This window comes from Phoxinus phoxinus (genome assembly GCF_949152265.1).
Source record: "Phoxinus phoxinus genome assembly, chromosome: 3".
Taxonomy (NCBI): domain Eukaryota; kingdom Metazoa; phylum Chordata; class Actinopteri; order Cypriniformes; family Leuciscidae; genus Phoxinus; species Phoxinus phoxinus.
The window spans coordinates 5,208,072-5,352,250 of record NC_136878.1 but is presented as its reverse complement, the minus strand read 5'-3'; the positions used below and the strand labels follow the sequence as shown (position 1 = coordinate 5,352,250).

Below are 144,179 nucleotides of genomic sequence, written 5' to 3'. Positions count from 1 at the left end.
CAAGTTTTTCGACAGTGTTGTCAAATATCTATTCCGAAGCTGTAGGGGGAGCTCTATAGAGAAACCTGCGAGCAAAAAGCGAGAATACAGCGAAGAAATTCCCGAAACTGCATAGCCCTGCTTTAAGCAAGGGGGTAATCCATCCGCCGGAAACCGAAGCTTCCCCGGGGGCCGCCATTGGCTATCACGTTTGACATCACTTTGGCGTCACTTTGACAGCGAATAACTTTACATCTGAGGCGTCCAAAGACTCCATTTGTCCATTATTTATTTCTAAAGAAACACGACAATGTATAAAAGGCTCCATTATTGTATCTTACGTTATGGCCCCGTAGAAGCCGTTTTTGTAAAAATAGGCTAACGATTGCGTCATAACCGCGCGACTCTCTGTTGCACAGTCGAGAAATTACCGTATAGACCGGCGGAGAAGCTCGCAAGCAATCGGGGGGACGTTGACATGTAGTTGCAAAGTTACTTAGTTTGTAGAATGTCTAAAGTGGACTATCGAAATAAAGTGTTACCTTTTCCATTGCATAAAGGATTCTTTATAGTGGGAAAACTTCTTTGGGTTATTAAAATGTTCTTCACACTAAGAAAAAATCTTTACATAATATGTTATTGATGCTAAACTTTTGAACAGTCGTGCATTTAATCAGAACGCAAGGCTAATTTTAGATGGCTGTCATTCGAGAAAGATGCTGAGGAGTCCAACTACACAACATTAACCAATCACAACAGAGGTCATTCTTAAAGTTACAGTAGCATAACTCCATGGGTCAGAGGGAGGCTGAAAAATGCTCATTGACTTTTTAACCTTGACTTAGCCTACACACAGTATATTATAAGTGGACTTGCAGGGAAAACAAACGTGTGTACGTCCTCTTTAAAGCAGAAATGAGTACAATAACTGTGCCAGCAGTGGCATCAGATACGCTCAAGAATTGGCTGTTTGTGTCAGAGTTGCTGGATTTAATGAGACGTCGGTCTCTGAGAGAACTGCACGAACACACACATACGCCAACGCGCACACACATATTTGCCTGAAACATCAGCGAGTGATCAAAAGAAAACCTTGTTCCTTATGCTCATTTATTTTCTCATTTGCTTGTATTGCTCTATCTCTCCACCGTTCTTTCCATGTGCACGTGTAAGTGTTTCTGTGCTCACTCCACATGTTGTTCTATCAATAATGAGCTGTTTTCATATCGACAATAACCGGGGCTTTAAATGTCAAAAACGGCTGCTACATAATAGCTTAATGTTTTAGCAATATTGTGAACAAACACCATTACATGGATCAATTGCAGATTGATTGAAACTGAATTGGAATTTAAAGCAGAAGGCAAATAAAAAGAAAAGAAAAATGCAAGGATGCATTACATTAATCAAAAGTGACATTTATATTTATATATATATTATATATATCAAATAAATTATGTTCTTTTAAACTTTCTATTAATCAAAGAATCCTGAAATTAAATGTATCAGAGTTTCCACAAAAATATGAAACAGCAACTGTTTTCAACATTTATATAATAAGAAATGTCAAATCTTATTAATTTCTGAAGGATCATGTTATACTGAAGACTAGAGTAATGATGCCGAAAACTGCTGAAAATAAATTTCATTTAAAGAAATATTACTATATAAAAGTTAATTTAAAAAGTAATAACATTTTTTTATATTAATGCATTTTTTTTATTAAATAAATGCAGCCTTGTGATCATAAGAGACATTAAAAAAAATCTTACAGACCCAAAACTTTTGAAGGGAATAAATATTCACATAAATACCGAAAAATCGAATAAACAAAAAATAAAACTGACAAATCTAAGAATTAAAATAAGAGAATGTATATTTAAAAAAATTGTAAATAATGAAAATGAGAACATCAGTACTAAATTGCTTGAGAAAAATGCAATCTTTCAGTAATGTTTGGTACAACCAGCAAGTTGAAGTTACTGTAAGTTTTCTAGCATGAAGATAATAAATCAAATGAATAAGTAGTTTCAAGTTTGTTTACACCATTGTAGTCAACAATATCTTGGTCTTTACAAATTGTTACAGTACAAAGTTTCTTATTAACTTAAAAATTAATAAATGCACCTCGAGGTGTGCAATAAAGGAGGTTTGATGAATGTTCACGCAGTGAATATGTTCAAGAGTTTTTATTTACTGAACCATTACACTGAACCATTTAGCAGATGCTGTTGCTGCAAATGAGGAAAAACACAAACTATTTATCATTACTTAAAAAATAAAATAAAAAGGCCAACAAGGTAACACTTTATTTCAATGGTCCAACTACTAACCTTGCAACTACAAGTCAGCTAACTCTCATTGGAGTAATAGTAGACTGTTAGGTTAGGGTTCGGGTTATAAGTTCACATGTACAGTAGTTGCAAAGTAACTTCTAGACAGTAAATGTCTAAAGTGGACCTAAAGTGTTATGCCAACAATATTACTAAGTCTGCTAAGTATCAGACCTTAGCATGTGTGCTAGAATTGACTATATCTTGTTGGTTGATGTACAATTTATTGTTAACTGAAGCAGACTTGGCTAATTTTTGCTAGTTAATTTTCTTAAAGGGATACTTCACTGATTAGCATTAAGCTTTGTATCAGTAGAAACCCGGTAGCATTTTTGAATGACCGTGCTTCCCTCCCTTATGTCCCCCTGAGACGAGAGATTTATGCAGGGGCGGAGTGGGACCAAAAAATCTACCGGGAAATTTCGTAGACCACCGGCCCTACAGGGGGAGTTATAAATCTATAAAATATATTTAGATTAAGAAAGCCACCGCTACTGGTCACATCTATGGTTAGATTGATTTGTTTCTTGAATTGCTACCTTTTGAGTCTGCCCTTCTCAACGCCACCTTTCCCTTTTCTTTTTTGCCTTTCCATCATTTAGACCAGGGGTCTCCAAAACGTTGCTTGCGAGCTACCGGTACGCTACCAAGGGGCCATTCACATATTGCGTCTTTTGCGCGCTCGAGTTCGTTATTTCAAATGTAGGCGCGCGGCAAGTGCGCTCATAATTGAAGCGACGCACTCATATTTTCCAAGCGCAGCGAGATGAAAAAAGATAGAGGCTGCACAGTTTGACCAGCGGGCAGCGGGCAGCGGCCGCACACCAGGCCGCCGGATGGTGTTGCTAACTTGCAATGTATAATTATTATCAGACTGGCCCTCGCGGCCTCAAAACAATACCGGCCCACCGGGAAAAGTCCCGATTCTCCCGATTGCCACTCCGCCCCTGGATTTATGTATTGTGTGTCTGGAAAAAAAAACTCAGATGGCGCAAAAATCGTCATTTAGCGTCATCATCTGAGACTTTTTTGGCCAGAGGCTAAAGACTACAGCCAGTAGTAGGAGCTCCTCATGTTTTCAACCCGCCCATAGGGCTGTACATCCCAGTATTTCGATGGAAAAAACACTAGTATTTAAATTAATTTATCAACTAAATCGTCACGGAGACTCACGATAAAACAGCGTCTTTTCAGTTTCGAGTCAACTAGTAGCCTAGTTGTATAATTTCTTCCGATACTGGCCTCTGTAACCGGTTGGTGTGGCCTCTTAGGGCAGCGAAGCAAGTGCATTCTGGGAGTTGTTGTCTTTCATCCACATGAGCCAAAAATACATTTTATGGCTTTTCTCAGTCTAGAAGGCACCAACTTCTAAAATAATTTCACATTTCTACTACATACATGACCCAATTTAAATACACATTCATCTTTCCAGCGGTGAAATATCCCTTTAAGTTCTTTGACACTCCTAAAAGAGGTTTAAGTTGAAACGGTTTCTAATTTATTTTGTTTTAGTTGATTTAGGAAGCTGTAGGGAGGTGGACGCCATTTTTGTTTCTGTCCATGTTTTTCTCCTTTGTTTGGCTAGAGAGGGAGTAAGTGAAGAACTGTTGTTCATTTTTATTTTGATTTGAAAGGTTAGAAAGTGTTCCTCTCAAAGTCAGAACTTTATGTGTTTTTTTGTTGTTGTTTTTTTGGCCTTATCCCCACCTCCTGAAGCCTTTTGATGCTTCCCTTTTCGTACTTAGGACCTATAAAATGTGACTTTTGAGTGTTTCAGAAATCTGTGTGATTTTTGTGGAGTGCTGGGGCAGGAGAGGAGCGCTCTTGCTTGTCTGTTAACGTTGATTGCCACAAACTTCCTTGTTACTGCTTCCCTTTCGTATTATTTTGTATTATTATTATAGCATGTAACACCACAGTACTGAGAGCAAACCAAAGCTAGACTGTACCTGCAGAAGAAGAGGAGTTGAAAATGCTAATCGAAAGTGGGGTAATTTATGGTTATGGATTGGTTTTAAGTGGCGGAAGAGGAGGAGGTTGTCTTCAGCTGTTTTTGAAGGTTGTGATGGTCTCAGCAGAACGTGTGGAGGCTATATAGAAGTGAATTCCTGGGACATTATTCAATGAAACTCTTCCGCTCTGTGTCACTGCATTAGATAATAAAATATTTAGCCATCTGCATGTCTGAAATGCTGCAGGATCTTTTCTTTTTTCTCAAACATTTTTTTAGGCTCAATGTGTTTTAATCAGCAGGTGTTTTGGTGATTTTCAGAGTGTGTATGAAGTCAGTTTTCCTCAAGCTCACACAGGTGTAGTTCTCTTGTTTTAGTATTTCTGTGAAATGTTTCGCTTTGTTAACAATACATTGGTTTGATGTTTTGTATTCAGACATTAATACCTTTAAAAATGTTAAACCTTCACCGCGTTCCAATTATCTATAAAACTGTAAAACGTTCCCCAAGGCCAGATTATATAAAAAGAAAAAACTAAAACTATGCAGAATTAGTATGTCTGTTTTGTCCTGAATTATAAATATATTTGCCCCAGGGGTCACGGTCAGGGTCACAAGTCACGGAGAGAATGGACAACAAAAATCACCATGGAAACTAGATTCTCTGACCTTGCATTAAAACTTAAAAACCGATCCGAATGAAGGTGTTCTTTCTCCAAATAGGTTATTTACATCTGAAGCAGCCAAAGGTTACATTTTAAACACCCACTTGAAATTTTAAAGTTAAGGATCAAAAAACTTTATCCACTTTAAAATGATTCCACCAGTGATGAACCCAAACCACATGACAGATTATTACTTTACTTACATAAACTGTGCGCCGCTCCGAATGTGACGTTGCTGGCCTTTGAGGTTTGAAATCATTATGAGGATATATAAACGGCATAAAACATATTATATCTTCAGCTCCAACTCCAGGATTCAAACATATGGGCCCTGTTTACACCTGGTATTAGGATGCGTTTTGGTCGATCGGATCACAACGCTAAATACAGGAGTAAACGGGTCTAAAGTGCTTTGAGCTTGTCCACATACGCCCTCTTTCAGAGATAGTTGAAAACGCATTGACCGGATTGCTTTCGTAGTGTAAACACTCATGTGGTCGAGTGTGTTCAAACAGACACAAAAGGCCGTCTACTCTCCGTCTACTGATCTAATGAGTAACATTATGAGAAGAGCGCTAGCCAGACGGGATTTAAACTGTCGGCTGAAGACACAAGTTTGGTTTGAAGAGGAAAAACGCATCAAGCTCAATGTTCTCTCACCATTCCTGATTTCTAACACACTCATAGCGTTACGTTGCTGCTCTCTGTATGTTTTTTCTGTTTTCTTTAGGTGGTGTTCATATGTAAATTCCATGAGTTTGTCCATTAGAAATCAGGACAAAAGTGTTTAAAAGTGGACAAAAGAGACACTAAACAGGAATGTGTCTCCCTCCTCTACTCATAATACGAACGACTAAAACGCATCTTAACACCAGGTGTATACAGGGAGAGACAGAGATACAGAACATAAATATTCCATGAGATAACAGGAGAACTGGAATGATGGTTTAACATGTTCCCGGACCATCAGCCTCGGGGGGAGTCGACGCATGAACACACACACACACACAGTTTTGTTGATTGGAAGCACATCTGATTGTGACCTTTGTGACTTACCTTACATCAGGAGAGAGAAAACTCACAGTGACCCGCAGCCATATCTGTCACATTCGATTACTTCACACACACAGAAAAATCACACATGAGATCTCTCTTCAATATCTCAACTGTTTCTCCTGGATTGCAATGCGATTAAATGGTGACCTTTGCTGAAGTCTCCTTCATCTCAGATGTTTCTAGTGTGAAAAAGACCCCAGTAATCTGTCTTTTGTCTCCTCATAGCTTTTCAAAAGCAATCTCAACAATGTCTCAAACTGTGCTCAGATGTGTCTTCAAATCTCTCAAACATTTTTCATCAACTCTTTCCAAGACCAAATTATCGGAGTGGAGGCATTTATAACTGCGTGACAATATTGACTTTTGATAGATTTAGCCATGAACAAATCAATATAAATGAGTTTAGGAGGGAAAAATCAGAGTTGATGCATAAGTTAAACAAACGGCAAACTCAATTAAAGTCTCATGAGCTATGAAGGAGCCAGGGTTGTTATTGTTAACACACTAATCAAAATTGATTTTGTTAATTGAAATAAAGCTAAAGTGAAGTAAAAAAAAAAAAAAAAAATTATTATCAATTATTAATTATGATGATTAAAATACATTATTAGATGACAAACCTAAGATTAAAAAACTTAAAAGAAAATTAGAAATGTTGCCTTGGCAATTAACTAAAAATAAAACTAGTTCAATTGGAAGAACTAAAATTACGAAAACTAAAATACAAATTAAGGCAAAATAGAAATATTAAAAGACACTAATAAATTCCCAAAGAACATAATAAAATTACTTAAATTAAAATACAAAATAAAGGCTAAGTAGACATGTTAAACAAAAACTAATACAACAAAATAACATAATAAAATGAATAAAACTTAAACCAATTAAAAAGTAAAATATGCAATATTCAAGGCTCTATTTTTTTCCTATTGCTTAAGCATATTTAGGACATTCGATTTATTAATGTAGGATTGTCATGAAACTAATCGTGAACATTAGAGAGGTGTAGTGTTCATTGAGATCCATTGTGCTCTGTAATATTAGGTTGTACTTGCATATTATTTTTAGTTTCATCTTGTTTCCAAGTTGAATAGTTTCCATGTCTGGTCTCCATGGTGATGGAATATTAAAAAAAAAAAATCTTTCTTTTTTTTTCCAGAAAATCAGAACATGTGAAACTTTGAACTTTCCTTTCAGGCTTTATTTAGACATCACGCAGCCAAAGAAGAACTGGAACATGCGTATGAAAAGCACAGAGCAAACGTCACAACAGACATGATATTAGATTACAGTAAACATCACGTCTGTCCTGTGCGATCTTGACGTGAATACAAGCAACAAAACACAAAAAAGGCTGCAAAATTTCAGCTTTACAAGCGGAAAAAAGCTCTCAAAGCAAACACACACACACACACGCTCAGGGGAGATGCACTCATGGTAATAATTCAAAGTGCTGGACAAATTGGATTACAGCATCTCACATCTTTCCTGTCCTCTAATCTGTCTGTTGTGAAAGGTAAAAAGAAAAGTACTTGTGTAAATAAATAAATAAATGTATGAATGAATGAATGCATTAATCTTGTAGCTTTGACTGTGCAGAGTTCGGGATAACATCATCAGACCAGTGGCGATTGGCAAATGATTGACGGCTGGTTCAACCATACAATCAAACGAGACACAAAATTATTTATTTGAGATAAAGGGGGAAAAAAACACGCGTGCATGACAATAATAGTCACTCAAATACATTAATTTATAGCGGATGTCCACTTCAGGAACTTTGCAGCGTGTATGTGGCCGAAGCATTAAAAACAAAAGATTTATTCAAAATATGAACTATATATGGCCTATAAAGCACACAAAGTGCGGTCCCTTATAATCACTTAAAGAGATAGTTCACCCAAAAATGAAAATTCTGTCAGTAATTACTCACCCTCATGTTGTTCCAACCCCGCAAGACTTTAGATCTTCGGGAACAGAAATTAAGATATTTTTGATGAAATCTGAGAGCTGTCTCACTCCTCGATAGTCTTCTAAAGGATTGAAACTTGCCGTCCCAGAAAGTTATTAAAAACATTGTTAAAATAGTCCAAGTGACTACAATGGCTCAACCTTATGTTTATCAAGCAACGAGAATACTTTTTGTGCGCAAAAAACAAACAAAACTAACGACTTTATTCCAGTATTCGTTATATTCTCCGTGGGCCTGAGTGTGTTTGCGTAGTATATCTGCGCAGTGCTTCTGTGTTGCACGTCACCACGTAGGCTCGCTATTGGCCGACGCTGGTCATGTGTGAGACTAACTCTTGAACTTGATGCACAACGTGATGACGAACGCGGTTGCCCAGTCCTGTTTGTTTGAACCGCGAGAGGCTTCAAAGCTTACACCGTGTCCTAACTACACGCAACGCAACGCTGCGACGCGCGATAAAAGTTATCTTTTCCATGTTAATCAGAGTTTTTGTCCTAGCCGCGCCGCGCCACCGCAATGATTCTATTTCAGAAACGGTTTCTATTTTTCTGCGACGTCGCGCTGGAACAACAAACACCAAGTGTTGGAATGATAATCTCAGGTACTGTTTATGTGCTTTATTTAATGTTAAAAGCGTGTAATGTGACTTTAGCTATGTCCGAAACCACTCACTTGTTCACTCATTCACTAATCCCTATATAGTCTATGGCATTTGAGTGCACTATATAGTGGATAGGGAGCGGTTTCAGAAACAGCCTTTGAATATCATTTAGTGCTCTAGCTTTGTAGCTGTAAAAGCAACAATGGATAATTCACCTCATATCTTGAAATTAAACAAATGGAAACAAGAAAGTTCACACTGTGATCAAGCAAGTGTATTATTTGACAAAGATTGATTTAGTAACTCAGCAGCCTATGTATTTTTAATCATGTTTAAATGGTGTAATATTTGTGAATTTGATTATGTAGCTACTTATCCATTTTCTTGCGAGTGCTGGCAAGATTACTCTCTGGTGCCGTGCACTCGCCGCGAGACTCCGCCCACACGCTGTTCTGATTGGCTGTGGGTTTTGATTGATTTGTACGCATCTCGCAGTCGCGTCTAGTGTGGACAGACACATTATTTGTCGCTAGATTTTATCACATCGCGACACAGTGTTACGCTACTCCTACATCGCCAAGTGTTACTCTTTTGCCGTAAGTCGACTTGCGTATGGCCGTCTACCGGAAGCTAGTTATTTTAGTCGATAAAGTTTTAAACATGGATATTTTTCTTACACGAACGCATCGTTTAGCTTCAGAAGGCCTTTATTAAACCCCGGAGCCGTGTGGAGCACTTTAATCATGAATAGATGCACTTTTATGGACTTCTAAAGACATACACATATTCACTTCCATTATAAAGCTTGGAAGAGACAGGACATTTTTTTTATATAACTCCCGATTGTATTCGTCTGAAAGAAGAATGTCATATACACCTAGGATGGCTTCAGTGTGAGTAAATCATGAGCTAATTTTCATTTTTGGGTGAACTATCCCTTTAAGTTGAATATCCTTAACCGTCAGTGCTATGAGAGAGGGATGGAGAGGAAATGAGCTAAAACAAAACCCTGTACGCTAATCAATATCCCGTTTCACTTGGAAATACGCCACAACACTGAAATAAAGTCGGTGCAACTTCCAGTTCACGAGGACTTTAAACGCCTCTGATTGGCCATTGCGCACATTGCTTAACGTTGCACAAACAGGTTGAAAATGGAAACCTTTGCCGCTCTCCTGAGAGCAAACACGGATGCACACTGACTGGATCATTTGCTAAATCGCCAATATGCTAGTATTATGGAGAGAATGGATTCTGGAGCAGAAGTAATGAACAGCTTTTCTTTCTAAAAGCAATCAGAGGCAGCAGAAGAAGGCAGTTTTGAGAGAGACCCTGTTCACACCTGGTATTAAGAAGCGTTTTGGTCGATCGGATCACAAGTGGACGATGCTAAATACAGGAGTAAACGGGCTGGGTCTAAAACGCTTTGAGCTTGTCCACTTTTGACCACTTCTAGAGATAGTCGACAACCCTACTATCTGCCTACTGACCCAATGAGTAACCGGAGGAGCTCTAGTCAGACGGGATTTAAACTGTCAGCTGAAGACCCAAGTTTGGTTTGAAGATGAAAAACGTAACAAGCACAATGTTCTCTCACCAATCCTGATGTCTAACACACACTCACAGCGTTCGGCTGGTCTTGTGGCTGTCAGAGCAGAAATGAAAGCTGATGATCTCTGTATATGTTTTTTCGTCGTCTCTGGTCGCTTTCATATGTAAATTGCATGAGCTTATTTTCTCCATTAGATCAAAAGATCTGAAAAAGCCCTTACATTTACCCACCCATAGACCCTTCCCTCGAAGAAATCAGGACAGAAGTGCTTGAAAGTGGACAAAAGAGACGGGTTATAACACCAAGTGTGTCTCCTTCGACCGCTTGTGATCCGATCGACTAAATGCATTTTAATACCAGGTGTAAACAGGGCCTGAGAAACTTCAATGCTAATCTCAAGTCTGTGGCCAGGGGAAGCTACACACACATGCATCTATGATTATTCTCATTCTGTTCATTGGTTATTATATTTATAAATGGATTTTGTTGTTTTCATGAAATTGTTGGCTTACAATAAATCGCATTTAACTAATCTTAATGGTTACATTTATTCTATCCCATGTTTTGTAAAATGATGTGATTTGAAACCAAATCAAATTACTGTACAAAAACACACAAGTGCTTGATTATGAAATTCCCCAAACTCTCCTCCTCTAAAAATAACCCAACGGTTCATGCAGAGGTTTGTGGGAAACTGCTGTGTATCGTATGGGAATACTGTGCAGAAACTGCAACGCATGCTGCTAGTACAACACCATTCGAAAGTTTGGGGTCAATAAGATAATGTTTTGAAAGAAATTAATACTTTTATTCAGTAAGGATGCATTAAAATGATCAAAAGTGACAGTAGACATTTATAATGTTATAAAATATGTATACAGCATTTCAAATAAATGCTGTTGTTTTTAACTTTTTATTCAAGAAATAATCCTGAAAAAAGAGACTTCTTTCAAAAACATTAAAAAAAAAAATCTTACCATTACTTTTGAATGATAGTGTGTGTGAAACAGAATGCATTGTAAATGCATTTCATGTACGCTACAGTGAGGTCACATGACCTCATTACATTGCATGTTTATTTGAGTGAGTTTTGTGTACAAAGTCTGAACTCTTGGCATCACTTAACCGTCCTCACACACTGTCTTCAAAGCAAGTTTTAAATATAGTATGTGCAACAGAATGCATTATGCAATGATAAATATTTCAAACAGTAGTGTGCTACTTTGTTGTCACATGACCTCATTACAATACATGTTTAATTCTGAAAGTGGGAATAAGTTGACACTTTGGATGAAATTTTTTCAACCAATGGCAGTTAAATAAAATAATTAGTCAAGAACGAGTCAGTATTCGGCATTGTCTTAGGATGTATACTGTGCACAATATGCATAAAAAAATTGCTTACAATACCAGCTGAAGTATATACAGTATGATATAAGTATAGCATTATACTGTGTTAAAGGGGGGGTACAATGGTGTTTCATGTATTCAGAGTTGTTTACAGTGTTAAAGAGATGGATTCTCATGCTAATAATGGCCAAAGTTTGAAAAGTTATTTTGAACGAATAACAGAGAATTTTTGTGCTGAAAATCATACTTCCGGGTTGCAACACGTTTCGGCTGGTTTTTTTCTATCGTAGATCTAATGACGTAGACCAGAGTGGAACTCCTTATATGAGCATTGCTCTCGGAAAAGCGCGTTCACGCACACGTCGACCAGAGGAGAGAAAGACCCTCTTAAATACTGTCTATGGAAAGACCCAAGCGCATATCGACCTTTATATACTGTCTATGATATCGACGCGCTACTACCGGAAATCATCATCATCAGCGCTAAATAGGAATGGTTGATGTCAAGAATGTCTCCAAAAAAGTGTGTTTTGGGATGTGAGGGAAAGTTTACCTTGTTCAGCTTCCCAAAGAACCCAGTGTTACTGGAACAGTGGATGCAGTTTGTATTTCCGGGACAGCAAAGGAGTGTGGCAAGTGCGGTTTTGTGTTCTGGTCATTTCAGTGACGAATGTTTTATTAACAAGGTCGTCGCTGGATTTGCAAACCGGTTGCAATTAAAACCTGGCGCGGTCCCAGTGATAAAACACCCCCCCATTCATGTAAGTACAACGGTATCACGCGCTCCCGCTTGACTCTATAGCTCCGCCCACGCCCAGAATCAAGGACCTCGGCTTTTTCCGGATAGAATCGGAAAGCTGTATTTTTATTTTATAAATATGATGAAACTAAAGACTTTTTAGAGATATGAAGGACGCACTATTACTCTATAGGTACTCAAGATTAACATGAGATTGACTGAAACTAAGTATTTTACCCCCCCTTTAAGTACTGTATCTTACAATACAAAGCACTCAACTTGGCCTTTCATTTCTGTCTGGATGGATTGATGGATATATGTTGGATGGATGGATGGATGGATGGATGGATGGATGGATGGATATATGTTGGATGGATGGATGGATATATGTTGGATGGATGGATGGATGGATGGATGGATAGATGGATAGATATATGTTGGATGGATGGATGGATGGATGGATATATTTCAGATGGATGGATGGATATATGTCGGATGGATGGATGGATATATGTTGGATGGATGGATGGATGGATATATGTCAGATGGATGGATGGATGGATGGATGAATATATGTCAGATGGATGGATGGATGGATGGATGGATGGATGGATATATGTCGGATGGATGGAAATATGTTGGATGGATGGATGGATGGATATATGTCAGATGGATGGATGGATATATGTTGGATGGATGGATGGATGGATATATGTTGGATGGATGGATGGATGGATATATGTTGGATGGATGGATGGATGGATGGATGAATGGATGGATAGATATATGTTGGATGGATGGATGGATGGATGGATGGATGGATGGATATATGTCAGATGGATGGATGGATATATGTCGGATGGATGGATGGATATATTTTGGATGGATGGATGGATGGATATATTTCAGATGGATGGATGGATGGATGGATATATGTCAGATGGATGGATATATTTTGGATGGATGGATGGATATATGTCAGATGGATGGATGGATGGATGGATGGATGGATGGATGGATATATGGATATATGTCAGATGGATGGATGGATGGATATATGTCAGATGGATGGATATATGTTGGATGGATGGATGGATGGATATATGTCAGATGGATGGATAAATGTCAGATGGATGGATATATGTCAGATGGATGGATATATGTTGGATGGATGGATGGATGGATATATGTCAGATGGATGGATATATGTCAGATGGATGGATGGAAGGAAATAATGGCTCTCATTTTTAATCAGTCTCTATTTTATTATTTGATTTGACTCCTAACACAGAGTTGAATAAAAATTTAAAAATCACTGTTTTTATTTTCAAGATAATAAAAGGATGCAACCACAAGTAACACTATCATTAAAAATAGTAAGCAGTATACATTATTCAAGCTAGAGTATAGCCAAGATGTTAAAGATTCATGGACGATATACAGTACTTCCAATTCATTCATCAAACTCACATGTAAAGTTCAGGTCAAGTGCATTGCATTGCATTGTGGGATACCGTATGTCACACAAAGTGATGTTGCACACTGAAGATTTTCACATATTGTATGCAGCAGGTCGTCCGTGTATTCTATGCAAACATTACATTCACATACTGCACACAGTACACATACTGCACACAGTACACATACTGCAGAAATGATACGAGTATAGCATCTTCACATCTTTCCTTCTTTCTCCACTTCAGTCCACTGCACAGATCTGCACACACACACACGCTTTCGTAAAACCACTTTACCACTCACACACACACACACACACACACACACCAACCTTCACCTTATCTCCTCTCCTTCTGCTACTTTATTGCGGTGTTTGATGGATAGAGTGACCTGGTTTCCAAAAAAGAAAGATGCTCAGGTGAACACTCACTGCGACCTCACAGCGCTCTCAAGTTTTCCATTTTCACTTGTAATCTAGTTCAGACTGAAGGTTTAGTTCGTTTGTTTTCTGTGGATCTCAGACCCCTGGCATGTCGGTCAGTGTTTGATTGCTCTCGGTGGGGATAAGACGTTATTCTTCAACTAAGCGGACACTTTTTTACTAGCGTCTTTTCCATCTTTGAAGCTAATAAACATGTCCAGAAATTTGTGTTCTACTATATATTCCTGTAAATGAGAATTTAAAATGTTCTTCCCCCACCAGAATTATAATTGTACTTTATTTTACAGTCCTGTTCCCAATATTTACTTATGGGTAATAATTAGGTATTAACCTTGAACATACCCCTAAACCTAACCTTAACCCATGTAGTTACCTTATATTAACTGTACTATTCAAGGTAAGTGCACTTAAAATAAAGTAGTGCAACCATTATAATGTTATTCAAGGTCTCTAGCACCAGTGCAGTTTAGTTTTTCATGAACATTTTATTGCTACTGAAGACGTCTTCCTGTAAATGAACTCTGTTCTCGGTTCAGTTGCTGAACACTGATGTAATGCACGACCCTTGGATCTAATAATAAAGTCCAGAAGCCCAAATTACAAGTGACATATTTGCCAAAACAGCTTTTGTAAATAATGCCAGACAAAGCACAACAGGAAGTACACAAGGTAAGAACGAACTCAATCAACAAAGACAAGAAAGCATAAATATAAAAGAGTTAACGTGGATTAGTGACAACTACCATTAAAAAGTTGTGGGTCTGTTAGATTGTGTTCAGCAAGACTGCATTTATTTGATTAAATATTGATCAAAAAGTGAAATATTATAATTTCAATTAACGGTTTTCTATTTGAATTTTTTTAAATGTCATTTATTCCTGTGATTTTTTTTATCATTACTGCAGTCTTCAGTGTCACATGATCCTTCAGAAATCATTATAATATGCTGATTTGCTACTTGTCAATATATTGTAATATTTTTGTGGAAACCCGTGATTCATTTTGTTCAGGATTCTTTAATGAATAGGCTAGTCAAAAGTAAAAAAATATTTTACATTAAAAGATAACATTATACAGCTACTGAAATAAAGTAGGCCTATGATCCCAAACCTTTGTGTAGTGTTGTGTTGTGTACATTTAAACAGTTTAGATTTGACACTATCAAGCTATTACTTGCAATTAAATGCAATGAATGGATACAATAATCAAAACTAGAATATTTCTCTATCTTTTAAATAGCTTTGGGAAATAAAATCAGCTGGTTTGTTTTAGCAAATCAATTTCCTCAAAAAGGTCAGTTTAATAGTTCAGCACCATAATCCACAGTGCACATCACTGTGCTTGTGCATTTAGTGAACTAAATATTTGGTTAAATAAACAATGTTTTTTGTTTTATTTTGTGGCATATTTATGTTCGATGCTGTCACAATCGTTTTTGTGCCTCTTCTATTTCTCCTAAATGAAATAATCTGGTAAAAGATACTGTCTCCTGTCAGTTTCAATGTAGTTAGCAACTAATTTCTCAATAGTTCAACTACAGCAAGCGTGAGAAATCTTCCCTAACAAACACGTCTAAATCTCATCGCATGCCATTTAACTTCATGACATGAATTATAGAACAGCGCGTGGGGGTCTGGCAGTATGTAAATGTGCCATTCAATAATAAGGCTCAGCTGCTTTATGCGAGTTTACAAATGTTGAACACGAGCAGACTGAATCAGAAAAGCCCTCAGCAAATGACTCCGCACATTAGGAACACTTCTCAAACTGTTTGTGTTGATGAAGATACAAGCGTTTGGAAATCCTGCGGAAGACACTAATGAAGACGCGAAGAGGAGGCAAATGACAAGTCTCGGGTTCCTTCTCCATCTGGAGAAGTTTTTAATGGAGGAACAAACACCATAAGCCACCCTTCCACATCAGTCTCGCGCTCTCGAACGGTTAATGACATGTTTCTTCCCTCGCAGGTAAACTAACTGAAACTCCCAGCGAGAAACAGAGGCACTTGTGAACGCGCCGAGGGCTGGAGCTCCCGTCGATCTTTAAACAGATGGAGAAACATCGGGAGTTCAGGCGTGGTTCCCTGTAGACGGCCATATTTATGCTGAAGAACATGAAACGGGGACTTCGTGAGACATTCATCAGATCTCATGCATTATAGAAGGAGCGGGAAAGGAGTTAAATGTGAGATGGTAGCTCACTTTAACGGATCACACGTTAACACGACAGTCTCTCAGCAGCGAAGATTATACATCTGTTTAAATATACATCCTGCTATATGTTGTGGATATATAAGCAAGACGGACATCTAAGTTCTTGTCAATTATATACATGGATGTTGTAAAAGTAAAAGAGGTCATATTATGCCCTTTTGCAAAGTCTTGATTTTGTTTTTGGGCTCCATTAAAACAGGTTTTCATACTTGAATTTTCAAAAAACACATTATTTTTTTCTCACATATTTTTCATTGTTGCACCTCCTCTCTTCCCAGTCTGTCAGTAACACTCAGGTATATTAAGTTGTAATAATATTTCACAATTTTTACTGTATTTTTGCTCAGATAAATGCAACCTTGAAGATCAGACCAAACAGCAGTGTATGTTGACCAACAATAAAACAAAATACATTTACATTTTTTATTTTACGTCATTGTGACTCTATAAGCGTAGCTATGTTTTAAACAAGGCTGCATCCGAAATCGTATACTTCCCTAGTACTATATATTAGGCGAAAAACAGTGTGTGACAAAAGTCAAAGTAGGCCTACTCATAAAAGGGTCTAAGCAAAAAGTACGCGGATGACCTACTACTTACGGCGGGATTCTGAAATGTAAATGCATTGTTATTTCAAGTTAATTGAACTATTGCTAAAAAAAAATATCTTATTGTAAACTGTTGAAAATAGTGCTAAAATAAATAATACATGATAGCCTATCTGTGTAGCTTATAATTGCTGAAATAGTAAAAAGGTTTAAAAAAAAGTATTACAAATCGTAAAAATTGTCTCACTTTCAGATCAAGTCATTGAAAGTTCATTTATTTTTGTACTGTCAATTATGGAGTCTCAGACTTCCATCTGCAGTCTCGAATTAAACCTGAGAAACTTCTGACCAAAACCAAGAGTGTTTGATGACACTGAACTCTTATAATGAGCGATCGCCCGAGGTCTGCTCCACGCCAACACCAATCACAGTAGAAACCACAGTCGGGAAATTTGATTAACTCCCATTATGCCCGGCAAAAGACCATCTCATAACTCACAACTTCTTTATTACACTGCAGACTTGGCATGCTGCAATTTTTGTACGAATTTTGAGTGTAGGAGAAGCCAATTTGACACGAGTAATTCTCTGCTAGTTCATTTAAATGTGTCTCATATTCCAAATGCACTTGCAAAACACTTCTTAAATTGAGTTGCTTATAATTTATATTTTTATATTTTACATACTGGACTCTTATGAAAAAAAGGTTTAATGGGGTTCTTAAATATCTTAAATGACTGCAAAATACTTTCATGTTTCATAGATTATTACATTTGTTTCTATGAAACATGTATGATTAACAAGTTGTTTAATTCATAAAATAAAATGAAAATAAAATATTTATTAAAATACATATTAATTAAAACTAAATTCATAAAAAGATCCCATGATGGGAATGGTTATATATGAAGCACCTGACAACCCTTCTGTATAGAAACATTTCTTTGGCCCTGTTCACACCTGGTATTAAGAAGCGTTTTGGTCGATCGGTTCACAAGTGGACGACACTAAACTGTAAAACATTTAACTAAAAACGAAAACATTTTGAGCTTGTCCACTTTTGTCCACTTCCAGAGGTAGTTGAAAACGCGTTTGACCGGATTGCTTTCGTAGTGTAGTCGAAAACACATTTGTCAGTGTAAACGCTCATGTGGTAGTGTGTTTAAACAGACACAAAAGACCGTCTACTCTCCGTCTACTGATCTAATGAGTAACATTATGAGAAGAGCTCTAGCCAGACGGGATTTAAACTGTCGGCTAAAGACTCAAGTTTGGTTTGAAGATGAAAAACGCACCAAGCACAATGTTCTCTCACCATTCCTGATTTCTAACACACACTCACAGCGTTCGGCTGGTCTTGCGTCTGTCAGAGCAGAAACTAAACCTGATCATCTCTGTATGTTTTTCTGTCGTCTCCGGGTGCATGTATTTCATCCATTAGATCGAAAGATCTGAATAAGCCCATACATGTACCCGCCAACAGACCCTCCCCTCGAAGAAATCAGGACAGAAGTGTTTGAAAGTGGACAAAAGAGACGGATTAAAACACCAGGTGTAAACAGGACTGTTTCTCCCTCATCTACTCATAATCCAATTGACCAGAACGCATCTTAATACCAGGTGTAAAGAGTGTATGATTCAGTCCTCATTTACAGTACTCACCTTCATGATGTTCCAACGCTGTCCTCAACAATGTTCATGCTGCTCTTTGCTCTACAATGACAAGACAGTAGCATCATAAAAGTAGCTCATACTCCATACAGATTGAAACCGAAGACAATATTCTCTAAAAATCATGCCATCTGTCGTACCTCTTCGATGTTCAAACTTCCAGTGCTGCGAGAGCCAATGCCGTGTGTTGTCAGCAACATGAATCATGTGTGTCTTGATTTCCTTTCCTTCAATTATCTACTGCACAGAAGATTTTCAGTGAGTATTAATTAAAATCTGTGTCTAGGAGGGCGTTTTAAAGCGAAGTCTGCAGCGGGGGAACGAGTGCGGAGACGAGCGATAAATGTTGACTAACCTGTCTCTAATTCTAGTGATTGACAGAGAGACGGATATAAGTGCCCTACACACCTGGGATAGAGATATTGTTCCCATTGTCGTATTATTTTGTGTTTTGGGCCTGAAGTGCGAGGAGAACGCCTCAGATGATTATTTCTGTTTGATTTTGAGTACAAATAACTTTCTTGCCACCTTGACTACCAATTTAATTACATTTAATTACATTTTACTGATGTCCCTCCCAAGTAGCCTACACTTAAAATAATATAAGTTGTAAATAAAACAGATTATTGGAGTATGTTTTACAAGAAAATACTATTTCAGTCTTTCTACAAAGATCTGAGATCTGAAACTAGGCCCCAAAAAGTATTTCTACACTGTCAGGGTAATTCACCGCTGGCAAAATGGCAAAAATTGTCTGCCTATACAGTAGCAAGTCGGATTTAAAAAAAAATCAGTACCTGACTGGAGAAAACAGAGAAAAAAAGCTGTTGTCTTTCCTCTCGCCAAATAGATATGAAAACTTCAACACCCATAATGCACTGGGCATGCTGCCGTCCAAGGCCACTCCCACCATTCTGCTATGGATACGCTTAACCAGATTCAAATTGGTTCAAATAGTCAATTTGTCACCGTGTGTCCTTGCTTTAGTAGGACATTCCTTTTAGCAAACTTTTAGTCATAATGCTGTTGACTTGTATTTTCCCTGAGTGCACGAATTCAAAGAGAACAACTTTTATCGGGAGTGAGTTACTTTTGGTTTCCAGTGAAGGATCCATTGCATTCTAGGCAGTGACAAAAAGCAGTAAAGAATCGTAAATACGGAGAGAATGCCACAACGGGAAGTTTAAAAGTATTTGTAGTCAACATTTCAAACTGGAAGACAACGAACACTGTTTTAGGCCAAACGGAAGGAGAAAACTGAAAGAAAAGACTAGACAGGGAACTATACAATTTTCAGTGATACCCTTACAATAACTGCTCTATTAAAAACCCTCTGTCGGTCCGACTGTTCGTGGGTGTGACCGGTCTTCATTTAGCTCTGCGTTGTGTTGTGTTTGTAGATGAATGAGACCGGGCAACAGGAATTACTCAGGCCGGATTTTATTCTGCATGAATAAAAAGAAAGATGAGAACAAGCTCGAGTCTGTGGCCTTCTCTCACAATTAGGCCTCTCTTCAGTCGCATTTACCGCGAACTGAACACATTTTACACTTTTAACATCTTTATAATCATGTATTTAAGTTTCTCATATATTCAAATCGTGTTTGTTCAACAGATTTCATTAAAACAATAAAGCACTTTACATAAGCTCAAAACAATATTAACAAAAGCTTGAAAGAAAACATACCTGCATGAATAAAAAGAAAGATGAGAACAAGCTCGAGTCTGTGGCCTTCTCTCACAATTAGGCCTGTCAGTGAAAGGCACTATTTTAGCCAACAAAGCTTGGACACTCATGCTAAATGAATTCTTTCCGAAAATACATGTTATAAGTCGATCACATCATTCACACAAACTGCATACATGTTTGAATAAGATTAAAGTGCATTTTAGAACAAAATTACATGTTGTATTACAATAAACAAAACTCATATAAAACTTTTCAGACGGAGCTTCAACACACTCACCTCTCTTCAGTCGCATTTACCGCGAACTGAAGGAGGGCAACCGGAACCGGAACATTTGTTGACTTAAAGGAACCACGCACCATATTTAACAAAACTGAAAAATGACCATGTAATTATAAAAACATGACATCTCAAATAAAATAAATCAATATTAAAATAATAAATGTCCAGAATACAAAATAATTATGTAAATATAAAATAATTGATAATATCAAAGGGAGAGATTTTGTGTGAAATTAATAAATTAATATAACACCTGTTACATGGGCGGGGGTATAATCATATGCAGAAATATAATCTGTTGTTTTCACAAAAGCCCTGGAGCTTTCAAAAGACTTTTGCTGACAAATAAACGTGAATTTCTCAGTCCAGGTAACACAGAGAACGAGTAGACATTGCTTATTTACATAGACTACATTTTAACAATAAAGTGTGTTGAAAATCGACAAAGGTACACTTTAAGGTAATTAAAAATGTGTGCATGTCTTTGCATTGCATTATGTGCATCAAAACAAGAGCCTGGTTTGTCCTGTGATTTCCTTTACCCAATCATGTGATCCTGTCATGTGATTGCCCTGCTCGTGTGTCTTGTTTTCATTGGTTCTTTGATCCTTGTGTCACTTTCTGATTGGTTCATTGTTTCTTTAGGTTCAGGTTTTTCTTGTTGCTCATTAGTCTGTGTGTATAAATAGCCCTCGTGTTTCATTGCTTCATTGCCTAGCTTTGTTTCTTGTAACTGCTGTTGGTCAGTTTGTTTAGTCAAGTCTTTGTTTATTTGAATAAACTGCACTTGGGTTCTTCAACTCACCTTCAGTGAACTTTATTAGAGATATATTGTTCAAAATGAATGTTTTGGACACTTTGTGGAATGTTAGTTAATATGTTGGACTACAGCTATGAAAAAATTACCTTGAGACCAATTGGTTTAAAAATAATTGAAAAAGTTGTTTAAAAAAAACAAAACCCATCTTTTGTTTGCAGATTCCTTTCTGTATTATATTTTTTACAAATCTTTTTAGGGCCACTGTATAGGAAATCAGTTTGAGCAATGGTCAATTATCACTCTCAGAAAAAAAAGGTATACAAAAGCTGTCACTGTAGTGGTACCTTTTCAAAAGGTACACCTTTGTACCTAAAGAGTGCATTTTAGTCCCTCAAAGGTACATATTGGTAGCCTGGTTCTACCAGACTCTCGTACATTTCATTTGCAGTACAGAGAGTCTGGCCTCTCTCCATTGACAAGCATTAACTTCCTTGTAGGCCGGTACTCTGTTGAAGTTTAAAACTATTGGATCTGCCCAGAGCCACTCAGGATCTGCCATAACCAATCGCTAACGTTTGGTCGTGACGTATGTCATGCGCCTGAACCGGCCGTAAACACGTATCCGAATGATCAGAGGATTGTGTTTAGAATAAGATGTAACAAGAGCTGCAGGTTTTGTTCTTCGAATTTAAGAATTCACGGAACAATTACAAATTCTAAATGTATATTTGACACTGAGGACAGTGATAATGTATTCAGTCATCTGTCGAAGCTGGGTCTAATCATTAACAATACGCCGCTGCGCTCGGTTCGGATCTGCCGCAAATGCTGTGTAGTGATCAGTGATCGCTCGCATCTTTCTCCGCTGCCATTACTGAACTACAACTCAAACTAACGCACGACATCAACGTCATTGTTCTCAGCCACTCCCTCTGTTCGCTGATTGGACCGGTGAAATTTTTATTTCAGAAAACCAAAGAATACACCACAATCCCAGACCTAGTACTGAAGGAAAATGAAAATTGAGCGGAAGTACGTAGGAGGGCGAAGCCAGGCTAACATATTGGTACCAAAAGTGAACATATATAGTACATATTAGAACCCTCTTGAAGTGTACCGTCCCAGTGACAGCTTTTGTTCCTTTTTTTTCTTATATATTTGATCACAGAATGTATTGAGAACCAACCGAGTGATAAATATACATTTTCATTTCAATTTAATTACAGAATAAACCGCACACAGAGCCTGCAAGCCTCCTTTAACTAGATATTGGCTGGTGCTTTGGACAAATGTGGATCTGAAAATGTCATTACAGTTCACAAACACACCCACACACATTTCCTTTGACATGTGTGTGTCCCGTGTGTGTCCTCGGGGTTTCACGCGTCTGATCGCGGTGTGTTGATCCCCAAGACGTTTGCTTTTGCTGTGAAGGTGTGAACACAATCACCGTGATGAGCATTATCACCCTCAGCCAGCCTCGGCACTGGATGGATGTGATAGTAGTAAACACAAGACAGAATTAATAAATTCTACAGACCGCTCTTTAATTACTATGTCAGTGTTTTAATGATACTTTAAAGACAATTGGAAATGCAATCTGGAGTGCATTCAACTTCCGTAATGTGACACACTTTTACAACAGACAATGGGACATAATGTAATGCAGGGCTTGATTTGATCCATTATGAATTGATTGCTTTGACATTTTACACAACAACATCGGTTAGCAGGTTAAGTAAAAAAAAATGGCATAATTTACTCACATGACCGTAATGGGGGGAATAAATCTTTCTCACGTGAAACAAAGCAAAAGTTGAGCAAAATATCCTGGGTGATTTTTTTTTTTCCATACTGAAAGGGAATATATACAGTTAAGCTCCAGAAAGGACTCCTTGATGGCTTATATATTCATATCTGATGCTACATTCAAGGTTTTTTGTAGAAATGCAGCTTTGTGTGAGAAACAGATGCACATTTTGGCTTGCTAAAGCAAAAAAGCTCTTAAGTTACATCTCATTTGCGCTCACATTCACATCAAACTTGCCGTCACAACATGTTTGAAATCAATGACATCAAAGTGGGATGAGATTTTATGAAATAGCCATTTTAATTTCAGTCTGGTTTGTATGTCTCCTGAAAACATATACACAGTTCGAAAGTTTGGGGTCAGCACGATTTAAATTTTTTATTCAGCATGCATTAAATTGCTCAAAAGTGGTAATAAAGACATTTATAATTTTACAAAAGATTTACTATTTCAAATAAATGCTGTCTGAACACTGCACAGTTGTTTTTTGTTTTGTTTTTTACATTGATAATGCAGCAAATCAGCATATTAGAAGGATTTCTGAAGGATCATGTGACACCGAAGAGTAATGATGCTGAAAATTCAGTTTTGATCACGGAAATTACACTTTACAATAGCCTATATTAAATTAGAAAAAAAAATGTATTTTGAATAGTAATAATATTTCTCAATATTACAGTTTATACTGTATTTTTGATCAAATAAATGCTGCCTTGGTGATGATAAGACTCCTTTTATTAAGAAATCGTACAGATGTAGTAGTGCATTTCATTTACTCACCTTCATGTTGTTATTAAAACCTATGGGACTTAAGAGAAGTTTAGAAGAATGTCCCAGGTGCTCGAAGAGTATTTAAGAGGTGGAGAAAGCTCTTTCATTTTAAAGACAGATTATGAAAACATTGTGTTGATGTTCCTCAATGAATCATGCACAATAACATCAGGAACATTTATTAAGAAAGCATAGGTCTCGTACGCTTGCCTGAGGTGGGTTTTTCCTCCATCTGCTTCTTTTACTCTGTGCTGAAGTTTCAGGTGAGTGTTCAGGGAAGCGTTTCGAGAGCTTGAGCTCATTTGTCATTCAGCAGGAAGCTTTCTGCGAGTTCGTAGCAGGGACAGGACGGTAATAGGGTTCTGATCTTCAGGGCATGGACAATAGAAACATTTAACAGCTCCACTGTTTCTCCCTCTCTCTCTCTCTGTTGGTGAGTAATTGGAAATGAGAATTACTGTCCAATCGGCTCTTGTGTGAAGAGAGCGAGCGCGTCTCCTGCTTTCTAATGAGAACGTGGTAGATCTCACCGAGAGACAGCGAAGCCTCTATTAGTTTGTTTAGTCCCTTTTACTCACTGCTACTTTCCTTTCTCAACAGATGAAGAAATAATTTACACGTGCACAAAGAAACACTAAATAATGGATGTACACTGTAAAAAAAGATCATAATTTCAATGGAAAGACTATAAAGTGCTACAGTAAATACCTGTTAATTGTTTAATGGTAAGTTCCTCAACGATATAGGCTAATAAATCTAAAGGCGCATGTCATTTTACAGTTAAATACTGTTAAATTTACAGTTTTTGGAGGTGAATTTTATATTTTCCAGTGAAAAATTTAAATTGGCATTCCCAAAATTGTGAAACTTTACATGGTTTTTCATTAAAATAACAGTTTTTTCCTTATCAATTACATAGGGTTTTATGTTATGTTGTTAAATGGATGTTTATTGCATTATTTTAGTGTCGTGTGCAGTGGTGTAAAGAGTACCTGAAAAACATAGGAAAGGTATAGACGTACAGCAAAAAATGACTCCATTACACGTTACAATTCACCAATTCCAATACAACTTGAGTAAATGTCCTACACTCTAAAAAATGCTGGGTTGTTTCAACCCAAATTTGGGTCAAATATGGACCAACCCAGCCATTGGGTTAAATTGTTTAATTAAAAATGTTAACCTGATGGTTGGGTTTGTCCATATTTGACCCAAATTTAGGCATTTTGTAGAGTGTAGTATTTGATTTTAACAGTACTTAAAGGTATTGTATTATTGTATTGTATTAGCTAAAATCAATGTCTTTATTAATAAATATGTCCTCATTGGTGTAAAATGACATCTGCCAATGATCTGACTTATCCTCGTAAGCGAAGAATTTATTATCTTTATTTACATGGGGCGGGTAAGTCCATGGAGGCTTCCATGTCGTTACGCCATTTTGAAAAACTATAATAGCAGAGAGGGACAAAAAGCACTTGCCTACCTCAACGCGTTTCCACAACGCACAAGATATAGCCTTCCTCAATGCCCTGTAGATGGCGATAGCACTTGTTTTTTAGCTGAAAGCAAATGCATTACTCATCACAAATGTATTGGGGTAAAGAGTATACAGTGCTTAGCATAAGTGAACACACCCATGCTAAAGTTGACTAAAATTAGGAATTAAAAAAATCATCTTTTTGGAAATTGATCTTAATGCCTTATTTAAAATAATGAGGAAAACCCCAACCTTTAAGGACACAAATTTTCTTTGTGAATGAATAATGTATCGTCAAAGTTACTTATAAGTACAGTAACTAATTACATTTACATGTTTATTTAAAAAAAAACACGTATGTTTCTAATAAGTCGCTAAATTTTAACGTTTGGGGTGTGTGAGTGTGTGCAGTTTGCGTTGTAGAACAAAACATATCGTTAAGTCATGTTTAACACGGATCTAATCTCCCTAATAAAAAAAATAAAAAAAATAAAAAAAAAAACCCTATAGGAAAATCTCGAGGAAACCAGAGGCGAAATCTCTGCAACACTTTTTTAAACCCTAAAATGTTTCCACCATTTTTTTTATGGTAAAGATCTTGCAACCACAGCTGATGTTTGTTTGTTTTTTACTGTAAAACCCACTGTTGTGATTGAACAGACACACTGTTCTTGTCTCAAAGATGAAGCCGTATACTTCCGTTATACATTTATTCTGTGGTCATATACTGATATATTCCCTCAGCCAATGCATTGGGAATGTTTTTAGCTCATAAGGAGGAAGGAAGAGCGATCACAGAAGTGTCATTGCACCCAACTTCTGGAGTTAAGTGCCTTGCCGAAGGGCACAATAGCGGAGGGGCACAGAAAGCGTGAGAACTCGGGAACAAACAGCTAAATCAAGCCCTTCCGGGATCCAAACTGGGATTTGAAGAAGCAATCCTCCAACTACCAGAGATCTCTGCTGCCCCGGCCACTGGCGACAAAACGCTTCACAGAGATTACACATTTTATGTCCTGTTTTTTATTCTCCACTTGCTTTGACCTCCAAAGTAAGCCGGCTGTTTTTATAGAAGTGGAGGAGGTGAAAGAGTTGCTGTTGTTTTTGTTTATTACTGTTGCTTCGTTCCGTGCAGTAAAAAGCTTTTGCTATAAAACTTTTTAACTCCAACAACCTTCCAGCTAACCTTCTGGCTCCCAAATCTGATTGGCTCACACAATATGGCCTCAACTCTAATTGGCCGATTGTCCTTTGGAATCTGAGCTCTGATTGGCCAAACCTCCAATTAGTCCATAATCATTTGGGAACTGACCTGAATTCACATTCTGAGGTCACGCGGTCCGTTGTCGATCATGATGTCTAATCCTTTCCAGAGAGTCAGCGAGGATCCTGGAAAAAATCCTGGAAAACAGAGATGGAAGCATTTCAGTCTATTTCAATTGTGTTTCATGTTTGTCCTAATCCAGGCTTTTGGATACTCTCTCTGAAATCCATTAATTAACCAAAGATTTTGTTCCCATTTTCAAATTCTTATCAGTTATTAATAATATTTTTGATTTAATAATGCATTTAAAAATATATTAATAATAAATAATTTTATAATTTACTTGTACATACAAATATGCTGTAGGCCTACACAATGAAAAATATGATGTATTTGCAATAATCCTTTTAGGTGTAAATAATATTTTAAAACATTTTAAAAAAATAATTGTTAAATTATATTATTAAATTATAAAATATAGTTTAAAATATAGTTTAATATAGTTTAACATATATATTTATTTCAAAACTAAGTATTAAATTATTTATTTTAAAGTAATAAACGATTATAAATGTATATCTTTACCAACCAGGCAACTCATTATTTTCAGTTTTTTATAGTATTCTTATCATTTATATTATATGTATATTAAGTGTAATACTTTAATATAAAATAAATTAATACAAAAATTATGTAATATAATATATTTATTTTAACTCTAAATGGTTGAGGGGCATATATATCTTTGCTATATCTTAGATTATATTTAGAATTGTGTATATATATATATATATACACACACACACACACTCACTCACTCACTCACTCCACTCTTCCACACAATCAGTACAATGACTATAACGAGAGAGAGTGAGTGTGTGTGTGTGTGTGTGTGTGTGTGTGTGTGTGTGTGTGTGTGTGTGTGTGTGTGTGTGTGTGTGTGTGTGTGTGTGTGTGTGTGTGTGTGTGTGTGTGTGTGTGTGTGTGTAGGAAGTTGCTTTAGTCATCATCACTTAATCAGAAACTACTTCAGACGTTGAGAGCAAGACGAGGAAACAAGAAAGGACAAATAAAATCAATTGTGCTGCCCTCCTCCCTCTGTGGCTCCGTCTCTCAACACTGCAGCATTTATTAGCACAAATCACTGCTCAGACATATATGTGTGTGTGTGTGTGTGTGTGTGCAATACTGTCAAGACGTTCAATACCCCAGGCAGATGTGGTAGGAATTATGGGTGTGAATATGCATTATTTAGTTTATTTGGTCATTTGTCTGTTGCATCGATGTGTGTGTTTTTGAAAGCTATACAATCAGACAGCGGGAGTGCAACATGTTTGCATTTTCCAGATGTTTCATTAACTCTCTTATTAGTGCTAAATCACCACAGCTGTTCAATTACTCTCAGATAAACAGTGAACGATAAGAGATATTATCTGCTGTTTCTCTACATATGCTTTTAGATTCAATTCTATATCCCAAAACTTTTCATGCAGGAAACTTCACACTGGAATCACCTTTTGCCAAACATTATACATCACACATGGCACTTAAATGGGAAAATTAATTATTTACTCTACAGATTGGAACACCTTGAGGAATAATCAAGCAAACAGCACTTTATATGAACATTATCATTAAAGCTGGCGGCATGTTGCATTAATGGAGAATGTTTCTTGATATTTCTTCATGGTTGTTGGTGCCAGACGGGCTGGTCTGAGTATTTCAGAAACTGCTGATCTACTGGGATTTTCACACACAACCATCTCTAGGGTTTGCAGAGAATGCCAATGTGAAACTGTTGGTGATGTGGTGAATAAGAGAGTTCTCTTAGCAGCCATATCACCCTGTAACCCAAGACTGGTTTCCCACTGAAGCTAAGCGGGGCTGAGCCTGGTTAGTACTTGGATGGGAGACCTCCTGAGAAAAACCAGGTTGCTGCTGGAAGAGGTGTTAGTGTGGCCAGCAGGGGGTGCTCACCCTGTGGTCTGTGTGGGTCCTAATGGCCCAGTATAGTGACGGGGACACTATACTGACAAAGAGCGCCGTCCTTCGGATGAGACGTTAAACCGAGGTCCTGACTCTCTGTGGTCACTAAATATCCCAGGATGTCCTTCGATAAAGAGTAGGGGTGTAACCCCGGCATCCTGGCCAAATTTGCCCAGTGGCCTCTGTCCATCATGGCCTCCTAATCATCCTCCTATATATACTAATTGGCTTCATCACTGTCTCCTCTCCACCAGTAAGCTGGTGTGTGGTGGGCGTTCTGGCGCAATATGGCTGCCGTCGCATCATCCAGGTGGATGCTGCACATTGGTGGTGGTCGAGGAGATTCCCCCCTTCTATGTAAAGCGCTTTGAGTGTCCAGAAAGGCGCTATATAAATGTAATGAATTATTATTATTATTATTATTATGTGATGATGTGGACATGTCCACCAATGAGACACGGGTGAGAAAAGGCTTACCTTATGCAAATGAGCGTGATGGAATGCAGCAACAGCCAATTGGAGTGAAGACACTGAAGATTATGTGATCAGTCTCCTGTGAGATGCTAGTGGAGTTAGGAGATGAGAATTCACCTTTGGATAAGCCCCGCCCCCCTTAGTTACTGTTGCTACGTCCGACAACTTCATCTGGGCTCTGGTTTGGTATCAACATGGCTTATGCTGTGACTCTTCCTGCTGAAATGTTATCAAACTTTTATAAAGCAGCAAATAAAGTGTCCGATAAAAGTAGGCAAAAGCGGCTGCAATATGCGTTCGAAGGCTATATTCAAGACATACCGGTGAAACGCAAGCAACAACAAGGCATCCAAATAGAGGCAAAAGCATAACGGTCACAGTCAAAAAATGAACCACCGCATCCTACTAATGGAGACGGAGGCTGTGACTCACAATATCAGGAGAAACACTGTTCATGCAAAGCTGGGTAGGTCTCTATTCACTTCTATAATCCTTATTACAAAGCAAACGGACTACGCGAGTATAAGTTGTGTTTATTAGCAGCGTGTGCTAGCGTATCAACAATTAGGGCAGAGAACCGAAATCATAACCTAAAACTGTCTAACTAGTATAACTTCACAGTAAGGTTAAAAGCTAAATGTATCTTGGAGCACAAAAGTGTGTTGTTGATCTTGAGGGGTTTCGCTGACTGAGGACGTCCACACAGTTTAATCCAAAGACGACACTTGTCAGGATTTGACTTCGGTTTTAGGAAGGGAAAAAAAACGGACACCTCCTCCAACCTCTCTGGGAAACGCGTATCTGTGTTACAAATGCCCCAGGCACAACGTTTAACCATATTTCTGATAAAACTACGACAGTAATAGCCTGCCGAAACCAAAAATATGAGACGCCTGTGTTAAAGTCAATGGAGCGCTGTGGAAAAGTGTCGGACCTCTGTGGGAGCTCGTTCTTGGCTGCGCTGTGATTGGTCAATCTACATTCTAGGGCGTGGCTTAGCCAAAGGCGAACTGAAGAGAAGATTTGACTATTTTAAGTGATAAAGAAACTAAATTCATTATACGTATTATCATTTTAGCAGATCTGGTGCATCTCAAGGTCATCTCTTCATTCAGCTCACCTTCACTTTCTTCCAGGAGATGTGCTGGTGTGTAAAGTGAACATCTTCCACCTGTGTGATGCAAGACGACTCCAGCTGAGAAACAACAGCAGCGTCTGATTAATGAATAGAACAGCAGATGCTTCTCAAGGATATAATTGGTCAATAAAAAGCAGAGAAAGTGACAGACAGACTTTGAACCCGTCACCTCTTTGTATTTTACTTTCAAATCTCTCTTGCTTTGTCTGTTATTGTGAAAGTACTTGACTCTCGATCACATCTTGTGGTTGTTCTCTAATCCACCGTGAGCGTGTCCATCTGTGTCTTGTTTTTTAATTAGTTAGTGTGAATGTTATACCGCTCCTACTGTTATCTTGTCTGGTGTTCATTTTTCAGCATGTAAACAGAACTGTTAAGTGGAATCAGAACTGATATATTTATTAGATGTTTCAACAGTCAGACAAAATCATGGTAGAAATGAAGATAACAGTAGAACAGTGCATACATGCAAACTAAGTAATTAACAAGTCACGGTGGGGTGAGATCACAAAGAGATGTGATTTCAGAATCAAACATTCAGAACTGAAAACTGAAGAAATGGCTGCCTTTCGATTCATGTGTGTGAATTTGAACTAAATTGAAGTACAATGGACTTTATGCACAACTGCACTACTTCCTGAACTTCAGGCAGCCCCTTTGTTTCCTGTCTGCCATTATTGGACAAACTGATTAATCCAGGTGTGCCAGGAAACAAAGGAGCTGGCTAAAGTTCAGGAAGTAGTGCAGCTGTGCATAAAGTCCATTGAATTGAAATGAAATGAGAGGGAGAAAATTGCAGTTAAAAAAAATAACAACACAGGTAATGCATTTGGGAAATAAGGGGAAATTTAAAATTAAATTAATTGAATTTATTTACATAAATTATATATAAACATTTAATATTTTATATACATAATAATACAAAAATGAAATAATACAAAATGAAAAATGTGTATATGAATGAATATTAATAAATATGATATTAATTAGTAGGCTATATATATTATACATAAACATGTAATCATTTATATAAAATTATATTATATATCAACTTAATTATATATATAGCGTTCTAGCTATCTGTAAACCCTAACGCTCAAAATAATTAATTGGTTTGAGTAGGACAAACTTAAATTAAACTAATTAGTTCAGTCAAATTAACTTTTATGAGTATTTAGCACTTGAAGATTTCAAGTTAAGAAAATTTAAATGTATAAGTACAAAATAAAAATCTGCCAGGTCTACTTACTTAAACTTTGAATTTCTTAAAGCTGCAGTCCGTCGTTTTTCCTCTTTGTCGCCATCTCTGTTAGAAATCTGCAATTGCAGTTATTCGCGGAATTATTAACTGTGCGTGGGTAGTAAATCGGCATGAAACAGCGCGGATGAACACAATGTATTGAGGAGAACCTGTCGCGTCGCTGTGGATACTGTAACGTTACTGTCATCAGCAATCTCGGAGTATACTTTTTGAAAGTGTCAACATTAGAATTTTCATCGGAAAATGTCATCTGAACAAGTAAGTAACATACACGTTTGTTCTGACCAAATTCGGGGGGTGGGGGGAAGCATTGCAGTAGCTATATCATGCTGATTAAATCTAACGATTGCTTATATCACGTCAAAACGTGAAAAATATATTTTTTCTGTAGCCACTCTGAAGTCCGAAGTCTTTGGGTTTTACAACTGGTGAATCTCCAGTTGTTCCTGGTGATTGTCGCTTTAAACTTTCGGGATCCGCCATACCAAGTGCTAAGCTAAATCTCCACCATCATCCACACACGCTAGCCGGGGACTCATTCTCTATGTGTAAAGAAGTGACGTAATGACGCAAAGACATGCTCGAAATTCCCGCGGAAATCCACCAGTACCACTGGAATTAAAATCATTATTACAAGCTTACCGTTTTGAATCGAGGTAAGGCAAGCAGATCGTTTTGAACACTGGCTGGTTACGTTTTTTTTCAAAAATGTCTTTTTTGATATTTTTAAACCCAAAAAAGTGCCGGACTGCAGCTTTAACTTAAAAAATTTTAAGCAACTGATTGCCAACTTATTCGGGTTTACAACCAATGATGGATGGATGGATGGATGGATGGATGGATGGATGGATGGATGGATGGATGGATGGATGGATGGATGGATGGATGGATTAATGGATGGATGGATGGATGGATGGATGGATGGATGGATGGATGGATGGATGGATGGATGGATGGATGATGGATGGATGGATGGATGGATGGATTAAAGGATGGATGGATGGATGGATGATGGATGGATGGATGGATTAAAGTATGGATGGGTGGATGGATGGATGGATGGATGGATGGATGGATGGATGGATGGATGGATGGATGGATGGATGGATGGATGGATGGATTAAAGTATGAATGGATGGATGGATGGATGGATGGATGGATGGATGGATGGATGGATGGATTAAAGGATGGATGGATGGATGGATGGATGGATGGATGGATTAAAGTATGAATGGATGGATGGATGGATGGATTAAAGGATGGATGGATGGATTAAAGTATGGATGGATGGATGGATGGATGGATTAATGGATTAATGGATGGATGGATGGATGGATTAAAGTATGGATGGATGGATGGATGGATGGATGGATGGATGGATGGATGGATGGATGGATGGATTAATGGATTAATGGATGGATGGATGGATGGATGGATTAAAGTATGGATGGATGGATGGATGGATGGATGGATGGATGGATTAATGGATGGATGGATGGATGGATGGATGGATTAATGGATTAATGGATGGATGGATGGATGGATGGATTAAAGGATGGATGGATGGATGGATGGATGGATGGATGGATGATGGATGGATGGATGGATTAAAGGATGGATGGATGGATGGATGGATGGATGGATGGATGGATGGATGGATGGATGATGGATGGATGGATGGATGGATTAAAGTATGGATGGATGGATGGATGGATGGATGGATGGATGGATGGATGGATGGATTAAAGTATGAATGGATGGATGGATGGATGGATGGATTAAAGGATGGATGGATGGATTAAAGGATGGATGGATTAAAGGATGGATGGATGGATGGATGGATGGATGGATGATGGATGGATGGATGGATTAAAGGATGGATGGATGGATGGATGGATTAAAGGATGGATGGATGGATGGATGGATGGATTAAAGGATGGATGGATGGATGGATGGATGGATGGGAATTTAAAAGGCATTTTAAAACAAATGGCGAAAAACAGTTTGTCATCAGTTGCTGTCACAACAATCACAGAACCCTAAACAATACGGACATTAAAATCCTCCAGACACACGTGAGCTCTTCTCTTTCTCCACTGTGGTGCAGACTTTCAAAGATGAACTAAATAAAGAGAGACAAAACCGCAGCATTAGGAAAGCCAAGGCTCATAAGTGCCATTAAACAAAGACGAGAGCATAATCTATTATTCATCCATAACGCTGAGGGTGAATTACATATTCTGAAGCTAGAGGTCTTAATGTACAGTAGATTAATCTAAAGTACGTTAGTCATGTTTTCTATTAGTCGGTATCGAAGCCTCATTAATAAAGGAGAGATCATCTCTCTCTTCCTCTTCTGCTCCTTCAATAATTAAAAGAATATCCTTCACTCTTCATTCACATCTGTGTGGTGACAGATATTAATTAAGCAAAACTGGGCATTAGTGCATAATTCATCTCTCTCTCTCTCTCACACACACACACACACACACACACACACACACACACACGCTCGTAACTCTTTAAAATAAAGCTTCTCTAATGGTTCTCTGCAGCACTTTAGGTTCAGTAAAGAAACCTCATCTGATCCAGAAGCATTTAGCATGTACAAAGTTCAGAGTGTGTGTGTGTGTTTTCTCATTGAGTTCTTCTCTGAACTCAGCTTTGATCGCAGTATATGTATTCAAATCCACTCACATACAGTATGTCCAGAGGGTAACTAGTGTCTCATAAATACTTACTCATAGTTATGAAATATTATAGTTGGGTGAATCTTGATTAGAAACACAGATGCAGGGCTTTACAGTGCAAGAGCTTTTTTGTAAATACAGTCATGATGTACAGCAATGCACATTCGAATTCACATTAGAAAAAACAAGCATACTTCAGACGACTTGCAAGTGCAAGATCATATACTACTGACTACTACTACTACTATGGTGCTTTATTGCAATTTTTTTTTTTTTTGCAAATTGCAATTTGCTTGTATGGAAAAGAGCAGCTTCTCTCTTATACTCTACCATTCAAAAGTTTGAGGTATGATTGTTCTTTTCTTTAAAGAATTGTTTTAACTTTTCTGTTACAAGAGATTTCTATTCCAAATAAATACTGTTCTTTTGAACTTTGAAAACATTAAGCAGCACAACCGTTTTCAACATTGATAATAATCAGAAATGTTTCTTTTGCAGCACATTTCTGAAGGTTCATGTGACACTGAAGATTGGAGTAATGATGCTGAAAATTCAGTTTTACCATCACAGGATTAAATAACATCTGAAAATATTCAAACAGTGATTGTTTTACTGTATTTTTTGATCAAATAAATGCAGCCTTGTTGAGCATAAGAGACTTCTTTCGAAAATCTTGCTGACCCCAAACGTCTGAACAGAAGTGTGTCACATAAAACATATTTTAGAAAATCATCTTCACATATTCCACATAGATTTATTAATCACTAGTGATTTATTGATTAATTGTGCGTTTCATGTCTCTCATCATGACTTGGAGATGCAGTTTCACACTGCTGGATCTCAGACACACAAGTGTGTCACTGCAGACTACAGCCGGCGTCTATTTCTAATACACTATTACACAACATGCGTGAGTATGTTCAGGCCTGGCTCAGTTAGGAAGATCAGGCCCTTCCTAACTGAGCATGGAACACAACTTCTCGCCCAGGCCTTGGTTATCTCTAGGCTGGATTACTGCAATGCTCTTCTGGCCGGTCTTCCATCATGTGCAACTAAACCTCTACAAATGATCCAGAATGCTGCAGCCCGTCTTGTCTTCAACGAGCCCAAAAGGGCCCACGTCACTCCTCTGTTCATCTCTCTGCACTGGCTACCACTCGCATCAAGTTTCATCAAGGCATTGACGCTTGCTTACAGATCGACCACAGGCTCAGCTCCCTCCTACTTTCACTCGCTCCTACGAGTCTACATCCCTACCAGAAGCCTGCGATCGGTCAATGAGCGACGGCTCGTGGTACCATCACAGAGAGCTACAAAATCACTCTCCAGAACATTCTCATTCACGGTTCCCTGCTGGTGGAATGATCTCCCTACCCTCGTCCGGAATGCACAATCCCTGACCACATTCAAAAGACAACTAAAAACTCATCTCTTCCGTGAGCACTTGACATAAAAAAAAAAAAAAATCCTCCTAATCCTCCCTTGTTTGGCTTATGCTACTCTGAGCAATGCCTGAACTTTGTATTTTGAGCACTTCTTGCGTTATTTTTGCCTTTTCACGATGACTCGCTTGCTGTAGTCCTCAGTTGTAAACTCGCTTTGGATAAAAGCGTCTGCTAAATGACTAAATGTAAATGTAAATGTAAAAGCTAATGCAAACTCTCTCTCTGGTTAAATTCAAGGCAGTTTATAAATTATATGAGTCATGGGGTAGATAAAGGTGAAGACATGAAGTCATCATTTCTGTGCATCTATTGGAACACCAAATGGAACTGCAATCAGTGACTGTTAATTTCTCTCGGATTAATGTTTTGAAATAATCACGGATCCACAGTGTTAGACTCTTCAGGAAATCAATCTAGGAATGACTGACTTATACTGACTTTAAACATTCAATTAAAATAGGAGAAATTATACTTCATCCAAAGAAAATGCAAATTCTGTCATTATTTACTCACCCATATGTTTTTCAAAACCTGTATGACTTTGCTTTAATGGTCATTTTTGGAGCTCGACGGCCCGAGGTTGTTACTGTTGCCAGGAAAGCTGCTCCTGTTAAGAGGAAAGAAAACCATACAGGATTAAAACAACATGAAGAACTGTGTAGATATCATACAAAAGAGATGTTTCTTGCTTTTTTTTAAATAAGTGATTTTGACTTATTACGGTATGTAGACATACTCTCATCTTACCCTGGTCACATGGGATTGGGGTTGACATGCTTCTGATTCCTTAAATCCGTAAAATCAATTTATGCCACTGTGTGTGTCCATATTCACAGCCTAGTGAGGTAGGCATTCCCTCAGCATTAAGAGGCTATTGGTTCCCCATAGCATCAATACCAAGACGCAGCATCAAAGTTTAATTTTGAAATGAAACATATCAGGTTACGGCTGTAACCCGGGTTCTCTGAGAAGAGGAAGGAGACGCTGCGTCTCGTTTCCATACCTCAGACTTGCCTGCGCATCTCCTTTAGACAAAAGAGCCTTTTATACCCACGGGCTCTCCTCGTGTGACGTCATGGAGTGTCGTCTGCCAATGATTATAATTACATGCGTCTCAGACACCGGATGGCGTTCCCCATAGCGTCAATCCCAAGACGCAGCGTCGAAGTTCCACTTTGAAAGGGAACTGAACATATAAAAATAAAAGCTAATTCAAAATATGAATAAATACTATAGAAATACTAAAATCACACTGGTTAAAACACCCTGTCAAGAAAAACTAAATTGCAGACCAATTGATAAACCTTTATAAGTGGACCATTTGAAAGGAGAAAAAACCTTAAATGCTACAAAAGTGTAGAATACTGTGTTTTTAATTAATCCAGAGCAACTGGAACGGCATACGGGTTTGTAGTTATGCTTAATGTGGCAAGACGGATCATAGATCATTTGACATCTGGTTTATTAGATTAACAACTGTTCCAGCTGTCACACATTACAGCCGTTTCAGCGCGCAATCACAATCATTACAGACACAACAGGACGGTGCGTGCAATGCAGAGCAGAACACTAACCATATAACACAACACAACAGAGAATCTCCAAAAAGCCAGCAGCAAAGCACCTCAGCACCCCACCGAGCCCATGAGGAGACCCGAGGCTCTTCAGCATTACAGCACCTGCAGACTTTCAAGATCAACCGAGAATAAAGGAGCGGAGTTACTCAAGTCAGAGTTTTCATGCACTTTATTTCTGGCCTCACTGTTCCATTAAATAGAGTTGAACTTCTCTTGTTCGTACAAGATTTTTTAAAATGTTTTTGTTAGAAGTCTCTTAGCTCAACCAACATGATCTCACGAAAGTGTGTCTATACCACGAATGTTATTTCTCATACTATTTTTTTTTTTTTTTCGTGCATTATATGCTACGCACTGAAACCCCTTGGGTAGGATTAGAGGTGGGGAGTGCGTGCGTATTACACGCCATAAAGTGTGTATCATATGCACGCAAAAACTATTTTTGGCGTATAAATGGCACGAGAAATAACATTCGTCATATAGATACGCACTGGCTCAACAAGGCTGCATTAATTTGATCAAAAACAGTAATATTGTGAAATTTTGACAATTTAAAATTGTTTTCAATTGTGATATATTTTAAAATGTAATTTATTCCTGCTGCAAAGCTACATTTTCAGCAGTTAATACACAGTCACGTGATCCTTCAGAAATCTGTCTAATATGCTGCTTTGATGCTCACGAAACATTTCTTATGATTAAAACACTTGTGCTGTTTACTATTTTTTAGGAAACCATGATAATTTGATACATAGAAAGTTTAAAAGAACACTTTATTTTAACTAGAATTTTTTCTAACAATTACTGTCACTTTTGGTCAATTTAATGCATAATTGCTAATTAAAGGTAGGGTAGGTCAGAATTGTCTAAAAAAACTTTTATTCACATTTGTTTAAACTGTCTTTATATACCAATACATAATTAAAATGCAAGTACTCTGAAATAGAGAGTATAAAAAACTGAGTGACTCTAGTGTATTTAATCTTCAATAAACACAGCTCATTAATTCCATGCACTCCCACCTAAAAACGGGTGCGCGACTGCGCGCACGTGGGCAGAGCCAGTAATAGAGCTGGTAAGTCCCGCCCCCTCCGTAAAACCCCGCTGGACCTCAAAGTTGAAAAACCGTCAATGCAAGTAAATGGGAGAAAATAATTATTTTCTGGTCCCGTTTGAATTGTGCCATGAATGTGAACATATGTTGTCTGTGAATTTTTTATATAATGTTTCATGTTACAAGTTTGACAGTATATGGTAGGGGAGAGCGGGGCACAACCTAACGCATTTTGGTTTTGGCTCAATTATTTAAAAAATAATTAGGTTAGATTAATTATTTTTTTTACACAAGAAACATACACATCTCTGCTACAAATGAACACTTAAAGTTTTTTTCTAGGACCTTCCATTTTCGTACAGTTGCACTGAAAGTGACAGAAGTGCAAATGTTACAACTTACCCCATATGCGGGGTTAGTTGTAACAGACAGAGGGGTTAGTTGTAACACTTGTGTGTAACACACATAATTCAGTACTATTTTATCTGTATAGTTTGATGTTGTTTGTACATCTGTATAGATAGATATCCATACATACATCCCTCATCCAATCATCCTTCTATTATGGATCAATATCATGGATAGAGATATAGGAAAGGGCTGAACAGTTTTGCATGCAAAATTATTATTATTATTATTAGTAACAGTAATAATAATAAAAACAAGCTTAAAATCACATTTTAAAGTGTTTATTACATGAAAACAGGCAATATTTTTAATAAATAAACAAGTGATCAATATAGTAAACAAATCCCATAGCCTACAATATTGTGAACACTTGGTGGCTTAGTTGTAACACTGTGTTACAACTAACCCCGCTGTGTAAAAAATATTTTAAACCTAGCTAACAGTTGCTAGGAGTTGCTGACATGTTTCAAAATGGTGCCATGTTTTAGCCAACAAGACAGTGATTACGGCAATATAAAGTTAGATTTGGTGACGTACACACACAACTCAGAAACAGAAAAATACGTATGATGAAAAAAAATACTAACATGGTGTCAAAACACTCTTTGTCCCGTATCTTCACAAAATATTACCAAAAATTTTCACAAATCCACGGGAGACCGTCTTCTGGCAGCGAGAGAAAAATATCGTAAACACAACCCGCGTGACCCTGAGTAACTACGTAAAAGGTCCGCGTTACATTTAGCCCCGCGTTAGGTTGTGCCCCGCGCTCCCCTATGATTCGTCGAATAGCAGTTGTGGAAAAGACATAACGAGAAAGACTACATGTCGCCTATATGTGACGTCACCACATAAAGTTGACTTACCCGTGGTTTTCGCCAACCTCAACGATTTTGTCCTCTCCCTGAAAGAAGGCGGTGAAGTGCACCAAAGACACAGCCATGTCTAGCGGGATCCGTGAGCTAGAGCCGTGAGCTAGTGGTGTTGACGTTTCAAACGCGCCGAAAGCAGCGAAGAGTTGTAGTCCACAAAGTGCTCTCACACAAAGTCTACCCGTATCAAACTTCTACCCGCTAAATTGTAGCATTTTTCACACGAAAGATTATATAAAAAATTCACAGTCAACATATGTTCAAATTCATGGCACAATTCAGACGGGACCAGAAAATAATTATTTTCTCCCATTCACTTGCATTGACGGTTTTTCAACTTTGAGGTCCAGCGGGGTTAGCGGAGGGGGCGGGACTTACCAGCTCTATAGCGGCGGTAGTCATGGCGACGGAGAGTGACAGACGCGCAAGCCAATCACTTGTTTCGTCCCGGTAGGAATTAATGAGCTGTGTTTTTTGAAGATTAAATACACTATAGTCACTCAATTTTTCTCTTTTTCAAAGTACTTACATTTTAATTATGTATTGGTATATAAACCTTTAAAAGTATTATTTTCTTTCTAAGAAAAAAAGCTTGTTTGAATGTCAGTATATAGCCATACTATACTGTATATACACCGTACATATACAGTAGGCATATACCGTATACTAGCCACCATTCCCCAACTGCTATGGGTTTGATCCAAATTTGCACACTTCTAAGTAATGGCATGAAATAAAATGTCTTGCATTCGTTAATATATTGAAATTATATGCGTTAACTTAAACTGCATTATTATTATTTAACTTTTAGCCTCACACTTCTCAATTGCAATGGGATGATTCATTAAGTAATTCATTAATTACTTCAAAACTAAAAATACTACACTAAGCTGGCGTATTGTGATCTGGGACGCACTAATCCTAATCTCAAATAAACATTATGGAATGGAGAGTGTATCAATTGGGGCATGTTGTTTAATTAGTTTATGTTTTTAATTTAATAAATAGCTTAGCAATAGCTGCAAACTTGTGCCTGCAATAACATCTGCAGTTATAAAAAGTAACAGCATCAAATACATAAAAAAGAGATAAAAAGTTAATAATATGCACCATCTCCTGTTTATAAAACCTTCTCCCTTCATTAGGTTTTAGTGTTAGAGTTTGTGTCATCCGTCAGCAATTAACATGACAACCTCTAGAAAATATAGTGTTCACTCCTCACCCAGTTACTCTACAACGAGAACTGTATAAAATAAAGAGGCATTTTAACATAAAACCAATAAAACAACCATTAAAGGGATTGCACAGCCAAAAAGGAACATTACATCATAATTTAAGGCCCATTCACACTAAGGATGATGACGATAAAGACATAGTTAAAAGAATAGCAGGGTTCACACCACAACTATAAAGCTAATGGCACAGAGGAACAATATCATTGGAATTACTTTCAGAACTAATTTTTCTGGCTGATGATGAATGATAAAACATCGAGAGCCAATCAGAATCCATCCTGCTTATATTGGCACAGCCATTATTTAAAACAGTAATATACTAAACCTAAACTAATCTTGACAAACTATATGTCATTTGAAAGCTTACAATCTCTAGTCTACATATTTGGTGACTGTTTTTCTAAATAAATTACAGAGGAGCCGTAATTTATCAATTTGCAACAATAATATTTTCATACTCCTAAGGCGTGTTCAGACCTTCATTTTGAAATAGTGATGAACATGAAAAATCATGAAAGAATGGTAGAAACCTCAGTTTGTTTTCATGCCAAGAGTTCAAAAGATAGCATCCATTCAATTATTTTAGAAAAAAAGGTTTGAAAATTTTTTAAATATAAAGAAAAAAATAATAGATTCACCATTTGTGATGTGGCAGCGAGCTATAATGCACATACGTGTTCTCCTTGTGTTTCTAGAGGTTGAATTCATTTCAAAATCTGCCAAACTTCCAATACTACTTCTGAATGGGATTTCTACTTCATAAATTGTATGAAAATTGTAAAAATAATGGTTCAGATCACTCAAACAACATATGGAAATGGAGGCGCCCTTACATGGGCAGTAATATCAACTAGTGGAGAAGTGTGGTACTGCGCCCAAACTAAATCTCACTGAAAGCTTATTTTTTGAGATATCAAACTAAAATTTGAAACACAACTTTTAGCATTTTTAGAGTCCACCAGGTTTTGAAAATATATATTTTATATAAAATATGAATAATAAAAATGTTAACATATACATTTTCATAAACTCAAACTTGTATAACTTTTTTTCTATTTAACTTTAATTTATTTCACTTCTACAAAAATCTGCCAAATGTCTTCTTTAAAACAAGACCAATCTTGCATCTATATTCCAAAGCATTCTTAATTACAGCCATTTAAGTTCGGAATGTGCATTTTCATGGGTTAAAGAGCTTGAGCATTTAGTGGCAGATGAGAACTGCAGCCAGCGCACATAATAAACAGAACAACATCATGCATTGTGTGGACACTAATATATCTTTATAGTTATCGTTCTTGGTGTGAACGGACCTTTACTCTTCCTCATGTTGTTCCAAACCTGCATGACTTTCTTCCTTCTGTGGAACACAACAGAGAAGTTTACAAGAATGACTGACATGCTCTTATTGATATAATAAATATGGATGGATGGAGATTTTTACTGTCGAGCTCTAAAGAGTCAAAGTTGCAATTCACTGAAAATGTTCCTTGCTGTCATTGCATGTTTGACATCTATGACATTAGGTCACAACAAATGGGAATGGGTGACATTCGGTGTCATTCGTGCTCAGTTTATGTGACAGACTCAACATTTGCTCTGACACCTAGAGTTTGAGCCTGGTTTCTCATAAGGTTTTTGAGCCTAGGGTTTTTTCTCCATTTCTGTCACCAGTGGAGTTCCTCGCCACTGTCACCCTTTTGGTTTGCTTAGGAGACACTTAAAGAGGTGGTTGAGTATGATTTAATTTTTTTTAACTTTAGTCAGTGTGTAATGTTGCTGTTTGATCATAAAAAACATCTGCAAAGTTAGGAAGCTCAAAGTTCAAAGCAAAGGAAGATATTTGCTTTTAAAGAAATTACTTTTTAAGGACTAAAACAAACTGCTGGTAGGGACTACATAACGTTCCTCCCGGGTTAGTGACATCACCAACCCTAAAATTTACATAAACCCCGTCCCCAGAACACGATTTATAGATTATCAAGACAGAATATGCTAATCAATGACTAGAAGATAACTACACATAAGCTACATAAATTCATCAACTAACCATTCAGAAATATCCTGTTGCTTCTACATGTTGTCACTTCTTCTTGAGTCTCTTCATCATTGTCTGACTCCAGTTTGAAGATAAAAGGCTAAACGTTTTTGACATTTTCAGTGCATGTGTGTGTGAGGTAAAATGACACGAGCTGTTGAAACTCCGCCCCCTGTGCCGCGAGCAGCAGCTCATTTGCATTTAAAGGGACAGACACAAAAACGTGCGTTTTTTCACCCTCAATAAGTTCCAATTGTAACATGTTATATAAAAATATCTGTGGGGTATTTTGAGCTAAAACTTCACATACACACTCTGGGGACATCAGAGATGTATTTTACATCTTGTGAAAAGGGCATTATACCACACCTTTAATATTCAACAATATTATTGATTTGACTGCATTTTCTACTGAGCTGCTTTTTATTGCTTTGAAACAATATGTATTGTTTAAATTTAATAAAATGTCATTTAAAATATTAGCAAAAATAGTATATCAATGCTACAAAATAGCAGTTCCTGGTCCCCTGAACAATATCTAACACTCTGGCTCTGTTGACTTGTTGAAATAAACATGTTTGGATTCAGCTCCTGTAGTTCAAATAAGCAAAAGCCTGCAGTGAGGGATTCAGAGAAACATGAACACACACAGTCAGGAAGTACGTCAAAAACATTGCGTGCACAGATATCATAGGAATCAGAGAGCAAAGGCTGCTGGAGTGAACAAGTCAAGTGTTTCTGTTTGTCAACTAAATTGCATTACTTAGTGATCATTTTTTAAAGGGGACATGTTATGCAAAACTGGATTATCCCTGCTCTTTGAAAATGATAAACCATAAACACAAGTGCTTGCCCAATTCAACCAGACCATTTACTGAAACTAAACTGCAGAAAAGGTCAATAAGACATCAAATCACTGTTATGGTATCATAACCATGAGGACATGAACATTTTTTGACATCAATTGCATATGGTCAGAGAGAGAGAGTAGCAATGAAAAACTAAATTATGAAAATTTCAAGAAACACTAACGTTATAATTTGAAATTGCTACAATAGCAAAGAATAACCCTTTAAAAATTGCAATTTCATATTGCTTAAACCCCATAAACAAACATCAGTTGGTGCATTACAATATTATTCATATAAGATAAATGCTAAACATCTGATATCTTACATATGGATTTATGTATGGCAATAAGCCAGAACACAAATAAATAACTGGAGACATTAAGACAAGAAACTGCAGCATCATGCATAAACATTCAGACAAACACGAGCAATAAATCGCATGGCTATAATAACCTGCTCAATGAAGTGCAGTTATGTTGGATCACAGATTGTGAACTTATACATCACTCATATTGGCCTCGTAAATCCTCCGTAACATGTTGTCGTATACAGACATCAGAGGCTCCGTGTGTGTTTGCTCTGTTTGTCCATGCAATTTTCCACTGTCTAATTGTGAATAATCTCTGATTGTTCCGCAAGGTCTCCGTTTGAATTGAGAGAATCAAGTACCTGCATTTCACATCCACAATCCCAGAGTGTCATTTACAAGTAATTTAGCCGGTATTATTTATGCAGTGGTCATTTCAGAAAGCAATCATCTGAGCGCAGAAACGATTAGAGACAGAAACAGAGGGCGGTGGGGGAAGGAGGGCTTGTGTTTGCTGTTATTATCGCTTATATTAAAACTCACTTATGTTCATTATTCAGTTCAGCAGATTTAAATATTGCCAAATGAATCTAATGTGCAATTACATCACAAATGGGTTCAGAGAGGGCAACACACACACACACACACACACCCTTTGTCGGCTCTCAAAACCTTGTGAGTTGCATTGACTTGAAATTATGGAGATTTGACTCAAAATGGCTGTTACCATGCTGATAAACAGGGATATTATAGTAAACTAAAATTAATAAAACAACCCGATCACACTAAATGCGTCTCTATAGCACGCAGTGTGTTTATCGTGTCATTTATACCCGAAAATTTGTTTTTTACGTGCATTGGATGCATGGGTTGGTTAGGTTTAGTAGTGCGTGTGTATTACACGCAATGAAGTGCGTATCAAATGCACGCGAAAACTGCGTATCATATGCACGTAAAAACACATTTTCGCGTATAAATTGCATGATAAACACACTGCAATAGTGCTATAGAGACGAATTTACGTGAGAACAGGCTGACTAAAACCATAATAGTATATAAATAAAACTAAGACAACACAAAAGGGAAAGGAAAGCAGGTATCTTCGAATGCCGCTGCCTACCTTTAGGAACATCGGGAGCATGTGGGCAGCTCATAGGTTTTGGAAGAGAGCCTATAAGTGAGAAACAGGCATTAGGTTTAGGGCGCCTACACAAACAAAAGGAGAACACAAAACCTCCTGTTGTGATCCACGCATGAAAGGAAAACCATAGAGGTTTGGGATGATACGAGGGTGAGAACGGCATTGTTTAAGGCAGGGTAGATCTGAGGCGAGCGGAGTCACGGTTTATCCTCATGTCGGGTTTCCATTGAAAGCCCATTCAAACACCCACATCACATTATGGGATATTCGCACCGTATAATGGACTCCTGTAATTTAGCTGCGTGTCGTCAACAGTTCTTGCAGCCCATAAGCACAGAGAGAGAGAGAGAGAGAGATCCGAGTGTAATTAACTCAAGACATCCCACAATGCACCGGGCTGAACGGCAGCTCACTTTCACACTCTATTTTCTCTGGGTTCATCTAACATCTCCACCTACACACACAACGAACACTCGCACTCACTCAGATGCATCCCAAAATGAATTATTACAGTGTTTGCAGGGCAGCATCTCACACTACAATGAAAAACTTTTTATGATTTTAGATGACGTCGTTGTAATATTTGCATACGGATTTTACTGACTTACGACTGGTCTTCTGTCTTGCATATATTTGCATGCTTTATACGCATTATATCATGCATATATTTCATGGCTGATAAAAAACAAGGTGCATGCGTAATGATGAACAGGGTGCATTTTTAGCAATGTTTCATATAGCCTACACTGATGCGCCAAAAACAAATCTTACAGTGTAGTAAAACCTAAAAAAGTTACATTGTAAAATAATCAAGGCACATTTTCCACTGTTTTTAATTAAGCTAAATAAACAAAAGGATACCTAGCATTTTCATGCTCAAAAAATATTTAGGCCAATTTTTTTTAATTTAAGTAGCCTTTTTGAATGAAAAATGCTCATAATAAACACATTAACTTAATGTGATACATATTTGTCCATCGCAATTAAAAAATGCAATGTCTGTAATACTAATAAACTGAATGCGTTTTAAACTCACAATAAGGTTTATACATTTATTATCAATAAATTCTATTTGTTTCATTCTCATATAGACATGTACAGTAACTAATTGCATCTAGCTTGTTCTATCGATAACCATATTTAAACCACGTTTATACTTTTTAACTGATTCAATTTAACTGTTTTCACAATTAACAAATTGATTTATGATTCTATAGAATCATATATGCTTATAAGCTATTTGAATAAATGCATTTTGAACATATGATTTAAAAAAATCAAACAGATGCAAATACTTTTAATCATACATTTTTATTATTTTTTAAGTGAATGCACCACTACACATTTATTTTAGATCAAATATATTTTAAAACATGTTTGATTTAGTAATAATTGGCAATATTTATGTTTTTTTTTTTTTTTGCTAAAACATTTTAATTTATGAAGTTTATGAAAAATGCAGGGACTTCTGAGAACATCTGAATAACGACAAGACAAATCATTAATCAGACTTAGGAATCAGTTCATTGAAATGAATCAAACTTACAGTCCCAGCTCTAAATGCTGTTTTTGTTTGAAGTTTAGATCAGAGATACTATAAAACAACTTTGCCTTAATGGCCAAATAAAACATGCACAAAATCATCATGTTGTTGCTTCATTTGACCTCAACTGACCACTAAAACCCCAAATGTCCCTAAAACTCAAACCCGATTCATTTGCTGCCTTGCAAACTCGGCTGTTTCCTTCAGCAAATGCACATCTTCTATTTAGTTTTACACTTGTGATCTGAGGTAAGTCATACGGCAGGCAGGTGACGATTCCCGCTGCGCACCGCTGCGCCTGACAGATTGTGTCACTTCCTCTCTCAGCAGGAAGTGGAAGTGGGTGAGTGAACAGTAATAAGGAGGTACCAGGGAGCAGATCACGAGGTTTAATCAGGCACACAGGAACAGGTTTCAGACGGCTCGTCCATCTGGCCGCTCAACAAACTGTTCACCTTCACTGAGCTTGTGTTTACTGAGTGATGCAGGACGTGTTCCTGGATCAACACCATCTAAACACACTCGACTCACAACTGCACTAAACCATGGACTCAACAACATTACAAAATAAGCTCATTTGAGGAAGATCTAGTCACTAGATTATCAAGTTAGTGGCACCAAACCTTTGAATGAAATCTAGTTTAGTTTGAGCTAAGAAAGTTAACTAGATGGACAAAACTGTAAATACTGTAACATAATTGTCGCTTCTGATTACAATATCTTATCATACGCATATTTCCTCCAATTTCTTGTGTTTACAAAGCATGTCGATCCAGGAACAGTTTTGACAATCTGCATCTGAAACATGAAAACACACATATAATATCCACACAATTTAACACCAACATCACTTTCTAAGAGAGACAGATATATGAAAGTAGGAACAAGCTGACTTTCAAAACACTCACGTAATAGCAACCAAAAATATGTGAGTCATAACCAGGTTGAGAGTGTTTTGTGTGAACTGCCAGTTAGAGTGTGTGTTAGTCACTTCTCATGCGGTGTCGTCGCTGTTCTCCAGGGTTGTCGGACCACAGGCCAGAAGAGACGAGCCAGCTGGCAGACACATGCTTGGCCTTGAGCTGTGTTAGAGGAGTAAATCTGGCAATGTGTCCCGTGTCAGGGTCATTATCACTGCTTAAGTTAAAGGTGCAGTGTGGTATTTCTCAAAGTCGTTGCTTGTTGATGTTTAAAATCAATCCAAACAAACACGCCCCTCTCTTCATTGCTCCGCCTCCAAAGTCTTTTCCTTTCCCTGAAGTTGTGGAGCGCGTCACAAAAATTAATCTAAACCCAGCATAGGCTACTACTTCACAGTTTTGTTTTGTTAATGTGTAATTAAAGGGGTGATGAACTGAGAAATCAAACTTTCCTTGAGCCTTTGACATATTAGAGGTCATCATACTATAATAATATCCTGTAAGTTTCAAAATTGAAAACATCCTTGTTAGTCCAATAAAAGCTGTTATTGACACCAGGCCCAGCGAACGACCGACAGGTTTTTCAAAGTGGGGATCTATGACGTCAAAGGGCATCAAACCCCGCCTCCGCAGAAGAAGATCGACGCCTACTTCAACACCGCCTGTTTAGCCCCGCCCACCGATTCACTCATTACATGAAACTCATTATAATATGCAAAACTGTTATCCAATCACAGCAGTGGGCGTTTACTGCCAAGTCTTCAATGCGACACGCCCATAAAAAGTTTCAGGAGCTAGCCTCAAAACCAGGGTAGAAAATTATTCATTTTTATGTTTTTGAATGTAAAAACCAAGCGTTGACCTGATAAGTTGACCTCAGACAACAATATATATTTTTTTTAAAAGCCAGTTCATGACCCCTTTAAGTAAAATATATTTCACATATATTTATTCCTTATATACTGTATATATATTTTTTTTTTAATTCACAGGTGAGTGATGTGACGATGTGTAAATTCTCATGTTCTGTTGGTTGTTATTAATTTCGCATATAAATTATAAGTGTCAGAGACACTTATCCATTCTCACAACCAGGGTTAGGTGTTTCTACATCAGTGTTATTCACCATCATTTTCCTCTGATTTTAAGGATAGCCTAATTTATGGGTTTAGGGTTAGGACTACATTTTCAGACAGGAATGTTGTTCCAGGATCAACAAAATATGTTGACCCAGGAACATGTCTTACTTGGCAAAATGACGGTGACCATGAGCAGAGACAGTAGCGTACACTGTGTAATATGAATAAATCATGCTCATAAACGGCTGTTGAGATGGTATTCTCAAGTGAAATGAGTTGAGGCTAGGAAAAAGTATGGCTTTTTGTCGAGGGAACCAGGGTGATCCCAGGTTGTCCCATAAAAATGCAGCACTTTATTTTTACACTAAATTTGAGCATGCAAAATAGCCTAAATAAAATCCAAATGAACATGCAATGCAGAGCTGTTTTCTTGTCTCATTGCCATTTTTCAACACAGTAGGCAGTACGTAGTATGCTAGTGTTCCCTTCCACACAGCCATGCAGTGTCTTATTGCGTGTTTTTTTGTTCTTTCATTCAAAGACGCAAACATTAAGCGCATTATTTAGAAACTGCAAGACGAGAAAGCATAGGGGAAAAAAATGCAAAAAGAGCTTGAACAGAAATGAGTGTGACATTCGGAGTACTTTGAGCTTTCTTCTCCGTATGAACTCTCGTTCGGCAGCCTATTTCCATATAAAGCAGCCTCCTGCCTGAGAGAGAGAGAGAGAGAGAGAGAGAGAGAGAGAGAGAGAGAGAGAGAGAGAGAGAGAGAGAGGAAAACACACACCTCCCTCTGAGACAGAGAGAGAGAGAGAGAGAGAGAGAGAGAGAGAGAGAGAGAGAGAGAGAGAGAGAGAGAGAGAGAGAGAGAGAGAGAGAGAGAGACTCCGAGATAACAACATTCAACTCAATTAAACTTGAGATTGGGGCCGTTCTCTCCCAGAAACGATGAGCGCGCAGATAAAAGTGTAATCACAGGACCGCTGACCCTACAGGTCTTCTACCTGCTCTCTGTGATGATAGCAGAGGGTGTATTTAAGCATGCTTGCTGGAGTCTCGTGATTATCCGTGCATGAGGATCATTATACCCCCTGCTGGAGTAGGAGGGAGTGTGCGGGACTGATAACACAAGCCCCGGCCCCTTAAACACCCCCCGGCCCTCCCTTCTCTTCTGTTCCCACAGACGGAGGATTTAATGCTGTTTGCTAGGAATATTTCTTACAAAGTTAGTGACTTGCATGGAAGCTTGTTTCCTAAAATAAAAAAGTAATTGCGACTTTTTAATCTCACAATTAAGACTGAATTCTGAGATATGAACTCTAGCTGCTATTCACATTCATTTTATAGATCTAGGCTTCTGTTCAAAGCTTTGGGGTCAGTGTGGTTTATGAAAGAGTCTTTTATGCTCATGAGGCTGCATTTATTTGATCAAAATACATTATAAACAGTAATATTGTGAAATATTATTAGAATATAAAAGAACTGTTTTCTAAGTGAGTATATTATAAAAATGTAATTTATTCCTGTGATCAAAGCTGAATTTTCTCCATCATTACTCCAGTCTTCAGTGTCACATGATCCTTCAGAAATCATTATAATATGATAATTTGCTGTTCAAGAAACATTTATTATATTATTAATGTCGAAAACAGTTTTTGTTGATTATTTTTGTAGAAACCGATACACCACTCAAAAGTTTGGCAAATGTAAGATTTTTTTTAACTTTTAAATTGAAATGTAATTATTTAAATTAATACTTTTATTAACAAAAGAAAACAAATATTTAATGCATGTCTTAAGTGTCATTTTTAGCTAAGTTAAAATATGCTCAACAATTACATTTTCATGAAATGACTGGAAAAACTAAGCAACCTGTCCAAAAAAAAACCAACAACCTTAGTCAAACGATAATTAAATGAAAGCAGGGAAAATGAAAGTAAAAGCACAAGAAAGTAAAAGCAAAAAGACATATTGTTCTTTGTACATACGTAGGTCAAATGGAAATTATCCAAAGTGACTTAGATGGAAGTTTGGATATCCCCAGGTTTTTATCAGAGTTTGCATATTGTTTGCATTTCTCTTTTACGTGTGAGAACAGGTGAAGGTCTCTGCACGTTACTGTCTTTCCACATGGCAAAGTAATTCAATTCCATTTAAGTTTTTTATCTGACTCCATTTTATCACGACCTCGAATTTAGGTTAACATGGGCGTCGGAACCATTGTATATGGATGGGACAAGACCCACCCACTTTTTAAGACCAATGATATTGGACCCACTCACTTTTACATTCAGCGCATATGTCAAGGGGGTAATCCATTCGCCGGAAACTGAAGCTTCCCCGGGGGCCGCCATTGTAGCAGAACATCACCTGCTGTTAGCACTCCATTGACTCCTATTCATTTTGGCGTCACTTTGGCAGCGAATAACTTTACATTTGAGGTGTTTAAAGACTCCATTTGTCCATTATTTATTTCTAAAGAAACACGACAATGTATAAAAGGCTCCATTACTTTGTATCTTTCGTTATGACCTCGTAGAAGCCGTTTTAGTAAAAAATAAGCTAACGATTGCGTCATAACCGCGCGACTCTCTGTTTTACTGTAGAGAAATTACCGTATAGACGGGCGGAGAAGCTCGCAGGCAATCGGGGGGACGTGGAGGCATAAAGTCCGATAAAGTCAAGCGAGAAGCCCATAGAGAGTGATAAAGTTGCTCCTGCTGCTAGCTCATGGACAGCTAATGCTCACGCTCTCCGTCTCTGCGAGATTCGGAAGGGAATGATTCAGATTTCCCTCGGCACAGCTACTAGAAGACTCACGTCACATCTACTTCGTCAAGCTCAGTTTGAGCCTGCGCAGTTCGCCTGGCGATCAGGAAGTGAGTGCTTCACATAGACAGTATATAAGATGGACACAGCGACCCCATAGATTTCAACGGAGAAAAGTGAAGCCCATTTGAAGCACTCACTTCCTGATCGCCAGGCGAACTGCGCAGACTCAAACTGAGCTTGACGACGTAGATGTGACGTGAGTCTCCTAGTAGCTGTGCAGAGGGAAATCTGAATCATTCCCTTCCAAATCTCGCAGAGACGGAGAGCGTGAGCATTAGCTGTCCATGAGCTAGCAGCAGGAGCAACTTTATCACTCTCTATGGGCTTCTCCCTTGACTTTATGCCTCCACGTCCCCCCGATTGCATGTGAGCTTCTCTGCCGGTCTATACGGTAATTTCTCTACTGTACGACAGAGAGTCGCGCGGTTATGACGCAATCGTTAGCCTATTTTTTACAAAAACGGCTTCTACGAAGTCATAACGTAAGATACAAAGTAATGGAGCCTTTTATAGATTGTCGTGTTTCTTTAGAAATAAATAATGGACAAATGGAGTCTTTGGACACTTCAGATGTAAAGTTATTCGCTGTCAAAGTGACGCAAAAATGAATGGGAGTCAATGGAGTGCTAACAGCAGGTGAAGTTCTGCTACAATGGCGGCGCCCGGGGAAGCTTCAGTTTCCGGCGGATGGATTACCCCCTTGGTGCTTCATGGGCTTCACTTTTCTCAGTTGAAATCTATGGGGTCGCTGTGTCCATCTTATATACTGTCTATGGCATATGTCTGTTCGCTTTTCAGAGCGCCGTCAGTTAAATCCATTCCACTTGAGGATTGCCCTAATGAATTAAACTCCATTTTCGCTGAAATCACTACATTATATTTCTCAACGAGCCGCAACTGACGAAAATAACCGCCCATTATACCCTTCCAGTCAAATATTGCGTTGCAAACATCAATAACAGCTTTAAGTTGTCAATGCTGGCAAATGACCATGGTATCAACAGCGGGATAATCCATGGATAGCTGTGCATTTAATGCAAAGAACAGGCCGACGTGAAGCCGAGTTGAGTTTACTTGTTTAATTAAAAGGCACCAGAATACATGAAATAGTATTTACTCCAGTAACATTTTTCTGGGGGAGGACCCACCCACTTTTTGTTTGCTTCCGACTCCCATGGGTTAGAAGGCCAATTGGTTATTGGTCAATATAGTTTAGCAATACATTTAATTATTCTATTTAACTCTTTACTTTATATTTTACTCATTCATTAGGAATCTATATCGCTCAGAGAGTTCCGCGCCGGCTGTTCTTTTACGCGGATCTCACGGTCACAAACTCGCCAGTCTGATAGATAACCAGAGATTATGGCTAAAGCGATTCAACAAAGCCACACACGCTTGCTATTCTTAAAAAGTACCCATGTAGCCCCTACAGTCGCCCTGGCTCGCCCATATAACAACTTACTTAAAGCCTAAACAATAACCAGAGGTTATGACTAGTACGTTAAGATAACACCGCTTCAACGCTTGCTATTACCTTAATAGTATTTTTATCTAGCCCCCTATTTGTGACTGCATAACAAGCAGTTAGTCAGGCAGACTAAAAAAATCAAGCAGTTAGTCAGGAACCTAGAATCCCACCAGATGTGCATAAATCTTCACTTAATCTACTTGAGAAAATAATTTCAGAGTAATTCAGAATAAAATCAAATGTAACAATGTATTATGTCAGGTAAATTTATCATGCCAATTTTATAATCAGTTAAAAGATAATCAATACAATAACATTAAATGCTCAGAGTAAAAGATTAAGTAAAAGATAGGCTAAACCCGACATTTAGAAAATACACAATGCTGAAGTCATTGAGGTCCTTCAACATTATGGGCTGATCTGAGGTACAGAATCGCGCTGAGCCTCTTTTTGCATTTCTTTATATAGACAGAAACTTCTTTCACATGGCTAACAATGGTCATTTGCATTCGGAGTTTACACCTTTTGGGAGCAGAATGTAATTTGCCTGGAAGACACACCCTCCTCTGTGTGCAAGTTATCTTTAAACTCTTAAGAACTTTATTACCCTTTGGTTTACTTCTTTGGGAATGTGACATTTGTACCAGTCACTCTGAGACATATACCAAACATGTATAATACTGTATGACAATTATTCACATTAAATGAATATCTGGTGATCTGAGAGAGATGACATGGGGAAGGTGATTGACTCGGGGATACTAGTTTCTCAAGAGTGAGTCAAATGTTAATTTCGAGAAATTCCTTTGTCTTCCCTGGGAGTGGTCGTTCCTCAACCAGACTGCCCGGCATTTTCTAATTTCTCAATTCAGTAACTAATGTGTAGCCTTGTTTAACATTATGTAACTAATGTGTACAGAGACAGCAACATAGTGTCGGTCCAGATCCATCTCACATCTGGTACGCGTTGAATTCACATGCAACAGATGTGGGCCGGATCTGGGCCGACACTATGATGCTGTCTGTGTAGTCTTGTTTAACATTATGTAATCCTCCGAAACGAGTTTGCTGCAGAAGTCACGAACAGAGTGAAATATTATTTCATATTAAGTAGATGAGTAAACTGCATTTAATAAATGCAACTGAAAACATGTCATTGATATGACAATTGAATGCAATAGAGTCAAAACATTAATGCCATGATTTTAGTATTCATAAATAGGAATACGTACAAATTTGTACGTCGGTACACAACTCTATTCCTCCACCCCATTAGACATCCAGAGAGGAGGAGCTGGATGTTGTTTGACTCTGCAGTGAGCACCACTTGTTAAAATGTTGGGTTGAGATTTACCGAATTTGGGTTGTTTTGCAACCCATGACTGGGTCAAATATGGACAAACCCAACCATGGGTTATTTTGATATATGGGTTGATTTATGTAAGTTCATTTTTATAGGAAAACAAGCTTCTTCTTTTTCTTTATAGCCCACATGGGCTAATATTTCCATATTAACGTAAATCCTTAAAATTGTTTAAAATACACACAACCACTGTGTTTTGTTATAGGCAACATCTTTTATTTTGGATGAATACAGATACAAACTAGTTTGACAATTACTTTACAATAATATTCAATGCATTGGCGTATATATCATGAACTAACATTGAACAACTTTTTTTGTTGTTCAATGTCCAAAAATATGAAAAAGTATTATAAAAGTATAATAAAAAGTATGTAGCAGTATATGTAAAAAATTAACTATTATTATTATTATTTTGTTTGTACCTTTATTTAACCAGGTTAGTCTCATTGAGATATAGAATCTCTTTTTCAAGAGAGACCTGGCCAAGATAGCAGAACAAATTAGATCACACAATCACAAAACAAACACAAAAAAGGCAAAGACTACTCAAGAGTGCATTTTAATTAAATAAAAGTGGCATTACTTGCACATGTGGATGGACTCATGTTCTATAGATTTAACATAACGTTTAAAATCATTCAAGGAAACTAGACACTGTAGTTTTAAGTGTTTTCTGTCGGTCATTCCAAGTTGAAGGTGCAAAAAACATGAAAGCCTTTTTGAAAAACTCTGTCCGGGCTTGAGGTACATTCAATGAGATCATTTTCTGGGACTGTAAACCATAAGTACTCAAAAGAAATTCGGATATGAAGCATGGTAGCCTGCCTATGATGCCCTTATAAATAAAAATATAAAGGTGAGTAAGCCGGCGATTTGACAGAGAGGGCAAATTCACTGTGGAGTAAAGTGTACAGTGATGAGTGAGGGGTCTGCAATTTGAAATAAACCTTAAAGCTCCATGAAACACAGCATCCAACATCTGAAGACACTTTGATGGGGCATTCATATACAACAGATCACCATAATCAATCATTGAGAGAAATGTGGCCTCGACTATCCTTTTTCTGGCAGAATAAGTAAAACAAGTAAATAACATTAAAATAGACAGAGCAATGGTAATCATCAAGCAGGTATTAATTTGAATAAATATAAAAACTAAAAAAGTTATTAGTATCTACAGTATGAGGTAATTAAACCATTTTACTAAATTACTAAAATAAAACAATTATTTATTGCAGCAGGAAAGGGAATATGCTTTTTCTTTTTAGATGATAAAATGGCCAATAGAAATGTAATGAAGAAAAGTTCATTCACACCTCCAAAATCATAGATTTATAATCCATCTAAAATACACATACTTTAAACATAGTTAGCCTATTTGACAAATGGTTACATACATTGAAGTTTAAGGTTTGCAACAGTTTGCATGGTAATTCTGCAGATAAAATCAATATAACAACTATAGAATCATTATCTGATATCATGGTCTCTAAAAACCATTAGTATTTCCAACCCGATCTCACGGCAATTCGTACGAATTTTACGAGGTGGCTAATTCGTACCAATTCATACGAACTCACTCGTACAAATTTGTAAGATTTTTGCTAAATCGTTCATATTTTACGAGTTGCCAAAATCGTATGAATTTATACGAATGACCTACCCCTGAGCCCGCCCCTAAACCTCACCGTCACGTGGGTTTAGACAAATCGTACAAATTCGTTCGAATTAGCCACTCGTACAAATTCGGACGAATTGGTCGTGAGATAGCGTTGGTATTTCATATAGTCAGAGTGAGCGTTATAGGATAATGGTTAGAGAGTTCTGGAACTATGTCTTTATCCTGCCAAATATCACAATGTTGTACACAAGGCAGCTTTTTCTCCAACATGAACACATAGTCTAATCTGGACACAGGGTTTTTGCATGAGTATGTGTAGACTTTCTCATGTGGATGTTTCTCTCTCCAGACATCTTGTAGATGCAGTATTTTCATGATTTCCAGGATTCTCTTTCTCCGTGTTTTGTGGAGTGCGCTATCTTTTATGCTTTTTTTGTCTAATCTGTAACGAAGTGTTGTGTTAAAGTCTCCAGCGATTACAGGCATTTGAAAAAATTCGGATCCCTGTGTTAGGAAACTGCAGATAATCCTCAGCATGAGATTGGATTCTTTGGAATGATAATAAACACTCACAAATGTGTACTTCTTGCTGTCAATCTCAACACAAACCCAAGCATAGTCTCCTCCCTCACAAAATGTTTTTAGACATTTATGTTCTTTATTTACAAGAATGGCAACACCTCTGCTGTTTGAACAAAAGTTTGTGATATAAACCGTGGGCTTTTTGCTGTCCTGATGACCTTGGAAACTCGGATTTTGTAGTATTTCAATACAATAACCAAATTTTTTAAAAAAACCATCAACTTTCTCATCTCCTGAATTAATTGCATTCTCCTTTTCATCCTTATTCCCTGAATCTAGCTCTCTATTCTCTGGCAAATTCTCCCCTTTCAGCTTTGTACCCAACTTCTTTTCGTTTTTATTCTTTTTACCTACATGGGTCTCTTGGAGCAGAACAATGTCATAATAATTTTTAAAAATTTGCTGTAATTTTTCTGTCTTTTTGGCATCTTTGAGTTTTTCTTTCAGTCCATTAATATTCCAGGAGATAACTTTGAGCATTTTTTTGTCTCTGAAATGATCTGTAGACACATTATACACAAAGGTCCAAAATCATTTCAAGATGAAAATAAAATGAACCCAATTAAATGAATACTGTCTTGAACACTTGTAGGGATTTTGAAGTTACCTGTTGTGGAGAGACAGGATAAAACCACTGGCAGACCTGGCTGGGAGAGAGAGAGATGCACCTCATTCATGTCCTGACATTTTCTGGGCCACAGTGTATTTAATGTTTTAGTTTTAATTTTGAGGTTGTCAATAGAAGTATTGGAATTTACGCTCACTGCCTCTGACTTTTTCCTCAATCGTGAACCTTGTCACACTTACCCTTCTCTTCTAACCTTCAGATTTCTCCCTCACTTTGGGTACCTCCCTTAAAGTGAACAAAAATGAAATAGAAGTATTAATATAAAAGTCATCAAAATGACATTGGGCTCATACAAAAACATTTTTTATCATTGTTGATCAACTAGTAAGCACCACAAACTTTTAATATTCCAAAGTGAAAAATAATTTTGAATAGAAAAATAGTCATTGACAGGATGAGTCACAACAGTCTGAGATAAAACAAACCCTCAGATTTGCATATTTGTAATTTAAGAAATTTGCAGTAAAAAAAAAGAAAAGAAAAAAAGACACCCACAGGTCAGACTGCTGTATATAGCATAGTGTGGCCTTAATGACAAATTGATCTTTTGTAACATTAAAAAAAAAAGAGCACATACTAGTCAAATCAATGAGTTGAATTTTATAACTTACATCAAAGTATGTTGAAAGCATATTATCAAAAGATTAGAAATTCACAAAAAAATGTATCTGATTAGACTAAGGTTTTTCTGCCTAGATGTACATATCCTCTTTAGTGATTTCTCTATTTATAATTAATTTCTGACTAGTTTTCCATGCACTTTAATTGTTCACAATTAAGGTTTCCTTTGTATAATTATTTAATGTAATACACTTCATTATCTCTGTTCCTCACAACAGGATGCAAACAGATGTAAATCATCACACTTTTGTAAAAAAAAAAAAAAAAAAAAAAAAAGAATATCATACTGTTTTAAATGTCTGGCTACTGCAAAGACAAAGCATAGGCAGTGTAATGTGAACTGGGGTCAAAGGGCAGCCCTGATCCAGTAGTTGGTCTCTCTCAATTGAAACTTCTGTGATTCACCTGTAAGTATATTGTTTATACTTATTAGTATGTAAAATTTACAGGGACAAAAACATACTTTTTTTATGGTTACGGTTCAACAGGTGCTGAAACATACAATGTTTTGTACACTGTTTGTTATGCCACTTTATTGATTTATTGTAGTCCCTATCCCCATGCCTCGATATACAGTAACCACATCAATAGAGTTTAAAATAAATAACTAAAATGTAATGGCCAGAAAATATACATGCTTACAATGTTACAATATAACATTATATATATATAATATAGCTGCAAGCAGCAATCACCGGGGCCAAGCGCAAAGACGACGACAAGACATGCCAACATGGCTGGGAGTGTCAGACCAATTGCAGCAAGAAGCAATTAAAGACATTTAAAGATGAATTTAGGCGAAATGGCTGAAAAATCACATACATTAACAAAAAATATGATTTAATGGATTATCACTTTCGACCAATAGGTGGCGTAGTTAAAAAAATTGATGTGATGTGGTCAGAGTGAAGTGAAAATGACACACACAAAGTTTTGTGTCAATATGTCAAGGCATTGCAGATATAAAGCCTGAATAGTCATTTTGGCATCATGCCTCAACTTTGCCGCTGCGGTATACGAAAACGGTTTTGTCTATCAACACGAAATCCATAACTTTTATTTGGCACGGTCTGGAGATAACACGATCCGATTTTGGTGGAAATCGGCTGTCGTTCTAGGAGGAGTTCGAAAAAGTAGTTTTAAAAGAAAATGAAGATGGCGGACAGTAAGTTTGACTGACTATGGCAAAATTTGGTATCTATGTTTTCAGCATAACCCAAGAAATCTATTAAGATCAGTGTCATTACAATAGGCAAAAGTTATCAGCAATTTTGGAAATTTTATTATAACTTTTGACCCAAAGGTGGCGCTGTCTCGTAATCTGTTGAGTACCTTCAGGGCCTTGAACTGATGACCCATACCGAGTTTCGTAACGATACGTTCATGCGTTCATAAAATACAGCGTTTTAGCACATAATTCAAAATGGCCGACAGCCAAAATGGCTGATCTGGGAAAATTGGACATCAGTCAACTCAGCATGACGCCCTGCATCTAACGAGACCACTTTTATGATGTTTGATTTTTATCAATATTTACAGTTGAAATGTATAGACATTTTAAGATGGAAATCATTTACCTGTTGAGAGTGTGTTGACAGTCTGTGTAGTTGTTTTTTTAGTTATTTATTTAACCTTTATTTAACCAGGTAAGCACGTAGAGAACACGTTCTCATTTGAAACGGCGACCTGGCCAAGATTAAGCGAAGAGGCAAGATAACAAATAGTTACACATGAAATTACACATTAAACACACAAGAAAAACAAACATCCTGGACAAATAGAAGAAACAGTGGTAACCCAAGTTTTCGGTAACACTTTACAAAACGGGTGCATTAATATGCATTAATTCATGCTTAACTAATGCACAGATAATCATGTGTTAATGTATGACTCATGCAGAACTAAACCATTAATTAATGATTACTGCATCATCAGTAACTAATAAAGATTCTATATGGTTAATAGATTAAGTAATATATGAAGTATGATTAATTAAATATGCCATAATGTATTCATTTCTTAATAACATACAGTCATGGCCAAAATGGTTGGCACCCCTGGTAAATATGATCAAAACTGGCTGTAAAAAATAAATCTGCATTGTTTATCCTTTTGATCTTTCATTCAAAAAATTGCCAAAATTCTAACCTTTCATTGAAGCAAGAGAATTGAAAGTGGGGCTAAATCACATTATGAAATAAATGTTTTTCTCCAAAACACGTTGGCCACAATTATTGGCACCCTTTTATTAAATACTTTTTGCAACCTCCTTTTGCCAAGATATCAGCTCTGAGTTTTCTCCTATAATGCCGGATGAGATTGGAGAACACCTGACAAGAGATCAGAGACCATTCCTCCATACAGAATCTCTGTCCATAGAACCCATCCCGTTTGAAGTGCCAGTAGTGTCAGGTACTTTTCAAACGTTCTATGGACAGAGGAACCAAAAAAATAGCTTTTTTGGCAGCAAACACGTAAGATGGATTTGGTGCACACAGGGATAAAAAAGTACCCCATGTGTAAAATGAAATACTCTGCTGTATCTTTACTGCTGTGGGCCTAATTTTCTGCCAGAGGTCCTGGACATCTTGTTCAGATACATGACATCATGGATTGGATCAAATACCAACAGATAAAAAATCGAAACCTAACAGACTGTGCTAGAAATCTTATAACGGGCCATGTTTGGATCTTCCAACAGGACAGTGATCCAAAAACAAATATCAAAATCAAAACAAAAATGGGTCACTGAGCACAAAACCAAGATCTGCAATGGCCATCCCAGTCCCTGGCCTGAACCCTATAGAAAATGAGTGGGCTGAACTGAAGAGAAGAAGCACCAACATGGATCTGGGAATCTGAAGGATCTGGAGAGATTCTGTGTGGAGGAATGGTCTCTGATCTCTTGTCAGGTGTTCTCCAAACTCATCAGGCATTATAGGAGAAAACTCAGAGCTGTTATCTTGGCAAAAGGAGGTTGCAAAAAGTATTTAATAAAAGGGTGCCAATAATTGTGGCCAACGTGTTTTGGAGAAAAACATTTATTTCATAATGTGATTTAGCCCCACTTTCAATTCTCTTGCTTCAATGAAAGGTTAGAATTTTGGCAATTTTTTGAATGAAAGATCAAAAGGATAAACAATGCAGATTTATTTTTTACAGCCAGTTTTGATCATATTTACCAGGGGTGCCAACAATTTTGGCCATGACTGTATTTTATTAACTAATAGTGTAAATTAATGCGTTAATTACCACAATGGGTTGAAGCCATGTACTTCAACTGTAATGACACATTAAGGATGTTAAGAGGCAAAAAGCAGGTTTAAAACTTGCCCCATTGAAGTCAACAGAGTGCACATTTTAAAAAGAGGATAACAGTGTAGGCAACACCGATTTTTGTCGTTGTTCTCTGTATTGACAGCACTCCAAATTTACAAAAAAAATTAGCTCAATGTTAAAATTGACCGGAGTTCTCCTTTTAAGAGTTTTTCTGGACAATATACGGAAGTTATACGTTCAGTTCAGTTAATATACGTGTAAATAACTTTTAAAGACCCATATATTTGTGATATAAATGTAGGCTATACTATACGAGAATTACAGAATGGCATTCATTTTTAGGCTTTAAAGTGTGTTCTTGTTTAACATTATGTAATCCATAATTTTTTTATATTCATATGTTTTTATATAATAATAATAATAATACACTTCAATTGTGGTTTAATAATGGCTTTTTAATACTCTACATGAGTGCCATTTTTGCTTTGTCAAATGTTTGTTAAACACTAGTATGTATTTTTTGGATTGTTTTTAAAAAACTAGTCTTAAAAAGGACAAAATACATGGACATAAACTAAGTTTTAGAATTTTAATTAAGTTTTAGCATCATAATAATTGGAAGGAAAAGTTACCTTTTATCTCGGATAATGTGTGGGACAGCAGACAGGAGGCTGTCGTCGATTCAGCTGTCAAGTTGAGCAGAGTAAGATTTCTGACCTTGTATCTGATTCACCTGTGGCCTGTGGGTGTGAACTTCTCGGTGCATTAAGCAAATGGAAAATGTTCCTCATTATTGTTCCTCATTATTGCATGTAAAAATGTTCCTCATTATTGCATGTAAAGGATAAAAGACAACGTGTTTTTATCATTAGGTCTATATATATAGTGAATTGATTCATGTTTACATAATGTGACGGAACGACTGCGTCCACTACAGTGGAAAAACGCCGCTCAGGGGTGTGTCTGTCGCGACTAGCGAGTGTGTTTAATCTATGTTTTTTTCAACACACATTCTGTATTCTATAATCATCAGAGATGCACGCGATTACATTTGGAAATTTTGTTTTCCAAATGCCCCAAGCAAAGATATCCTGTCAATTTTATAAACCCTGCCAATATAATCACAATGAACACATCAAAAATTAAATATTTAACATATAACAACTGCAAAGCTTTTAATTTGTAAACAAAACGATTTGCACACTAAACCAACATAAACTCCGGCACAATCTGCATAGTTTGTGGACGACACGTTAAAGAGCCGGAACTCTATTGGCCAGTGTCACGGGACGGGGGAATCAAAGACGGCAGGCAGAGTTGAAGGATCCAAATGCAGGGAGATTTTAATGAAAATAAACAAACATAACTTACTTGAAGAACTAAATAACACTGAGAAAAACAAAGAAACCATGGGGGAACTGGAGACACCTGCATGACATGAAACAACGACCGACAGAGAAATGACAGCTTTAGCGTAGGTTCTGCCAGGAAGACTCAATCAGCGTGCCACGTATTACTTCTCTTCTAACCAATCATTTGCTAACACTCACAGTATAAAAGATCGGTACTTACATTCGTCTGAGTTCGCAGATGCTGACGCTGCCAAGTACCTCCATCCTCCCCAACCACCACCAAGATGGTACCTTCCCCTTCATCCTCCCCACCACCACCAGGATGGTCCCTTCCTTAACCTCCAGGGGGGGTCGGCTGCGTCCCTGCCTTCGTCTTCAGGCAGGATATGCAGATTCCGCTACCCTCGCATTGCTCTCTAAAGGACGGGGCCTACGCCAAAGAACTTTATAAATGCATGCTTGCCGGGCTGTTAATAAATATGCGCTGTTATATCAATTTATCTCCCGAGTCTTTCTGGTAGAACCAGAGAAAACAAGGGCTATTTAAACAAAAGGGGTAAACGAGCTTAACGAGGGAAAATGACACACCTGGAGCAGACTAATGAAAATGTAAAAGACTACAAAACTACAACCTGGCCACAGGAAACAGGACACAGGAAAGAATACAGAAACTAGACACAAAGAAACTACAACATAAAAGTCCCACAGAGCACAAGACACAGAAGCAGATCTGACATTACCCCCCCCTCAAAGGAGAGGCTTCCAGACGCTCCACAACCAGTCTTGGAGGGAGGTGAAGTGGAGGAGGAACCGGGGAAGGGATGGCGGGAAGGAACGCAGAGTGGAAGCAGGATGGAGACAGCCCTTCGGTCGGCCAGGGCGGAGACTTTCCCTCGGTCGGCCAGGGCGGAGACTTTCCCTCGGGCGGCCAGGGCGGAGACTTTCCCTCGGGCGGCCAGGGCGGAGACTTTCCCTCGGGCGGCCAGGGCGGAGACTTTCCCTCGGGCGGCCAGGGCGGAGACTTTCCCTCGGGCGGCCAGGGCGGAGACTTTCCCTCGGGCGGCCAGGGCGGAGACTTTCCCCCGGGCGGCCAGGGCGGAGACTTTCCCCCGGGCGGCCAGGGCGGAGACTCTCCCTCGGGCGGCCAGGGCGGTGAAGACCCCTTGGGCGGCCAGGGCGGTGAAGACCCCTCGGGCGGCCAGGGCGGTGAAGACCCCTCGGGCGGCCACTCGGGTGGCCACGGCGGAGATGACCACTCAAGCCTCCACGGCGGAGATCCTCCCTCAGGTGGCCAGGGCAGATCCGGCTGTGCAGGCGACCGGGACGGAGCAGGTCCTTCGGGCGCCCATGGCGGAGACGACCAGGGCGAAGACGACCACTCGGGCGACCACGGCTCAGGAACAGCAACAGACACCGGCTCAGGAACAGCAACAGACACCGGCTCAGGAACAGCAGCAGACACCGTCTCAGGAACAGCAGCAGACACCGTCTCAGGAACAGCAGCAACAGACACCGGCTCAGGAACAGCAACAGACACCGGCTCAGGAACAGCAACAGACACCGGCTCAGGAACAGCAACAGACACCGGCTCAGGAACAGCAACAGACACCGGCTCAGGAACAGCAACAGACACCGGCTCAGGCTCAGGAACAGACACCACCGGCTCAGGCTCAGGAACAGACACCACCGGCTCAGGCTCAGGAACAGACACCACCGGCTCAGGCTCTGGAACAGACACCACCGGCTCAGGCTCTGGAACAGACACCACCGGCTCAGGCTCTGGAACAGACACCACCGGCTCAGGCTCTGGAACAGACACCACCGGCTCAGGCTCTGGAACAGACACCACTGGTCCTCAGGCTCTGGAACAGACACCACCGGCTCAGGAACTGGAACAGACACCACCGGCTCAGGAACTGGAACAGACACCACCGGCTCAGGCTCTGGAACAGACACCACCGGCTCAGGCTCAGGAACAGACACCACCGGCTCAGGCTCAGGAACAGACACCACCGGCTCAGGCTCTGGAACAGACACCACCGGCTCAGGAACTGGAACAGACACCACCGGCTCAGGAACTGGAACAGACACCACCGGCTCAGGAACTGGAACAGACACCACCGGCTCAGGAACTGGAACAGACACCACCGGCTCAGGAACTGGAACAGACACCACCGGCTCAGGAACTGGAACAGACACCACCGGCTCAGGCTCAGGAACAGACACCACCGGCTCAGGCTCAGGAACAGACACCACCGGCTCAGGAACTGGAACAGACACCACCGGCTCAGGAACTGGAACAGACACCACCGGCTCAGGAACTGGAACAGACACCACCGGCTCAGGAACTGGAACAGACACCACCGGCTCAGGAACTGGAACAGACACCACCGGCTCAGGAACTGGAACAGACACCACCGGCTCAGGAACTGGAACAGACACCACCGGCTCAGGAACTGGAACAGACACCACCGGCTCAGGCTCTGGAACAGACACCACCGGCTCAGGCTCTGGAACAGACACCACCGGCTCAGGCTCTGGAACAGACACCACCGGCTCAGGCTCTGGAACAGACACCACCGGCTCAGGCTCTGGAACAGACACCACCGGCTCAGGAACTGGAACAGACACCACCGGCTCAGGCTCTGGAACAGACACCACCGGCTCAGGCTCTGGAACAGACACCACCGGCTCAGGCTCTGGAACAGACACCACCGGCTCAGGCTCTGGAACAGACACCACCGGCTCAGGCTCTGGAACAGACACCACCGGCTCAGGCTCTGGAACAGACACCACCGGCTCAGGCTCTGGAACAGACACCACCGGCTCAGGCTCTGGAACAGACACCACCGGCTCAGGCTCTGGAACAGACACCACCGGCTCAGGCTCTGGAACAGACACCACCGGCTCAGGCTCAGGAACAGACACCACCGGCTCAGGAACTGGAACAGACACCACCGGCTCAGGAACTGGAACAGACACCACCGGCTCAGGAACTGGAACAGACACCACCGGCTCAGGAACTGGAACAGACACCACCGGCTCAGGAACTGGAACAGACACCACCGGCTCAGGAACTGGAACAGACACCACCGGCTCAGGAACTGGAACAGACACCACCGGCTCAGGAACTGGAACAGACACCACCGGCTCAGGAATTGGAGCAGACACCACCGGCTCAGGAATTGGAGCAGACGTGACGTGAAGCTCAGGCTCGGCAGACGTGACGTGCACAGGCTCTGGATCGGCAGACGTGACGTGCACAGCCTCTGGATCTGGATCAGCTGGGCTCTGGATCGGCAGACGTGACGGCACAGGCTCTGGCTCGGAAGACGTGACGTGAACGGGCTCTGGATCGGCAGCCGTGACGTGAACGGGCTCTGGATCGGCAGCCGTGACGTGAACGGGCTCTGGATCGGCAGCCGTGACGACGTGAACGGTCTCAGACTCTGGAACGGCGGCGGGCACCCTGTCTGAAACCCCCAGACTTGACCCCACCGCAGAGATATCAGCTGCTCGCAACGAACAAAGCGGCGTGTCTTCCAGGCTCGACGCCAGTCTCAAATACCCATGGACCACCCTAATGTCCTTTTCATCCATAAGTATGGCTACTGGGAACTCTGACTTGGTGGCCATGACAGCTGGAAGCTCTGGCCTGGCTGCCATGACAGGACGAGATTCTGGGGTGAGGGCTACTGTGGGAATGTCGGGTTCCTCCTTCGTGACTCCCACAGTGAGTGCAGAGCCGCTCAAATGCAGTGCAAGATAGATGTAATACTCCAGACACCACCGGCTCAGGCTCTGGAACAGACACCACCGGCTCAGGCTCTGGAACAGACACCACCGGCTCAGGCTCAGGAACAGACACCACCGGCTCAGGAACTGGAACAGACACCACCGGCTCAGGCTCTGGAACAGACACCACCGGCTCAGGCTCTGGAACAGACACCACCGGCTCAGGCTCTGGAACAGACACCACCGGCTCAGGAACTGGAACAGACACCACCGGCTCAGGAACTGGAACAGACACCACCGGCTCAGGAACTGGAACAGACACCACCGGCTCAGGAACTGGAACAGACACCACCGGCTCAGGAATTGGAGCAGACACCACCGGCTCAGGAATTGGAGCAGACGTGACGTGAAGCTCAGGCTCGGCAGACGTGACGTGCACAGGCTCTGGATCGGCAGACATGACGGGCACAGGCTCTGGATCTGGATCAGCTGGGCTCTGGATCGGCAGACGTGACGGGACAGGCTCTGGCTCGGAAGACGTGAAGTGAACGGGCTCTGGATCGGCAGCCGTGACGTGAACGGGCTCTGGATCGGCAGCCGTGACGACGTGAACGGTCTCAGACTCTGGAACGGTGGCGGGCACCCTGTCTGAAACCCCCAGACTTGACCCCACCGCAGAGATATCAGCTGCTCGCAACGAACAAACCGCTGTGTCTTCCAGGCTCGACGCCAGTCTCAAATACCCATGGACCACCCTAATGTCCTTTTCATCCATAAGTATGGCTACTGGGAACTCTGACTTGGTGGCCATGACAGCTGGAAGCTCTGGCCTGGCTGCCATGACAGGACGAGATTCTGGGGTGAGGGCTACTGTGGGAATGTCGGGTTCCTCCTTCGTGACTCCCACAGTGAGTGCAGAGCCGCTCAAATGCAGTGCAAGATAGATGTAATACTCCAGTGTCCAGTTAAGATCCCAAAATGGCATGAGTGAGCTGAGCGGTTCAGACAGCCCTCCCCGAAAGAATATTATCAGGCATTCCTTGCTCATGTTGCTCAAATTAGCCAACTCAATAAAATCCAGAGCATAATCCTCAACACAGCGATCTCCTTGACGAAGACGCATAATTCTCCTTGCTGGATCCATTATGGGTCGGTCGTTCTGTCACGGGACGGGGGAATCAAAGACGGCAGGCAGAGTTGAAGGATCCAAATGCAGGGAGATTTTAATGAAAATAAACAAACATAACTTACTTGAAGAACTAAATAACACTGAGAAAAACAAAGAAACCACGGGGAACTGGAGACACCTGCATGACATGAAACAACGACCGACAGAGAACCAGAGAAAACAAGGGCTATTTAAACAAAAGGGGTAAACGAGCTTAACGAGGGAAAATGACACACCTGGAGCAGACTAATGAAAATGTAAAAGACTACAAAACTACAACCTGGCCACAGGAAACAGGACACAGGAAAGAATACAGAAACTAGACACAAAGAAACTACAACATAAAAGTCCCACAGAGCACAAGACACAGAAGCAGATCTGACAGCCAGATTGTGAAGTGGTCCAGTAGGTTGATTGGGGAGCCATTACTGAACCCATCCTCGCTGTATACCAGGCAGGTACAGCGCATGGGTATTTCATTCTCGAGTGACCAGCTCCATCCGCTGTATTGTGAGTTTCAGTATCTGCCGTCCAATCGACGGTTTAGAGTACTGCGGTGTACAATAAAACGATATAAAAACAGCTTTGTTCCAGTAGTGATTCATTTTATGAATAGTGTTAAGATGGAGTAAATTGTTTTAGTGTGATTTTAGTGTCTTGTTCGGTTTGTATGCATGGTGTTATCGTTCTATATGTCTGAGAAATAGCCTAAACTTGTTCTCTGGAACTTAATTTACCTATGAGTACAAATAAAAAGCAACCAAATATGAGTTATGTTTAGAACATGATGTTATCAGTGTGAATGTCACGAATTGCGTGGAAGCAAAGGCGGTAGTCGGATCTAAATGCAGCAGTAGACTTTAATTACTCAGAACAGGATAAACTCAGAACAAGGAACAGGAACACTCACACGGAACATACATTCAAACATTCAATAACTGACAAGGAACAAAAGAGCACACAGGGTTTAAATACACAGAGGGGATCAGGGAACAAGACACAGTTGGGGCAAATGAGAACAACGAGCGGAACCATACAAACTAACAGGACAACACACCTGAAACATGGGACCTAATAAGTAACATGACTAGGGATAACAGAATACAATTAACAAGGCAGAGAAACAACTGAATGAAAAAACCAAAGACAGTGAAACCACAAACCAGAAACATGACATAATAAACAACACTGTTACATTGAAAGCATATACATTTGGCAGTAAAATTACATTGTTTTGGTCTTGGTTGAGCTAAGTGTGTAAAAGAAGTTTCTGTTAACTGTATGCATTTTGTGTCAAAGCAACAAGAGATGGGTTAATTGTATAGCCTACAAAGACGGATGTTGTGCTAACCGTGGAAGTTTAGGAAACTTGTTAAATGTATTGGAAAAACTGTCATAGCGATTGTAAAAAACTGTAACTACTGAATATTAATGTTTGTTTAAAGACTATTTAAGATTATTGGCCTGTAGGACGTAATGATCACTAATACACTGTTTGATTTCCTCATATAGGCCTAATGACATTTCCTGCACATGACACACTTTTACTTTCAATTCTGCACTGTTTGTAGAAATAAAACGGAACGAATGGAAACTAGCCAAAGTGAAACCCATTATGTTATTCGTACCATGGATCGTAGAAAGAAAACCTGTTTGTCATATTAATATGCTTAAGCAAGGATGCATTAAATTGATCAAACGTGACCGTAAAGACATTTATAATGTTACAAAAGATTTCTGTTCCATATATATATATACACACACTTGTATTTATATACATACTTATACATAACAAATATATCTGAGTAAGAAGAGAACCATTATTAATAATTGAGCAGAATGAGCACCAATAATATTGATCATCATATTAGAATGATTTCTGAAGGATCATGTGACACTGAAGACTGGAGTAATGATGCTGAAAAATCATCTTTGATCACAGGAATAAATTACATTTTACAATATATTCAGATCGAAAACAGTTATTTTAAATGGTAATAATATTCACAGTACCTCTGTTTATACTGTATTTTTGATCAAATAAATGCAGCTTTGGTGAGGATAAGAAACTTAGCTTTTCAGCAGTGTGGTCCGTTACCTTAAACATTTTGAAATATTTACTATAAAACGGCATCACTTTACAGCACTTATGAAATGTGTGTGTCATGCTAAATGCTAAAAGAACAACATCTGAGCCATCCACCGTTCCTCGGGGGGTGTTTGGGAGAGACAGAAGTTCTTCAACATTAAGACTGTAATGGAGAAGCAGAAGTTGTGGGAGAGTCGTGGGCACGAGGCCAAGCAGACCTCAGCAGGAGGAACAGCTTGGCTTAATGACTAATTAAGACATCTTAACGACAATTAACTCCCCAATTAACACATCTCACAATATGGTGTTTACCTTTAAAAGTCTTCAAAGCAGTTTTCTATAAGTCCACCGAGAACAAACTATCACATATTCTCCCACTCATGATCATTAACATATGCTTTCAGAGAGCTGGAATTGAGTTCACTGCAGTAAACGTCCTGTCGCACATTAAACCAGACTATTTTTAGGTTGCCATGGTTAGGGGTTATTGTAAAACATATAGGCTGCATCCGAAATCACATACTTTCCTACTATACAGTAGGCGAAAAACAGTATGTGACAAAAGTAGTATGTCAGAGTTCACAGTACTCATAAAAGAATAGGTAAAAAGTACTCAGATGATCTTTTACTTCTGCTGAGATTCTGAAGTGTGCATATGATGGACACTTTACTATCCCATGAGGCCACGGGAGAGGATTTGTGAATGCCAGTGAAGTGCAACTGACGCTGTAGGTCACATGATAAGGACAACATGGTGAATGTAGTACGTCCGGATTACATTCATACTACACACACTCATACGTCGTGAATTACTCCTTCAAAATGAGTACCTACTCAAGAGAGAAAGTGATTACGGACACAGCCACGGTTAAGCTGTGTTTTTCGTATCAGAATGTGAGTTTGCAGTTAATTGTGGCAGATCTGCTATTATTAGATTACTGTCGAACTGCATTTAAATGACTGTCGTTAATAATTAGCAAAGGACTGCATCGCCTACAACAACACTAAAAAACAATGGCTAAATGGCTATTTAGCTATACAGTGCAACAGTGCCCGCCCACTTTTTTTTCTGTGGCGTTGGTCCTGAAAGTATTTTTTCCATTCATTTTTCCCATAAGGATTTTTTAAAAAGTCTTTGTTAAAGAGCCAGGTACGAGGTGAACCACAACATTACAAATTTTGATTTGAAGCAAAAAATATTTGAAAAATCCGATGAAGAAAAGTGTGAGAATAGGAAACAAATTTCAACTAGTGGAAACTTTTGGTACTGCGCCCAAACAAAGTTTGTTTGGTGAAAGCTTTTTTTTTTAGATCTCAATCTCAAATTTAGAACACAGCTTGTTTAGATTTAAGGCTTTCATTGTCACACATTTTTTTAATTAAAAGTGTTTTGGAAAATATATATTAGTATATTAAATAGCATTTTTGTAATTTTGTCATAACAATAAATGTAAAATAGTATTATGATCTTTTTTACTTTGTCACTTCAGCAATAATTTGCCAAGTATCATGTTTTTTTTTTTAAAAAGGACCAAACGTAAGTCTGTGCTTTAAAGCATTCAAGATTTATGACAGTTTAAGTTATGTGACTAAATGGATTATAACTACTGTATAAATATAATTTAGGACCATAAAATCCCCTAAAAATACTAAATGCTAATTTCATTGAAGATTCTGTAATTTTTGACTGCCACACGCGTAGAGCACCAGAAGGTTAAGGATGTTGATTATACAGAAACAATATATCTGAAGTGTATTGCAAAATATGCATATCAATACGAATAAGTGTTTGGAGAGCTTAGGTCCTTCATCGGAGCGGGCGGAGCTAAAGAGTTCTTCTAGTGCAATTTACTCATTTCAATTCTTTGATTGGTGGAGATTTCTTCGCAGAATCATGGGTAATGTAGTTTTTCACCAGTTAAACACAATTATTTAAAAAAATAAGTTGGAATAATGCTAAAGGATGGCTTCGACTAAAGCATATAGCATCAAATAATGACCTTGTAGCTCACAGTCAGTGTGTCTTTAAAGGATTATAAGTTTTAATTAAAATCAATTCCCCTATGGAGAAAATTAATGGGATTTTTACTTCCGTAACCCAACCGCTGGTTAACACTATCCAATAGCCCACAGCCTAGGTGATGTTAACATAAAAACAAAAAAAGACGATTACATAAAAATCTAAACAGCCTTTTGTTCTCTTGAGTAACCTGCACAGATGAATCATAAGACCAGGAATGTGCATTAGGAAAGTAAATGGGTTAAATTTTGATTTCACATTGACTTTAAAACGCACTAACATCCTTAAACTCCACGAGACAAACACACACACGCGTGGCGAGAGAGCCGCCACAGTGATTTATCTGATTCAATTAGCTTGCAAATGTAAAACAAGTCAGTTCAATAAAGAGCTAAAACCTCTCTTTCTTCCGTTCGCTCTCCTCTTCGACGTCTCTCGCCCTTCCTCCCTCGACCTCCCTCTCTCTGCTGAATAATGAGAGTGTGTAAATGCTTAATTAGATTAAAAGGGTGTGTATAACGATATCAAGATGTTGTGTGTGTGTGTGTGTGTGTGTGTGTGTGTGTGTGTGTGTGTACGATCTCTCTACAAATCTCTCTACATTAGCGTTGTGTTATTGTGGGCAGGGCTGAGAATTTATGATGCACAAAAACCCTGAAACATCAAACCCATTAAAGAATCCTGATTTATTCTCCGTGAGCAATGAGGGAAATATATCACCCATAAAGAGGTGTGTGTGTGTGTGTGTGTGTGTGTGTGTGTGTGTGTGTGTGTGTGTGTGTGTGTGTGTGTGTGTGTGAGACAGGAACTCCTGGGAAGCATGTGTTTAATAGGAGAGGCTTAGTCGAGGTCCTTTAGAAAGTGTATGTCCTGAAAAACAAATCAGAATACAGAAGGAAACCGTAAGACATGATACTGAAGAAAAAATATTAAAATTGCATGCAAGGAAGACTGATCCAAATTTTGTAACAATTTTTTAAAATCAATATTACCTTAATTTATTTTACTCTGTGCCGTAAAACTGCGTACAATGAGATTGCATAAACACTTTGCCAAATGTACAGTTTTGCTATGGCAAAAAAAGCATATTAAAGACAGACTATAGATTTAGAAAGATCATTTATATAATACAGTCTTCAATTAAATTGTTCTAATTAAGAGACTTCTAAATTGCAAATGCTACTTTCATTTTTGTTCAAATCTTAAATAGTTCACTGTAATCTGTTATTTTTATGGTAATTATATTTTATTTTATGCTAAAATGTAATAACTTCATTATGTAGGACTTAATTTGAAACAATTTTCACTCAGAAATTGCTAATAAAGTAATTGGCAAGTAACTCATGTGACATTTAGAAAGACTGAAATAGTATTCTCTTGTGAAACACACTCCAATAATCTTTGTTTTATGTATAAATTCGAAACATATTTGTTTTAGTGTAGACACCAATAGGACAGAAAAGACAAAACACAAATGAGATCTCTTTTATATCTCTATACATCAATAAATAATACATCATTTATGTAATTGCTAGACTTTCTTAAAGTCAAAGTCTGTGATCAACATTCATCAAATTCTCCCGAAAGCAAATGATTCGGGCTTCCATCCACATTCAGTTTGCGGTTTCACTCATACACTTTATGTCAATAATCTCCTCAGCTAAAAATGAACAATCTCTGCATGAACATATTTTCAGGTGAGCTACAAAAAAAGTCACATTTATGTAGAAATGTAATGCAAATGTGTCAAACCAATAAAGCATGCTAAATTAAAAGCCAGATCTCCTGTTATTCGTCATGTCATGCAGTGAGCCGACTCATGCCATTAATGAATGAATCATCTAATTAGTGTGTGTAAATCAGAAAATACATTGAATGTTTTATTCGAGCATCTTTGGTTTTAAGAGATCAATCAGCCATTCAGAGGGAATATAATATCAGAGCTCACGCTGCTCATATGGCGTGCGTGTGTGTGTGTGTGTGTGTGTGTAACAGAGCGGTTCGTTTTAATAAGACAGACAGGAGAGTCGTCTTTTCTTTTTAGCGAGTGGAGTAGACCTCTGAAAACCTCAAGAACGGCTTTATTACTGAAACTAAACCTCCATAAGAAGTGTCAAATGTAGTGTGAGGGGTCACTGACCTTTGACCTGAGCTAGGCACTGCTGTGGGCAGGGGGTTTTCTCAAAGACTTGCGTGAAGACAAAGATCTCGTGCTGGACACCAAAGGATCATGGAGCGTCACATTGAAGGTGCCTTTCAGAACGGTGTCCATGATGACTGGACTCAACTACAACACACACACACACACACACGCACACACACACACACACATACATATATATATATATACACACATATGAACACACATACAGTATACACACTTTTAATAATTATATGAGGTACATACCTCATATGCTGTGGGTCCAGGTGTCATGTCTTTCGGGCTTTTAAAGCGATCTTCTTTTGAGACCATCAGCGCAAGTTGAGGGTCAGACTTAACATCTGGACTATAATGAGCAGGACCTACAAAACCACAAATAACAAGTAGTTTAGCTGGAATACTTGAACATAACTCCCTAAAAACACTGTTTACATGGAGCAAATTCCACCGTTATGTTGATAAAGCAAGTTCCTAGGCCTACACTATTAGTCCCAAATTAAGGATGCTTAAAACAACTTTTAAATAAATGTTAAACTATAATGCAACAACAAAATACAAGCTTTGCATTTCTGCTTTTAAACAAATTTCTAAAAAAAATAAAATAAATGTTACAATCTGCCTCTAAAAAGTCATCAAATTTCACATCAGAATACGTTACACTTTTGACATAATTTATATATTCTTTGTTTTGCGTTAGTGATAGTATATATATATATAGTAATTAATACTATGTATTACTGATATTTCATTTTATTGTTGTCACTTTATTATAATCGTGTACAATAAAAATGTACAAATGTTTTGTACGTTTCCCAAATGTAGTTTTGTTTTGCCAAAAAAGCTCATTAAAACTGAAAGACAGAACTAGATCCACAGTCTATTAATGTAATACGTCATAATAATCAATAATTGAGAGACTTCTTAACTACTAATGTCGTTTCCTACTCTTGAATGTTTAGCCACATAGACTTCTAGTCTTGTTTATTTGTACAAACTGAAGGAGTAATGGACAGCAGGCCTCAAATGCCGTTCATAGAGATCACGTAAGCGAGAGTCACCTGGTATTTGCGGGTCGTATTGTAGGAAGGCAGGGTCTCTGGGGGCGGCAGATAGGAAACAGCTCTGTCGCTTGCGTGCTTTCTCACTCCGTGGCTTGCTGTAGCGATGGAGACCGTGTGTCTTCTCGAAAGATTCGCTCACGTTATACGAGCCTGGCGGAGGAGTATCCTGCCAAGAGCAATCTAATATCTAACCACAGCATCATAAACATCATCTGCACAATGGATTTACAGCAGGTACAAATGAGCCAGGGGGTCGTATATGTGTGTGTGTGTGCGAGCTGCAGGAGCATTATTGCTAAGTATTATTGTGGGTTTTTACAAAATGAATTATAAGTCAAAATCAATTTAGTTGTGTTAACCACTAACATGCTACAGATGCTGTACATAGAAATGCAGCTGTATTGAATCATTCTAGTTATTTAGACATATTTGTATATGTAACACTTGCATATTGTAATACTAACCAGCTATATGTGTAATTGCACATCTGTAAACTGGACAGATGCAGAGAGAGAGAAAGAGTGTGAGAGAGAAACATCTAAATGATAAATCTCACTAAACCTGTCAGGAACGAGACTATTTTTGGGAAGATGTTTTGTATTGTGACATTATTATCATGACAATTAAACAACATTTTAAATTTCCATTCATCTCTATAGTGAAAAAAAAAACCTAAACCAAAATGTATTTAAAATACATTTATTTCATACTAAGTATACTACAAATCCTTTCACATATTTACTGACATATCGATTGACTTACTGATATATTATAATTAAACTTTATTTGGAGTACTTTATTGCATAATGCACATTTCTTAATATTAAGCCTAACATTTGTTTTAATATCACTATGAGTAAGGATAGTATAATCAGACAATATCAGTCTTTAAATGCAAGATATTTAAAGTGTATCTAAAGTATACTTGCAATAGTTCCATTTTAGCACAATCACATATACCGTACATTAGTATATCTTTAACTGGACTTCAGCACTATTTCTGGATAACTAAAGTACATTAGGTACAAAATTAATTGAAGTATATCAATTTAGTATACCAAAAGTACAATTGCAGGGTATTTATATTAAGTACAAACATATATAAATGTATTTGTAGTGTACTTAGCATAAAATACATTTATTTCAAAGTCTGTTACCCTGTTGTAAATCTTTAAAGTTTCATTTTGCTTTTTAAAGTCATATCCTTCAACTATTATAAAACAAATTATTACAAATTAAAATGAAACAACAGTTAAAAATCATCAAGAATAATACAAATTTATAAAATAAAAACCCAGATGCATCATGGTAATTTAGTGAAAATGCCATGAAAATGATGCCATAATGCAAAACATCATAATGGTGCTTAAATTAAGCTTAATTTTCGTCACGTGACAGAGGGCCCTATTTAACGATCTAAGCTTGTGGTCCAAAGCGTAGGGCGCACGTGCACTTTAGAGCGTGTCCGGATCCACTTTTGCTAGTTTAATGACGGGTGAAATGGTCGGCGCGCCCGGCGCATGGTCTAAAGGGTTGTCCCTATTCTCTTAATGAGTGATGGGTGTGTTTTGGGCGTAACGTGCAATAAACCAACCAGAGTCTCATCTCCCATTCCCTTTAAAAGCCAGTTGCGTTCGCGCCATGGCGGATTCGCTATTTATATGACGGAATTTGCAAGCGGAAAGACTGAACGCTTCTCCAGAGCGCAAACGGATCTGCTCATGCGCGAGGTTAAAGTGCAGACCATCTACGGGACCAGCCGGATTCCACCATATCTAAATGAACACAATATGAATCTTTTACATTGTAATCCTTTTATTTTTAATATTTGGTTTGTTTGTGTGCTGCTGCACGTCCCTGTGTGTGTAATAAGCAGACTGTGCGTGCGTTGGGACCTGCCTATAGGCTCATATTACTGACGCACTCTTTAAATAACAAAGATAAATATTGCGCCATTGACTTTAGATCAGGCTTCAGTTGGTCAATGGCGCAGTCTATTTCAGTTCCTCAAAATAGCGTTCGTTTTCAGACCAGCAGCCCATGGGCAGACAAATGGGCGCAAATGCAGTTGCGATTTAAACAACGTGGCGCAGACGTGAAAATGATAACTGCGTCGGGCTGAAACTAGCAAAACACACTTGCGTCGCGCTTGGTGCTGCATTGCGCCGGGTGTATGATAGGGCCCAAAATGTTTTCGTTTTTCTTTTGATTTTGGGTTGAAGTGTGATTTGGTGAGACTCCTGCAGACGGCTGTGTGTATTGTGAGCAGACGTGTGTCTAATAAAGGAGCGGAGCAGACGTGAGGCGCTGAGCTCATAATAAAATATTTGCAGCATCTGCATCAGAGCGTCTGACTCAAACACTCTCCAAACATACGGACACTTCTGCGTTCTCATATCTTGCGAAGTATAATTACTGATTTTAGATATGGACAGAATTTAATCTAAACTCTCCATGGAGTGAAACAAATATCAGGGCTTTACCATTGAATTCAAGCTTATACAAATACACACACACACAAATCTAAACTTCCAGAACAGGCTGTGTTTGCCTCTGAATAATAAGCTGACACATCAATCCCTATCATTACACATCATGGAGCTGAAAACGCCCTGAGACTTTACTCAGACTTTGCTCTTTCACAGCTCAAAACAAGTTTCATTTTAACGTAGTGTAGGCAATTTCAGAGAGGCTAGTAATAGCAAGCTAGCTTTGAAAGCATGAGATCCCACCCTCCCTTCAGAGAGTCTGCAAAACACATGAAAACACAGCGGAGTCTGCAAAGCGTCACGAGAGATCGGGGTAAATAACCTCATGTCTCAAAGCTCATAACAGCACAATAATAATGAACGTAATTTAAAAAAAATATTTAGACCACTTTTATGATTGATTGCTCTCAGGATGTGAAGAGAGTTTCAACCAGTCTAACAAAAAGAGTTTATAAGAAAGATTGCCTACCCTACCTTTAAAATATCAAGATGTTTCTCCTAAAACAGACATATGAGTCAATAGTTGACCTATAGTATTTCGATGGTCCACTTTAGATATTCTACTTACTATAAGTAACATAGCAACAACACGTCAACTAACTATCACTAGCTGAAGTGGACTATCGAAATAAAGTGTAACTGAGTATAGAGCTAAACAAAATGTGGAGCAGCTTAGATCTTTTGTTCTGAGAGAGAATTTGATTAGAAATGTTATTGAGGTCTCTCATTTTTGATTGCAGATTTTATTATCTTGGTAAATCTGAGCACAGTGTGAGACAGTAGCCGTGTTTCCACTGTCGGGCCAAAAGCGAGCGTGCTAGTGCATGCTAGGGGCCAGTCGCGCTTCCACTGTCACTTCCGAGGCTTGATCAAGCCTCATCGGGGCTTCCCTGGGGTCAACGGCCAGGGGTTTTTGGCCCGCCGAACACCTTGGTCCAAAGCGGGCGAGTGGTCATGAACAAAGGCAGAGTTTACAACACCGCTGCTTATTTACCATGTTATTATATCAGGCTACCAGCTGACTTCAGCATTTATATAGTCCCCCTGTGGTGAAAATCAAGCTTTTAATGTTGTTTATATGTCTGTGTGGTGATTTTAATATGCTTTAAGGGGCTCATTTGCATATTCATAAAACCACGTATACTAAATGAGGCAAGGGTGTAGAGTTACATTCTATTTACAAGCTATTTAAAGGCATAAAGACATTTTTTTCAAGGAAAACCGTTTAAATATGTCATTTTGGTGATCAAAGATGAGTTTTAAGGGATACAATTATTGACTACAGGGGGACTTTAAGACATTTTAAAATGCTAACTATTGTTATAATAAATACACGTGTTTATGGAAAATACCACAGTCTGCTTGAAGAACGTAGACAAAACATAAATGATTATAATCGTGTATTTATGTGGTTTCATGTTTATCTGTCTCTGCCCTGTGCCTTTGTTGATACCGGACTAATGCAGCCGCAACTCTGGTAAACTCGTATCTCATGTTTTCTGTCTGTGAGCTCCCTCTGTTGCTCTGGTTGAAAGGATAACAGTATAGTATACGGAGTACAAGCGGGTATGATATTTTATCAATATTTCTCTAAATGTGTAAGCCTTTGGACTTAACCTTAATGGAGTTGTTTTGTGCATTCCTGTGATCGCAAATAAATGGAAGCAGGTGCAGCTGAATAGGTATGTGTTCTCTTTTTATGTGAAATGGTACATATCAGTTTGATTCATGATTGATGTGCACTTCTGACACAAATTAAAGGGGTGGTAAAGTATGATTTCTCTTTTCTAACTTTAGTTAGTGTGTAATGTTGCTGTTTGATCATAAACAACATCTGCAAAGTTACAACGCTCAAAGTTCAAAGCAAAGGAAGATATTTGCTTTTAAAGAAAATGACTACAACAAACGGCTGGTAGGAACTACACGACATTCCTCCGGGTTTAGTGACATCAACCCTAAAATGTACATAAGCCCCGCCCCCGGGGCTTATGTCCATGTGGAGAAGAGGAAGAGTTGTTGTAGTCGAGTACATTTGTGAGTCAGCTCAAACTTTAGCATCCATCTTTTCACATGCAATAGAAAGTCACTCTGTGTGCATCTCACAACAGTTCCTATACGAGCGATTTATAGATTATCATGACAGAATATGCTAATTGAAGATAGTTAACTCCACATCAGCAACATAAATTCATCAACTAACCATTCAGAGACGTCCTGTTGCTTCTACATGTTGTCACTTCTTCTTGAGTCTCTCCATCTTTGTCTGACTCTGTTTTAACATTAAAGGCAGAACAGTTTCTGTCATTTTAGTGTGTCTGCGTGAGGTAATCGCAGCTGTTAACACACACATGAGCTCTTGAAACCCCGCCCTCTGCAGCAGCTCATTTGCATTTAAAGGGCCAGGCACAAAACGGTGCGTTTTTGCAAACCCTCAAAAAGTGACAACTTTAACATGCTATATAAAATATCTGTGGGGTATTTGGTGCTAAAACTTCACACACACACTCTGGGGACATCAGAGATTTATTTTACATCTTGTGAAAATGGCATTTGACCACCCCTTTAATAAATGACTGTCACTGTAACCTTTTTTATTGTAAAGCATTGGTCAAATATCGATGCTGGACTCTTAAGTCTTTCATTAAAGACCAAACGTTTGTTTCTGTCATGCTCATTTTGCGATCTAGCTAGTTGTCAGTCAGCTGGTGAAACGGTGGGATTGTGTGATGTCGTTCTATGGAGGCGTGTTAAGAGCGGGTTTTAGGGTAGCGCTGCGGGGCTACTGGCCCGACAGAGGAAACACAACTTGATTTTGGTCTCGGTGCTTGAGATCCGAGGCTATTGTCCCTGCCCGGCACGCTGTCAGCCCTGGCTCACACTAGCCAGACAGTGGAAAAGCGGCTAATGAGATCTCTTCTGATATGTTAGAGGAGATTCATGTGAAATTACTGGGGTTTTATTCTTAGAAGAAACATCTGAGAAGCATGAGACTTGGTGAAAGTCCTATTAAAATAGTTGTAAAATCTTCTCTCCATTTCATGTGATTGCTATCCAGGAAAAACACTTGAGATATTAAAGAGATCTCACTTGTGATTTTCCTTCCCAGTGGCAGTCTAAAGATTAAAATTGAGTGTTGTGTGTGTCTTACTTTGGCGAACAGTGAACCCACAAGTCTGTCAGTGGCAGATTTAAAAGCAGCTGTACTCTGTTTCTTATATAACGCTTCATTTGTCTTCTCCACCTGCAGCAAACACAAAAGAAAGACAATTTCTTACAGTCAAATATTGATGTAATACTGTAATGACAGATTCATATTAATGAAATTCAAATAATTACTCAAATTTGAGCCTGTTTTCCTTAAAATTAGACTACAGTACACAAGTACACACTAGGTTTTCATATGTTTATAATACCTGCATGAAAGCTGCTGATCACAGTCTACTTATATTGTATGAAAAAAGCAGGTTCGAAATTCTCCAAAAAATCTCTTCGACGGAAGAAAATGAATTAAATTAGTTTAGAACAACATGAAGGTGAATAACTGATGACAGAGCTTTCACTTTTGGGTGAACTATTTCTTTTAATTATGTGCTGGTGTGTTTTAGCAGCTCTGAGGTGCCTGTGTGATCTCTGTTGACAGAAAAAACTCCTCTCTGGTTCAACTTATAATGAAAAATCATAATCTCCACTATCGTGACCCTAGAGACAAGATGCATCAGGTCCTCATCTCAGACTGCAGGTTATGTTCAGAATGAAATACTACCTTTTTACACAATACGTACTGTATAAGGCATTCTATTTTTATAAAATGTCACTCAATTGAAACAAATCTGAAGTGGTTATTTTACCTGTGTAGTCCAATGTTGTGTAAAAATGCCTTTTGACATCATATACAATGAATCAAGAGGGAGATTTGTGGTTGCTATTACATGTATCAATTGTAATCAAGTGCATTGCATTGTGGGATAAAATATACATATACATTTTGGCGTCTGTGTGTGCATACTGCACTTAATGTACATTACTGTTCAAAAGTTTGGGGTCAGTAAGATTGTTTTTAAAGAAATTAATACTTTTATTACGCATGGATGCATCAAATTGATCAAAAGTGACAGAAAATACATTTATAATCGTAAAAAAATATGTCTATTTCTAATGAATGCTGATCTTTTGAACCTTTTTATTCGTCAAAGAAAATGTGTCATGGTTTCCACAAAAATATGAAGCAGCACAACTGTCTGACATTAACCATTGATAATAATCAGAAATGTTTCTTGAGCAGCAAATCAGTATATTATAATGATTTCTAAAGGATCATGTGACACTGAAGACTGGAGTAATGATGCTGAAAATTCAGCTTTGATCACAGGAATAAATTACAATTAATTTGCAACTATATTCAAGTAGAAAACAGTTCTTTTAAATGATAATAATATTTCACAATATTACTGTTTTCACTGTATTTTTGATCAAATAAATGCATCCTTGGTGAGCAGAAGAGACTTCTTTCAAAACCATTGAAAAGTGAGCAGTGCGCACACTCTGTCTGATGGAAAGGTCCAGTAGGACACGTTCACTGCTCTTATCTATGCAGGCAGGGACCATGTAGAAGGAACAGAAAGAGAGGAGAGTCCATAAAAGACCTCCACTGGGGTCGGTTTGGTTCAGGAAGCAGGCCAACTGGACACTTGCATTGGAAACAATGGACGTTTCCAAGAAAAAAAAACCCAGTAGATGCCAATGTCCCAAGTTTCCTGTGAAATACTTCACAGGGAGGGAGGGATTTGCCGGCCACAATACATAGTGTTATAAATTTGAATCTGTTATTCTTACAAATATGTGTGTATGTGTAAAAGTGTGTATGCTTTTGTCCATTTTATCATCCACCAGGGAAAAGTCTCATCACTTAGAAAAGTAAAAGCACACAAGCCAACAAGCAAATGAAGGTTGCATTCACGGCTGTAGCTCATTCAAATCCCTCACCCTGAGAATAAGCAACAGTGAATAATAGTGATGTTTGCCATGGAATAAAGAAATTGCGGTATTTTGGCAGAAATGTCGGTTTTCATGGTAGAATCTGAAAGGATAGGCTCAATGGTTGTCGACTCCAGGCAAAACTGACATTTAGTGAATGCTGAGAAATATTTAGTTCAAGGGGATTTATGAAAGATTTATTCGATTCATTGGATGAAGCCCCCTGAAAGGCAGAATAAGCTCCCAAGGGCGCAGGCAGATTAGTGTACAATAGACAATGAGTGCACACTTTCTGGGTTGAAGAACTGCTCACCTTGTACTGAGCCGGCCCCGGGGTGCTCATTTCCTCTTTGCTGGGGAGAAAAGGGCGGCGTGGTGCAACAGAGCCAAAGGCGCCCTTCCTTCTGCTCTTCAGACAGGCTTTCTTCAAACTCTCCTGAGCCAGGCCATAATCAAACACGTTATAGGCACCGGGACCTGGAAAATACAGCACGTCCTGATCTTGCTGAGTGAGATGAGTTCCTGGGTCAACATATTTTGTTGATCCTGGAAAAACATTCCGGTCTGATAATGTAGTCCTAACTCTAAACCGGTGAATAACACTGGCGTAGAAGCACCTAATCCTGGTTGTAAGACTAAACTTGACATAAACTCTAAACTTGTCTCTCAAATCTGATTGGTTGAATGGAATGTTGTTGCAGGATCAACAAAGATGTCGACCCAGGAACACGTACTTGGTGAAATCAGCAAATGAGTAAGACATTTAGTTACTATTGGAGTTCTACTAACTACAGTAGGTTCGTTTAATATTGATGGTTGTGGCTTTGCCTAATTTACATACACTACCGTTCAAAAGTTTGTGGTTGGTGAGATTTTTTACTGTTTTCTGCTCACCACGGCTGCATCTACTTGATCAAAAATACAATAAAAACTGTTATATTGAGAAATATTATTACAATTTAAAATAACTGTTTTCTATTTGAATATATTGTAAATTGTCACATGATCCTCCAGAAATCATTCTAATATGATTATTTGCTGCTCAATAAAGATTTCTGATTAATATCAATGTTAAAATAAGTTGTGCAGCTTTTTTGTGAATATTTTTTAATAAGTTCAAAATAAAATTATTTGAAATCAAATTTGAATAACATACTTTTGATCAATTTGATGCATCCTTGCCGAAAAAATAAGTAATATATATATATATTTTTAATCTAACTGATTGAATGGTAGTGTACTTATTGTCATGATTATTCTTAGTTTCACCCTCGTGGACTCTTAGTTTGTTTATCTTCAGTAACCTGTCTCCTTTGTTCTCCATTTCCAGACACTTGTTTGTCTCCTAGGTTACTCAATGTATTCTAGTTTGTTTCTATGGTTACTCATAAATTCCCTCATTTGTGTCACCTGTGTTAATCCAATCATCTTTGTTTTAGATAGTGTGTGTGTGTGTGTGTGTGTGTGTGTGTGTGTGTGTGTGTGTGTGTGTGTGTGTGTGTGTGTGTGTGTGTGTGTGTGTGTGTGTGTGTGTGTGTGTTTTCATTGGTCGGTTCTTATTAATGCTTATGTTCAGTTTGGTGTAGTTCTCTTTCGGTTAATAAAGTCTGTTCACTTTTATCTTCGTCTTTGCGTCACACAGTCCATGTGGTTTGCTACAGTTTACAAACTTGTTTTATGATAACAGAAGCATAAATATACAAAAATATTTAAACCTGCTAAAATTTAAGTTAAATTGCTGCATTAAAAATAGTTAATTGTACTTCGACCCCTTTTGCATGTTGTTACTGATAAAGAAAACTGGTTTGGCACCATCACATCGAATTGATAATGTAAATTAACTGGTTTTATTCAAGTCAAATATTATTTAATATTGCTGAATCAACCTAAATATATTAATATATATATATATATATATATATATATATATATATATATATATATATATATATATATATATAAATAGATTAAATCAGGTAGAAATAGCTTTTTAAGGTACAATTCACCTTTGGCTAAGCCCCGCCCCCCTTAGTTACTGTTGCTACCTCCGACAACTTCATCTGGGCTCTGGTTTGGTATCAACATGGCTTATGCTGTGACAGCTCTTCCTGCTGAAATTTTATCAAACTTTTATAAAGCAGCAAATAAAGTGTCCGATAGAAGTAGGCAAAAGTGTCTGCAGAGTGCGTTTGAAGGCTTTATTAAAGACATACGGATTTGGTATCCAAATACAGGCAAAAGCATAACGGTCACAGTCAAAAAATGAACACAGCATATCCTAATCGAGACGGAGGCTGTGACTCACAATATCAGGAGAAACACTGTTCATGCAAAGCTGGGTAGGTCTCTATTCACTTCTATAATCGTTATTATTTACAAAGCAAACGGACTACGCGAGTATAAAGCTGTATTTATTAGCAGCGTGTGCTAGCGTATCAACAATTAGGGCAGAGAACCGAAATCATAAATCTAAACCAGCATAAAACTGTCTAACTATAACTTCACAGTAAGGTTAAAAGCTAAATGTATCTTAGAGCAAAAAAGTGAGCTTGTTGATCTTGAGGGGTTTCGCTGACGGAGGACGTCCACACAGTTTAATCCAAAGACGACACTTGTCAGTATTTAACTTCGGTTTTGGGAAGGGGAAAAAACGGACATCCCCCTCCAACCTCTCTGGGAAACGCGTATCTGTGTTACAAATGCCCCCGGCACAACGTTTAACCATATTTTTTATAAAACGACGACGTAATAGCCTGCCGAGACCAAAAATATGAGCCGCCTGCGTTGAAGTCAATGGAGCGCCGTGAAAAAGTGTCGGACCCTCTGCTCTGTGGGAGCTCGTTCTTGGCTGCGCTGTGATTGGTCAATATACATTCTAGGGCGTGGCTTAGCCAAAGGCGAATTGCAGTTTACCACTTTTTACAATGTAGTTCATTGCACTTCTGTCTCTTATTTGATAAGATTTTTTGATTATTAATCATAATTCTGCAACTTTCCTGTTTATTATTGTGAAGCTGCTTTAAAACTTATAAAAATCAATGTGACTTGACTTCGACCAATTTAAATATAATTACTGCTAAAGAAAATTTAATTGAAACTCCTCGCGTAAAATAGCATTTTATGACCACCTTGACACAAAATTGTACACTATCCAGGCACCTTTGGCATTACATTTACAACGTACTATGATTTGCATCTTGCACACTATTAAGGACAGGCAGTATGCAAGATTAGACAGAATGCATCTTGAGTGTCTTAAATTGGCATAGAATCTGATTGGTTGTTTTAAGAGTGGCTTGAAATCTGATTGGCTGCTGTTGTAAAGCATTTGTGTAGCAGTGTGAAATCTAGTGCTAACTTAGTTTTTCCCTCTAGCAAGCACAGTCCAAATCTGACCTCTGACTGAACCCCACAGATACAAGACATTTTGCATTCAGAATGTGGCCCAGATTCACATTCACACAGAACAGAACACACCGGCACACACCTGGCGTAGCTTTCGATCTGTTTTCTGGCAGGAAGCGTGCAGCTGTCAGGCCAAAAGGATTCTTCTTCACCCTTCTGTCTTTCTTCAGGATCTCCAGAGCACAGCGCGGGTCTTCGTACGCTCCTACAGGGGGCGTTTCATCCTTGACCGGACTGAACCGCTGCAAGAACCAGCACAATACAGAGATCAGATGAAAATCGACACGAGGCGGCATTCACAACCCATTTTCCTTCAGTGAGTCGATTACATTTTACTAAAAGATAATGAAGACTATAATGTGCTCTGATGAACTGTGCACAAGACCAGAAACGTTTGTTAGGCAAGTAAATAAGGTCCATTTTGATTTCATGTGACTAATCCAGAGCAGCTGTTATCAGAACTTATTACACGGCTCTCTGAAATGCTTGATTCTGATTGGTCAATAACGTCATTTCGAGGTCAGTTATTCCCCGATAATGTAGTGACCGCTCATCCTTCTTGTTTCTCGTATCACACCATGGACATGCTGGTGGCATCTAGAGCCTCAGTTATCGACTGTAAAAGGAGGACTTCAGTACTAATAGGCATACAGTAATATTGTTGAAGTGTTTGTTTTGTTGCTAGAATGAAATGTAATAATTATGAGAAAATAAACAAGTACGGTTTCTTCTCAAATCAATATTTCATCATGTCCCTGTCATTATTTATTTGGTGAAATCTGTGAAATAATAGTAAGCAAATAAACTCAAATCCATATTTTTTATCAAAGTAATGTGGAGAGTAGCCATGTAATAAGCGGTACAATGTTCATACAGCCGGATGTTATCAAAAAAAAAAAAAAAACTCCAGGGTTATACAAGTCGGGGTCCTGATCACCCTGTCAGCGGTTATTTTGCGATAACATCCGGCTGGATGTACATTCTCCCTTATGTAAGAATATCCAAAAATAATGCAGTGTGTTGTTGCCTGAGCTTTAGACAGGAAGGCTGGGGTCAACGCAGGACCATGTGGTTTACTGGACGTCTCAAACTGACTCTTTATGTGGTAATGCCCTGGACCTGGGACACCCTATAAATACAAACACACACAAAAAGAAAGCTTATTTGCAGCACAACAGAAAAGCATCCATGCAGAAGCTCAAGTCTTGTTGCAATGGTGCCCTCTACAGGCAAGACACAACTTCTACATGTCACATTTACACTGTTAAAACAGGGGTTTTCAATCTTTTAGATGCCACGAACCCCCAAATATGATCATCCTTGTGTGAGGGTCCCCATTCTAAAATGTAAAAAGTATCTATCTTTTAAAAACACCCAATTTATACATTATACAAATTATACATCTAAAAATGTGTTTATTTATTTAATTTATATATAATATTAATTTATATTAACCAACATATGTTATATGTATATATATATATATATTTAATAGAATAATAACTAATATTTTTTATTTTAATCACAATATTTATTTATATTATTTCTTTATTGACCTTTTTATTTTAATTTTATTATTTATTTATTTTAGATTTTTTTTACATTAGCTTCAGTGCCGTCAAATGTCTTTAAAATTATCCAAAAATAGCTACACGTATAGAACAGGGACTAAAGACAAGATGATATAATGAGGTTTTAACCTTCTTCTCCTCCTGCAGAGTCACCAGCTCATGGTATCGAGGGACGACCAGCTCTGAACGGCCTTTCTGCTCTCGCGTGAGATTCACATTCTCATAGTGGACAGAGTGATCACTGGCACACACACAGGGATGCACAAAATCAAATGAAACACCAAAGAGTGCTGAAGGGATGCTGTATTTCTGTAGGCCAAAACCATGAAACGAGTTAAGATTTTAGCAGTTCCATCAGCCAAAGTCAATGGGTTTTTTGGTTAAATGCCTGGAAAAAAGGTCTGTGGTGAACACAAGCTCAAGATCTTTTCCACATTTTATTCTATGACATAAAATACATTAGCAATTGTGTTTTCTTTTAAAAAGATTTTACTTGTCTTGAAAAAGATGGTTGCTAACAAGAGTCTAAATGGGACATTAAGGCCATCTTTACACCTGGCATTAAGATGCGTTTTGTTCGATCGGATCATGAGTAGATGAGGGAGAAACATTGACGTTTTCACCTGGTGTTTTAATCCGTCTCTTTTGTCCACTTCCAAACACTTCTGTCCTGATTTATTCGAGGGTCTATGGGCGGGTAAATGTATGGGTTTATTCAATCGAATTCAAACTAAAGGCCGAAATAATCTCACGCAATTTACATATGAACACTCCCGGTGGCGACGGGAAAACACGGAGAACAGCAGCTTTAGTTTCTGCTCTGACGGGTAGTGGTGGACACTGGACAAGCTAAAAACGTTTTAGACCCCGTTTACACCAGCATATAGCGTAAGTGATGGTGATGTTGAAGTCATGTGAACGTGGTGTAGTTTGTTTATAGCCTACGTTTAGCTTTTTACTTCTGGCGATTGTATTTAGGCTTCAAAATTCAATAAAAAATGTATTTGTAAAGATTATCATGAATCATGATGGACAATATGTGTACGAATCATTAACTTTTGTTGGTCACAGAGCTTATTTTCGTCAATAATCCAAAATCGTATTTTTTATCGAGGGAACCAGGGTGATGCTGACTTCCAGGTTGGCCTACACAAATATGTCACCACTGCAGCACTGGCGCAAACAGCACTAACTTACTCCTATAATTAGCAGAAAAGTCAGTCATGCAGATTAGATTTGAACAGATCAAGGAAGTGTTTTCGAGTTTTGTGTGCAGTACGCATCAGGCGGTCAGCGAACAGACTGTGGGTGTGCCGTCTGAGGCTGAGACCATGTGACATTTATTCTGAAGCATCTACATATGGCAAACAAGGTCCAGATGCTTCAGAATACATTTTGAAAAACAATGCAAACGATGTTGTGTTGCAGCTGAGAGCAAATCAATCAAACTCACTCCTGTAGTTCATACTGTCCTGGTCCAGGTTCATCTTCGCCCTTTACCTGCTCGCTCCGGCCTGACATCTTCCCAAACTGCACACCTTTATACTTCTGAAAGGATGACAGCTCCTCCTGCAAAACATAGATATCTGAGGTCAATTATTAGTTTACAATTATCAGCATTTTCACTGCGCATAATTATACAGATTTATGTTTTGATGGTCAAATGTCATAGAGCATACTTTAGCATTTAAAGTCCGTTTATTGAAACTAAGCTGCAAATAAACCAAGATCATTCAGAACCATGAAATAATCGTGTGTGGGGGTTTAAATATGTATAAAGAATTGTATAAATGTATATATATATATATATATATATATATATATATACAGTATAATATATACACACACACATTATATATCATGTAAGTAATGGATAATCCACTGCTGGTTGTGAATTCAATGATTTTAATGCACGAAGCAGAGGGTGGTTGCCTTCGCAAAGTGCATTAAAATCGTATAATGCACACCTAGCCATGGATTATCATGCTTATACCATGATCATTTGCCAGCATTGACAACTTCATAACTTTGTTATTGATTCAGTAGCGAAGCTTTTTATTAATAAAGTCACGGCCCACGGGGCAGCGTTGTTGATGACAAGTTTCTGTGCTCCTGAATGTTTCTGTGTGTGCGCACCGTAATCTCAGCTCTCTGTGTGCGAGTGATGTATATGTGTGTGTGCTTCAATAAAAAATGAATAAAGAACGGTGATTAAACTGACTTGGAACTACTTGTGCATTAAACTGTTTTATTGCACACCTTCCAGCCAATCAGAATCGAGTAATGCCGATAAATTGATATATATATAAATTTAAAAAGCCATAACATTGGCTATTAGTCATGATAAATCATAATATATATCACTATCAAACTCATTTTCAGTATCACTGATATGCACTGATAATAAAACTTTGATAGAAATGGTTGATGATACTCATTGTCACGTACGCTATGGTCTTGAAACTAAGCTGATGCAAGTGAAACAACATAAAATGCTAGAATATGACCCTTTTAATCTACAAAAACAGCTAAAAATGAGTGGAAAATGTGTAATCAACCTTGAAACCAACGAGAGAAACAGAGATGCACCATGACGGATGGCCCTGTGCTTTGATACAGAGTTCTTCCCCCTCTAGAGGAAGTTGGCAGCTCAATGGCCAATGAAAGATGATTTGATTAAAGCTGAGTCCAGCATCTGCTGCATTATTGTAAGTGAATATTGAAATATAACGTAAAGAATAATTACCCAGGGTTTTCGGTCCTGACAGTAAAATGGATGAGTGCTGCACTTTGTGACTTTTTAAAATAATGCAGCGATCATTAGTAATGGAAACAGCCTCAGCACTAATGATGCAGAGCGGAGGGGCATTAGACAGTCTTCTGTTAATGGACACATATGACCTCACACACACACACACACACACACACACACACACACACACACACACACACACACACACACACACACACACTCAAACCGCTCCATTAGACCTGTATCTTTTTCATAACTGAGTGCACACCCATTTACACACACTGCTGGTAATCTGTCTGACCGGTAAAGGGTTGTAGAAGGCCGGGCCGAGGGTCTGGTCTCTGGTGGGGGGTTTGTGTCTGTGTAGGACACCTTGAGCATCCTCTTCATATCCCAACGCCTGTGCGGGAGACGGGATGGATGGAGCATCAGGATTCAGCAGCATCCTCATCACTTTATAGACCGTCTGCAGGCATCGTCAAGACATTTACTCAAAAAACAAATCAAAGTATTAACAGATAGAGATTCATTACAACTGCAGGGAGAAAGTATGAGAAGATTTACCTGGATATCTGCATTCATCACTGGTTATTTTAAGGTGACGTAATTACATTGTAATTACTCATATAAGTACTGAGTAATATTAATTAACTACATATACTTACTATAGAGTTAAGGTTAGGGTCAGGGTTTGGTTTAGGGTTAGTTACTTGCAACTATGCATAATTTACTGCTATTACTATAGGGCTGTTAAACGATTAACCGTGATTGATCGCATCCAAAATAAAAGTTTGTGTTTACATAATAAATGTGTGTTTACTGTGTATAATTATTTTATATATTTAAATACACACACATGCTTGTATATATTTAAGAAATATTTGCATGTATATACTGTATATAGATTTATATATAATTTAGATGATATATAAATGATAAATATTTTATATATAAATAACAAATTTTTCTTAAATATATACATTAACGTGTTTGTATTTATATATACAAACTAATTATACACAGTAAACACACATTTATTATGTAAACAAACTTTTTTGGGGGATGTGATTAATCGCGATTAATCGTTTAACAGCCCTATATGTTAAGTACATGAAGTAACATGTAACTACGTCACATTAAAATAAAGTGTTACCTAATTGCTCATTAAATCTCATCTGATCTTTAACAAAATATTGTTAATAAATGTGCGTAATTGGTGTGAAAAGGTCACAATTCAAAAAGGTGCAATGAACCTACAAACAGGCTTTATTATCTTTATGCAAAATATGATTTGTTATTTTTCTTTTGATTTGGGGTTAAAATATGACCTGGACATTTCTTCACCTCCTTTGTATGAAATCTAAGTACATTTGTCTTGACGTAACTACAACACTTGATATGATCTTCATAACTCATAACAATAAAAATTAATTATAGTTCATGTGATAATCCAAACTAACGTCTCACCTTCAGACTCTTCTCTGGATTGGTTGTTCTGTTCTCTAAAGGGGACACATTGTGTCTAACATTGTACGCTCCCGGCCCTGGCACATCTGACACCACGTCGTCAAACCGCTTGGAACGATTCTGAAGACTGTTTCCTCCCAAAACATGACTCTGCAATATTCCAGTTATTTTGCACTTGTCACTGACATATCAACTGATTGCACAGTGATATTAAAAACATAACATACCCTGGTAATGCCACTGTTATACTGTCCTGGTCCAGGAGAGAGGAGACCACTGCCCGACCCGAGGAACCCAGTCTCTCTAATGGACAGCGAGAGGAAGGGGGCATACGAATCTGTAGAAATATATCAACAATAACTCTTACAAATAACAATAATCATTATTATATTGGTATTAATACTATACAAATCCAATAGCCATAATGCACAACCTAATGCCAGAACCTTTTATTTATTCTCTAGTCTAGCTCTTTAGAAAACTCAGCTATATTCTGGCACTTTACATTAAACAATAGGGAGGTCTGAAGAACCTGTAATTTAACATCACATACTGTCATTTAACATCAAATACTGTCATTTAACATCAAATACTATTGCAACCCAAAAAAACTATACAGAGAAAACGGTTCTGGGAAAGAAGAGAGGTCTGCAAAGAACCAAATTAATACCTTTTATGTAACATCTATACTTCTTGGTAAGGTTTAGAACTGCCTTACTATGGTTTTATAATAGTAAAAGTAACCTTTTTTTTGGGGGGGGGGGGGGGGGGGAGTTTGATGACCATTTGTATAAACACAGTTTTATCACAAATACCATGGTTAAATTACTACTATGGGTTAGTTTAGCAAAACCAGGATTAATTTGTTGTTACCATGGTTTTTTATTTATGTGTAGTAAAACCATGGTCAATTTTGGGGCCACTTAGCCACTATGTTTAAGACTGTCTCAAAGGGATAATAATTTTTAATTGTGTCATCATTTACTCAGTTGTTCTAAACCTGTATAATTGTCCTTCTTCTGCTGAACAGAAAAGACAATATTTTGAAGAATGTCGGTAATCAAACAGTTTATTGGACCCCATTGACTTCCATAGTATTTTTTTCCCCCTTACTATGGAAACCAATGGGGCCCATCAACTGTTTGGTTACCCATATTCTTCAAAATATCTTATTGTGTGTTCAGCAGAAGAAAGAAATTCATACAGGTTTGTAACAACTTGAGGGTGAGTAAATGGATGACACATAATTAAAAAAAATTGAGTGAACTATGCCTAAATAACTATTTTGACTAACTACGTTAACTTAGCAGTTAACCAAAGGGTTCATTTCCATATTACTTTTCCGATTCAAATTTAAGATCTACCTTTTGTAACTGATTTTAAGAAGTTATGAGCAAAATTTAGATTACTAACTTTTGTTAGTCTAAGCAGTTTGGTCTTAGGTTTAAAAAAAAAAGAAAGACTTTATTTCACGTCGAAATGAAACTTACTGTTTTTGTCGCTCAGAGACCTGCTGATATTATAAGATCCTGGTCCAATTTCAGACGTGGTGCTGCTTAATGTCAAATGTGTGACCCTGGGAGCTCGATCATACATGTTGATTAATTATTTATATTGTACATGAAACGTGTTTAATTAACTAATGTAACACAATGTGAGAGCAGTGAAGCGTCTTCCAGTCACTTCACAAACTCCAGTCACTGGAGCGCGTCGGCGCGTTGCCTGGACGCCAATTACAAATACGTTGAAGTGCATGAATATTAATTAGGCAATGGAGACGTCACTTGCTTCGTAGACTTCCTGAAAAGTGCCAGTAACTTAACCTGTTAAACATAACAACCTATCTAATGAGTTAATCCGTCGATTGGGCACTGAAACGCAGTCATGGGGGGGGGGGAAAACACAAAACTATGTAAAGACAGATCATAGTGTCTGACTCCATTAAAAAAAAAACGGTAGGCCTATTTGTTCATTTTTAAACAACTCTCTCTCTCCCTCTCTCGTAATAGTATTACCATTTAAAATAACTGTTTTCTATATGAATATATTTTAAAAAAATGTAATTATTACTGTGATCAAAGCTGAAATTTCAGCATCCCTCCAGTCTTCAGTGTCACATCCTTCAAAAAATATTCTAATATTTTAAATGATAATAATATTTCACAATATTAATAATTTTTTAATCAAATAAATTCAGGCTTGATGAGCATAAGAGACTTCTTAAAAAAACACTTTAACTTAAACTTTTTGGCTACTAAAAGGAAAACAGTGTTTGGCAGTTGATCCGCGCCGGCGTGTGGCGCTGTGCGCGAGGATCAGCTGTTCACAAACCTGCGCGAGAATCCCCGAAGAACCGTAAACAAAGAGATCCAGTAGAACAGGGTCACGGAACCACATCTGCCGCTGCTGTAAATATCAACTGTAAGTTTAAATACACTTAACACACTTTATGAATTGCATTTTCTGTATTTCTGTACACTTGAATACAGCAACAGAAGAGAAAACAGCTTTGCCGTGACACTAAGTTTGTTTATGTGTGTCCCGCAGTGAAAGCAGGACACGTTGTTGGTCGAGCATGCCCAGTAACGCAGCTCAACTCTTGGAGTCAGACGATACTGAACCGGATCTCCCGGTACTGGTAGCGAACCTGAGCGGGTTGAGCCTCCGGGATGATGAGAGTCCATCAGAACCACGTGATGCTCCTCATCTGGGTGTCCTGGGTGCGGTGTTGGACCTCCAGCCCCTGTCCCAAACTAGATCAGAGGAGGAAAACAGCACCAACAACAATATTATCAGACATGATGCTGATCTGGACCAGCTGAGGGCCCTGGCCCTCACAGGCATGGAGGCACCGGGGACGGGTGGGCTCTTTCAGGATGGGCTGGGCGAGTCCCAAGGCTTCCACCAGGTTCAGGGGAGGATGATGATGGCGGCAATGATGATGATGCAGGAGGGCGAGAGGTGTGCACTAAACACCAGGAGGAAGAGCGTGAACACAACAGAGTGTGTGATGGTGCCCACATCTGAGCACGTGGCGGAAATAGTTGGCCGACAGGGTGGGTTTAATTGCTTGTGTCATATTTAATATTCTAATATTGTGACTCATCTTGTCTCACTTTTCATCCAGAGCAGGGCTTAACATTAACAAGGATTTCTTTTTGGGCTGGATTTTAGTGATTCAGATTTGAACTCGCCCTGCTGATATTTTCATTGACCTCACCTTAGAGAGAATATATATATTAGGTCTGTCAAGCGATTATATTTTTTTTAATCGAATGAATTACACAATGTGACGATTAATTAGTCGCACATCAAATTTGGCTGAGAAATGACCCCCAAAATATAATTTAAAGTCATTATTGGGTTAAATGGGAAAATCTCAAGCTGACATTACAAAAATGGCTCTCTTATGAATGGGCCATTGAATCGTTGGTTCACTTGTGTGATATTTCCCTCATGAATCATGTGATATTGCATAACTGTATGATATAAATTTGAGACAAAAACTCATACAGGGGCATTTTTGCCCTGATATCTTGAATTTTAGGGTCATTCTAACTGCATTCAATAGGCTTTTTTTTTTCTATACCTAATTAATTAAACGAATGCGTTAAATCGACAGTCCATATACATACATATTACACATGACATATACACAGGAATAAATTGCATTTTAAAATGTTAAAATAGAAAACAGTTATTTTAAAATGTAATAACAATTAAAAACAACCATTTTTACTGTATTTTTGATTAAATAAAATCAGCCTTGGTGAGCAGAAGAGACAAAACATAAAATAAATCTTAATTATTCAAAAAATTTGACCACCTAGGCTATATATATATTATGAAATATATATAATATAAATTGATGTACTCTTAAAAAAATAAGTTTAGTTTATTATTAGTCATTACAAATTGTATGGGCCAAATTTTCAATATCAGACAGTGCATTTATAATGAAATCTAGATGAAAATGTTTTAATAATATATGCTCGAACTGACCTCATTGAACTGTCTGTTACTATGGATTACAGCTGCCCCACTTATCACTAGTGACGTAATGATTCGTCACTGCACTGTATGAAAACAAGTTGTGTAATGGACGGTCTAGCACACTGACAACACCCCTGCTACAACACCATCTATATTAGTGTTGACCAATCAACATCAAGCACTGCTCTAATTATGCCTGAGAGGAGATCACTTGTCTAATAGTGTGATTGATTGATGTCTTCTTAAGCTAGCATTAGCAATGTGTTGACTTGTCTGTATTTCTGCTCTCTTCAGGTTGCAAGATCAAAGCTCTGAGAGCAAAGACCAACACTTACATCAAAACCCCCGTTAGAGGAGAGGAACCAGTGTTCGTAGTGACCGGACGAAAGGAGGATGTCATGACGGCGAAGCGGGAGATTATGTCAGCGGCCGAGCATTTTTCCCTCATCCGGGCGTCTCGGAACAAACTGGCGCCAAACGTTGGGCACAACAGCGTCCCTTGCCATCCGGGACAGACAACCATCCAGGTACGGGTGCCGTATCGAATGGTAGGGCTCGTGGTGGGACCGAAAGGAGCGACTATCAAGAGGATCCAGCAGCAAACCCACACTTACATCGTCACACCAAGCCGTGATAAAGAGCCAGTGTTTGAGGTGACCGGCATGCCTGAGAACGTGGATCGAGCGCGGGAGGAAATCGAAGCCCATATTGCTCTGCGTACCGCGGGACACGTGGACACCAGCGCGGACGATGACGACTTCCACTACAACGGCACCGATGTAGGCTTCGAGTCGGGCGGCAACAGAGCCTGGCTCTTCTCCGGTGGCGTTTCAAACATGGATAACGGCAGCTTCCACAGCAACGCCTCCGGATACCGAAACGACAGCTCCAGTTCGCTCGGAAGCAACTCAAGCGAGTCGTACTACAGCGGGAAAGGCAGCGGAGTGGCGGATCTCAGTCCCGGTAGCACCGGCGGCACGTTCTGGTATGGCGATACCCAGTTGCCCTTGGGATCTGAAGATTCGTCTGGATACGACGGGCTAACGATGACGGCCCCGTCCACCAATCCATTGTGGAGCACCTTTGATCGGGGAGGCGCGAGTTTGCCGAATACGCCGAGGCTCTCTCCGTCCCTTCTCGCTCGTCTGTCTCCGTCTCTTCCGGAGGCACTGGATCATCATCCGCTGGTTCGGCTGGTGCAGGAGAATTCCCAGAGTCTCCCGGCCTTTGGTACGGCGTTTTCCCCGTCAGGCGACAGCACGGGCTCCAGCTCTCCGCCGGACATGCGCACCTTCCCCAAACACAGCCAGGTTCCCGCGTGCGTACGCTGCGGAGACAATGTGGCGGCGATCGTCCTGGGAGGGCAAAACCTCGTCTGTTTGGAGTGCTCCAACATCCTGCAAAGCGTGTAGAGCGAGAGATTTGGGATCACGAGGAGTAAACTGGTTTATTTTTTACATTGATAAATACTTCTTCCTTCTTTATTATGTTTAAATAACTGGGAAATGCAGGTTTTCAATCAATTCATCTCAAAGATTTCCACATTTACGTTCAGCTGCTACGTCGTTCTTAAGGCAAGCAGTGCTGGGGTTTAGCAGCGCTAAATCATGTTTTATGTTGGTTTGTTACTTTGTTTTCAAGGTGTCGACTATGTTTTTACATTTTCATGTGCCTGATTCCATGCCGGTAGCGGTGCACATTGGCGCTGTTGCTGGAAAAGCATCTGTGGCCTTGAGTTTCTGTTTTGCAACACTAGAGTCAAGAAGCATGCGATCGTACTAGAGCCGTCCTGACCTCCACGACCCTGAAGCCTGCACTCCGTAAACATTTAAGAGCGTTACACATCGTCATTAAACAGGAGCGGTTTGCAAATTGTTGCATTAAATTGAACGTCACATTTTAGATAAATTTAAACGTGGTTTCCGCTTGGGTTACATGAATAAAACCCCAATTTCGCATTTAATTAATTCAGTAGCTGTGTTTCCATCCACGTATTTTTATGTGAATTTTGGGATATCGCATAAAAAATGGCAGATGGAAAACGTCAAGATGCGTATAAAATCTTAAAATGCGCATAAAAACTTGTGCACTCGGATCTTTTTTTGTTTTATTTGGTAAGAAAACGTGCGCATAATGAACTATGATGAAAACAAATTAACTAAATATAAGTGATGGCGAAAAACGTGACTTTGCCTCAACAGATAATGTGATTGGATAACTGAACTAACCAGTGGATCAGTCTCATTGCACACCATCTAAAATATTGTTTTATTCATTCTGAAGTACCTGAGCCAAAGTCTGTCATCAAAATGATTTGGCTCACATGATTACATTCCCAAACATCAGGCATCCGAGCACAAGATAACACGAAAGCGGTTGTTACTGCGTCTCGTCTGCATGCTCTGATGCACAAGCAATTCATTATGTTGTTGGGGGGTCATAGGCTTCCCTGGTTGCTTGCAGACACTTTTAATCAGTTTATTGATACTCTGCGCCAGTTTCACAAGATTTTGTTCTCTTGAACACATGCGATTAAAACGGTTTTATTCATATTAGATTTTGTTCTCTTGAACACATGCGATGAAAACGGTTTTATTCATATTCCAGTTCAATTTGCAACTCTAGATGAAAACACAATGAAAAATATGGTGGATTGTTTCACGAATGAGGCCCTTTACATCACGGTATGTGTCCGTAACTAACGACGACTCTCATTGCCTTAACTGAACGGGTCGTGCCGGGCCAGCACAGGGAGTCGTGCCGAGAGGAGCGATTCTGTCGTGCTATAAACAATCCCTTCTCTCTCTTTTTTATGTTTTTTTTTTTTTTTTAAACAATCCCTTCTCAGAGTGCAGGCTGACACGGCTAATGACGTAATTGTTTCGCTATCACCACTAAACTCAGAGAAACTAAGGCATCCATAACCTCTCAAGATTCACTTTGACAAGTTTTTTTTATATATATACAATTTTGTAGTATTTCTGTAGTCTATATTTCATATTCAAATACACACACACACACACACACACACACACACACACACACACATATATATATATATATTAAGATTATATTATAATATATATATATATATATATTAAGATTAAATATAAGACTATTTGGCAAGCAGTCGGCTGCTGGTTGCCGTAAGTATTAGCTTGTAGAGTTGACGTTAGGTACTATAGAGCAGGAAAGAGCACACCTGCATGATTTATTATCTAACGATTCCTAAATCGCAACAAAAAAAAGCCAAGGATCCAAAATTATATATATATATATATAAACGCTGCATTAGGTCTGCATACTACCACATTATGAACAAAGTAAAAGTCCTATGTTAAACATAACTAGGAATTTTGTTTATCTAAGGGATTTTTACCATCACACTGCAACAATGTTTCTGTATTTGATAATTTTATTGTTCTTTTATTATGTATATATACACATATGCAGGGACATGATGGCATATAAGTTGTATTCAAATTTAAAAATATATTTTATGATATGGCCTTACTGTCCTGTGGCCAAAGCACTGATATTATATATTTGCTGTAAAAAAGAATTAAGATTTTTATTTTTCTGATATTAAAGTTCCTTAATAAATTGTTTCATTTTAAACTCACTTACCGAAGTGCTTTGTCTGTGTGATTTGAGTTTTACCTTCAGCCAGGTTCATGCATATTTTTATGGGCTCCAAGCTGCTGTTGTGGGAAATAATCTGATTAAAATATTCTGGAGACATCTAATCAAAGTTTGGTAGTATAGAGTTATCCGTTACGAAAAATTGGTTACTGAAGTTATTGATCAATTTGACTACAGTAGAAAAAATATGCAATTTTATATAGTAACCAAACGTTAAAAAAATACAAAGCAGATTGTGACATTTAATAGTTTCAGAGAAAGTTTTCATTGTTAAATTACACTAATGACTGAACGTATTCAAAATGGTGGTATTCTCATATCTACAGTGTTTCAGTCATATGGTGATATTAATCTTCTGTTGATCAGATAAAGTCATTATGTTGATGTACATATCAAAAGAACATTAACAGAAAAACACTGGAAAATCTTCTCCTTCAAACTGAACAAGTCAACCAGGCTCAACAAGTCACTCGTTCACACACACACTCCAACTGTCTCTCTGGTTGAACTTGACACACAGGCTGTACTCAGAATGGAACACTTGCATAGAAACTATAAACTGCATACTTTTTTTTGTTTGTTTTTTAAATATGTGAAACGGTTTGTAATATACAATGCTAAACATTTAACCCTCAGGTGCTTTTCAGTGTTTTTATAACTTCGTCGGAATGGTATGAAACTTGGTAAAGGTTTTGACACTTTCTGTGAACACAGAAAAGGTGATTCGAAATGGTCCTGAATAAAATAGTTACACTTGTATTCTCTGGCCGCATTGGAAACAAATTTCATCTAGCGGAAACGTTTGGTTCGGACGAACAAAATAAATTTTTTGAGGCATCAAGCTCAAATTTGAAACACCACTTGTTTATATCGATGGCTTTGATTTTCTTGCAGTTTTAGAGTAAACATGTTTTGTAATATATATTTCATATACAGTTTGTAAATAGTATTTCTGTGCATTTTTATATAGCTTAAAACTTATTTTGCAATAACTTTTTTACGTTCACTTTTTTAAAAACTTATAGCAATAATCTACCAAGAGTCTTCTTTAAAAAGAGACCAAACTGAAGTCTGTGCTCCAAATATTTATGTGAGTTTAAGTTGGAAATTTCATTTTCAGGTCTATGCTCAAAAAGTGAATCAATTAAATACAATACAAAATATATAAAAAACAAACATCAAACTAAAATCTAATACATTAATTTCATCAGGAATTTCAGACATTTTTGACTGGCATGCGAGGAGCACCAGAGGGTTAAAACAGTGGTTTGTTATATTATTGTCAAATTGAGTCAAGTTACATGTTTAATTTAGCGAATTATCCAATTATCATCTTGAAAACTAATGCAATTTTTGCATTTGTAATCTTATTTTATATAATAATATATTTCATTTTGGTCAGTGTGAAATAGTCAAGAATGAGAAAATCATGGCTTATATTACATCAGTACTTCCATATTACTTTAGTCGTACTGAAAATAGAAGGTCAAATAGAGCATTATGCATTGTTCATAAATGCACTGTGAACACTATACTTACTGCATGCTCCAAAATATTAGTATGCCATTCTGAACACACCTTCAGATTCAATACTGTTGGTAACGCTTTGATTATTACAGGCCAACATGATCATGCATCAGAAAACAGATCAACAAATGTGCATACAATTAAAAGACAAGACAAAACTGGTTAGTATAAAAAAACACAGTTTTTCAGTATATCTAAACCAAAAATGAGTTTTATATCAAAGAAAAAATGCATTTCTAAAATAAATCATATTTCATGTCGTCTAATAGTGTAAAAAATGCAAAGAAAATACTTTTTTTTTTTTACCAACCAAATTCAAAGTTCAAAATCCATTGAAAAGTAGTATTTCACTGCAGATTACCACACTTCACTATTATATCTGTCGTCACTATATAATAATCTTCAGTGAAATACTACTTTTCAATCGATCTTGAACCTTGAAATTGATTGGAGTGTGTGGATTCTTCATTTTGTTTCTATGCACCCAGAAAATGCTTTATGTACACACTAGTGCAGGACTTTTTCATATTGTCTAATAGTGTGAAACAGAAGCAAGATGAGTGTGTTTTTGTTGTGACTGCACTCATTCGTCTGCTCTCTGAAAGAACCCGCCATACTGACACAGAGAAGTGATCGATAATGTTCCAGGAAAACAACCTTTACAAGTGATAGAAAGTAACCGAGTGCTTGATATAAATGAGTGAACATTAGTGTTATAAAAAATACTGCATAGCAATTTAAAACACAGACACACACACACACAAAGGACAATATTCTGGCCACATACTCACCGCAAAGATATGGAAATGCCAAACACAAGCTGAACACATTTTTGTGCAATAGCTATAATAAGCTATAATATTCATATTTCATGAATTGCATTATAAAACCATTTTAGAAATCCCGAATTTCTGTATAACTTCTGTAAATATGAAAACGGTCTCGTTCATGCAAAACAAGCAGAACAATTTTTGTGGAAATCCTTCATAAAACCACTCTTTACAGAGGAATTGTTTACAGAGGAATAGTTTTATGAACCATCAGCCGTTTAGTTACGTAATCCAGAATTTCTCAGTTAATAGTTGGTAAAAAACCATTCTTGCATAAATGACTGTATTCAATTTAATTTCATGAACCATCATTTATGAATGCAACAATTTATATTCAGAATTTTTGTGTTTGAAAAACATTTCAATTCAATGAAATAAAGGAAAATGGTTTTACGAACTATTATGAATGACAGATGATTAGTAAATTGTTCATATAAATAAATAAAGATCCAGATGATTTGCACATGGTTCGTCTTGTGTTGCACAGCACAGGATTAATCTCTGACGTCTGTATTCGGCTAGTGTGTGTGTGTATGTGGCCACTGTATACATCCGACACGACGACACTGGATTAAATGCAATGTGATATCATTTCTAAACGTCTCCAAGCGAGTCCATTTCTTGTGTGAACATCAAAAGTGAAGGTTTAAAAAGGGTCTGCATTCTGATGAGCAGTTCTGTTTGATCTAGTGTTGTTTTGTAGCATTGCTGGTGTTCAGTCTTATGTCAGTTGCCACGGCTACAGTCAGGTCAGTGAAGTCGTGTTGAGCTAAATGCACTGTCATCAGTCCAGGGGTTGCGGGTCGGCTATAGGCATGGTGTGCAGAACCTCGTCCAACAGCTGAAGGGCCCGGTGTAAATGAATTTCGATCCAGCACGGGGTCTCCTTGATGCTCTGGCGAGGGTAGTCAGGACCCCAGCCCTTCACGAAACTCATGCGCAGAATGCAGAGCCGCCGCAGGTCGTCCACACCGATGCCTGCCGCGGCAGACAGACCTGAGGATAGGCGGATCGGATCAAAATCAGTGCGTTTATTCAAAAACAGAAATGTTAATCATGAAAATCATTTGGTTCCAGTAGTTTTGTTTAAAGAAAAGAACAAAAACATCATGAAATTAATTTGGTTCCAGTATAAAGAAAGAGAAAAGAACCATTACCGGAACTGAACGTCATTTTTTTTTTTTGTTTAATCATAAATAAACGTTAACTGAACCAAAAGTCATGAAAATCATTTGATTCCAGTATTTTTCCTAAAAAAAATAAGATTTTTTTTTTTACTGTAAACAGAATTGAGTCATGAAAATCATTCAATTTGGTTCCAGTATAAAAAAAAGAAAAGAAACATTACTGGAACTGAACGTCATTAATATTTTTTTTTCCATCAGAAATACGCGTTAACTGAACCGAAAGTCATGAAAATAATTTGGTTCAGTATTTTTCCTAAAAAAAAATAAGGAAAAAAATGACTGTAAACAGAATTGAGATGAAAATCATTTCATTTGGTTCCAGAATTAAAAAAACTAAAAAAAAACTGAAAATGTTATGAAAAGTATTTGGTGCCAGATTTTTTTAAGAACTGTTAACAGAACCAAACGTCATAAAAACTATTTGTGTCCAATATTTATGTGAAAAATTACATTACCGGAACCAAACGTCATGAAAATCATTTGGTTCTTGTATTTGTTTTAAAAACAATTTAAAAGATAATTGAGACTTTGTATCTCTCTTGCAATATCCACTGTGAGATATAAACTTGCAACTGCGAGTTATAAAGTCAAAATTTTAAAATTTTAATTTAAAGTCGCAATTCCGAGTTTATATCTCGCAATTCAGAGAAAAAAAGTCAGAATTGTGAGATAAAAAGTCGCAATTACCTTTTTTTATTATTATTCAATGGCGGAAACGGAAACAAGCTTCCATAGAGAGTAATGAATATAATTTGGTTGCAGTATTTTTCAAAAAACTGTTACCAGAATTGAACATCATGAAAATAAGTGTTAACAGAACCGAATGTTATGAAAAGTATTTGATGGCAGTATTTTTTTTAAAGAACTGGCACTGAATAAGTTCTTAGATAAGATAATTTTATGGATTATTCCACAAATGACAATCTTTCAGTGTGCCACACGCAGCTCTGATTGGGCTTCATTAATAACGTATAAAAGCCTCACTGATAGCAGGGGCGATGCCCCCCACAGAGCCCGGTCCCGGGATGTTCCCCGCCACCGCAGCCGCCTGCGCAGACGCTGCAGCCTGAGCCGTCGCTGCCTGCTGCTGCATCTGCCGGTGACACTGACGCAGGTCGAACACCTGCACACACAACACACACACTGCAATCAGCACTGGCACAACACGATACATTCTGTGTTATGCTGGGTACACACCAAAAGATTTTTTACATCTTATAAGATTTTCAAAATGTGATAGACCACAAACATGAGGACAAAAAAATCCTAGATTTAACCGTTTTGCTCCTATAGTGTGTGATGTGCCATGATGTGACAAAGACAGAACAACACACACGAACAGAGTCTCGACTGTGAATGCAGAAAATCTCGCGAGACTTCAGAATAAGCATATAGGCGGACGATACGCAGGAAGAAATTCCGATGATAGTGTTTGGAATGATTTTCACAGAAAATTCACGGAATAAAAAACATTGTACCCAGCATTATATAGAAAGATATTCAATCTTTACTGTCTTTATTTATTCTTTATCGGATTTATTGTCTCTTTAGAAAGAGTTATTTAATCCCTCTATAGAACCTCACAGAACCCTTAACACTCAGCTTCCTGCAAGTGTGTGTGTGTGTGTGTGTGTGTGTGTGTGTGTGTGTGTGTGTGTGTGTGTGTGTGTGTGTGTGTGTGTGTGTGTGTGTGTGTGTGTGTGTGTGTGTGTGAATATGACCGTCTCTTCCATCATCTCGCTTTCTGATTGGATATTGTTTCGTGTCACGTGATAATCTCCAGAGCGTGTGCGGGTTTGTCCTCGGGGTTCCCCCCACACATCAGGATTTCTGAACATGTTGAATATTTACGATTCGCGATCGGGCCGCCTCCGAGCAGGTTCGGACACTCTTAACACACTTCACACCAAGGGAAAATCTGATAAGATAATCTGTAGAACCATCAAGATAATCGGGACATAGCTAGGATTGTCGGAAAGCGGGAAATCTGCCCAAAATCAGCCCGATTATCTTTTGGTGTGTACCCACTCAGCATTAGTTAAAGGACATGACATCAAATAGGATGCACACTTGTTAGTTCCACTGCACTGAAACAACAAATACTATGAAAAAAGATGACTTTTTAGATGTGGTGCATGGGCGGCATAAATTAATTTATACAAATTCATAGTGAAGTATTCAGTTAAATGCTGCTGTTGACTAGGTTTTGACTTTTTTCTCATTTTATTAGTTGCATTTAGTGTCCTTGTTTTACTTGGGTCAGATAAACATTGATAATTGTAAACATAAGTTATTATAAATGTATTATAAATATTCTGAAAATACAATAATATAAATTCATATTATTATTTAATATTATTAATATTCGGATAGTAAACAAATAATGCTGTAATATTATTATTTAATATTATAAATAATATTCTAATGGTAAACATACATAATATTTAATATAACTTGTTTTTTAATATTACCAACAGTACAGTTTACATCTAAAAAAATAAGTGTAGCTTAACTGGAGTATGAATATGTTCTATATGTTTGCATTTAATTATATTCATAGAGTCTTGGAAACATGATGGTTAAAGTAGTAAAACGCACAAGGATTGCATGTGTCCTATGATGTCCCATGATTCTCTGCTACATTGATAGAACAAATAACTGTTATTAACCCTTATGAATGTATGTGTATGACCTTGTATACGTGACTTGACAAAAAGTAATGTGACCGAGACAGACTGGCTCCACTCAAGGCAAGGTTAGCATGATAAGCAAATCTAAAGAAGTGACTCTTTAAATCAAGAGTAGCTTCCTCACACACCGTAGTATCTCCATGCTACTTTAAAACAATACCAGCATACTAGCATGTGTCAAGATGTTCGTTTAGTTTATCCGTGAAGACTAAATAACAGTTTGTGTTACCTTGATGTAGGCACTGGGGTAGATTTTGTGGACGGCGTCACCCGGAGCTCGTCCAGCCTCGCGGTCCAGATAATAACTCTGAACAAACACAGCGTGATCGCTGAGGCAGCGCACCCACACGTCACCCTCTCCTTTACACTCCAGCTGAACACCTTTACCGATGTGAAGCCTGGAGGAGACAACAACAGAGAGAGCTCGACTTGTCTGCAGGGAACAAGGGAGGATCATGGGTAGATCTGAAACTAATAAGCCGGAGCTGCAGGACTGGGTCATGCTGAATCGTGTCCTAACTAGGTCAAATCAAGGAACAGAAACTCCAGCATCAAGTCATTTTTCTGTTTCAATTTAAAGTAAAATATCAGTTTCACAACCATATTTTATGTTTAAAGTAGGGATGCAGCGATATTAAAATTCTGGGCCGAAACAGAAAATTCTGGATGCACTTGACTGGAAACCGAAAATGCTTTTTAAAAATAATTTCTTTATTATTTTAAATTAGATTTTTATTGTATGATTGTACTAGTATTATAATTTTTAATTCAATTCCATATTTTTTTAAATTATTATTTTCACTTAAACAGTAACAAAATAATACAATAATACTAATAATTAAACAAATAACCACACTTTTATTCAGTTATTTATTTTTATCAAATTATTTAAGTCAAATGTATATATTTTTTATATTTATATTTATTTTAGTTTAATCCTATTTTTATTGATTTATTTTTACACTTTTACACTGCTTTTCTCATTTTTATTTATTTAAATCAAGTTTAATTTATTTTAACCGTCAATTGTATTATTACATTTTAATTAAATAAAAAAATATATAATTTTTTTAAATTAAATGTGTTAATGTATTATTTATTTATTTTAATCAAACGTGACCCTGGATCACAAAACCAGTCACATGTCGCACGGGTATATTTGTGGCAATAGCCAACAACAAACTGTACACTTATCGATTTTTCTTTTATGCCAAAAATCATTAGGATATTAAGTAAAGATCATGTTCCATGAAGATATTTAGTAAATTTTCTTACCGTAAATATATAAAACATTTTATATTGATTTTTTTGCACCATTCCAGATGTTCATATAGTTGTATATTATAATCTCCAAATATTCTCCTATCATAACAAGCCATACACCAATGGAAATCTTATTTATTCAGCTTTCATATGATATATAAATCTCAAATTTTAAAAAATTGACCCATGTGACTGGTTTTGTGGTCCAGGGTCACAAATGTTTTACTTTAATCAAATGTTTTACTGTTCATTAGTTAACCCCTGCACTCGTGATCCAGTTAACTGATGGACGTAAGGCAATACCTGGCTCTCTCGATGGCCTCGGTGCGGTGGACGTTACTCAGCTGGCCGAGACAGAAGCGATCTCCACCTGAAGGGTCCACATATCCGTCCACCGTTACCACGGGACAGTTGGAGGGCACCTTAAACGTCTCGCCCACCTGAATGTCCATCTCAAAGTACGCAATCGAGCACCAGTAATCTGGAGCTGAGAGGAACAGCACAGTAGAATATGAGACCTGAATTATGCATATTTCAAATACTATAAATCTTAAACCATGGCTGCATAATATTTTGATTACTTCACTGACGGTGGGAAACTAAATACACTGCAGCGTGTAAGAAGACATTATGGTAGCAATACTACAGTTTTGCTGTAGCTCAACTAGAGATGAGCGGCACTAGTGATGACAAGGTGATGAAGTGCCGGTAAAATGAACTCCTCCACCTCTGTACTGCAAGGGGTTGTGGGTAATATTAGCCCATAATTCATCTACGGATACACTTTATCCATACATACTACAAGTACAAAGGAATTATTTGAATTAGCTTTAATATTTATATTTTCTGGTTTTATTTAAATTAAATTTCTTTTAGTTGTACTTTTTAAGAATATTACTACTTTTAGAATATTTTGGTTTACTTCATTATTAGTTCCGTTGTATTTAATTTATGTCCAGTGATTTTTCCTGCTAAACTTAAATTAGAAATGTTTCCTTTGCCAACTAACTGCAATTAGTTTTTCATCTAATATTTCTATTTTGTTTTATTTCATCTTTATTTCAATTAACAAAATACATTTTCAATACTTTAAGTTTAAGCAGTTTAAGTTAACGATAATAACCCTAATCCTTATCTCACATACAATCCAGTTTCTATAGTTTGTGAATGGGAAAGCAGCCTGTTTTATTCCTTACTTGGATGTGTGGATATGGGCGGCTGGAACGCCAGCTCATTGTGGACGGACCCTGAGAAAGACAGAAAAAGAAAAACATTTAGGGTGCTTCACACTGCCAGTTTAGTTCGAAACGGGACGTGGTTTGCCTGAATTGGTCATGTGAAAGTTGTCATTTGGCACCGGGGTACTGAACCCGACACTACCTGAAGGAGGTGATCTGACAGCCATGTGTAGTGTTGTCCGAATCAGAGTGCGGATCGGGCCGCATTCTTCTGTCCGAGCCCGGCCCGCGTCCGACAGAGCAGGGCCGAACCCGACCCGAGCCGGACAGGCATTAAGATATTTTTGTCCGAACCCGACACAGTTAAAATCTCATTTTCTCGTACTAATGACACATGTACGTTTGTTTGTGTGGAAAGCCCACTTTTATTAAGCAACTGTAGGAAGGCATTCGGAGATGTACAACAGATGAGCGCATCAGCGCACACGGGGACACAAACGCACGTAACACAGGCGCGCGCACATTATGCACGTCTTTCGTTGTCACGGCAACATAAACAAATTTCCGCACGCAGGAAGACGGATGTTATGGTAATATTTTACATTTATTTTCACAAAAACAAACCTTTGCATCAAGTAAAACGGGCCCATTGGCTATACCTACATAATACGCTTTTTTTACTTTAAAATGTTCAATGGTATCCATCCTCTAGTCCGAATACATAGTAGAGTGCACTCATTCAATCCCATAATGCACTGCAATTACAAGTGTACAAATGATGTATGCTCAAAGGATAGAGAGTGCCCATAATGCAGTGTGAGGGTCATGCCGGATAAATTCCCATGTTAACCAGAAGATGGTAAAGGTGAATCAGCCATAAATGTACTGCAGATATCATTAATGTTCAATAATTTAATGTACAACATAATTCAAGAAAAAATTGTCTTATTTGAAGTGGAATATCAGAAAGCCAAATCCTGACTGGACGGGAGGAGCTGGGGATGGAGGAGGGTAACTAGCTCCTGAGTAACACGATAATCTGCTGATAACACTGAATGGACCTCATATATAATGGGGATGCAGTGATGGGTGTCGTATTCCTATAGGCAGGGGTGCACATAACTGGTACGCAGGTAGGCACGACAAAAATCAGGAATGCGTAATGCCACTTGTGTTACTACGCACCTTTGCGTACTTTAAGGGTATTAAAACTTAGTGAGTATCTCCCTTAATGAGAGCAAAGCAGACAGTGATGTAGTCAGTCACTCACAGTACTGGCCCGTGTGAGGCAGGGGAGGGTGGTGCTGCAGGTGTCCGTTCTGATGGGGGATGCTGGGGGGGAAACTACTTCCCCTGGGCCATGAGCTGGGGGCATCTAATGGAGGAAAACACACAGATATCATACGGTCATAGAATATCATTACACATGGCATTTATCTATGCTTTATTACAGCTTTATTACTTTTTTTTGTTGCAGAATAAGAATGAGAATAAGAGATTTCTTTCAAAAACACAAACGCACGCACGCACACACACATATATATATGCCATGTACCATGAACATGTTGATTTGACAGTTGGGATATAACTCAAGATGCATGAAGTGGTGAATGACATGTACACAGGCAATGCATTCTGTCTCCAGTGGCCGCTGGTTGCACTAAAGCAGGGGTCGGCAACCTGCGGCTCTAGAGCCGCATGCGGCTCTTAAGCTCCGCCCTAATGGCTCCCTGGAGCTTTTTAAAAAATATGAAAATGGAAAAAATATTTTTTGTTTTAACCCTTTCGCACGTACGATCACACCGGTGTGATCAGTTTTGGCTGGTCCCTGGAGTGTACGATCACACCGGTGTGATTAGAGCGGTCAGTGCATCACGTGATCAACTGCTAAATTCAAACGTGCTGTGGCGCGTTGGCTGGCGCTGAGCCAGAGACGGACGCGCTCAGTGCTTGTCATATATCACAACTATTCAGTGTTTTCAACCACATAATGGTTATTTTAGGTTTAAGACATTTAAGAATCACATAAGTACTAAAAAAAACAATGAATTTGATGTTGTAAAATATACACTGATGTCTATGGAAGCGGCAATAATAATCCTTTATAATATAAAAAGACGACACGTTTTATTCATATCAGATACACATTGTGTAAGTAGCTTTACATTTTACCCTATTCTTCTCCCAGTTCACCAGCCACTTACTTTCATGTATTTCGGGAGAAGTGGATGAATTGACGTGTTGTAAATCCAACAGATAAGTTACAGCTCAACTAACGCGATCGTTATAAAGGTGTTTATACAACAAAACACATCCACATGCACATATTTGACAATCGGAATATCAGTGTTTCATACTATAGATAATAAATGTGTGAATATTTGTAATAAAAAAGGAAAAATTACATGAAAGCAGATCATCATTCATTCAGCGCTGTGTTGTGATTGCGCTGTGTCACGTGACAAGCAATGACGCGTAACCATGGAAACAATAAAGTGACAGATTCGAAACAAAGGTCGCCTTGCTCATTACCGGTATGTATTTGTAGCATACTTATCATTTTGATACTAGGGGGCTAATAAAGCTAATATAGACACTAACAGCACGTGTTGCCTTCATTATAAGGCTTATATAAGGCTTTTACTTTTTTGCAGCTCCAGACAGATTTTTTTTTTTTTTTTTTTTGGTCCAATATGGCTCTTTCAACATTTTGGGTTGCCGACCCCTGCACTAAAGGATGAAGTAACGACTTACTGGTTGGACCGGCAGCCATGCTGGTGAATGCAGAAGTGGAGGCGGAGCCTGTGGAGTCAGCTGGGGGCAGGAGGGCGGGGCTGTTGAAAGCGTCGGGTGGAGCAGAGGAAGTGCCAGTGTGTTGGATGGTTTGAATACCATGACCTCCATCAGCAGATGAATGTGACGGCTGACCCTCGAACTCATCCTTCACCATGAGCTCTCCACTCGGACCTACACATATCAATGTGAAAGATTACTTATTCACTAATCTGCAATGGATCATATACAGTTATTCGATCATTATCCCAAAAATAGATACCATTAGGAAACAAAATGTAAATTATCCTGCTTATTTCGCAGCTACTTAGAAAATAAAGTAAATAAATGGACATGAAATATTGAGGAGTTTGAATTATTTAACTACGCCAGAAGAAATAGAGTGTGGAGTGATGCGAGAGAGAATGGGGTCGATATCATTTTTTTATATCTGTGAAAAAAGCCTCTAATGCTAAACAAGGCTGCATTTATTTGATCGAAAATACAGTAAAAACAGCAATATTGTGAAATATTATTGCAATTTAACATTTTTGCTGCTTAATATTTTTTTGGAAACCATTTTTTCAGGATTCTTTGATGAATAGAAAGTTCAAAAGAACAGTATTGAGACATTTTTTTGTTGTTGTAACATTATAAATGTCTTTCTTTCATAAAAAAAACTTTGAATGGTAGTGTTTAATTACACAGTTTAATATTATTTAACAACTTATACAAAAAAATATATGCCATAAAATATATATACTGTACATATAGTAGTCCATAAAAGTGCACCCTTACCTGGGCCGCCCAGAGTCAGGACAGACAGATCTGAAAATGACAGAAACCATATATTAATAGAAATGATAAGAATATGAAATGAACATGGGCACTGGAAACCAATTTTTACCATGACAAAGTTTCAAATCACAGCAAGACAACAGAAAGTAATTCACCGATGCTTGGAGACACGACCCTCTCATAGTGATATGGGTTCACACACACATTGTCGCATTTCAGGTCGAAGGCAAACTGGCAGTACTTCACGTGCTTCAGCTCGTTCTTGTGCAGATCGGGCCATCGCCACAGCCGTGTGTATATGACATGAGGAAACCCTTTACGACCGGCCACCTGAAGAGAAGATAGAGTCTCATACAAGTAACTTCCTTTTCTAACATCCAAGATAAACTTAAGACCATAAAATGCTGTATTTTCTCGAGAAACAGACCTGCAGTCTCCCGTCCAGCGTGCGCTGTATAGTCACACATTTACTGGGATGAGCTCCGTTCGTAGTGATGGCAGTGATCAGTGAGTCTAACTCATCTTTCTTCTCTTTCAGCTTCTTCACCAAACTTTCTATCGCTCGTTTGGCGAAAGTCTCGCTCTCTCCTCCCTGTCGATGGCACATGAGACTGTGGACGATGCTCAGACAGGCATCATTACTGGTGGGTGTGCTGGAGATGGACATGCTGCTGGAATACACTCAACGTCCTTCAAACCTCTCGAGCTCCTGTCTTCACACCGTGATGTTGAGACGTGATCCACACTGTCCTAAAAAACACAGAGAGACTGTCAGCACGACTTGTTCACCATGAAACAAAAACTGACCATTCTTTCTTTTTTTTTTTTATGGCACATTGCCGTTTTGTTAAAAAAAAAAAATTTATTCATGCGCCCTTGTAATCTTTAATCAAAATAACTTTCCCTCCCTCTTGATGTGACAACCTGTCACTCACATCACATAACGTCATCGATCCAATCAATTCCTGATTGGAAAAGTCCCACCCTACATTTTTCCATGTTCATGAAGAGGTTTCACTTGAACATACGTCACAATAGGGAAGAAAATACGATTGTAACCTCTGTTTAATGCCAACTTTAATATTAATTATTTTTACACTGTGCTTTATAAAATAAACATACAATTATATGTCATGCCTATAAAGCACATTACACTGCATTTAATTAGACAAACATAGTATATATATATATATATATATATATATATATATATATATATATATATATATATATATACACAGACGGGTGAAACTCGAAAAATTTGAATATCATGTAAAAGTTCATTTATTTCAGTAATCCGACTTAAAAGGTGAAACTAATATATTATAGACTCATTACATACAAAGTGAGATTTTTTTTTGTTTAATTTGTTTAAATATTTTTTTGATATTTGTTTAATTTTGATGATTATGGCTTATGAAAACCCCAAATTCAAAATTAAAATATTGTGAATAGGTTTTCATAAGATGTAAGCCAAGAAATTTGCAAGATCACCTGTATTATCACCTGTATGTGTGTGTATGTTTATATATATATATATGTGTGTGTGTGTGTGTATATGCATGAATATACATTCACATACATACGCACAATACACTCATATATGCATGTACACATGATACTGATTAATCTGTGAATTAACATTTTTGTTCTCTGTCAAACAGTGACGAACTCATACTGATCTATCAATAAATTCTAAACTCATCAAAAGCACATCATTACACTTCATTATTGTAACAGTCAAATATGTGAACGTGAATAATAATAAATCACAGTTCACTGTGACAATACAACTGATCTCACTGTGAAGCTAACGAGCTAACTGGCTAACAGATACTCCCTAAATATGTGGGGAATGGACAAATAAAGTAGCTACACGAGTGCTATAGTAAAATATTAGCTAGATATCAAAAATAAAATAAGAAAATATCAACAGAAACACTTACGATTCATGGAGCAACGACAGGGACATTGTCTCTACGTAAACTCAGTGATGTCATCATCGCTCGAGTGACGAGCGTAAATAAGCCCCGCCCACATAGATGATCTTCTTGCTTCATCATGTCTGTAAACTACTGGTGTAAAACTGCTGGCTTAAATATGTTATATACTACTAGGAGGACGATACTTAATCTTACTAAACTCTACTTGGTTGCACTAAGTTCTCAATAGCATACAGTCTGCACACTTGTTCTGTATGCACAGAAGTCCTGGAAGACCTACTACATTTGCACACTGCTTGAAAATAATGCACTGCATTTGATTATTTCCATTGAATGAGTTAGAAGCAATATCTGCAGCACTTTCACTCAGTTTTTGACCCAACTAAATTATGTGACAAGCATACAATTGTTTGAAGCTCCTATTATATATTGCATACGGTTTCATATCATTTAAAACAGTATACACTATGCACCCAGTATACATTATACTGTGCGATAAGCACTCCACTTGTGTACTGAACATCATTTAAGACACTACTGGACTAGGATTTCTTTTAGTCTTTAAACCTGTATGATATAAGCATAATCAATCGTACTCCTGGAAGTCCATTTCTGTATAAACGATTGTCATTTCTGCAGCAGTAGCAGAACCAAATGAAGTTGTAAATCTGTGTGTGAGACTCAACTGGGCCTGACATGACACGGATCAAGAAGATACAGCGTGAGTTTAGAGAACAACCTTGACAGATGGGGAAGTGTTTGGAACTTCATTAAAAACAATTGTTTATGCAATTTTCTTTAGTGCCATTAATGACACAGACATTGCATGCTTTATTTATACTGTTTACCATATCAGGCATGACACACAGCGTACATAATACTTCAAATAGTTTTAAAAATTCAGAATAGAATATTCAACCTTTTGACAATATAGTGAGATTATGCATCTCATACTCGAAGAAGTGTGTGTGTGTGTGTGTGTGTGTGTGTTGGGGGGCTCTAATAATTCAGAGGCCCAAAATGGAGTAAAAATATGCAATTTGGTGCAAATGTTGTTATTTATATGTCCAAAAAAGAAAGATGAGATTCTGATAGATTTGAATATAAATCAACAGTATACCATATACTTACATAAAATGCATAGAAATATCAGTCGTCACTCTATATCTCCCAATAATATGTCATATTAAGATGATATTTAAATGCTTAGTTTAATGATCAAAGCTCTTTCGTTTTAGTTTTATTGTGGAGGCAAAACACAATAATGATTGAGAGATGAACAAATAAACACTCCTCAAAAGCCTGATGATCATATTTTATACCGTGCAGATGTAAAGTAGCTATTAGCTAATTCTGGTGCAATTACTTTTAATTGTGCATTGTCCCTGAAATAAGAAACAAAACAAAACTAAATGAAATACCGTATTCACATTTTAACATGACTTTCCTAAATAATGATGAATGGGTGATCAAGAAAAGCGAAGTTGCTTCAGTCCAAGTGTTCATCTTGAAATATTACTAACAATATAAAAGTTATTCTTACGTTTACTTTATAAAAATCATAACATATTTCACAGTAAAAAGACAAGTGAACCACAACTTGAAGTGGGACACTTTTACAATTACACTAAAAGGCCTTTTACGTGCTAAAAACCCGATAAACTATCAATCAGACAACAGAAAGCATTTAGTAAATTGTGTGCAAAAGATGTTTTGATGTTTATAGGCCTTAGACGCTCATGTATCAAACATGATATAGTAGACTTTATAGGGTTAATATCATCATCATCATACCCACAGAACACAAAAGCAGTTCATACATGTCATTATAATGTGTAAGGTTGGAAATAATCCAAGATTATTTCAAAGCAACAAAGACATTTGCTTTTCACTAAGACATTTTTAGCACAGCAGTGATCTGGGCCTGTAGGCCAGATGTTTGGGACAATAGAGAAGTTGTGATCATCTGATTGGTCAGTTTGAATGTCTCACACCTGGGTGTTAGTCACATGGTCGGGGGAAATGTCAAAACAAGATTGCAATTGTTCTTCTGTCTCTTTTCTTTGGATGCTGAGCTGGTCTTGAGACAGAGTTTGGCTCTCTCTTTCTCTCTCTCAGGTAACATTTTACGTTTATGCTTGGTATAAATGGTTTAAATTATCATTACCTTACATCCATGTTGTAACTATATTAAGTGTAAACATAACCTTATTGCACATTGAACCTTTTTAATTCATGGAGTCAGATTAAAACGAGATAATTGCATATGAGAACATGTGTCTTATTTAACCAAAATTACTTTGAGACACTGGAAAGAATTGAACACGCGCGTCCTTCACCGGCTGTTCGAGAAACCGGAAGTTGGGCCGAATAGCCGGCTTTTACAATGTGGATCAAAAAAGTTCATCAAAGTTGTCCTAAGACAACAACGAGTATTGTTCAAAATGAATGTATAACTTTGATGAAAGGTTTTGATCCACTTCAAATGTTGACTGCTGTAGACCAGGCCGAATCAAGTCAAGGAAAGACTTACCAACCTCAGTCCACTGGTCAACAGTCTCTGTTTTTGCAAATAAAATGATTACCAATGATTAAACATGTTTAAATCTCGCCTGCTCATGAATAATTGCACCATGCATATACTCACACGCATTCATGAACTCACCTCTGAATCAATAACAGTGGAAAAATGACAGACTTTATTAAAACATTTCCTTATATTAAAACATAGCCATTGGAAATTGCATCCATACATAAGTCTTAAAGGGATAGTTCACTTTAAAATGAAAATTCTGTCATCGTATACTCGCCCTCAAGTTGTTTCAAACCTGTATGAATTTCTTCTTCTGCTGAACACAAAGGAAGATATTTTGAAGAATGTCGGTAACCAGACAGTTAACTGGTCCCATTGACTGCCATAGTATTTTTTTTTTCCTACTATGGAAGTCAATGGGAGCAGTTAACTGTTTGGTTACCGACATTCTTCAAAATATCTTTCTTTGTGTTCAGCAGAAGAACGAAATTCATACAGGTTTGAAACAACTTGGGGGTGAGTAAATGATGACAAAATTTTCATTTTAAACTTTTAAACTCAAACTATCCCTTTAAGAGTAACTAATGCATCAGATTCCTTTTGAGTGCAACCGGCAGCGTGAGAAAGTCTTCAGCGAGGATGACCTCAGTGCTTGACCCCTGCAGCACGAGCTCAGCTTGTCTCTTGAGCTCCGTCACGTCGTCCTCCCCGTCCCGCCGCAGCGCTTCGGGTTTGTAGCGTTGACTGAAGTGGTGCAGGACGAGTGTGTGCGCCCCGCACGCGAGCGCCACCGCCGCAGCCATACTGGGAGTGCTGTGTCCATGATCCAATGCCTTCTCACGCTGCCCGTCCTCCAGCGTGGCCTCGTGCACCAGCACATCTGCCCCCTGACACGCGCTTTTAAAGCCCTCGCCCAGTGCCCCGCTGCAGTCCCCAAAAACACACACCTTCCGGCCCTTCAGCGCCGGCTCCTGCACCTCGCTGGCGGTCAACACACGTCCACTATCTAGAGTCACAGACTGTCCGTTCTTCAGGCGACCGTACAGAGGTCCCGGTTTCAAACCTATACAAACAAAAGCAAAAGATAATGAGAAATACAATTTTATTTTAATCTTACAGTTCAATCAATGTAGTAAAATACTTAATTACTGACATTATGTGACAGCCAGATGTATATAATGTGGCAAATCTCAACTGCTTGATTCTTATATCAGCAAAAAAAACATAAACGCAGAGTAATATATTAAATGGTTCTCTGTATAAACATTTAAAAAAGTTCTCAAATTTGACGACGCATCTATAATATGGTTTGTTGAAAATAAATCTAACAGACAGAGTTAGGCTAATGTATTTTTCTGAATACGCATTCTGGCATTTACGCCGTCATCACCCGGGTGAAAAAGCCTGAAAAACTTTACAATCAAAAGATTTTGTGTAATTTGTTAACGAGAATAACAAAAAAAAGTGAGTACCACAGTATTCTTGAACCCTCTGGAATCGTTCCGTCATTTTAGACCGTTTTTTTTTTTTTGACATAAAAAAAAAAAATCACGATTAAATGTTATGAAACTCTGTGACTGTTGTGGTTGTAATAAAAAATACTCGCACTTTTGTTGTTCGCGGTCAAAAATGACTGCCATAGGAAATGAAAGGGAAATATGAAAATACAGAGAATTTTTTGTGAGTGCAATCTACAAATCTAGGGTTGGGTATTGTGAGAATTTTAACGATTCCGATTCCTAATTTCGATTCCAATAAGGTAAAAAAATAAATAAGATATTCTCATTTAGACTTATTGCTAAACATTTAATTGTAGCTGAATATCATGAACAGAAATCAACAGGCTAAAAACACTTACACAAGACACTTTTGCCTGTGGTTTAAAAATACCATAGAAGAACAACTAGCATAACTTATAGGCCTATAGATTTCAAGCATTATTAAAGACAAGTTAACACTCGGTAATGGAAAAAATAACGAATCATAAATGAATTAGCAATCGCGACAAACAGGTACAACTGAACAAAGATATACACAGTGTTTTAAGATTTTCAGGTATTATTCAGGTACAAAAACTAATCAAATATAAAATAACACTGCACTTTATAAATAAAATATACATAAAAAATATATTTACAAAAGTTATTCAGTCAAGAACGAGTGAATTCGCTCTTTGTCTTTTGTTGTTTGATTAGTGTTATTATAGAGACACTGCTGTCACTTTAAGAGTTGCCCAATATAGTTACACACGCCTGCAGCACTGAAAACACTTGAATGTTTTAAAATCACTTTTTCATAAATGTGCATTCAGTTGTTCACAATTAAAATATGGCCCTGTTTACATCTGGTATTAAGATGCGTTTCAATCGATCGGATCACAAGTGGACGACACTAAATACAGGAGTAAACGGGTCTAAAGCGTTTTGAGCTTGTCCACTTTTGACCTCTTCCAGAGATAGATGAAAACACATTCGACTGGATTGCTTTCGTAGTGTAAACGCTCATGTGGTCGAGTGTGTTCAAAGTCAAACAGACACAAAAGACCGTCTACTCTCCGTCTACTGATCTAATGAGTAACATTCAGAGCCGGACAGTAACGGAGTAAATTTACTTGAGTACAATTTTGAGGGATCTGTACTTTACTCGAGTATCATTTTTGGGGAGTACTCATGACTTTACTCAAGTACATTTGAGAGGCAAATATTGTACTCTTTACACCACTACATTTATATCCATAACCGTGAGTACTGAGTACCCGTTACTTTTTCTAAAAAAATAAAAAATAAATCTCGGAAACCCTCAATTAGTTGTTTCCCTCTCAAACGTGACTGGATTGTGCAGGCGCCACTGATTGGGACAGCCTATCAGCAATCACCTTTTAGAGGTGTGGTTCAGAGGTGTGTCAGAACATTGCTATATTGCCGCCTTTGCTGGTTTAGGTTTATTGATTTGATTGATGAAAAAACAGAGAAACTCACATGTACACACAATTGTTAGTTCAAATGTGGGTGCAAAAAATCCATTAAAACTCTAGCAGAGGTTTGCCAGAGCGTTGCTATTGTGCTATTGCCTTGTGGGCAAGTGCGAAATGTTAAATAAAGCAACGTGGTAAAAAGATGAAAATTACTTGATTTTACTTTCAATTCCTTTTACATTCTCCAAGGTTTTCACATTAACATTTTTCATAACTCCATGTAGGACGTTTCTGTACATAAATGTAAGCACTGTGGCAGTAGTAATGCAATATTTAGAAAATGTACTCTTGTACTCTTGATACTCAAGTACTTTTTAAAACAAGTACTTTAGTACTTTTACTTGAGTAGACATCTGACTGTAGTACTTTTACTTGTACTTGAGTAAAATGTAGCAGGGGGTATCTGTACTTTTACTCAAGTAATGAAGCTGTGTACTCTGTCCGCCTCTGGTAACATTATGAGAAGAGCTCTAGCCAGACGGGATTTAAACTGTCGGCTGAAGACCCAAGTTTGATTTGAAGAAGAAAAACGCACCAAGCACAATGTTCTCTCACCATTCCTGATTTCTAACACACACTCACAGTGTTCGGCTGGTCTTGGGGTTGTCAGAGCAGAAACTAAACCTGAAGATCTCTGTATGTTTTTCTGTCGTCTCCGGGTGCATGTATTTCGTCCATTAGATCGAATGATCTGAATAAGGCCATACATGTAACCGCCCACAGACCCTTCCCTCAAAGAAATCAGGACAGAAGTGTTTGAAAGTGGACAAAAGAGACGGATTAAAACACCAGGTGTAAACGCTATGTGATCCGAACAACCAAAACTTATCTTAATACCAGGTTTAAACAGGGCCTATGAAAAACTTTACTAGATTTGCGATGTGGAAAACTGAGAATAAGTCCATGAAAAGGGTCCATTCTGAAAAAAAACACTTAGGTTACCTAGTTCTTTCAACAGGTCTGTGTTCAACCGTCCCGGGCGCTCTCTTTCCTCCACCGAGAACCCGAACGATGGGACTCTGTGATACAGCTTAAACGCTTTAACCACAAACTGTGTGTCATCAACGAGGTCATAGCAGTCAGTGTGCGGGTCCAGGTGCACGGTCCTGCCGGGACGCTCCTGTGGGTGAAGCGCATCACTGCTGGAGGTCAGCGCAGGACTGAGACGGCCCTCCGCGGGACACTGCTCCTCCGACGGCTCCAGCTCATGCACTGCATACGGGAAGAGCAGCTGAGAGCTGGACAGCTCTAACGCCACACGAACGAAGTGTCGTAACCCTCGCGGCCCGTAAACGTCCACGCAGGGCGCAGGATGGTCCGGCTGGGGGTTCGAGTTCAGACTGATGGTGCACAGCAGACCAGGGAGACCAAACAGATGGTCACCGTGGAGGTGAGAAATGAACACTTTGGTGATTTTGCCTGGAAGAAATTAAGAGGAGTTAAAACTTTATTTCAGATAAATGCTGTTTATTTTGTACTTTCTATTCAAAAAAGGTATTTTGAAGCAGCATAATGGTTTTAAACACTGATAATAATCAGAAATGTTTCTTGAGCAGCAAATCATCATATTAGAGTGATTTCTGAAGGATCATGTGACACTGAAGACTGGAGTAGTGATGCTGAAAATTCAGCTGAAAACACTAATTAAAATATATTCAAAAGCAGTTATTTCAAGTTGTAATGATATTTCAAAAAAATAACTATTATTACTGTATTTTTTGCATAATTCAAATAATTTTGCAAATGAATGCATAGTCTGAGCATAATGAGACTTCTTTCACAAACAGTAAAAAAAAAAAAAAAAAAAAAAAGTACAGACCCCAAACTATGAACATTAATGTTTATTTATTCCAATAAACATATCGATTTGGTACATTTTATGTATAGCACTTTTCAAAATATATAGCAATACAAAACAAAAATTGTCAAAATGTTTTCGTTACCATAATGCCGTATTTACTGTGGTTATACACATAGTAAATGGCTGAAAAATGTAGGGCTTTCTTATAGCATCAAATAATTAATATTTCTTTGTTTATTTTAAAATCTGTATTTTTGACAGATTCATGAGATTCATCCAAGAAGAGGACGATCATGCAACACGTGAATATAAACATGAAACTCCTGATTCAAAATCAAAATGGATCTAAAACAGCAGTAAAGTAAGTAGATAAGAGTGACTGACTTGCTTTGAGCGAACTCCTCATGAACTGAGTCTGTGTTCCTTCTCCACAGTCGAACAGCCAACTCTCCCCTTCAGTGCGCAGCACGAGCGCGGACGCGCCGCGGTTAGGGGACGGGTACGCGGATCCGGTCCCGAGGAACGTGATGTCCATCGACATGCTGCTGTTCTGCACACATGTGGCGGAGAAATAACGTGCACACTGGAAACCTAAACGTACCCCATAAACAGCTGAACGGCTCAATGAATCAACATCCGGGGTACGAGGTCATATTTGCGTACTGCATACTGCACACTACACTATGGAAGACCATTTGCGCCAAATAAGCAAAAACAAATCGTGATTTTTGTAAATCATAATAATGACATAAAAATACAAAATGTTGACATGCTGCTAAGTCACACGTATGAAGTAAACAAAATCGAAATTATGAAAAAAATCAAGAGAAAGTCATTATTATGATTTTGTGATATGACTAGTCATAATTATTATTTTTGTCATAATTTAGCTGGTCATAATTATGACAAACAAATTATGACTTCGTATGCGCTTCCATAGTGTACACTATACACCCCTTACTAACCATAATTATGACATTAAAAATATATATGACTTAGTATGCACTTCCATAGTGTACACTAGGTCTACAACCCTTACTAACTTTTTGTACATTTTAAATATACTGTATACTATTTTAAAAACATATGCAAAACAATATGCACTAGGCCAGTTCTTTTCAATATTTTAGATGCGAGGGAACCACATCCTAAAATTGAAAAGATAGCTATAGGCTATTTTTATGTATAAAGAAGACCCAATTAATACTGTAATAAATGTGTAAACTATTTAGTTTTTAGTAGCCTACATTATATAATTGTTTTTTTCTCACTGTAATTTCGCAGATGCAAATTTAATGTGTTCATGTATTTATTGTTAATTAAAAAACATTTTGATCAATGAAATCATATTTCTTTTATTTTAAGCATTTTTTAATTTTCATCTATTTATGTATTTACTAAGTATAATCTTATTACGTTTCACTGATTTTAATACTTTTATTTATTTAATGAAATTTTATTTATTTTAATCTAATGTTTTTATAGTACTTTTCTTTGTTTAAATTACATTTTATTTAAATTAATGTATTTTAATCATGTTTTCGTATTTATTTTAACCATTTTTATTAGTTAATAAGATTAATCTTATTTTTATTTATTTATTTTTTACACTGCTTTTTCTCAAAACTTTTTTTTTTTAATGATCTTCAATATTCTTTCTAAATGTTTTGCGTTTTAATTCCAATTTTGTGTAACAATGTCTTCAGTTTTGGAATTCCAATCTAATAATAAACCAAAAAAGATTTTAAAATATTTGTTGAGATGTTGGATACTGGATTACTGCTTATGGGCTTCATAGAAATAAATATTTTTTTTAATAATTTTTTATTATTATTATTATTATTATTTCTTATTTATTTTTTTATAATTGTCTTAACCTCCAAAGACTGTCCAAATAATTATTCAAGAAAAAGATGTTAAAAATTACATTAGTCTAGTTCTCCTCAAGTTCCTTGCATTTTTATGGGATGAATCATTAAAAAAAAAAAATAATAGGCTAATCAGCATACATAAAAAAAATAAAAAAAAACTTTAATCCATTGAAAATGAGGGCAGCAAACAGACCAGCAATGAGTTTGCACAGATGTTTATTCTGCAGACAGGATTCTGAGCAGCACATCTCCACCGGCGTGAGGAAGAACTGCATTCAGAAACATTTATGACATTATAACAGATGCACAACACTGATCAAACGCACGAAATCCTTCAAGGACTGACAGAAACTAAGCATATTTTGGTCATGGATATGAGAACGTTCATTTACTTTGTTCGATATGCTGTTGAAAGAAAATGAAACCTTCAATGGGCAGTTTTTAAACTTCTGTAAACAGGATAATCTATAATAAATGTGTTGCTCTTATGATCTTTGGCTACTGCGTTTACAATGGCATATGAAATATTGTACGATGAGCGGTGACTATATAAAGATGTATAAGCAGGCACTTGTTATGAGGTACTACCAGTGTACTTTTTCTGATTGGTCAACAGATGCAGTCAAATCATTTAATATAACGACTATTTAAATGTATAGTTTACTGCCGTTGCATGAAAGCTGTAGCTGTGATTGTCTTATATCTTTAATATCACTTTAATATTGAACTCAAATCCAAATTTCCATATATTTATTTATTTGGGAAGTAGCCGTGTAACAAGATAGATCATGTACAGTCAGCCAGTTTATTTTATGATAATGACATTAATTTCTTGTTTTTTCTTATAAAGAATGTGTTTGTGTCCTAAGCCTCCACATACAAGTGTGTAAATATTTGCTGGTAAATCCTGTAAAACTCACAGTCACAGCTACAAATGCACACCACTGTAATATTGTGCAATACACTAGAAACTCTGCTAGTCCTTCATGTCCTGTACTTCCTCCGCTACTATGAAATAAATGGATCTTTATGATCTAAATGATTCCTAAACAAGAAACAAACAGAACAAATGGAGTGTGACTTCATTTTAGAAAAAGTTTCATTGCACATAGCATTTAAAAACAAATGTGAGGAGTGACAAGGCACAGTATTACACTCAACACTGGAGCAAAGGATAGAGTATAAAAATAAATAAATAAAATACATTTTGCATATAATAAATGAAGCCGAATTAGACCATTAGTTTATTTTGCATTATCTTTCATAACAATTCGGCACATTTATAACAAAATTCTCATTACTATAATGGCCGAGTTTTGTTTTTAATTCGCAGTGGATTCTTATTAGATTCATTACTGTAGCTTTTTTTTATATATATACTATATTAGAGACAAATGTCAGAAAATACAACAAAATACTATTATGTGTAAATACTTTTTTACACATAATAGATTTTTTTTTTTTTTTTTGAATAAAGTATTTTTGCATATTTTATTAGTGCATTTCGGGTAAAAAGTGCTTCATTGTGACGAAAACGACAAAATGCAACAAAATCCTAATGATCCTAAAAGCAGGCTTAATTATCTTTATGCACAATATTATTTTGCATTTATTTATTTTGATTCTGGAGTGAAATGTGACCGGGACATGTGCAGGATTTGTAAAATTCATCCAAAAAAAACCTGACACTGCAATTTAAACAAGGGGTCAGAAATATGAATAAATACTAGAAGTTGCAAAGGAAAAGGAGGAGTGGCTAAACCAGAAGAATGAAAACTCCCTTCAGACTTCCTTGTTTTTGTTCTGTCTGGTGTTTTCTCATGTGTTCGTCTAGTCTACAATGGGGCTGTGAGAAACCCCGGGCCAGTCGTACACGTCGGGTGCGAACGAGTCGTAGCTGATATCCCACAGAACTGATCTGACGTACGCTTCCTTATCCACAGGCTCTGGGTATCGGAACGCCATTCCGTTTGAATACACGTACTCCACCACCTGCGCACACAAACACATGTGGGTTATGGGACACAACAAATGACATTCATGTAATTTGATATACAGTATGTGCAGAGGTGGAAGTAACGAATTACAACTACTCACATTACTGTAATTAAGTAGTTTTTTCAGGGGTACTTGTACTTTTTTGAGTATATTTTTAAATCTGTAATTTTACTTGTACTCAAGTAGATATTAAGCTAAGTAATCTACTTCGCTACTTGTAAAATCATATTTCGTTACTGAGTACAATTTGAATTGATATTCAAATCTTTGACCGGCATTTCGGTAGCCAATAAAAATATCTGATCGTAAACGGACCAATAAAAACCCTGATATTTCGACTGAAAAAAGCCACCGCAGTCTGAGGTTTTTACAAGCTGATCATAAGTGAAGGAGGCAAGTAGCTCAGATTGATTAATGGCTGGACTGAAAGTTTGGAGAAACAACAAACTACAAAGATACATTTCGATACTGAAATATCTCACAATACTCCAATACTCATTTTCTGAAGTATATAGCCTACATGTAGCCGATACCAGCTGCGCGTTCTCATTCTCTCATCTCTCCGACAGCGAGTTTGACACCCTCCCCTCACCCCGGGATTGCAGGTATTGCGCATCATTTTATTCATACCTGCAGGTTTCTATGGCATATTTTAATGGCAAATGTCGCAAGCGCAATATTGTAACGCGAGGGCACATTCATGTAATCTCAGAAAACTGGACGCGAGCTCTCAAATATAGGCCTACGAATAAACTGGACTCAGATATTGAGTGTGCGCTCTCGGACTGTGTCATGTCATGTGTAATCGCGAATCTCGCCAAATGCCAAATGGTTCTCACTGCAGACTCAAATGACGCCCAGCTCCAATCTCTACATGCTCTTGAATTAAACGTTGTCAAAAGTTGTGAAAATGCTACAGGAAACCATATTGCCTGTAAGTGAAATGCACCAGGAAAACTTTCAACAATCAAAGGTGGATCTTTAATTTTTTTTACAATGTAAATGTATGTTAGAAATGTTTCGGAATGGGGCATTTGTATGATTTGTACAAATAACCTGTCTGTTTAACTGCATTACTACATTGTACATATTGAACATAGAAATTCCAGTATCATGACCACTAATTAATGTCCTTTGTCAATAAGGTAAAAATGTGTTAAAAATAGCTATTTTCTACATAAATCTATGATTTGATTGAATATTTATTGGTAATACATCAACTATCGCCAGCTAAAAAGTAACTAGTAACTAGTACTCTGAGTAGTTTTTGAGAAGAGTAATTTGTACTTTTACTTAAGTACTTTTTTGACACCAGTAATTTTACTTGTAATTGAGTATTATTTCAGCAATGTAACGGTACTTTAGAACAAATTTTCAGTACTCTTTCCACCTCTGAGTGTGTGTGTGTGTGTGTGTGTGTGTGTGTGTGTGTGTGTGTGTGTGTGTGTGTGTGTGTGTGTGTGTGTGTGTGTGTGTGTGTGTGTGTGTGTGTGTGTTGTATATATACAACAGTAAAAAAATATTAAAGATGTTTTACATGAAATTATTTTTGACAATTAGACACATTTATCACCAAACTCTTATTAGGGAGCATGGATATTTATTTCCGAGTTTTGTTTTTAATTTCCATTATTCTCATGGATTATTATTAGATTCTCATTACTGTACTGATTTAACTGTATTAGAGTGAAAAGGTGTAATACAAATGAATGAATTGTACAAATATTGTATATCACACACACAAAATATGTGGCATTTGTCATTAGTGTCTTTCATATCCGTTGGCATTTATCTGAACAGTGCAGTTTATAAATACTTTAACTTTGACAGAATGTTAGACTGAAACGGGCAGTACACATCTAACAGGGTATCTGCAGCAAACATAAGGTTTTTTAAGACCGTTTTTTAAGACTTGCACAAATAAAATTAACCGCTTAAGCCCTGAAGACATTTTTAGAGTTGTTTTTTTGAGTGACATACACAAAAGTAAGGACTCATCATAACTCCAGTCCAAAACTATAGCAAGGAGAGTCATAAGGTAGGTATCATTTGATAGAAAAATTTAAATTTCAAGAGATTTTTGTTGTTGTTACATTTGGACATTCTCATGCTGAGAAACTGCTGATTAAAGACAACAACAAAAAAAGTGTGCACAAGTAATATTTTCCAAGGTTGCCTTTTTGTTTAGCCCTTGACACCCGTTTTATGTGTGATGACTCCAAGAGAGAATATCTTTAGATCTAAGTGACGGATTATGGTGAGTTTGGACTCTTTTTTTAATTGTGAGAATCTGCTGTAAATAATGATGTGCCATTTTCGGAGCATGTTTCGTATGATGTGCCACCATCAGAGCATGTTTCATGAAGTTACGAGCGAAAACGTGACATAAATCCTGCATCCATATATTATTTGGTTCACACATGGTTCTGGGGGCTTCACGTACAAAAACTCACTCAAGTTTAGTCAAAGCCCAAAACATTTATACTTGTTGAATTCTAGCCAATGAGACCTTTCATTTGACATATGACTATCTTAGTCATAGTCTGAGTATCTGAGAAGTCATATACACCTAAGATGGCTTGAGTGGGAGTAAATTATGGGATATTTTTCATTCTTGGATGAACTAACCCTTTAAGGCTTTTTAAAGACTTATAAAGAGGTCAGGGACCCTGACATACTGTACACTCATGTTTACTTGGCTGTTCTTTTTTTGTTAAGATACAGCTGTGTCCTAAAACACACACACACACACACACACACACACACTCTCTCTCTCTCACCTTGATAGCCATCTGTAGTGACACCTCTCTGATGTTGGACAGCGGTGGATACAGTCGGCCCTGACTCAGCTCTTCATCCGTGAGCTGCTCCGCCAGCGTCTAAAACAACAAAACCACTGGTTTACCAAATATAAAAAATTAACTAGAACAAGTTCTGCTTTTTACAGTAATGCAATGCAGGGCTAATAACTTATAAACAGTAATAGGGGTATTCGTGATTAAGCAATATTTAATTCATTGCCATAATTTAACCGATACTTGTTCAGTTATCATGCCATCAGGGGCGAAAGAGATTAAAAATAAAGCAGCTTGTTGGACTATAACGTACAACATATTTCACAAACCACATTATTTATTGGAGAAAATAATGCTTATAGATACCAGAGTGTTTATGAATATGTTAATAAATAACAATAATATGATAACAAACAACACTATGCAATATCAAGCAGCATAACAGATTTGTGTTTTTTACCCCCGCTAAAATAACCGGAAGCCAGACACATTTAAATTACAAATAGCCACAGCTGCTCATACATTAAAATAAGGACACTTTGGTCTTTGTGTATTTACCTTTGCAGCCTCAAGAAAGACTGTATCGCTGATGTGTCGGACTCCACTGAGTATAACAGCCAGAGCTACTCCTGAAATCACAATTACAACCTACAGGTCAACATGAGATGACCTGGACCGGCCAATCTTAACCCATTATTTCCTAAACATCTTAATATGCTTGTTAAATATTAGCGACTTCAAAATGTAGATGTGTTTAAAGCTAACCACCAAAACATCCATTAATATATAAGACTATAATGTTAATACCTGGGAATATATAAGCATTGTTGCCCTGTCCAGGGGTCAGTATTCTGCCATCTTCTAGTGACACCGGTCCAAATGGACTGCCGCTGGCGAACAAACACCGACCCTGTAACAGAAACATGAGATCGGTGTATGAATACAGGTTTTAATGTTAAACTACAGGATTATAAAACAAAGCATTTAAATATCATCATCATCTTACTAAGATATTATTTGGAGATAGAGTGAAAACTGTTATTTATATCTGCTATACTGTTATAAATACCTCACTGATTTACTTTACAATCAGAATCTTACTTCTTTACTTCTTAAAATCGTACTTTTTAGCCATATAAATATCAGCATTTGCACCAAATCACATATTTTTTATCAGTTTGGGCCTCTGAACTGTATCCATATTCTCACTATATCATACTAAATGAGCCATAAAAAGTCTTGTGTATCAAATACGAGACTAGAACGATATAAAAAAAACTTTTTTTTTTAGATTTTGTCTTAAGGTTCAATAAACTGTTTCATAAAAAATATGTTGGGCATCAAAGGGTCAATGCATTACTGATGTTTGACCTGTGTGAGGCTGTACGCATCTTCAGCTGTGCATTCTGCTTTGGCAGTGGGGTTGCTCAGGGCGAAGATAATCGGATGCTCATTCAAGCTGCCCATTGCTCTGATGACATCATGAGTGAAGAGCCGGCCGGCCCCCGACACACCTGTTTACATTGAGAAAGAGGTCAAGCATACATACACATATATTAATAAAGGATTTATGGGTTATGCATGATGCATTCAGCTTTATGCATCAAAATACTATATGCAAACAAACAACAGGCACCCACATTTACAAATGTAAACCTATTCATTAACACATTTCAAATGTGAAGATGCTAGTAGATTACAACAGGACATTTACATACACAAGTCTTAAAGGTACAGCAACAAAAGGAGCTTGTTTAATTCTAGGTCATGGAAAACTAAATGACAACTGTTGAGGTGCAATCCTTGACTAACATTAAAAGGTAACTGAATAAAATGAAGTTTGGATTTCAGGGCGAGACGTAGAGCAGCAGCTCGTCTTACCGATGATCGCTGTGGGTTTAATAACATTGACTGCATCTAAGAAGCTTTTCACGTCCCCAGGATCAGAGTGAACAAAAGCCTCCTGATTACTGTCTGTCTCATAAGCTCTGCCCTATAAAACAGAGAAACACACACAGGATTACTGGAGGACTCTCAAGCATGTGAAAGAAGAACAAGTTGGTCAATGTCGCAGATTTTCTATTCCTGTTTAGAGTTTTTAGAGGAGACTTGTCATGTGAGCTCAGATTACTAAAATACTGCGACAGCATTTGGGTGTTTCCAGAGACAGCAAACAACCTCAGTGGTAGTACTCAGTGTTATTTTAGTTTTAGTTTTTATTAATAATTTGATTTAGCTTTTTTCTTTTTTTTAATTTAGTGTTTTTTATAAATATTACAATTTGGGTTTAATTTAGTTTTTTTTCAGGTTTATTTTTATTTTTCCTTTTTTATTTTCGCAGACGCTTGCGATGAGAAATAGGACATAGCAGAATCGTTGTCATTTAGGAATAAGATTGCGATCTTTTATCGATTAATTGTGCAGCTCTAACATAGTATATAGTATATATATTTATATACACATGCATGTATAATTGTAATCATTTATTTCTGCTTTATTTTAAATAACCAATTTTTTTAGTACAGCATTCAACATTTGAAGTGGATCAAAACCCTTTCATCAAAGTTATACATGAATTTTGAACAATACCCGTTCTTGTCTTAGGACAACTTTGATTCACTTTTTTGATCACCTTCAAATGTTGACTACTGTAGTTTTGCTTTTAGTTAACAATAATAACCCTGGTAGCACTGAAAAGTATGATTCATTTTAGTGAATCGGTTCATTGAACTGGTTTAAAACCTGGATTCACTAATCATTGATTAAATTCCATTTTTGTAGTAAAATCTAATTTAATTAAAGTATGCCTCATTAATACCATTGCTCATAGTGTTTGTTATTTTAACCTTTACCTTATAAATTTGGCATGAATGATGAGAGATACAGTGTTACTACTTTCACAAATGATGAGTGCCAACTTTGTGTCTGAGCTATTTTTGCAAATACTTTAATTTAGCGAGATATTTTGTCACAATGTTCAGATATAGTGTAAGAATAAACACATTTTAATGAACACTTACTCCATCTTCACTCACCTTTACTAACAGACCATATTTGTCAAACATCCAGATCTTTTGTCTGGCATCTGCCTGAGACACCCCTGCCTCCATCATCGCCATGGTGATCAGGTTAGCAATTCCCAGAGCTGCCTAAAAAGTGAAAATTGCTTAAAGCTTGAATACACAGGCTATGCTGAAGTTTAATCTCAAAGCAAACCACACAGATTAAAAAGATAGAGTTTGCGTCATTGTGGCTTTAAACTGTGTCATGTGGGCTCACCTCCCCAGCCCCCAGAAACAGAACTTTGTGTTCGGTTATTGGCTTCCCCACAACACGCTGAGCCGCCAGTAAACCTGCCAGAGCAACGGCTGCAGTGCCTGTGACACACAAATGCATCAGCAAATGATCATCAGATTGCATTTCTTGAAGAAAATACAAATGCGTGTAAGGAAAATGAGGACCAATCACAATTCAGTATGCAAATATGATGATGACATAATTACTCTCATTTAGATTTAGAAAATGTTGTAGTATATTTTTTATTATATATTAGTAAAGCAACAGCATAAACAGTACCTGATGAGTTAGTATTAGTAATAGTACTAGTGATTCTTGCCTTAGCAAGTACTGGTACTCACCCTGGATGTCATCGTTGAAGGTGCAGTACTTCTCACGGTATTTCTTCAGGAATCGGAAAGCATTGTGATTGCCAAAGTCCTCAAACTGGATGAGGGTGTCTTGTCCGTACTTGTCCACCACAGCTTCCATGAACTCATCTATGAGATCGTCGTAGCGCTGAGAGCGGTCACGCCGCTGGTAAAGACCCATGTAGAACGGGTCCCTCAGTAACTTCTGCAGAAACACACAAGAGCACAAACATGCATATAAAATAGCTATTTTTTTAAACCATCTGTAGAGTAAACATACATTTACAATGAACAAGACTTTACAGAGTGCTTGACTCTTGCATTCAAAATTTGAGCCTGATGAATCTTGACATTGTTAGAAGAACTGTTGCCAAACATAACATGCTAGAAACATAATAATCACTGCATTAATGATCCAATCATCGACTCTTATCCATTTTCCTATTTAAATCCAAACAGCAACTTTTTTTTGGGCTCATATTGATGGATGGATATATGTTGGATGGATGGATCTATGTTGGTTGGATGGAGGGATGGATCTATGTCGGATGGATGGATGTATGTTGGATGGATGGATGGATACATGTTGGATGGATGGATGAATCTATGTTGGATGGATGGATTGTTCTATGTTGGATGGATGGATGGATCTATGTTGGATGGATGGATTGTTCTATGTTGGATGGATGGATGGATCTATGTTGGATGGATGGATGGATCTATGTTGGATGGATGGATGGATGATCTATGTTGGATGGATGGATGGATGGATGATTCTATGTTGGATGATTCTATGTTGGATGTGTCTATGTTGGATGTGTCTATGTTGGATGTACCTATGTTGGATGTATCTATGTTGGTAGGATGATCTATTTCGGATGGATGGATGGATGGATATATGTTGGATGGATCTATGTCGGATGGATGGATGTATACATGTTGGATATCTTGGATGGATTGGATGGATAGATATATCTTGGATGGATGAATCTATGTCGGATGGATGGATATATGTTGGTTGGATGGATGGATGGATCTATGTCAGATGGTCGGATATATGTTGGATGGATGGATATATGTCGGATGGATGGATATATGTTGGTTGGATGGATGAATATATGCATGTTGGATGGATGGATATATGTCGGATGGATTGATGGATATATGTCAGATGGATGGATGGATGGATATATGTTGGATGGATATATGTCGGATGTATTGATGGATGGATATATGTTGGATGGATATATGTTGGATGGATGTATTGATGGATATATGTTGGATGGATATATGTTGGATGGATGTATTGATGGATATATGTTGGATGGATATATGTAGGATGGATATATGTCGGATGGATTGATGGATGGATATATGTTGGATGGATGTATTGATGGATATATGTTGGATGGATGTATTGATGGATATATGTTGGATGGATATATGTAGGATGGATATATGTCGGATGGATATATGTCGGATGGATATATGTTGGATGGATGTATTGATGGATATATGTTGGATGGATGTATTGATGGATATATGTTGTATGGATATATGTTGGATGGATATATGTCGGATGGATTGATGGATGGATATATGTTGGATGGATGTATTGATGGATATATGTTGGATGAATATATGTTGGATGGATGTATTGATGGATATATGTTGGATGGATATATGTTGGATGGATGTATTGATGGATACATGTTGGATGGATATATGTTGGATGGATATATGTCGGATGGATTGATGGATGGATATATGTTGGATGGATATATGTTGGATGGATGTATTGATGGATATATGTTGGATGGATGTATTGATGGATATATGTTGGATGGATATATGTCGGATGGATTGATGGATGGATATATGATGGATGGATATATGTTGGATGGATGTATTGATGGATATATGTTGGATGAATACATGTTGGATGGATATATGTCGGATGGATTGATGGATGGATATTTGTTGGATGGATGTATTGATGGATATATGTTGGATGGATATATGTTGGATGGATGTATTGATGGATATATGTTGGATGAATATATGTTGGATGGATGTATTGATGGATATATGTTGGATGGATATATGTTGGATGGATGTATTGATGGATACATGTTGGATGGATATATGTTGGATGGATATATGTCGGATGGATTGATGGATGGATATATGTTGGATGGATATATGTTGGATGGATGTATTGATGGATATATGTTGGATGGATATATGTCGGATGGATTGATGGATGGATATATGATGGATGGATATATGTTGGATGGATGTATTGATGGATATATGTTGGATGAATATATGTTGGATGGATATATGTCGGATGGATTGATGGATGGATATATGTTGGATGGATGTATTGATGGATATATGTTGGATGAATATATGTTGGATGGATATATATCGGATGGATTGATGGATGGATATATGTTGGATGGATGTATTGATGGATATATGTTGGATGAATATATGTTGGATGGATATATGTCGGATGGATTGATGGATGGATATTTGTTGGATGGATGTATTGATGGATATTTGTTGGATGGATGTATTGATGGATATATGTTGGATGGATGTATTGATGGATATATGTTGGATGGATATATGTTGGATGGATATATGTCGGATGGATTGATGGATGGATATATGTTGGATGGATGTATTGATGGATATATGTTGGATGGATGTATTGATGGATATATGTTGGATGGATATATGTCGGATGGATTGATGGATGGATATATGTTGGATGGATGTATTGATGGATATATGTCGGATGGATTGATGGATGGATATATGTTGGATGGATGTATTGATGGATATATGTTGGATGGATGTATGTTGGATGGATATATGTTGGATGGATGTATTGATGGATATATGTTGGATGGATATATGTTGGATGGATGTATTGATGGATATATGTTGGATGAATATATGTTGGATGGATATATGTCGGATGGATTGATGGATGGATATATGTTGGATGGATATATGTTGGATGGATGTATTGATGGATATATGTTGGATGAATATATGTTGGATGGATACATGTTGGATGGACAGACAGACATCTAGATCTATAGAGTCATCAAGTCTTACACAAATGGTTTGGGAATGAATGGTTGCCAACCTCATTATCTGTGCCCACATCAATGCAAACTGGCAGGCAACTCTCAGGCCGGATTCCAGCGCAGGCTGTATAAAGACACAGCTTTCCTACAGGAATACCCATACCATACACTCCCAGATCCCCCAGACCCAGGATACGCTCACCGTCCGTCACCACTACAGCCTACAGACACACAGAGATGAAAGATCCCTCACTATACTAACAAAAAGACTCTTAAGAAATCAAATTAATACATACATCACAGTCTTAAAGGGATAGATCACCCAAAAAAAACAAAATGTCATCATTATACTTGTTTGGAAGATGAGGGTAAATAAATCATGACAGAACTTACTAATCAAAAGTGACATCAAACATGCACTTCAATAAAAATGCACTGTAATGTTGAAATCCAATACCTTCACAGTGGTTTCTGGCCAGTTATCCAATATGGAACGAACATGTCCTTTATCCTTAATGGAGATAAACAGACCTCTGGGGAGAATAAGACAAACATTCAAGCATGAAAACTTGTTGTAGTAGAGCTCAAAATCAAGACCCCTTTCACACAGAGATTCCAGAAAATACACGGATAATGTGACCTGGGATTTGTCCCGGGATCGTTTGATTTTGGTTCATTCACACTGCCAGTGATTTTCCGGGATCTGTGAGTGCGTTCACACACATCCCGGTAAGATCCCGTAAAGACACGTGACGTCAGGATGAGACGTGTAACGTACGCGTCGAAAACATGTACACTAACGCATCGCGTACGGTTCCACAAAGCTGGCGAGCGCTCTCAGCTTCAGCGCGGACAGTGAGGAGCTCCTGGTCTCTGCTTCGTTCCAGTTTGCAGACATTTTTTCGTTCTTTCTTTGTTGATGACGAACACAAACTTTCTAGAGTCGCGCGCACTACGACACACCCCTTACGGCATTGATCCTGGCTTTTGTTCTGGCAGGACGCGTTCCGGGACTGATCCCGGCAATGTTACTAGGTCCCCAACCTTCGTTGTTTGCATTCACACAGAAGGCACTCTGGCAATTTTGCGGCAATTTCCCGTGATCAACACGCTGTGTGAAAGGGGCTTTTGTAAAGGAGCCTAATATGGCAAAATATTGCAACATATCTGCCATCTTGCACATCTAAAAAAACTTCAAGACAAGCTGAGAATACGAGCATGTTGGGCATACAATCAAGGCTGTGAATTACACAGAAATGGGTTCAATGTATCACAGTTAAATAGTTAATATTTAATGAAGAGTAGCTTACTTGGGTCTCCTGAAGATGTGTCCATACTGCGTACATGCGAGGCCAACAGTTGGCGTGTAGACGATGGGCATGAGAGCTTCGATGTCTTCCATGAGCACGCGGTAGAAGAGACGCTCGTTCCTCTCCTGAATCCCCATTAGGTAGATATACCTGCTCAAATTAACCCAAACATGAATCAAAACATATTTAACATTTGCACATGAAATTGTATATTCAGTGTAAATATTCAGACTTTTTATCTAATTTTATCTTTCAGGATCATGAAAAGCAGGTTATGATATTTCTATGATTATTTGAAGCCACACAGCATTGGGTCACAAAAGTTAAAATTCAGATTGTACATGGAAATGTTAGAACAGCTCTTATTATCGGAAATGTGTAGTGATGTGAATGATGTACTTCTGCAGTGGGTCGGACATCTTCTTCAGGTTCTTCTGGAAACGCATGGCCTGGGTGTCCTGGGTCTCAATCTTTGGTGGTAAAAGACCATGAATGCCCAAAATCTGCCTCTCCTTCAGAGTGAAAGCCATGCCCTGTATGCACACACATGCACAATGAATGAATGCTTACACAAGATTTGTACCCTTTTACTATCTAAAACAGTAAAAGTAAAACAGTAAACAAGGGCGTCACTAATGAGATCTGATTTTCTGAAGTTAAAATAACCCAATCCAAAGGTTTTTATTCAGCTGATTTTTGGCCTATTCAAATGATATTGGAAATTTTGAACATTTTAAAATGCAGGATTCTTTCTTATATGTATTTCTTATTTATGACAGTAGTCTGAACGACAAAAATAAATAAATAAATGATAATGAAATAATATAAAAAATAACCAAAATATTGTATATTTAATAAAATTATCCAAAGCTGATCAAGACATTTTATTTATATTTTCATATATAAAAATAATTTATGGTTAGATATTATTTTTATTATTAGTATTAATTATCATTATTATAAGTATTTTTATTATTTTTTATATAAAACATTAAATAAATTAATCAGTCACTAAGAGAGACAAAAATGTATAAGTAAACAATAACCACAACAAAAATAGTAAAAAATTATCAATTATAAAATAAAATTATACAAAATAAAGTAAAATATATTAAAAAATAAATAAATAAAATAATATAAAAAAAATCTGATAGTTACAAACCTGATCAATAAAAACCTGTCAAAAAAACAGAAACATTTTATTGGTGCAACAGCAAAGGTTCTTTGGGTTAGAGGTTTTTTCAAAGCCCCAACCATAAATATGAGCAATACTAGTGATGCTTGCCTTAGCAAATGACACAAATTACAGACAAAGCCATACACACAAAGAAAACTGCAGATGGTCTAATCTAACGCATTGTCTATCACACAGAAGTATGTGACATATGAAGGCCAGACAACACAATAGGTCATACAGACTACGCTTTATGTGTGTCTGGGGGTGAGCCGGAGCAGCCCTGCACTTCTGTATATTAAAACCACGCATGACTCTTTGACCTGAGGTGCCACAAATGTGATGCCTACATCCTGTGTGTGAGGAAGAAACCCAACACATGGCGTCTACAGTGAGGAGATCAAGGCAGAACAGCGACCGACCAATGAGAGTCAGCGAGGGGGAAACACCCATCTATAACATACAGCCCACAGAGGAATTACAGTTACTTTACATTCCATGTGCCTGGAGTGTGAACTTATGTTTGTTTGAGCATGTTTGAGGGGTGCGGGACCGTTCATAACAGGGCTGGTGGGTTGCAGGTCTGTTCTGAACGGCAATAAAAAAAATGATATGTTAAATGCAAATTAGGGCTGCACGATTATGACAAAAAACATAATAGTCGATTATTCCCTTGAAATTGTAATTGCGACTATTAATTACGATTATCACAATTTACATTGAATGATGTTTTGAATAGCTTTATAACATTGTTTGAAGCGACTGCAACCCATATTGTTATATTAAAATAATCAAGCTAAAAAAAAACACTCTTCCTGAACAATGTTTATTGCTTTTCTATAGCATTATGCCTCAAATGTCAAATATATTTTTTATTTATTTAAAGAAACCAAAATAAAAAATATGCATGGTATTGTAATGACCGATTACATAAGGTGGCACCCGTAATTGTAATTGTGCAATAATGCAAATCATAAAAAGCAACCAACTAAAATATTGGTGGATAGTTGGTTAGGATATACTTATCAACTTTTAAATGGGAGGAAAAAACACTTCCTATGCCTTTTGTAATTGACGTCAAAGGCATCCAAACTACAGTAAGTGGTATTTTGGTGCAAATTCATCTCATTTGGTAAAAGCTTGTGAAATTGGACAGATGATGACAGGGACATGACTTCATCCTCAAAAACTATAAATAAAAACTACACAAGTAGAAAGACAACACAACCCAGACTACACAAAATACAATTGCAGCAAGGATAAACATGGTTTGTGAGGTCAATTACCAGCTGCTGAGAACATGAAGCCATCAGACATTTTAGCTTACTCTTTGTACAATAAACAATTTTGGTTCTGTGTTGGATCATTGCTTGATTTCCAAAGTAAAATAAGATTCCTGGAGCAAAACCTGTGGTCTACAGCACGGAAATTAAGCACACACCCATGTTTTTCAGGATACGTGGCACTTCTGCTGAGTCACCCCACTAATGTTTTCCAGACAAAAGCATTCAGACCCTCAACTCAAAAGTGTGTATGCATCTACGTTGGGGAGTAAAAAACTAAAACTAGCAAAAAGACAATAGTAAACAGTCATTATTAAGTTGAGTTATTTAGTATATATGTGTTCAAGTTTATTGCTGTCACTGCAACTGAGATCCTCCTCGTTTTTGTGGCACTTATATAATTTATTTAATGTGAAAGCATCAAATGAGATGCAAAGTAGATTCCCCAACTCTTCTATGATATTGGAAACAAGAAAAGAACAGCGAGTGAAAGAGAGCGGATGGACAGATTGTATTTAGTCTAACCTTGTTGGTACGTGGGTTGAGCATGAGCGGTTTCCCTTTCTCTTTAGTGTGAACCCATCGGCACATGCTCACACACGGCCTCACACTCATGCTTAGTCTGGACAGCATGGCTGCAGTGATACCGATACACACCTGCAAAAGAAAAGAAAGAAATAAAAACATACAAAGAAACCCACACTTAATACACCCAAACACCCCAGAGTCGATCATTCAGTTCAGAAGTGTCTGATAGAAGAGTTTGGCTGTTATCGGGCGCTTAGATTTAATTATTATGGCTGTTCTGTGAGCAGACATGGATTCTCACACCACAATCTCTGAGAACATTATGAGTCACTCACTGCTGTGCTGATAAACTTTCCCTTATAATGAATATCCGAGCGCACACATCTCTGAAGCCTTTCTACAGGCTGTGACCCTGGACGTGAGAATTACAGTACAAACCATTCAAATAAAAATAAAACACTTACCAAAAAGAAAAAAATTTTTTTACCTGCATGTCATGTGGCCATTAACTGACACTAGAGAACCATGAATATGAACAAATGTGTTGTTAAATTATTAAAATAACTTAAAATCTCTGGGCAATATATTTGTTTAAAGGGGTTTGGCTGACAAAAATGTTAAGGAATCCCTGGTCTAAATAATGAGTATCTAAACAGCATCTCCAATCTCCAAAAAAGGAAAATAAAAACATTAAACAATCATCCACCCACTTTAATATATAATGTGGACCTTTTATGAATAAAAAAACATGTTTTTCCAAAAAATAAAAAAATAAATAAAAACGGAATAACTAAATATGTGGGGAAATAATTACAAAATGTTGATTCTTCGGTGAATTAAAAGCCATGCATTTCCCCGTATAATCTGACAATACTGATCATTTTACAGTGAGAAAAGATCACTCAGCAATGCAAACGAAACCAGTGATGAACTGAAATTATAAAGCACTACGCACAAACATATGAAACCAGCTGAATTATCCTACGCCTCAAATGTCCATTTGTGACCCTGGACCACAAAACCAGTCATAAGTCGCACGGGTATATTTGTGGCAATAGCCAACAATACATTGTATGGGTCAAAATTATAGATTTTTCTTTAATGCCAAAAATCATTAGGCTTTTAAGTAAAGATCATGATCCATAAAGATATTTAGTAAATTTCTTACCTTAAATGTATAAAAAAAATATTTTTGTGAGTGAATGCAGCACAATCGCCAACAGAAATTAAATCTTTAAAACTTTAAAGACGATTTTCTCAATATTTAGATTTATGCACCCACAGATTGCCGAACTATTTTCAAATAGTTGTATCTCGACCATTGTCATATCCTAACAAACCACACACCAATGGAAAGCTTATTTATTCAGCTTTCATATTATGTATAAATCTCATAAGACTGGTTTTGTGGTCCAGGGTCACATTTTTAGGATGCAGATGTAAAACCACTGAAGATTCAGTCACATACTCAACTCTAAAACAACATAACCAGATGTCTCATGACTGCTGGTGTGTATACGTCTGCATGTGAGCAGTTGAACATAGTCATGTCAGCACTGCCTGCTTCACTTTACATAGAGGAAGTGAAACTGCACAAACCCAAAGCCGAACCCTTATACAACAAGAGAACACCTCTACCAGTCACCCACGGTCACTCATTACCAATTTATTATACTGTGTTCTTCTGGGTCATTAAAAAAAATTCAAAGTACACAGCAGAGGTGGTGTGCATACTGATATCATCACTGTAGCTGGGTCGGGACTCGGGACTGTTTCATCCAGTGAGATTCACAGCAGAATAATTACAATCACGGTGACCCGAGTTTAAGTGTACCGCTCAAGGGTGCAACTATGACAGGGCAGGAATTTCAGGGATTCTTCCAAACTGGGACATCTGCATTTAAAGAGACAGTTCACACAAAATATTCCAAGATATTTGAAGCAATGAGGAACAGACCCTTATCTGCAAGAGAGCAACTATCTGTAATGTAATTGTACATTTATATTGTGGCTGCAATAAAGGATTTTGCACTTAAAGGTAGGGTAGGTCAGAATTGTCTAAAAAAAACTTTTATTCAAATTTGTTTAAACTGTCTTTATATACCAATACATAATTAAAATGCAAGTACTCTGAAATAGAGAGTATAAAAAACTGAGTGACTCTAGTGTATTTAATCTTCAATAAACACAGCTCATTAATTCCATTCACTCCCACCTAAAAACGGGTGCACGACTGCGCGCACGTGGGCAGAGCCAGTAATAGCGGCGGTAGTCATGGCGACGGAGAGTGACAGTCGCGCAAGCCAATCACTTGTTTCGTCCCGGTAGGAATTAATGAGCTGTGTTTTTTGAAGATTAAATACACTATAGTCACTCAATTTTTATACTCTCTTTTTCAAAGTACTTACATTTTAATTATGTATTGGTATATAAAGACAGTTTAAGCCAATTTGAAAAAAGTTATTTAGACAATTCTTACCTACACAACCTTTAAGTCTTAAGAGTAAAAACATTTTTTTTTTTTCTATGCAGACACACTCCCCAATGAGATCACCCCAATTATTATAGAATGATTCATTCTTTCCAAATCTAACTATTCAAGTAATCTGAGATCTCCTTTATTTTTTTCATATTGCAATATATAATCACAGAAAAACAAAATATCACAATGTAAGTTTTTTCCAATATTGTGCCGCTGTAATTTACATTTATACTATACAAAGCGACTTACATTACATTGAAGGTCTACATATCAGTTCATGCATTCCCTGGGAATCAAACCCATGATCTTGGCATCGCTATCGGCATGCGATACTGTTTGAGCTACATGAATACCTGTATAGCCCATATAAAAATTAAGTACTTGTAATTAGATTATATTAGGTTTTTAAATCCTTGTGATCAGACGCCAGTTACTTGTATTGATTACAATGTTATTCTCACTCACAATGACAGTAAATTCTCCCTACTACTACTTTTGTATCTTTCACATTTTCCTTTCTAAAAGCCGACTGCTTATATATGTTCAGAAGGTCTTCCAGGTTTGTGGAAGTGCACACACAGACCAGCCACTAGTCATGTGCCGATCACTGGAAACTGAGACCAACATAGCATTCATTTGACCATGTATTACTGTCCCTGGAAGCCTTTTGTCACTAAAACACATTTAAATGTACAAATTCACATCATTTAATTTATATTCTCCAACTTTTTTTGTCAGCTGAGCCTCTTTGCCCTAATATATTTACATGAAGCCCTTAGATTTTAGGTTAATACGTTAGGTCAATAATAAAATGAATCAATATGATAATATTAATAATAATAATAAATAATCAAATTAAGTTCACGGTTCTCTGATGTCAGTTAATGGTCACATGACATGCAAGTAAACAAAAACAAAAATCATCTTTTTAGTAGGCCTAAGTGTTTTTTATTTTACATTTTTACGATTTAATTACTTAGTTTTTCATTAAACTCATGAACATCCTGCAGCTCCATCACGAACCCCAGTCTGGGAAACTCTGACGTAATGTAATCATTAATGCACTTAGAAAGAATGTAATATATTTTCTTTCTCTTTGTATTTTTATATCAATATGGTACAATAATATAATCCTATTCAAATCAACATGATAAAGGAGTTAAAAGGAGTTTAGGACACCCTAAGTGTACAAACATTCTTTCTATAAGGCTGTTCCTCCCATGACCTTTGACCTTTCACATATGACACTGAGGGTTATTTTAGGGACCAAGTGGGAAGTCACACAAAATCTGCCTGACGTGTTCTTGCTCAGTAAAAACAAGCCGATGATTTGGCAAAGCTGCACATCAAAGTTGATGAACACACCCTGAGAAAGCAAATGCAATGCTTCTGCCATCATTTATGTGATTTATGGACCTACAGCAAATTAATTGCATGCAAGTGACTTGATTAAGGGATAAGGATCCATTAAACCTAAAGCATTGAGGATACCAGCCCAGATCTCAAACCACTAATTCACACTACTACCCATAGAAGTAAAAGTAGTATGAGAAAATGGGGATAGTTTCTTTGACCAGTCTACATTTCAGGGTTTGCACTTACAAACTTTCAGTTCATAGCTTAGATCTTTAAGGGATAGTTCACCAAAAAAAAAAAAAAAAATCTGTCATTAATTACTCATCCTCATGTCGTTTCAACCCCGTAAGACTTTTGTTCATCTTCGGAACACAAATGAAAATATTTTTAATAAAATATGAGAGCTTTCTGTCCCTCCATTGACAGTCTACGCAACTACCACTTTCAAGCCCCATAAAGGTATTAATATCATTAAAGTAATCCATTAAAGTGATTCCAGTGGTTTAACCTCAATTTTATGAAACAACGTGAGTGGTAAAAAATCACTTTATTTACAAAATATTAATCTCCAATGCTGTTCGAATTAATCTTCTAACAAAGCACTCGCGTCACTTCCTAAAATTGAGGTTAAACCACTGGAGTTAGATGGATTACTTTAATTACGGTATATTTTTACTAACTTACTCTCTTGGGCTTGAAAGTGGTAGTTTCGTAGCTGTCAATGGAGGGACAGAAAGCTCTCAGATTTCAATAAAAATATCATCATTTGTGTTCCCGAAGATGAAGGAATGTCTTACGGCGGGTTTGAAACGACATGAGGGTGAGTAATTCATGACATAATTGTAATTTTTGGGTTATCTAACCCTTTAATGGAATGCATTAATTTAATGCACTGTTGTTGTTTTTTTACATTTCTGAAAAAAATATTTTGAGATAACAGCCTTTAAAAATACAGTATGCAGTGCAATTTAAATACATTACAGATTCAAATAGATAAAGTAAATACATGTGAATTGTGTATGTTTTCTTTCCACTATTCTGAAATAAGCAAGTTGTGGAAGCAAAACAGCCCAACATCTCAAAACCAGTGGATGAAATAAACAGTGGTTTCGGCTTTACTGTCTGTAGTGACTTGCCGTTCTCAGCTTAGATCTTTAATCTATTTTAGACTCGATCAATCTTTAATCTTAGACCTTTTGAAAAGATCTACTGCTCTGAAACCATTAGTTAAAGCAGCAAACCCTAAGAGCAACAGGTGTAGAACCAAATAATTGATCATATTAAACAGTAAACCCATCCGTTAACTTATTTGAGAATCATGTAAACACAATGTAAAATGTGATGTGCGTGAGTCTAATATTTGAATGAAGTGGTCTAGTGTGGTGATGGTGACAGTTGCTGTTCAGCTAAGCTAACAAAACGGTCAAAACACTCAACGTAAGCCCACCAGAACTCTCATAAAGGATATATCAAACCTTACCTTTTCCTTTAAACGTCTCAGAGTCTCCTGGTCACAATAATGCGCGAATAAACATTATATTTCATATAAATGTAACGTTATTGGTCTTTTATCACTGCGTCAGGCCGACCGTGCAGAGTGAGTGACAGTCGCGAGCCTTCTTGGCACGAGACATTCACACACACACACGCCGACAGCCAATCAGAAAGGAGGAATTTACCGTAAAGCTCAGTATATAAAGCGCAGTTGCAACCGGCCACAGAAGCGGAAGGAATACAATTACCGTAAAGATCTTACCAAACAACAAACCTCATTCTTCAGTTTTTGCAAGTCAGACTTGAATTGCAAGTTAAAGAAAGACTAAATCTGTGGAGTTTTGCCTTTTAGTCGTCTAGTTTTACTAATAAAGTAAGACAATAATAACATTATTAAATGTATTTTGTTATTTATATATTGATAATAAAATAAAATGTATTATTCATTCACATAAAAATACACAACTCTATATAATAGTTTTTCAGTGTAGTTTTTTAATTGCTGTTAATAGACAAAGAAAGTCATCTTTGATTTAGTTTCCATGTTTATTTATTTATTCTAATTAATTTATTAATTGCGGTTTTTATTCCTTGTATATTCTTTCTGGATGACTTTGTCACTTTTTATTTAATGATTTTATTTGTTACATTGCATTATCGAGTTTGGTAAACAAGTATTTAACTGATATTACTGCTCGGATATTTTGAGATAAATTAATGCCTGCTTATCTCTACATGTCTATTCGCTCTATGACCA

The 144,179-nt window shown here is 37.7% G+C and overlaps 5 protein-coding genes across 6 annotated transcripts; 1 reads left to right on the top strand and 4 right to left on the bottom strand.

Annotated features, from left to right (window-relative positions):
• Nucleotides 1–57,290: 57,290 nt before the first annotated feature.
• Nucleotides 57,291–92,971, bottom strand: stpg2 (sperm-tail PG-rich repeat containing 2). 2 transcript variants are annotated; one of them, XM_079607669.1, is made up of 14 exons: nt 92,740–92,971; nt 91,477–91,586; nt 91,250–91,399; nt 90,084–90,248; nt 88,484–88,599; nt 87,160–87,271; nt 86,487–86,588; nt 85,542–85,701; nt 82,368–82,531; nt 80,229–80,321; nt 74,589–74,757; nt 73,777–73,892; nt 73,510–73,656; nt 57,291–57,330 (listed from the first exon to the last, which is right to left on the bottom strand). In XM_079607669.1, exons 1-13 carry the CDS (start codon nt 92,843–92,845, stop codon nt 73,522–73,524), a joined length of 1,698 nt encoding a protein of 565 aa, XP_079463795.1. In that variant the 5' UTR covers nt 92,846–92,971; the 3' UTR covers nt 57,291–57,330; nt 73,510–73,521. The 2 variants fall into 2 exon arrangements, with proteins under 2 accessions (XP_079463795.1, XP_079463794.1); XM_079607668.1 differs by lacking the exon at nt 57,291–57,330 and adding an exon at nt 71,768–72,239.
• Nucleotides 92,972–93,040: 69 nt separating this feature from the next.
• On the top strand, nt 93,041–98,068 carry mex3c (mex-3 RNA binding family member C). Its single transcript, XM_079608754.1, has 4 exons — nt 93,041–93,204; nt 93,511–93,670; nt 93,797–94,305; nt 95,537–98,068. Exons 3-4 carry the CDS (start codon nt 93,825–93,827, stop codon nt 96,652–96,654), a joined length of 1,599 nt encoding a protein of 532 aa, XP_079464880.1. The 5' UTR covers nt 93,041–93,204; nt 93,511–93,670; nt 93,797–93,824; the 3' UTR covers nt 96,655–98,068.
• Nucleotides 98,069–98,642: 574 nt separating this feature from the next.
• On the bottom strand, nt 98,643–113,198 carry smad4b (SMAD family member 4b). The gene is made up of 11 exons (XM_079608755.1): nt 113,076–113,198; nt 111,557–111,879; nt 111,285–111,459; nt 111,130–111,159; nt 110,314–110,526; nt 108,830–108,934; nt 107,578–107,628; nt 106,685–106,868; nt 105,348–105,516; nt 103,413–103,551; nt 98,643–102,237 (listed from the first exon to the last, which is right to left on the bottom strand). Exons 2-11 carry the CDS (start codon nt 111,794–111,796, stop codon nt 102,026–102,028), a joined length of 1,518 nt encoding a protein of 505 aa, XP_079464881.1. The 5' UTR covers nt 111,797–111,879; nt 113,076–113,198; the 3' UTR covers nt 98,643–102,025.
• A 2,553-nt stretch (nt 113,199–115,751) lies between these two features.
• elac1 (elaC ribonuclease Z 1) lies at nt 115,752–121,060 on the bottom strand. The gene is made up of 3 exons (XM_079608286.1): nt 120,765–121,060; nt 119,522–119,998; nt 115,752–116,668 (listed from the first exon to the last, which is right to left on the bottom strand). The coding sequence occupies exons 1-3, from the start codon at nt 120,919–120,921 to the stop codon at nt 116,187–116,189; spliced, it is 1,116 nt and encodes a 371-aa protein (XP_079464412.1). The 5' UTR covers nt 120,922–121,060; the 3' UTR covers nt 115,752–116,186.
• A 1,388-nt stretch (nt 121,061–122,448) lies between these two features.
• On the bottom strand, nt 122,449–143,564 carry me2 (malic enzyme 2, NAD(+)-dependent, mitochondrial). The gene is made up of 15 exons (XM_079608285.1): nt 143,409–143,564; nt 138,088–138,219; nt 135,505–135,638; nt 135,106–135,255; nt 134,253–134,328; nt 133,855–134,016; nt 130,683–130,896; nt 130,324–130,421; nt 130,080–130,193; nt 128,926–129,037; nt 128,416–128,558; nt 127,852–127,954; nt 127,603–127,673; nt 127,030–127,128; nt 122,449–124,243 (listed from the first exon to the last, which is right to left on the bottom strand). The coding sequence occupies exons 2-15, from the start codon at nt 138,193–138,195 to the stop codon at nt 124,082–124,084; spliced, it is 1,746 nt and encodes a 581-aa protein (XP_079464411.1). The 5' UTR covers nt 138,196–138,219; nt 143,409–143,564; the 3' UTR covers nt 122,449–124,081.
• Nucleotides 143,565–144,179: the final 615 nt, after the last annotated feature.

Bases quoted from the DNA above. Each gene is read 5' to 3' on its own strand.
- mex3c (XM_079608754.1), top strand. From the start codon at position 93,825: ATGCCCAGTAACGCAGCTCAACTCTTGGAGTCAGACGATACTGAACCG. The intron at 94,306-95,536 runs GTGGGTTTAATT...TGCTCTCTTCAG, and splicing joins GGAAATAGTTGGCCGACAGG to GTTGCAAGATCAAAGCTCTG.
- smad4b (XM_079608755.1), bottom strand. From the start codon at position 111,796: ATGTCCATCTCCAGCACACCCACCAGTAATGATGCCTGTCTGAGCATC. The intron at 111,460-111,556 runs GTCTGTTTCTCG...TCTTCTCTTCAG, and splicing joins CGCTGGACGGGAGACTGCAG to GTGGCCGGTCGTAAAGGGTT. The intron at 111,160-111,284 runs GTGAATTACTTT...TGTCATTTTCAG, and splicing joins GGTCGTGTCTCCAAGCATCG to ATCTGTCTGTCCTGACTCTG.
- me2 (XM_079608285.1), bottom strand. From the start codon at position 138,195: ATGCTGTCCAGACTAAGCATGAGTGTGAGGCCGTGTGTGAGCATGTGC. The intron at 130,897-133,854 runs GTTGGCAACCAT...GTGTTTCTGCAG, and splicing joins ATGTGGGCACAGATAATGAG to AAGTTACTGAGGGACCCGTT. The intron at 129,038-130,079 runs GTGAGTGAAGAT...TCTGTTTTATAG, and splicing joins AATATGGTCTGTTAGTAAAG to GGCAGAGCTTATGAGACAGA.
- stpg2 (XM_079607669.1), bottom strand. From the start codon at position 92,845: ATGTATGATCGAGCTCCCAGGGTCACACATTTGACATTAAGCAGCACC. The intron at 90,249-91,249 runs GTGAGACGTTAG...CGATGCCTGCAG, and splicing joins ATCCAGAGAAGAGTCTGAAG to ACGGTCTATAAAGTGATGAG. The intron at 82,532-85,541 runs GTGTGTGCCGGT...TGTATTTTCCAG, and splicing joins CAGATCGAAAGCTACGCCAG to GTCCCGGTGCCTATAACGTG.
- elac1 (XM_079608286.1), bottom strand. From the start codon at position 120,921: ATGTCGATGGACATCACGTTCCTCGGGACCGGATCCGCGTACCCGTCC. The intron at 119,999-120,764 runs GTCAGTCACTCT...AATTTCTTCCAG, and splicing joins GAGGAGTTCGCTCAAAGCAA to GCAAAATCACCAAAGTGTTC. The intron at 116,669-119,521 runs GTAACCTAAGTG...TTGTTTGTATAG, and splicing joins AGACCTGTTGAAAGAACTAG to GTTTGAAACCGGGACCTCTG.